Here is a 128,647-nt window from a genome sequence, read left to right as displayed (position 1 = left end):
ATTTAAACATGACTTAGAAACCTGTAATTAGGATTGGACTCCACGAGAAGCACTTCAAAGAGAGAGGCCACTGGTCAGAAGCAAATTAGGCATGAGCAGTAAAAAGTGTTATTATGTGTGTGAACAGAGGCTGGAGTTCATGTCACTTGCTTTTTTCAGTACTAACTTGACCATACTGCAGTTATTGATATATTACTTTTTTTTGGACCATCAAAGTATCACAGTAATTGGCTATTAATCAATTCTGGTTTAGTTTTCAGAGGAATTTCCCAGTGCAGAGTGATTTCCAGTGCAAATGAGCCTTTCATAATGTCCATGGAAATCGAATCTAACCTCTATCCAAATCACAAAATAGTTCTTCTCTCATCATTGTAAATGGCAGGATTTGCAACTCAATATCACCTTGTCAGAAAAGATGACACGTCAAGAGCTGAAATCCCAGGCAGCTCTGCTCGTTCCGGCCTTGGATGTAGTGTAGTCCAACAGATCTCAATTAGACTGAGCCTGTGGTTTGAAACTCCACACAGAGATCTATATTTGAGATTGAAAATAAAAAGCTTGTCAATTTGCCACGGAGATGTGGTTGAGGATGAAGCAAGCTGAGAGAGAGAGAGAGAGAGAGAGAGAGAGAGAGAGTGTGAGAGAGTGAGAGAGTGAGTGAGTAGTATGATATAATTACAGTCTATAAGTATGCTCACAACTGAATGGTAAATGCAAAAAGTTTTGATGGAAAAATTATAAAAGAAATGAGGGAAAGGATGATGTACACATGGTAATGGTGTATTCAGTAGTCCAGTATGCATTTAGAAATGTTTTCCCTTTTAGACCAAGGCAACTCTATAATTATGACTGTGGCACAAAGTACTTTCACTCTGATCCTGCGTCACCTATATACAAACACGTCTGCAAGAAATTAGGGGAAGAAAATGTACACGGCAAAGATATAAGCTGATTCACAGAAAAGGGAAAGGATGATTGACTACTACTGAGGTTGTAACCTGAATGAAAGAGAAGTAAGATCCTTTCATGGTTCCATCCTTGCATGGTTTCACTCTAGAGGTCAACACCAACACCAATTTGCTTTTTAACTCATTCAAACATGCCTGTGCTGTATAATTCACCATCAGTTGAAGAAGTATTCTGTTGCTGGAACAGATGTGAAACATGATTTGTTAGCTTACATTAGCATTAGGAGTTGAACTCTGAAGAGATTTTTAATCCAACAATCTAAAGATGCCAATCAGCCTAACATACATGTCTTTGGACTGGGAGAGGAAACCAGAGTACTCAGAGGAAACCTCTAAAGTACAAGAAGAACAAGCAAACACCACTCACACAGGCCACCACTTACCAACCTCATGGGTATGAGACCACTGTGCACCCTACTAATTATTTTATCATGCAGTAAAGAATTGTGTAGTTCAATTTCTTTACTAGCTATATTTTTAATTAGGCTCATAAAGGTTAGCCACATGTCTGATATACTGAGGGCTTTGTTTTAAGTTTGCTTTAAAGTTTTTCAAGAAAGGAAAACACTTTAATTTTTTTTTTTAAATCTATGTTTCAGGTAGAATCTCTTTTGTGTTTTGTTAAATATCTTAAATATTTGTATTGCTGTTGCAACTGATCCCACACTGAAATTTGATCTGCTAGCTAACAAGCTTAGTATTATCAACAATTATTCATCTAGCTGATAGAAAAGAAAAAAAAAAGAAATAAAACTAGCCTGTTTTGGTTTCTTTTGCCTACAAAATTAACACAATTTAAAAAAATAGTAAGAAAGAAATAAAGAAAGAAATAATAATAATAATAATAATAATAATAATAATAATAATAATAATAATAATTGTCATATTTCAAAATGATATTTAAAGATTAATTAATTCAAATCGAATTTATTTGTATAGCACTTTTAACAATTCCCATTGTCTCAAAGCAGGTTTGCAGAAGTATAGAAACAGAGGAGAGAAAAAAAGATAAAAATATATATAATAAGAAGAAGAAAAAGATACATACAATTAAATTTAAAATACTATCTATCCCTATCCCTAATGAGCAAGCCAGAGGCGACGGCAGCAAGGAAAAACTCTCTGAGATGATATGGCCATAGTCATTTGCGTGACACTGGACAGTACATAATGTAAATGTAAATAATGTCCTTTCTACAACAGTTTATAACAGTGCAACTGAGAGCCCCTGAGGAGTTCACCATGGACCTAAAACTATTTTTTTCCTGTCAAAATTTTCAAATGATTTCTGATAAAGGCCAGACCATACAGCTGACTGACACAACATTGGTTCAAAGAAGGCATGACAGTCTCTGGGCTGCTCCATCCACAACAATCCTATAAGTCACTGGCTGACCATGCAGATCAATCCCTGGCAGGGTGACTACTGGGCAACAAGACTCCAACCAGGGGTAGAATGCCAGGATTCACGAAGTAGCTCCATAAGAATAGACGACCAGGCTAGGAACTCGGAACACTGGGAGCTCGGGAATAGCTCGACGGAGAGAGAGAGAGAAAGAGAGAGAGACTTGTTAGGTATGATTGTAATCAGGTGATGGACAATGTACATAATGTGCAAAGGGCTTTCTGGGATGTAAAGCGTCCCACCACTCCACAGTCTGCAAACATGAGGGACTTGAGAATTATTTAAAGCTATGTTACCGTTCTTTTGTATGTAGGAAAAGGATGTGAGCGTCATCCAATGACTGAATGTCCACATTATTAGGAACACTTGTACACTTGCATAATCATGGTATCAATCTTAAAAAAAAAAAAAAACCATGCCAAAACAGGTTGAGAGCTTCATGTAATGTTAACATCAGAATAGGGGGGAAAATCTTTAAAAGAGAGAGAGAGAGAGAGAGAGAGAGAGAGAGAGAGAGAGAGAGAGAGAGACCCCACCACATCTCTGATCAACAGCACAAACATGACAAAGATAAAGCAGTAAAAAGTAATTAAATGAAACATCTTTTGTGACTAAAACACAAAAATATATAAATTTTATTTTGCTTTAATGGTACAACCCCCTCCCTGCTTTTCACCCACCCACCCACACACACATACACACTAAACTAGTATTAATGTCTAATGTGTGTGCACTTACTAACAGCTGTGCCCTGTTTAATGATGTGCCCCACTGTTCTGTGCCTGTCTGCTATTAATGCCGCCAGAGTAGTGTGTGTGGGAGTGTGTGTGAAACCTATATGGCAGATGAGAGAGTGCACAACATAACACACAAGCAGAAATTGTGAGAGCTGGTAGAAAATGAGACTGGTAGAGTGAGAGTATACTTGAAAGAGAGAGCGTGCGAGAACAAAGCAGTCTCCCGCAGCGCTGTGGTGCTGAGTCAGCTCTGAGGTGGAAAACAAAGAAACTCACTATCCTCTGAGTCTAGGTCCTGTATACTTCAGGTTTCAGACGGCTCCGTGCGTTCATGCATTACTGCTTCAGAATTTTATTCATCAGGCCTAGGGATTCTGGGAATGACACAGCATTGTTTCAGGGAGAAATCATGCATCACACTGGTCTGATTGCCACAGAAGAAAATCCAGATCACTATTAACTTCATCTCTCTGAAGGCATAACTGCTATTTTATATATTCTGAGTCTCATGTTTTACTTTGACAAACACTACATCGCTGTCATGACCACCATTAATTTTTTTCAGCAATTTGTGTTTCAGTAGCTCTTCTGTTGGATCAGACGAGACAGCCTAGCCTTCACTTGTACATCAGTGAGCCTTGGGCAGCTATAACCCTATTAATGCCTCACTAGTTGTTCAATATTGGACGACTTTTGGTAGGCACTAACCACTGTATACTGGGAAAATGTATACTGTCTAGACATCACAGTCCTTTCCAAAGAAACTTTGATTTTTTTTTTTTTTTTTTTTGAAACAAGTATTTTCCCTGCTTCTAATACATTAACTTTAATACCTGACTGTATACTCGCTGCCTAATATATTTCACCCCTTGACAGGAGCCAATGTGATGAGATAATCAATATTATTCATGTAACGTGAGTGGTTTTAATTTAATGGCTGTTCGGTAAAGCTCTTGGGTGTTGTGAGTTTAAATGTCTTATGCTATAGTTATTCAAAAATGACATGTAAATAACATGTACAGTTGTTCTCAAACGTTTGCATACCCTGAAAGAAATTGTTAAACATTGCCATTTATTTAGAAAATATGACTGATAATGCAAAATATTTTTTTCTTATATAAAGATAGTGGTCGTGTGAAGTCATTAATTATCACACAGTTGTTAGACTCCTGTTTAAAACCTAATGATAACTGAAATCACTTAAACAACCCTGATCAAAAGTTTACACATACATGAATGTTTGGCCACATTATAAACACACAGGTTAACACACGGAGGTTTAAACGGCTATTAAAGGGAGGTTTCCACATCTGTGACTCATTGTAATTGTAATTAGTGTCTGTGCATAAATAGTCAGTGAGTTTCTCAGCTCATGAGGCGATGTACTGACTTGGCTGGATACTGCAGCTTGGGAAAGACAAAAGAACCATTGAAGAACCAAAATGCCAGTCAGTACTGTTCAAACTCTGACAAAGAGGTGGAAAATAAGAGGTTCTGTTGACACTAAGCCACATTCAGGTAGAACAAGAAAGATTTTACCCACTACCACCAGAAGTATTTTTCAGGATGCAAAAAACCCACAAACAACTTTGAGAGAAATACAGGCTGCTCTGGAAAAAAGTGTTGTTGTTGTTTTAAAGAGCACAATAAGGATTTACTTGAACACAAATGACGTGCGTGGAGGAGCCCATGCCACAAAAAGGTCCGCCTTCAGACAGCACCTAGACAAGACACAGCTTCTGGTGCAGAGCCATTTGGAGTGATGAGACTAAAACTGAACTTTATAGAGACAACCATAAACACTTTGTTTGGAGATGAGTCAACAAGTCCTATGGTGAAAAGAACACCATCCCGACTGTAATGGTGGTGGATCTCTTATGTTTTGGGGCTGTGTTAGCTCCAGTGGCACAGGGAAGTTAGTAAAAATTGATGAAGATAAATGCAGAATGTTATCAGAAAATACTGGCAGACAATTTGCATTCTACAGCATGTCAGCTGCCCATGGGACACTCTTGGATGTGAAAGTGATGTGACATACAGCTAAGTATGGTGACCCATACTCAGAATTCGTTCTCTGCATTTAACCCATCCAAAGTGCACACACACAGCAGTGAACACACGCACACTGTGAACACACACCCGGAGCAGTGGGCAGCCATTTATGCTGCGGCGCCCAGGGGATGTTCCACCATGACAATGATCCAAAGCACAAGGCAAGGTTGACCCTCCAATGGCTACAGCAGAAAAAGCTGAAGTGACCATCACAGTCTCCTGGACTCAATATCATTGAGTCAGTTTGGGGAGATCTCATACATGTAGTTTGTGAAAGACAACCAAAAAACTTACAGGAACTAGAGGCATTTTGGCATTAAGAATGGGCAGCTATACTACCTGAGAGATTTAAGGACCTCATGAATAATTATTACAAAAAAAAAAAACTTTGGAACAGGGATTATTTCCTTTTCTTTTTTGTTATGTTTTGTTTGATGATTGTGCCATTCTGTTATGCCTTACATAATAACTCCAGTCCTATAATAAATAAAACACATTTGTTTTGCCTTCTCACCTTTTCTTTATAAAATGGTACACATCTTGCAAATTCTCCCAGGGTATGCAAACTTTTGAGCACAACAGTAGTTAACTTTTATTTGCCTTCCCGTCACTGTTATTATTGATTTAACTATTATAACTTGACAAAACAGAAGTGCAAAATGTTACTTATTTAAAGGTGTCCTCAAAAAATAAACTTTTTAATGGGACACTTATTTTTCAGGTCACAGCCTACCAGTTGGCAAACACTGACTGATGTGACATTAAAATCAGGTGAGGTGTTTATCTCATCACAGTAGCACCCGTTAAGCTGTGAAATATATTAGAAAGCAAGTGAACAGTCACTTCTTCACAAAGTTGATGTTTTGGAACAAGTATCTCAGTGACTTTGACAAAGGCCAAAACAGATGAATATGTGCATCTCTTACCTGGGGAAGAGATGGCACCATGATGCACTATGGGAAACATGCAAACCAGAAGACGCAGTGTGATGTCCTGGCAATGTTGATTAAATGATGCATTGTTCTGCTGAGAAACCCTTGTGTCCTGACTTTCATGTGGATGTAACACATGACCAGACCAAGTCATATACAGACCAAGTGCACCCCTTCATGACAACAGTACTCCCTAATAGCAGTGGCCTCTTTCAGCAACAAAATGCTCCCTGCCACACGGCAAAAAATTGTTCCGGAATGGTTTGAAGAACATGGCAAAGAGTTCAAGGTGTTGACTTGTTCCCCAACTTCCCCAGATTTCAATCTGATAAACATCTGTGGGATGTGTTGGAAAAATAATCCATGGAGTCTCCACCTAACAACTTACAGGACTTGGTGTGAAATACTACCTCACACCTTCAGAGGTCTTGTAGAGTCCATAACATGACGTGTCAAAAAGACAAATCCTTAATAAAAGAAAGCAATCGATTATAGATGTCTTTTAGTGAACCATGGTGAAGATGCTTCCTCAGATATATTACTTGTCATGATGTGGTGAGTTTAAACACACACCGGCATCTAGTGGCCATTAAGAAATGTGTCTGGAATAAAGCTAAACTTACACTCAGTGGCAAAATCATTTAGGTTGAAAAAAAATCATCCAGCTTTTCTCATAGTGACTTACAAACCGACTGTAAACACATAACACAAAAAAATGTTGAAACTAATATACACTGCAGTGTATACAATAAGTGGGTAAAATGAATATAATATCGATATCATTCTAACTTATGGAACAGTCCAAGAGTCTTTTCTGAAATAATAATATCTGAGATATTACAATCACAAACTCTGATCAGAGGACATGTTGAAACCTGGTGATAATGATCTTATTATTAGTCAACTTTTTTTTTACAGTTCTGTTTTTAATTTAAAGTGATAGAAACGTCTTTCAGCACTGTGATATGATATTTTCTTCCTATCCCCCAACCGTATGTGAAACACAGGAAACATGATCCTATAAGTCAATGTCTAATTTCAATATGTGCCTTACAGAAGACCATTAGACATCATTGTGTGTTGGATGAACATGTCCTTTCTCTTGCATGGCCTAAAAGCACTTTATTAGTAGTTGTTTTTTTTTGAAACAGTGAAAAACAACAGTACTTGTAAATGAGGGTTGACAATTTCAGACTTCAGACTAACAATATTCTTATTAAAAATACAGCATTTTTGAAGGAATTATTTTTTACCCAATGCATAAAAGATTAAGTAACAACACATAACTATAGGGGTCAAGTGAACCAACCTTCTCTAAAATGTGTCCCTTTATTAGCATCTATCTGAAGTCTATATTTTAATGAACAATTGGACTGAAAAGTAAAAAAAAATTAAAAAAAATTAAAAATTAAATAAATCCAAAGTATGGTTTTACCATATACACATTTAAGCATAGTTTAGGGAATAAGTATTCACACTCTTTGAAAAAAGTTATTAATCTACCCAAAATACTATATAAGGTAGATAGACAGATAGACAGATAGATAGATAGATAGATAGATAGATAGATAGATAGATAGATAGATAAAGCAAAATTAGAAAAAAGTAAAAATTATTCACAAATAAAGAAAATAAAGGTTGCAAAAAGAACGTTTTCAATGTTTCTGAGGTTACAGTGGTTACAGGGTCAGATTTTTCAGCTAATACAGAATTGCATATACACATTACGTCTATGGCTGTTTGTGGGCCCGAGTATATTGCTCTACTGCCCCCTAGTGGAATAACAGAAACTAGCGTTTTTATTTCAAATATTCAAATATATTTATATTTTAATATATAATATTCACTCAAAATTTATTGAATAAGCTGTTTGAGCTGTTTAGCCTATTTTTGACCTATTGAAACAGAGCCAAGCCTTCTGTAAAAAAGCGAAAGAAAGCTTGACCAGGATGTGGTTAGAAACATTACAAATAAGCAACTTGTTATCAAGACGCAGTAACCACCGAATACTCCTTAAATTATGTGTAACTTTTAGACAGCTTGAAAACTCCTGCATCTATTTTATCATATGATTAACAAATAAAAGGTTGTACAATAGCACTGCAGATTAAAGCTTTTTCTTTTTTAAAAGAACCAAAACACTTCATCCCATCCCTTTATACTGTAACGAAATGACCTTCTTCTGATATTTCAAACCTAACCACATAAAGGCACTTAATAAAACTCAGAATACTATGAAAACATATTATCAAAAGACTGTTGCTATTGTTTTCTGTATAACTAATAATATTATAATTTCTATATTGGTTTTTTTTCATATTTAATTAAAAGAAATTATTTCATTCAAAGAAAATCTTCTATGGAAAAAAACCCAATATAAATATAATATTTTACAACAATTTCACTGATAATATTCTTCTGAAAACATAACTAGCAAAGAACTGAAAAGTGCAACATGACCATTAGTACCCTTCTGAGTATATTTCCCCATTAGTCAGCATTTTTTGTAAATACCCTTATTTTCACATATAGTCACAACATTCCTAAAGTCATGGCTCTAGTAATAAATAAAGTGCAAAATGTAAAATTGGTTTAAAAAGCACTGCCACACGGCACACCACAGTTACAAACAGACTGGGTTTTTTTCCCCTTTTAGACCACAGGTGTGTTGTCCGTTTGTTGAGTTTCCTCTTCTGCCAAGAGACTCTCGCTTTCAGTAGACATTTCCAGCCCCGAGAAACTAAGAATGCTGAAATAAAAGTGAAGTGAAACATTAGTGAAACTACCTTTGTATGTCATCAAACTGTACAAACTGAGCACTCCTGGTACCGGGATTGAGCATGGACAGAAATAATAAATCCTTTAACCATACGAAGCCTGAACGTATCCAACACTGAACGGCTAAATGAACAGACAGAAAACATTGTGCACACAACAAAACTGACACCAGCAATCAGCCATTACACGGTACAAACACAAGCATGGTTTAGCCGGAAAGCTGAGATTCTACAGATTAAAACACACAGAACCAGAAGCAAAAAGTCCAGCTGTAGCATGACACACATTACTGTAACTAGTGTTGTTGGTGAGGAGATTCCAAAACAAACCATACATAGTCATATTTGGATGGAATGAACACCTACAGTGACATAAATCAAATAAATTAAGTTTTATAGTTTGGTGAGAAACCTCAGATACTCTGGTATGCCAACATGGCACGAGAGAGTTCCGCCTAAACATTCGTATGCTAAAACCTCTCTATAATACATCTGATACACAAAAGATAAATAATTCTTTGAACAGTTAATGATGAAATGTTATAAAATAGATTTCTTGAGTTTTTAGGCTTTCACTGCATGAATTCAAAGAGATATACTTGATATTGTAACAGTTTGCCAGGTGAAATATTGTTTTTGTTGTTGTTGCTGTGTTCCTTCTCTAACCTTTATTTTGGTACCAGAATTATTCATATACACCTGGTAGTTTTTGAGATATACTCATTTTAACTTAAGCATGTCTTTTCCAAGCAAAAAGCTCAAAAATAGGCCTGAACAGGCTGAACAGGTTAATATTATCATTTGATTTGGTAACAATTTGCATTTGCTATTTGTTTCATATGAGCATGTCATTTCATTTCAATTCAAATCAGCATGATGGAAATGGTTAATATTATTGCACAAACCAAATGGAAATATTGTCAGTTATTTCCTTTGTCATTTTAATTAATTTTCCCTTAATCATTTAATGCAAGAGAGAATAAATTCATTAAATAAATCAAAACATTTTAAACAGTACAAAACTATCTAGACATCACTTCTTGTTTCCATCTGAAAATGTAATTTTGCTAATTATTTATAATAATAATATAATAAAAAATATAAAAAAATATTAATGATGATTTTACCTATTAATGACTGATAATATCTTAAACGATCAAACCAGGAATAAACAAACACACACACACACACACACACACTACATCTGAATCAGAGACACAAGCACATTTAACCAATGACCTTTACCATGAAATGCAATCTAACAAAACATAATATAATATCCATAGGACTTTAAGCCAACAAACAAAGAGGAAGAGAGAAGATGAAATCCATAACAGCCAAAATATAAATCAGTTTCAAGTTCTGCAAACCTGTATACAGACCAAGTTCAAAAGCCCCACATCAGTATGGTGAAAACTGTATACATTTCCCCTAAGCCTGCCTCTTTTAACTCTCAACATTGACACTAAAGAAATACTAGAGAAATACTAGAGAAAACAAAAGGTGTGTAGCACCATACCAAGCTAAAGGTTCTCCTCCAGTTGACATTTTCGGAGCCGTACATGACCGAGAGTTCAATCGGTTCAAGTAAACACGACTTCTGTTTTTTTAAATGTAGCTTTCTAAGCTCTTATCAAATTCTGGCAAATTCAATCCAAAATTAACGAGCAAAATACACTTTGGAGCCACGTACGTTTTAGCCACATATTTGGGATGTTGATGGGTATTAAATACAGTATTAAAGTTAGGCAGTTTGTCTGTTGCACACTGAGCGCTGTTGGTTTGATTGTGAGCTCAAGATTAGATTTTATTCAGAGCTTTGAAAATACACACTCAAATCATGATGAACAAAAACTAATTGTGTTTATGTCACTAAATTCAATCACCTGGAACTTAAATGAAATAAAATTTATTGAGCTTTTTTCTTTCAGTGTGCTGCTGTAATCTTCCTCATTTCTCTTCATTAGAGATTAAACCTAAAACATCTGTATTCCTGTAAAGCTGCTTGGTGACGATATCTATTGTTTAAAGCGCTATATAAATAAAACAGAGCTGAAAGTCTTTTCCAGCTATTAGTTTTCTAGTTAATCATAACAACGATGTCATGATTTCACACATGATGATGTGGCGCAGGGCTAAACGCTGTGCTTTGTTTCCCAACAGAACTTTACGTGACTATCTTGTGTAAAACTAGAACCCTATTTGTCACTTTTGTTTCCATTGTGTGGGTAACTAGAAACCTGGATCATAACACTGACTTAAACATAATGTATCATGGCCATATGCAGTTAATGCCTGCAATCACAGTGACTACATATTATGTATGATATGTTGCCATGGTAACAGCTGTTGAAATGGTGTAAAAGGAGGAGGTATGGGGAAATAGAAAGAAGGTGTAGCATTTCAGTTATGAGGAACAAAACAAGTAGAATGTTTCTGTGCTGTTTTTTAGTTGTTAACAATCATTATCTGCTTGTTTTTACGAGGATACTGTGCTGGTCATTATGTTACAGATCCATATCCATGCATGACAACCATTTTATTATGCTGACCGGGACACTAACAATGACATGTCATGCTTGAACTACTACACGACTGTCCAGATCAAAATAGTGATGATTCAAGTGACTCAGCATGATAACAGAAAATCAAACACCACCCGTGGTTCTGAACAAAACAAGCCTTAAAAAAAAGAAGATTGTCTTTATTGTCACTTATACCACAGCACTGTTAAATTCTTTAATCTGACAGGTCTGATGGTGATGATGAATGGTTCTGGTAAAAGCCAGCATTAATTTACCTTAAATGTTTATTTCTACAATGTTATAGTTTCTATAGTAACCTCTCAGCCATCGAGACTATAACAGATGATCCACACAATCTTATAAAGAATGCTAACCTTTTTTTCACTGGTTTCAAAGAAAATCTAATCTTTTATAAAAGACAAAACTTTCATGGAAGGAGTCTTCAGTGTCAGCATTTTGTAATATCAGTACTTCTGAAATGGAAGAATCTTCAGGACAGAGGACTTTGCACATTCTCGCTTCTTGGAAACATAACATGACACTAGAAAGTGTAAAGTCCTCTGTCCTGAAGCTAAAATATTTTTGTTTTAGTAACTTCAAGTGAGAAAAAAAAAGAGAGGCTGTTTATAAAGTAAGTGAAAATCGGAAGTTATGGAACTTCCTTATAAAATTGATTAAATTATAACTAGTGTATAGTGTGTTTTGGGGAATCTTTAGTAATAAAAAAATTCCACAGTGCTGAAAGTCATGTGGTGACTGTATGAAACATAACACAACACTTCCAAGCTTTTATGGTGAAACTGCTCATTTTTAAAAATAGACTCTGTCACTGCTGCTTCTGTTTACACTTGTACAGTACTGAGCCACTGATCCAATAACCCTGGGCACATGGGTCACGTCTGCGGCAATGAGAGTGCGGGGTCCTGTTTCTGGAACAACTGTGGGAATTTCACCAATTCACTTTTCATAAAATAAATAAATAAATAAATAAACAAATAAGCAAAAGGCTGTTTTGCAAATTTTGAAAAAAAAATAATAATCTGCAGCAAAATCAAGCAACAATCCCCCAAAAAGCTCTGCAAAGTTTTAGACAAACTGATTAATGGTTGAGGCCTCTGTAGAAAACCATATGCTAACATGCTTACCCCAGCAGACTTATGGGAATGAGGCAGAACGCACCAGCCAGGAGGAAGGAAAAGCCGGGGAACCAGGACAGTGTGGCGCCATAGATTACGTTGAATGTTGCATTTGCCACAGTAGTGGTCAGGTTATCCATGGCAGTCACACATGCAAAGAGTGCACCTTAAACAGGCAGAGAAAAAGAAATATTAACTAAATATATTATTATATTATTACTACATATTATTTCTCATATTATTTAAGAGATAATGTATTAATTGTACAAAAAAAAAACACATCTCACTATAAAATGTGGGATCAGCAAAATGGAGGTTTAATAATGTGTTCCGAGTTACAGTACATTAAGCCTCTGATTTAAAAACTCTGCAAAATGGTCTATCTTGTTTTGTTTTAAAACCTTTAGCTTGTGTCCAAAATGGAGTAGCAACCTTATAACTGCCTTTATTGTCCTGAATTTTAAGAAGAGTGATTGAGAATTTAACAACTAGATACAGCCGAGTGAGCATAGATTTTCTTTAAACAGCAAGAATGACAAGAGGGCACTTATGACACAGAAAACCAGCTGAGTAAGAGAATTTAGTTACAAAACACTGCTTTAGTTCTTTAAACATACCCTGCTCACTCTTTGAAACCACCTTCGACATCATGGAGCGCATAACAGGAAACGGCATGATAGCCAGGAGCATGGGAATCCTCACTACAGAGAATAAAATTCACACACTTTTTTTAGTTTAGTGTAAACATACATAGAAATTTGCAAACTACATATTTGCAGTGATCACTTAAGCACAATGAAATCACCTATGAAGACAACAGGTAGTCGAGTGATATTAAGCGTTTGTAAGAATGTTACAATTACACTAATTATTTCTTACACTCTTTAAGGGTTCCATTGATTCCAGTGTAGAGCATGAGATGAACAAGACAACGTCCATAATAAAAAATATGCTTTATCCGAAATAAGCGATGTTCTTATGAAATACGTACTTCTAGTAATGCTACTGAGTGCCACATGTGCATCACTGACAACAAAAAGCAACTGAACCTTGATAATACTGGCATTTTTTTTTATGGAGTCCATTACTTCGCTTTCTTTATTTGGTTCATTATTTGTCAATTTAAGTATATTCTCAGCTCTGGTTCTAGTAGTCTGTGAGCTGTTTGCTAGTTTGAAAAACATGAAAACAGACATAGAACTGCCATTTAAGTGTGGTTAGTTAAGTGTGGTTACAGAGGGCCAAAAAAGAAATCACATAAATGCAATAGAATAAAATGTTGTGAAAAAGTGTTGGCCCCTTCCTGATTTTTTGCACGTTTGTCACACTTAATGTTTCAGATCATCAAACAAATTTAAATATTAATCAAAGATAACAAGTAAACACAACATGCAGTTTTGTAATAAAGGTTTTTATTACCACATGTTGTGTTTACTTGTGTTATCTTTGACTAATACTGTATTTAAATTTCTTTGATCATTTGGAACATTAAAGTCGGACGAACGAGCAAAAAAATAAAAAATCAGGAAGGGAGCCAACACTTTTTCACACCACTGTATATGGTGATGATTTTTTTTTTTTAAAAACTGACCTGACCACAAAGTCTAAAGAACACAGAATAGAATTTCTTTGTATTGTGTGACATTAGAATTTCCCTTAACTGCCAGTAAGTGGCCCAAATCTGTTCCAACATGACAACTTGCACAGAGCTATTGGATGCCTGGTCTCACCAATTCTCTTGTGGCTATATGGATTAATCCCCAAAGCCATGCTCCATAATCTAGTGGAAAGGACATTATTATCTTAACAACTTAACAGGATATGAACTCCATGTTACTGCCCATGGTTTTGAGACGAGTAAGTGTGGGTGTGATGGTCAGGTGTCCACTTAATTTTGGCCATATGGAGTACTTCATGCTAAACTGCAATACAAAACACAGCCTAGTTTTAGGATAACTATGACATGAAGAGAAAGTGCCTCACTGAAATCAATATGGACTGCCAGCACATTTGGGGGAAACAAACAGCCTTGAGAGATAAGATATGGATAAATCAATGCTCATTTCAACACTTCACTCCTGAAGCTACTGACAGCCATCTGTATGTAGGAGGTTTTCTGGTTTAACGAGGAAAAAGGAATGGTGCCAACAAAAAAAAAATGAACAAATTGACCTTTTGTGCTTTGAGCCTGGTTATCAATTACAGTCATATGACAGAAGCAATTTTTTTTTTTATAATTAAATATTAAATATATTAAATATAATATAATATATATTTTCCCTTTCCCATGTACAAAATTATTTAGTAAAATATTTAATAATTTTACTGAAATGTGATCTATCAAGTCTGTGATCTAGTAAACAAGTATGAGGATGTATTCACTAATAAAGTATTCTTTAAATCGCTTTGGAGAATGACGTCTGTGAAATGGCAAAAATGTAAATGTAAACGTATTAGGACAAGTACATTCATATAAATTTGCAGCAGACTGTGAGAGATGTGCTTTTATAGGCAATTACAGTTTTATAGATCATTTTATAGACAGTTAAAAAGCAACTGGCAACTTGAAAAAGGCCACTACTGATTGCTTTTATAGAAAATGATGTGCATATAAGAGAGAATACAATTCATATTGTATTCTTACTTATTTGGATCATTTTGTCTGGCTAATCTATATATAGAGAGAAAAACATATAGAGAGTTTTGCAATGTCACACTGTTTAAATGTGTAGTCATAAGCAGATATAATGAATTCATTGGAAAGTTTACCAAGAAACATCAGAAGTGTGGTCTTGATGAAGGCCATCATCACCAAGCCAATGAAAACGGACAACATCCCAATGAAGATGATGGGTGTTTCAGAGAGGCAGCGTGACAGCACGTACACACCAACAAAGCTAGCTACGAACACAGCCGTGGATAGAGCTGAGCCATAGCCAATGAGGATCTCGTTCCAGCACAGTGGTTCGTTCAGCTCGTACAGCGTGACCAAATTCATGCCTCCAAAGTACGCAAAGCTGAATGAGCAGAAGATGACAATCAAGAGTGCAAGCAGGCAGTTCCTTCTCCTGCTTCCTACGGTAAAGAGGCTGTAGATCCCAAGTGTAAGCTTCTTGAATATATGAGTGTTGGTTCCAGCATATGCTGCACTGTCAATCACCCTGCTCTCCTCCAGAATAAAGATAGCATATACCAGATTTAGTAGATGGAACATGGCGGCAGTGAAAAAGGGCCAGTTAAATCCTGCAGCATGTAAAAAGTAGCCAGTGGAGATTAAGGCCATGCCAGAGAGAAGCCCAAGCATCATGTCCAGTCCAGCCATGCGGAGCATCTTCTGCTTTCCATCCTCAAATAAGTCAGCCACATAGGAGAAGCAGCCACCAAGGATAGTGCCTACACCCCCAAAGAGGGAGCTGAGTATGGATGCTGCAATTAGGAGGTAGAGATTAAGCTCAAAGATGGACACTGCTAAGAAGCACAAGCAGTAGACCAGAGAGCCTATGAGCGGGAGAATGATGGTGATTTTACGTCCATGCTGGTCACTATAAGCCACCAAGACAAGGGTCATCAGGAGACTGGGGATCATGGAGAAAAGTTCTGAGTACATGGAGAACTGTGAGGCCGCTTTTTGCACTTCCTGAGAAAATACAAAAAGTACAGAAACTGAAAAAACAAACAAATAATCATAAAGAGAAAACAAATCAAGCTAGGGGACAAATATATGATGCAGAAAGCAATGCTGCTTCAGAAGGACCCCAAATGTGCACTTTACAGTGCATGAGACAAACGGAAATTCAAAAGAGGAAGCAGATTGCAGAAGTTACTAATAATACAAATAATTCTGGCATAAATATACTAGTTGAAAATGTCAAATAAAGCTTGCAGCATGGCCCTCTACTTAGCATACAGTTCATTTTAGAGGAAAATTCCCAGGTGAACAACTTTTTGTAAATACCATTTGATCTTCTTTGGAGTTCAAGATATATTTTGTAACAAAATTTAAAGTTGATTTTTGTAGTTGAATCAATTGTCATTAACAAATTGGTTCATTTTTACATTAGTTCCCACATTACACACAATGATGTTTGACTGTCTGACAGCGGCACCTGAGATCTTATTCAACAGTTCCTAAAGATAGTGATGCAGAGCTTTGGTCTTTATCTGTCTATAGACTCGTCAAACAAATAAGGTTCCAATTCTTTGACTCTCATGAATATCACTGTCAAATTCATCCTGCTTGTAATTTAGCAGCTCACTAATTAACAGAGTATCTGCCATAACTCCATATAACGCCATACATTTTTTAGAAACCTACAGCAAAGTTTGGATGTAACTGTTGCATTTGGGTTATCAATATCAATGGATTTTTCTACTATAAAGCACAAATGTATCTGCACCTAGTGATGTCCCCAGGTGATGCCAGTGGGACAGCTTCTTACAAGAATAACAAGAAAATCCCATCAAGCAACACTTTAACACTAGAATCACATAGCACATCTCAAACATAACAATCTAAACATATTTGTCAAGGAGGACTTTTTTCTTCAAGTAAAAAAGGATCAGATGTAAAGGCTCACTTCATAATGGCTGGAATGGTTGCTGCTGTTCGTGTGGCACTGAGATGAAGTGTCTATAACAGGGTAAGAGGTGTTGGTGATCTGCTGCCACAGACGGCGGTACACATACTGCTGCACCAGAGGATACACCATAAAACTGGCAAAGGCGTACACAGCCACCACCGGCTCCACCAAGTACAAACCCTTCATTCCTCCAAGTCACTGTGGATGGAAGACAAAAAGAGCAAGACGTCCAACACCTTAAGGTTAAATCGTCTAATGTCACAAAATTACAGTCAATCCCAGTGAACTCTTAATCATACATTACATACATAATAATGCATTACATCTTAATCTTAATCACTTAATCGTTATCTACCTGTTTTTTCTCCACACTTCCACTTCCAAAGCACACGAGCCGACCTCAGAGTCTGATGAAGTAAACTGTCGATATCGCACATCTGTGATAATAATAATAAAAAAAACTAAATGCTTCTTAAATTATACAGCCGTGTGTGTTCGCCGATATGAACTGTTCCTGTTTACGGATGATCCTGGTATCTGATTGGACAATTCTACTGTGACCGCCTACTGTGTGGTTTCAAGTTCAGCCAATCAAATGAAGGCATTAATGTTTGCTTTCGTTTTGCATAAATCAAAATGTTAAAAACTGTCGGTTTTCAGTCACCAGTATAAATATCTAACCTAGTCTTATATGAGCTGTATGATATGAGCATCAGTGGAGCCCAAATTAAAAATGTATAAAATGGCAATATTAAATAAATTACTCCTAATTAGACAAAATTACTTTTACTATTATGTATTTGTATTCTGTATCTTCAGAAAAGCATTAGCAAAATCTGTATTATAGACACTACGCTGGAAACTTTTTCCCCTCGGTACTGTGCTAATTTTGCAACCAAATAAGTTTGATATTAATATTAATTTGATATCCACATGCTGTCTGTCAGCCTAATGGGGCGTGGCCACCTGTCTGTCAGCAAAATGGGCGGGGACAGCTGCTGTCAACATATAGTGCGGGCCACCTGTCTGTCAGCCTATGGGGCGGGGCCACCTGTCTGTCAGCATATGGGGCGGGGCCACCTGTCTGTCAGCCCAATGGACGGGGCCACCTGTATATCAGCCTATGGGGCGGGGCCACCTGTCTGTCAGCCAAATGGGCGGGGCCTCCTGTCTGTCAGCGTATGGGGCGGGGCCACCTGTCTGTCAGCTTAATTGGGCGGTGCCACCTGTCTGTCAGCCTAATGGGCAGGGCGACCTGTCTATCAGCCTATGGGGCGCGGCCACCTGTGTGTCAGCCTATCACTGTGCGAGAAGCATTCGGTATTTAACTTTTGCCAATAAACTAATGAACTAATGAATTCTTTGATTTTTTCAATCTTCCCCCAAAAAAACTTTAGAGTACTGATTAAACAGAGGTCTAAGATTGGATTCTGTTGTACTTATACCATTTTTGTATGATGTTGCTAAGCATGTCACTGACTGGCGGATTTCTTGTTATAATAATAATAATAATAATAATAATAATAATAATAATAATAATAATTATTATTATTATTATTATTATTATAATTATTATTATTATTATTATTATTATTATTATTATAACATATAGTAATATTAAGATATTGCATACCAATAATTTTTTTACTGTTTTTTTGTTGTTGTTGTTAATGATTGAATATTTCTTGTCAAATCAAAGATATATATTCCTTGTTTCTTTTGGCTTATGTATTTTTTTCTTATTGCTTTATTTAAACTGCTATCATGTTAAATATATTTAATCATCGTCATGTCATTATGAATGGTCTGGTTTTCAGTGACGCTGCTCTGCTGCAACCCAGTGCACATTGATGTTACTGCTGGAGGCTCTCAACAGCTGAAGCCTTCAGGTTTAGTGTTTACATTTTCTAATGAAATCAGTTATTAATTATTTATACTTATGTGTATATATGTAAATATGTCTAGTTGTACAGCAAACATGAACAAAGCCTACTATAACATTCGCACTAAAATGATGCAGCCATCTGTCTATTTGCACATTCAAAACGACTTGAGATGGAGACAGATATGAACAATTGGCCTACAGTCTTAGATCACTAATGGCAATAACAATAGAGCTCAAGTGGTGGAGGCTATCAATTCTTGATCAGAAGGTTGGGATTAAATCCCTGCCAAGCTGCCACTGTTGGGCCCTTGCTCAAGGCCCTTAACCCTCTCTGACCCAGGGGTGCTGTATCGTGGCTAACTCTGAGCTCAGACTCTAACTTCCAGAGCTAGGATATGTGAAGAAAAGAATTTAATTGTGCTGTAATGTATATGTGACAAAAATAAAGGCTTATGATATACATATTTTGTATAATAAATATAAAATACATTTTGATACAACTTTTGATAAATACAAATTATTATTAAGAATAAGAGTGAAAAATAGGAATAAAACCCTGTTTGCAATTATTTATCAATTTAATGATCTGTGAATTATTTTATATTAAATATTATTTGTTTGTTGCTTTCAACAAACAAAATATTAAAAATACATAATAATAATAATAATAATAATAATAATAATAATAATAATAATAATAATAATAAATAATAATAAATATTATTATTATTATTATTACTACTACTACTACTATTATTCTTGTTATTGTTATAAACAATACAACAAATGTTGCATGTTAAAATTATAGTTTAACACATTATTTGCATTCAGTCTGAAGTATGAATGTGAATGTACGTATTTACATTTACAGCATTTGGCAGATATGCTAATATTACAGATATGCTAATATAACATGTGTGTTTCAAGGATTTTGCTGTAATTACGTTGCTGTTTGACAAAAACTGTAATATACCATACAAACAGGATTATTATTATTATTATTATTATTATTATTATTATTATTACACACACCCAGTAGGTTACTAAAGAATACCACCCATAGCTTGCTTTGGGCGGAAATGACGCCATTTTAGAAGCTTTAAAAAAGTGGGAGGGGTTTATTTAGTCAGATACCCCCGACCACTGGAGTCGAGAATTCCGGGTCTTTTCACTGAGTCGTATCATTTGAGTCGACTCTTTTGGCTCAAGGAGGTTCATAGCCATTTTGTTCAAACCGGTTCACCAATGATTGTAATTCTTGCCAAAATTCTTTCTATTCCTTTTAATTTACAAACTAAATTTCACTGGGTCGTATAAACGCTGTTTAAATGATCATTAAATCGGCAAGAATTCAAAAATATCCCTGCAAACATCCCTTTAAGAAGATTAATTTCCATTCATGTTGATAATCACCTTCACATTCAATACAGTCAACTGCATACATAAAGAAATAAGCACCAGGCCGTGTCTGTTACACTGCAAGTGTAAAAGCATCGTCCATGTCCAAAAAAAAAAACACCAGGTGGCTCATGTATGTGAGCCGGCTCTCAAACCGAACCGATTCAAAGTGCCGACTCCTTTACAAACGACACCTCGTTTAGTTGTCACTAAACCGGACACGATTTTGAACCAGGTGGTGACACAACACTGACAGGTAGAAGCTGATCGTTACCTAATTTTGTTTTAAATGCATGAACTGTGAATGGTGAGAATCGTGTTATTATTTGTGTCAGTGTGGAGAATCTGGGCTGACGTTTTGATAAAAGCCCTGATCTGTCGGTGTAAACCTTGTTTTCGAGCTGATGCTTGATGTCCATCTGAAGGATTCAGCGGTGCGTTTTCAGGACAGAATGGCCTTATTATTCTCAGCTTTCTACAACTGCTGAAGGATTTCCGTTTAATGTTAGCTAGTTTTAAATTAGCCGACTTACCTCGATAGTCCGATTCGTTTGTTTCAAAATAATCTCTGGGGGGTTTCCCCCCCTTTAAACGGCTAAGAAAAATAATGACAACAGAAAGCTACCAACGTTTAGGATGCAATGTCAGTCAATTTATAAGAACATCCAAGACCTTGCACACAGCTAGGTGTCTATGCTAAGCTAATCCCACTTCCTAGCCCGTACAGCTAGCCAATAGATTAGCCGCTAGCTATGTTTAAGGCATTCGCTCTTCTCCGCTACACTCTTGCTAGTTTACGGCAAATAAAGGTCCGAATTTCATTTACGCTTTATCAGAGTTTCACCCTCTCGAGTGACACCGTTTCTTGTTTAATTTGAGCCTTTAGCAGATTAGCTTGCAGGCGAAAGAAAGCAGTCATGTTTCTGAAGACGAGAAGTGTTGAGACGAGAACTCGTGTTGTAATCATTAATCATGCTGTAGATCACAGCACAGACGACACGGAATATTAATGGCGATCATTTTTTGGGTGTTGACGTGATGAGAGAAAGTTCAAACGGTTTTTAATAATCTGATGACTGTCTGATAAACAGCTCGTAAGCAAAATGTTTCTTCTATCTGGATGCTGAAAATGAAAGCTGTGTGTTTTTGCACCTGCAGAGTCCCAGTCTGTAGAGCTGCAGTAGGCATCAGGCCCAGAAAAGGGATACTGGGTTAGTTTCAGCTTAACTACCAGTACAATGTAATGTGAGTTTAACAGCTAAGTTAATGGATATTTAAAGCTTCACAATGTAGTTATGGTTTAATTAAGTACATTAAATCTATCTCAAAACATTCATTATGATCATTTCGAGGTGGAACAGCACAGTAAAGCTACTAAATATAAATCCATTCAAGTGCCATGTATATGTATAAATATATACATACATATAATAAATATTATATATTTTTCTATATTATATATAAAAAAGTAAAAAATAAAAAATATAGAAAATAAAAAAAATATAAAATATACAAAATTGGCAAAGAAGAATGTGCAAATAAATTGTGTGCAGAAAAATTCACAACGATGATAAAAGGATTCATTTGCAAAAAATGTGGAATAGGCATAGGATGTTGATAATTCTTGAATAAAATTTTAATTTATCAAGGAATAAATACAATTTTGAAACTCGCGTTTCAATAAACAGATTTCAGTATGCAGTCATTTTTTCTTAAAAAGTAATTCTATGTTCAGAAACCAGGTGGGAAAAAAGTACTTCATATAGTTCAGTATTATGTAAAGCAAACATAACCATTTTCTTTTATAGTTTCTCACAATTATATTAGAAAAAATGTGTTTCAGTTCAAGGTCATACTTTCTGGGCTTTTTGTTGTTTTATTTGTTTGTTTTTTAATAGTGCTGTCATTAAAATAATCGTTCAATGTGCTTAGCTCTTGGATTTATTATATATTCTTTGTTTATATCTCTGAGTATGAAACAGTCTGAATTTGGACTGATTTTGCTGAAAGAGAAAACTGTCAGCTGTTTTGAGGGCTCTCCCATCGTAAACAATCCTTCTTCCTGTAGATTGGTACATTTAAAATTATTATTATTATATTACATTATTATTGAAACCCTTTCCAGGCATCAGTGGTATTCTTTCCTTTCTTGTTATTGGTTTAATTAATAACTATTTGTGTTTAAACCAATTTGGTGAGGACTAAGTAGCAATGGCACAGTTCTTCACACAGGGTAAAGAGTCTTTTGGTCTTCTGAATAAGTCACTGTATTAATCATGTTCTTACATGTCAAAATATTTGGTGTGATTCTTTAATGCTTTTGTTTAAAGTGTGGGTGAAGAATGGCTGCATTTGAAATGATGTCAGCCATTATTTTGATAAGATCTTATGTATTCCATCTCACATGTCACTGTCTCCGATGAACAGGTTTGAATCCAGTTGTGTCAACCATCAGCAATGGCCTTCAGTAAAGGATATCGCGTTTATCACAAGCTGGACCCACCACCTTACAGCGTGATTGTAGAAACAAGAAGTCGTGAAGAATGCTTGATGTTTGAGTCTGGAGCTGTGGCTGTACTGTGTAAGAGAATGTTTAAGCACAGAACTGGACGCTGCTGTTGGCGATAAATTTTTTAAAAATAAGTTTGCTTTATGATATTCTAACTCCTGAATTAGAAACAGATATACATTGAAAGCATTTCAAATAGAAATCCCTGGATGAGTAATGTTAACACTAATGTTGAGGCAGTTGTAATATCAAACATTTCGCTCCGTGTTAGTCACTTAAGGCTTCCTGGGATTCGTAATTTCCTGTTTTTCATTTGCAGCGGCTGCAGAGAAGGAATCTGTCAAGAACACCTACACCAAGATGCTGGATGCTTATGGGATTCTTGGAGTTCTTCGCCTTAATCTCGGTGAGTGAGGAGAACCTTCACTATATCAGTGTGCTTCATGGGATGTTAAGATGTCTATTATCCATACCAAAGTTTCCAATTGGAATATTATTTTGCTGTTTTTATTACACTTTATAATTACAAATCAGATACACGTAATGGTGGTGTCGGTGGTCAATTTTTTTTGCTTCCATTTTTTTCTGCCAACAAAATTGTTTCTTTTTTTTATATATAATCATTAGGAGACTCCATGCTGCACAGTCTGGTGTTAGTGACTGGGTGCAGTTCAGTGGGGAAAGTGCAGGATTCAGAAGTGTTCAGGGTCACAGCCACAGATTTCATCTCCCTAAAGAACGATCCTTCAGATGAGGACAGGATTGCAGAGGTGCGAAAGATTTTAAACTCTGGAAACTTTTATTTTGCCTGGTCATCCACTGGAGTGAGTATGGACCTGAGTCTAAATGCACATCGCAGGATTCGAGAAGACACTTCAGACAATCGCTTCTTCTGGTGAGTTCAGCAGCTTTCAGAGCTGGATATAAAGCTTTGCTTAAAGTATAGCTGTGGTAAGAATAGCCCCAGTGCATGGGCTTGAATAGTACAGGAAATGGTGTCACAATATTGAAATGATTACCTGGGTGTGGCTTGCATTTGCATGTTCCACTAGATTACTTGGCAGTAGCAGTTTCCACCACTCCTTTGCAGATAAAGTCCAGTGTCTATTTTGAATGTGTCAAACACTAGATTTACTCAGAACAAACCATTTAGAAATAATGATGATATTTTGCTTTTCATGCCCTATCTTGCCCACATACTTATCCTCAGTATGCACAGCCTGCACACATAGTTCCCTATAATTCTTTTCCTTTTTTTTTTTTTAAAAAAAAAAAAAAAAAAAAACCACTAATCTGAAGTGAACTTGCTGACATCAGAACACCACTGCATGAGAGAATTGAAAGTCAAATACACAGCATTAATCACAGTCCTGTTTACTAACTTAATCGTAGTGATTCATTGAACCTTTTCTTCAAATCAGAAGATATATTCCTTAAAATCTTGAATCTTTTTTAATTCATTGATTATAACAAAAGCAACAGAATTGGCCTTTGGACTGTATTGGATATTTATGTGTATGTCATTGACAATTTTTGTTGGACTGAATCAGGAATCAATCCCTGCATCTGCACCTAAAGCATTATGGAGTGAACTGTGATGACTGGCTGTTGAGGCTGATGTGTGGTGGAGTGGAGATCCGCACCATCTATGCTGGCCACAAGCAGGCCAAAGCCTGTGTCATCTCTCGCCTCAGCTCTGAGAGAGCAGGCACACGTTTCAATGTGCGCGGCACCAACGATGATGGTCAGGTGGCCAACTTTGTGGAAACCGAGCAGGTGGGTTGTTTTGATTTTGTAGTGGATTTTTATTTTTCTTATTGCAAATTCAGTCATTAGTGCATTAGTGTTAGTCTGTATATTCATTTATAATTCTGTATGTTCGGCAAACAGGTGATTTTCCTCGATGATACAGTCTCTTCTTTCATTCAAATCCGTGGATCTGTACCCTTGTTCTGGGAGCAGCCAGGCATACAGGTAAGTGCATGGGCAAGTTACATGGCTCTAGTTTGGTGTCATGTTCCACTAGAAATGGCATTTCAAGGTAATCATCTACTGCTGAACGTATTCAGTAAAGGTCACTTAGTCGGCACACCTACACTAGCAGCTGATGACCATCTTGTTCATGTTGTTGGAATAATTCTGTCCAGGGAATTTTGTCACATCTGAATCAAAGCCGCTATTCAGGCACAATCAGGATGGACACAAAACACAAACTGGTATTTGCAAGGCTCAGTTCCGCATCCGATTTGGTGTATGGTCTTTTTTAAGATGTCACTTTGTGCAATGTCAGTGGTTTTAAAATAATGCTCCTTATAATTAGACCCAACATTCGTGGGAAAGCATTCAGATAGGGCTAAATTTACTAGGCATCCTATCTTAAAATGTTACACAGCACAAAGCAGCTCACAAAATGCCTTCTCACTGACATTGAACAGAGGTCAGGCTTTACATGTGTCATTTCAGTAGGGATTTGGGGAAGGCATCTTTTTCTTCTGCTTCTCTTTTGCTTCACGCTGACTTCATGGTTTAAAATAGCAAGCGTATAGAAGATAGGTGCTTCTGATGTGTTTTTCAAAGAATCAGAAAGTAACCTGAGATGCTTTGAATGAGGCTGATAAGATGGCGTTAAATATTTATGGCACAAAGAAGACACGTTTACAAGTAGGTTGGAGTCCTGGTATTGTCCTGTGAAATGACAATGGTAAATTAACACCCAGTCCATACCAGTCCCTGTATTCACCGAACACAGAGCACACTTGGTAATAGTAGTCCTGTTTGATGGTCTCACTGTAATATAATACAACCATGTACAGAATTATTGGTACCTTTCATGAAAATGAAGGACAACTCTTCAACGAGTTTTCAGATTTAACATATGGCAATGTGGTACAATTTGGTTTTTATCTAATTAGCATTGTTGTTTTGGTTTTTTTTTTCTTTTAATATTTTTCTTCTAAAGAAAAGAAAAATATTGATCCTTGTCATGTAATGTCAGATTTCTGACATTCATGCTGAACATTTTGCCTTTATTTAATACTCCTAGGTCTTTAGCTGCATTTAAATGCTTATTTGTTTATATCCAGTACCTGCACTGAAAAAATTTAAGGATTGAAGGAACTTTCATCCTGATGATTAAGCGTTATGTATGTATGTATGTATGTATGTATGTATGTGTGTGTGTGTGTGTGTGTGTGTGTATATATATATATATATATATATATATATATATATATATATATATATATATATAGGTTTTGTTGTTTCTCCAACTGTTTGAATGAAACGTTGTGTGTACATTTATTTTTGACCATTCTCTTGAAGGCTGCCAATAATTCCAAAGTTGATTGTTAGTTAACTTTAGAGAGATCACTATTATATATTGTGTTGATCAGTGCTTATATCAGAAGAACATGTTGGTCCTGGATATTTTCTGTGTTGAGAGTTTGGTGTTCAGGTTTCTTTAGAGAATGTGTTATTAAAGTAGCATTAAGTTGTTTACAGTGGCAGAGAGGAACCAGTGAGGACAGTGTGCAGTGGGATGTGTCATAATCATAGTCTCACATACACACGCACAGAACGTTCCTCCTCTGCAGTAAGGACTCACAGAGGACTCTTTCTGCTGTATATTTGTCAGCTATTCATGCTATTGTTAGATACTTATCTCAAACATTTTGCATGCAGCAACTGCTTTAATTGTCAAAACTAATTCACAGAGTCTGTCATTGTTTATTCCATGGACATTTTTAAATCTTTTTTTTTTTTTTTTTTAAAGCTCAGGAGCATAAAAGGAGCATAAATAATTACTTATTTTTGCTGAAACGTTTTGCTAAAATGTAGGTTTTTAATCTAAGAAAAAAAGTGAATAACTGGCAGACAAAAGATGATTGCCTGCTGAGAAGAGGCCGGCAAGGCTAAGCACTCTGAGTCTGACATTGTATCTGTAATCCTGCAGTGTTTACCGTGATGTAGTTGTCGGTTGTTGTGTTGTTACGCAGTCAGATGTGTGGCTTTTCACCGGTCAGAGTAACCGTAACAGTGGGGGTGGTGCAGAAGGTTCTCAGATAGCTTTTGCCATGTAAGCAATTATGACTGCTTTGGATTTAAGGAAAACAGTCATTAGAAGCAGTTTTTAAAAGAATTAAATTAATGCAGTTTTGTTTTGGGTGTGCAATCATTGATTCACTGAAGCTGTTTTGGAAGAGAAGTAAATGAAGGTTTGCAATGTGTAGGTGGTGTCCATTGTCATATGTGCTTTGTCTCTTTTGGTATTTCAAGGCTGACATATCGCAAGCTGGTGAAATGGTTAATGCTTGTCTTTCACTTTGTGTGGAAAAATTTCCACACAGGCAAATAAAGTCAGCCAATGCAAGCTTTGTATAGCTTTTGGAACGACGTTCTTTTGTTTCTGTTGTTCTTCTCTTCGTTTACTGTCTTTTTTTATCTTTCTTATTGATATATTTTGTGTGATACGAATCTTTATCTATTTCGTCTGATCTAAAGGTCGGTTCCCACCGTGTCAAGCTGTCCCGCGGGTTTGAGGCCAACGCCCCGGCTTTTGAGAGGTAATTAACACACACTGCTCCCTGCTGGAACACTGCAGCACAATCAGGCAATGACATCACTGTGGTGTCGATGTCAAATGAAGGAAAACATCTTGAATCTTGCCCCGATAAGGAGAATACATTGTTTTTTTTTATTTATTATTATTATTATTAACTGTTAAGTGAATATTTATTTTATTTCAGCAATATAGGTCTAATCTAAATAGAAAAGGCCAAAATCTATGTTACTCTATTTAGGCACATCACATATTATACCGATCAGCCATAACATTAAAACTACCAGCCTAATATTATGTAGGATGCCGTACTTATTAAACCTGAGCAGCTATGACCCTGTCGACCCTGTCGAACTGGTTGTTGTTGATTGGACCACATTTGGTAGCTGCCAACCAGTGAATACTGGGCTACACTCCACAAGTCCTGCTGTTTCGGAGATGCACTGACCCAGTCATGTAGCAATCACATTTTGTCCCTAGTCAGAGTCACTCAGATTCGTACACTTGCCCATTTTTTCTGTTTCCAGCACATCAACTTCGAGAACTGACTGTTCACTTGCTGCCTAAAATATTTCAGCCATATAATCATCAGTGGTTTTAAGCTTAAGACTGATTAAAATCTTTTTTTAAGTACCATAATAAGTTCTATAAATATGTATATTTTCTTATTTTGTTATTCTCTATGATTTTGTTTGCTCTCTAGTGATGAGTGATTAAATTGTAATAAAACATAAGAATCTCCAGGTGTTGAAATACTGTAGCCATAGCTATGAGACCAGTCTATAATTTTCTCCCTTTAAGACTTAAGAGTTTATGCCTGTAGTATAGAATCAAAGGGCTGATCAGCTTTGTTTAACAGAATGTGATTTATGTTAAAGAAATTCACCAGACCCTATGCTTTTTTTCACTTTGCACAGGCCTTCTTACAGGTGTTTGCCTTCTGCTTTCACATATACAGCTTGACTCATTTCTCAGATCCCCCAAGTGCTGAACTAGACAGACTTGAAATGAAACACAGAACATTTCTTTTCTTTACTTGAATTTTTTTCTTTGTATATCCCAACTTTGGAGGTCAGTCATGTTGCAGCACCCCAGCAGTGGAAAGAGTTAAGGGCCATGCTCATGGCCAAAGCTTGGAAACACTGGGGCTTGAACTCCAATCTTCTAATCAAAGCCCACGGCCTTAACCACTTGAGCTACCACTGATGTCCACCATATTTCTTTTTAAAAAAATTATTTTTTACAGCTGTTTTTTTTTTGTTGAATAATGCATTCATCATTCCCACATAATTTCCACTGAAATAAATCTTTCTTCATCCCCCCAAGAGGGCCAACAGATTTCAAGTTACATACACAGATTGTACATTTGTCCCTATATGCTCTACTTGTGTTATATGTACATAGTTCTACATGCTGTGGATATAAACGTTCATCGTTCTGGTCATGTCGTGTTTGCAGGCACTTTACAGCGCTGTGGCGGCTCTATGGAAAGCAGATGATCATTAACCTGCTGGGGATGAAAGAGGGGGAGCACATGCTCAGTAAAGCATTCCAGGTTAGTTATTGTTTTTCCTGAAGTACTCTCCTGGTATTGTAAATAAACTGTAGTCAATTTGTTCTTTACATAAATCCAGATGGAGAATCTCCTAATTATCTTAGTATAATTAGTATATCAGTTTAGATATTTACTTGTAATCTACTTTGTGTATGATATATTTGTAGTTGAGCTTTTGCATTCTTTTTGTGTGCTTATTGTTGAGTTTTGACCCTTATTCGTGTACATTTTGGATCACACATGAACTTTTGGGTCCATACAGAGTCACCTGAAAGCCTCGGAGCATGCAAGCTCTGTGAAGATGATCAACTTTGACTACCACCAAATGGTGAAAGGAGGAAAGACGGAGAAACTATTGACTGTGCTGAAACCACAGATAAGCAAGTTCCTGGATGACTGTGGCTTCTTTTGTTACTCTGCAGAGTCTGGGATTGAAAAGTAGGTATAAACGCTTGGTTTTTTTTTTTCTTGGAGAGTCTTTGGTATTACAATTTGGCAAATTTATTTTTAGCTGTGCAAAATTTATTTATTTATTTATTTTGTCCCTTTTCTCTCCAGATGTCAGACTGGGACTCTTCGAGTCAACTGTTTGGACTGCCTGGACAGGACAAATAGTGTCCAAGCCTTCTTTTCACTTGAGGTTTTTAATATTATTTACTGACCAATACTGAATAAGCCATCACTTCTTGCTTTAAATTATGCATAATCTCAATTATTGCTTAACTGTGATGTGGAAATGTCAGAGCTGTGAGCTGACTAGTTACAGTAGTCTCAATATGCATATTACATACATTTTTCCCATCATTTCCCCAGATGTTGCCTAAGCAGCTGGAGGCCATGGGTCTTACAGAGAAGCCCCAGCTGGTGGCACGTTTTCAGGAGGTCTTTCGCACCATGTGGTCAGTCAACGGTGACTCGATCAGCAAGATCTACGCTGGCACAGGTGCTCTAGATGGCAAAGCTAAGGTACACACCTTTAGATTCAAGACCTTCCATTCACATTCACTGGACACACCAGTGAGTTCTTTACTAAAAAGGCCCTGATATAAGCTTCAATCATGTGTCTTCTTTTACGCCACTGTGGATCTTTTGTCTGTCTCTTAACTCATATGTGTGCTATTGTCCTCTGCTTTCCTCTGGAAACTTATCTACCTGACTGGTAAGTTTATGAGCCAGCCATGTGGCTCATTCATCTTTCTACTGTGTCCTTGTGTCTGAATCTTTGTGTATCTAGTGTGCTGTTCACAGAGAATGTTACATTACCACTTTTGTAAGTGTTCCAAAAAGTCTTTCTAAACTGCTGGAAGAAGCATTTACTATGGCATGCTGAAGTTGCGATAGAAAAGGGGGATGTTTTATAAAAAATAATATCGACAAGAATCGGCTGACTACTAACTGTGAATTATCTCTATAGGTAGATTAGTATTTTACTTTAACTATTTACTTGTAATTTAAATCCCTGAAAGAAAACAGAGCATTTGGTGATTTTTTTTATTTATTTATTTATTTATTTATTTTTTGCTTTGTAAGAACATTAATTCATTCCATTGTGTAGTGGATTTTTTAAATTTATGAGTTTATTATGAAAATTTCATCCAGTCACCGTTTCATCCAATCCAATTTCATCCAATCACCAATTCAGTTATGGTAAATGATAACGTTGTTGATAGTAGTGAAGATAGTATTTGCTTTTTCTTTAAATGTGCATAACTGCAATTATCATGCATGTCAGTCCTTTGAGGATTTCTTTTTTTTTTTTTTTTTTTTTTTTATTGTTGCTGCCAAAATTGCTTGATTTTGCTGCAGTTGTTTTTTTTTCTTTGAATAAAATCTACTTGATTTGTCAAACTTGCAAATACGGGGTTCATTTAAACTACCACCAGTAAAGACACTCGTGTGATTACTTACCGTGACTGCAGTGTTAAAAACTGACATCAAGAGTAATTATTTCTGCATCTTTAGGTTTGCTCCAAATCTATACATTTATGATTAACATTCCTGTATGATAATGTTAATAAAATATTTATAAATATTTCCCCAGACTCTTTATATAGAGTTAATGTTAATAGTATTCCCCTTGACTTCGTGTAGAGATAAGAAAAGCTAGACAGAGACAGATGACTCAATTAATCCTATGTGCTGTATGTACTGCTTTAACGTTCTGCCTTCGTAATATTTTACATAGATTAGTGTGCCTATATGAAGTCTTAAAATGAGCCGGGTGCTTATCATGGGTTTTTTCTTTGTGTTTGTCTCTGCGGTGTTGTGCAGACTGGAAAGCTGAAAGACGGAGCTCGCTCAGTCACCAGGACCATCCAGAACAACTTCTTCGACAGTTCCAAGCAAGAAGCTATAGATATCCTGAGGCTGGGCAGCACTCTAAACAGTGACCTGGCTGATAAAGCTAGAGCTCTCCTCACCACCAGCAGCCTTTATGGTAAGTAAATGGCACGTTAACAATGCAGTTGAGCAATTTTTTTTTCAGTAGGGCAACAAGATTTTCTTGCAACTGCTGTGTAGAGCAATGCTCTTTTCTGACATGCAGCAACAAAACAACCAAAGATCTGGTGACCTGAGTGACCGTGACTGTTGGTGACTAGGTGTGGGTGTGTCCAGTGATGTGACAAAGTTGATGAATGTTTAAATTTATGCAAAATTGTGCAACTAGCAATGGGAGTGAAGACAACAGAGCTCATGTGATCTGTGGCAAACCACACACTCTGCTTCTCCTTCATCTCATATGCTCCTATATATATATATATATATATATATATATATATATATATATATATATATAGTGAATTTTATATACAAATGCTCTTTCTCCAAAACTTATTTTAGTTCCAAGAAATTGCTAGTTGCACCACCTACTGATAAACATTGTTACTATGGCAACCAGTAGTGTACCTACTGAAGACTTCATAGAACAACAATTCTAGACAGGAATAAAATCGCTGTTGTATAAAATCGCTGTTGTGTACAGACATGTATAATATTGTTTAATATTTGTTTAAAGCGTCTCAGATGTCAGTTTTCTCTTATGTCTTTCTGGTTTTTCAGTAACTTCAGTTCTTTCAAGATGTAGAAACAACTTGTTAATAATGGGTGTCTTAGAAGTAACTATTGCGTCTCTCAGACCTTCCACAACATTAAATATTTAGAAGTATGACACGTTTTTCTTTATTTAATATCCAATTGTAATTATGTGCAAGTTGCTGTGGTTCAAGAGGAATAAAACATGTCAGGAAGTGGTGCTGAGTAGTGATGCGCGGGTCGGGTTTTTTTCCAACCCGCGGGTCCCGCTTTTATGAAATTATTGGCCCGCCCCAGCCTGCCCCGCGCCACTGTTTTTATTTTTACAACCCTCCCCGCACCCGTGACCATTAAATAGACGCATTGTAATGTAAATGAAAGCAGGTTTTATTTCACCATAGAAACCAGCATGGTCATATTAACACCAAAATATAAACATTTTCAACATTTACAAAGCATCGTTTGTAATTATCTCTATAGAAGACCTATAAATAAACACCTACAGGTCTAACAAATTACAGTAGCCTATTTTAAAACAGAAAAAGGCTCAAACAAAATCTCTTTCAGATTTTTATAGGCATACAGTTTACAGCCTATGCTACATAAACACTGAACTTTTGTTTTATTTAACACACGGAAATGTTCATTTAGCGTTTTTATGTTCACTGTGCAAAAAAAGAATTGCATCCACTGTACCCGGATTTAATCTTTTTCGCTTAGCCTCGAGCACCCGGCCAGCACAGCTGTAACCTCGGACTTGACATGTGCTGGTACTTTACTTTTGAGAAAAGCGGTAATATTTTGAGACGTGTCGTCCTTTTTCTTAGACCCCCCACAAATATGCCTTGACATGCTGGAAGTGCCCTTTTTGTGGCTCTCGTGTTTGTATATTTTTTCACACGAGTTGCACTTAACGTAGCTGATACTGCTGTTGTCTCCTGCTGCAACAATTTCTGAGAACCGTTCCCAAACATTAGATTTTGCAGATTTACCTTCTTTTCTTCGGATTTTGTAAATTCCCGACCTTAATTTCACTTGCACTTCGTCTTCCATTTTAATTATCTGCTTTATTGTTGTGGCTGTGGCGGGAGCTGATTGGCGCTTTCATGACGCGATGCCAAAGATTTAGGGTCATCACGCAAGTTACATTGCTACATAGGCCTACGTATTGTAACCTTATCAAAGAATCACATAAAATATAAAAATATATATTGCAAAATATTTTTTTATATTTTTCTTTTAATGACCCGCCCCAACCCGCCCCGCAGTAAAGTGACTTTTTTTTTTACCCGCCCCAACCTGACCCACGGGTCACCCGCGGGACCCGCGGGTTATGAGACAACCCGCGCATCACTAGTGCTGAGGGAAAATAATCATCTTTGGGGTGGTATTACTTCAGACCGTGGCATTGTTTACTTACCTATTGCAACATGTCTTGTCTTGTTCATACTTTAAGTGATATGGAGCTCAGGCTTAAGATATTAATAACAATGGCATGTTTGGGAATGCAGTGCCTCAAGTTGTTTTGCTAATCTTTCTCCTCAAGCTGCCCAAGGTGTGAGATTAGCACTGTGTTATCTGCCTTGCTGGCTAACTGCTAACTGTGCTGCTTGTGTCTCTGTTCTCTCTCTCTCTCTCTCTCTCTTTCTCTTTCCCCTCTTACCGCTTACATGGTTAGTCTCTGAGCCCATTTTACAATCAGGTACAGTATAACAGTTTGCATAGCTCAGTCATAACAGTCATTTATTCCTCATTTTATGATTTTCATTGTTTTGTGTGTTTGTTTTAGCATTGGTGTGCTGGTTGCCTGCTTGCCTTATACTTTGCTCTTGATTTTTTGTATTATTATTAATTTTTTTTTTTTTGGAAAAAATCATCTTTTTAGTGCTGTTGTTTTGTTGTTGTCTCACGATGCTTGATACAGGATGTGTGCAAAATGTCTAAAGAAGTGTAAATAAGCATTATCCTTAATACAACATTAAAAATGACAGAGATTTAGGAATTACTGAAGAGGTTATCTCTATTTTCAGAACTATAGAGTTCTGTTCTCTCTTCAGCTTAAAAGCAACCTAGCTAAAATAATATTATATTTATAATAAAATTAGACCAATAATATATGAGAGAGAGCGAGAGAGACACCATGATACTTTGAAGAATATCAGGGTCACTGTACTATTATAACTAGGGTTGCAAAGGGGCAGAACGTTTCTGGTAAATTTCCGGAAACTTTCCATAGGAACTTAATCTGGGGAATTTTGGAAATATTCCAAATTGGAAACTTTACGGGAATTTATGGAAATTTACGGGAATTTACAGGCATTTATTGGGAAATATTGGGAAATTTATATAAACTATATCATATTTATTTATGCTTGTATATTTTGTTTGGTCATAAGCAGACATGCATGCAAGGTAATTAAAATTTTAAAAATGGCATCTTGACTAATTTAATTGTAAATAGAACTTTAATTCTTTCATTGAGTAACACAAAAGCATATTAAACATTATTATGCTTGTAATAAACATAAACTTAATTGTAATAAACATTATTTTATAGAGGATTTTTTATTTCGGGGGAGTGAGTGTGTGGGGGAGGGTCCTCAAATTATCTGTGCATGTGGTAACATTGCATGTGGTACTATTAAGAATGTAGAATAAGGTAATGCAGAATAAGGCATTAATTTGTGCTTAATAAGTACTAATAAATAGCCAATATTCTATTAATATTCATGCTAATAAGCAACTGGTTAAATGACCCTAAAATAAAGTGTTACTGTGCATGTTATGGAAGAATGCAAGTACATGCAGGGGGTTTGGCCTCGATGGCCTTCCAGTAAGCAGTGTGGTGTGTGCAAGTGACCGAGGAATGCAGGGTACAAAATAAGAGTACTTAATTTGCATTCAATCTTGTTGTTTTAAACACAATTATGCTGCAATATTTTTTTTTAACTACATTTAAGTTCCTTGTTATAGGCAACTCTGCATTTTTTAAAATTCCCAGTATATATTCCGGTTAATTCCTATATATTCCTGTTAATTCCCATATATTCCCGTTAATTCCCATTGAAAGTTTCCAGCCTGGAAAATTCCCAGAATTTTGCAACCCTACTTATAGGATAATTCATAGGTACTCAAACAGCTACTTAGGAGACTTACATAGCACAAACACAAACCTACATTAAAACAGTTGTATTTCTGTTTTCCAGCTAGAGGTTCTGCACATATCTGTAAATATACAGATCATATAAGACATTGTGAAGCGTTATTCCACTTTGAGCAGCCATGTGAAAGTGTTCTCATATCCTCCACCTTTTTTACACTTAGACATATATGTTTAACAACCATATGTTCCCTATTTATTTCATGTAATTTCTCTCATGTTGGAGATGCAGTGACTACCGTTTATTTAGCTACTTTGCTGATCTTTTTGGGGTTTAGCATCTCCCAGAGTGTTGCTGGGTATGTGTCAGAACCACCACAAATACACTCGGCCTAAAAATATCCGTGTGTGTGTCGGGACATGGAACGTCAATGGAGGCAAACAGTTCCGTAGCATCGCGTTTCGGAATCAGACCCTCAACGACTGGCTGCTAGACGCACCAAAAAAAGCAGGCCACCCCGAATTTCAAGGTGAGTCACTACATCATAGACACTTTCTCAGCTTGCATGTTAATGACAATTTTGATGAATATCCAATAAACTGCGTATTGTGCTGAAATTCCTGAATGATTGCTTTATATCTCAGACAGTAGATCCCCGCCTGCAGACATCTTTGCCATTGGCTTTGAGGAAATGGTGGAGCTGAATGCTGGCAACATAGTCAGCGCAAGGTATGAAACCTACAGTCCCTTTATTTCTAAACCTACCCTTTATTTCAAAAATTTGGACCACTTATAAATTTTTTAAATACCATTACATTTACATTAAGAAGACATTACTGCTCTTCCCAGACTTGCCCTGAGTGGCTGCGAGCAGCAAAAGGAAGAGAAAAGGAAAGAAAACGAGTTATCATTACAGCTCAAGAAAAATCTTTACATTTTTTTTTCAAGACAATAAACGTAAAATGTTCTAAAAACATTTTTGCCTTTGGGCTGTTACAATCTCCATTTTCTTACTTGTTCCATCAGCTGCTTCACCAAGACCAATTTAAAGAGATATTCTGCATTAAAGTAATAGCCAGTTCACCTGTTCCCACCAAATATAACTGTAGTCTGCTCTTCAGGGGTTGCTGCACATTGAATATTCCTGGAGTGCAGAGACAGCATTACTTTTACTAAAACAGACATGAGAAATCACCACAATGTGTATCTTTATAAATAAAAAAAAAATAAAAAAAGGGTCTAGTAACCTTTATAAACTAATGGTAAAATATGATGACATTTTTAAGTGAACTATCACTAAATATGATTCTCTTTCTCTAAAGCACCACCAATCAGAAGCTGTGGGCAGCAGAGTTGCAGAAGAGTATCTCTCGGGATCATAAATATGTGCTCCTGGCCTCAGAGCAGCTGGTGGGAGTCTGCTTGTTCATCTTCATTCGGCCCCAGCATGCTGCTTTTATCAGGTATACTCAACTGGTCTTGGCTTGGATTCATAATTTTATTATAGACTGTAGAAGGTCATGTTGCCAGAGCAATTACAAAACTTGCCTATCCTGGTAATGGATACTGTGTACTAGCTACATTCACTGGCTATTTCATCATGTAAACCTACCACTTTGACCACTGTTGTGTATGCAATTGCCAACTGCAGCCTGTCCAATGCTATACAAAGTCCTTTACTTTGTCACTGGAAAGGAATCACCATGACCACTGCTCATCAGATATTATATAAGTGGTTGTCCTTTCCCGTTGAAGGATGTATAAAGGGAGTTAGCTCTGTGTTTAAACTGTTATAATAGCTATATCTCAGCTTAGTTGTACAAATTAGACAAAAGTATTTCACTCTGAATAAGTGTGTCTGCAAAGTTAAATACTATAAACGTTATAATACACAGGCTGCGATCAATAACTGTAGATTTACAAATTTCTCCTATACAAAGTCAGATATAAACCCAGTGGACCACCAGTGGGAGATTTTAGTCAAATAAAAGTGTCCGAGTCCACTCTACGCCACCATTAACATCAAAACACCTACTGAGGCGAATTTAGAATTTTCCAATCTATGCCGAGGCACATTGACCAATGGCATGTTGTGGCCTAATACCTTATTAAACTTAATTTCACTTGATGTTGGTTTTAATTGTCTTTAATTTGTCACCTGTAGTGTTAATTTCGACAGACGAGACGAAATATGTTCGTCAACAACCTTTTTTTCATGACTGAGACGAGACGAGGACAAGACTGCACCACTGTACAAAAACGCTGACTAAGACTAAATTAACATGCATTATTGTTGACGAAAAAAGACGAGACGAAAATGTTTTGTATAAAATAAAAACTAAGATAAAATCTCTCTTCATTTTCATCTACAGTTGTCTCTGCTTTTTCATCAGCTGTTACGCCTTTAAAATATTCAGAACGAGTTCGCGGCTTCGCGCTGTTGCTCAAGAAAGAATTCGTCCACACGCCGCTCAAAAAAAAATAAACAATCCTGAGTGCAAGTCCACCGTCTAGGTGGCTTTTTGTGTTAAATTATATTACCTGTCGCTGCGCAGGCTCTTTTATTGTACATGACAGCTTATCTCCCGATGACCGGTCTTTGCATTACGATTAAAAGCATGAATAAAGTAAAAATGTGATGTGCAGTCAAGTTCGAGTGTATGCACTGTTTAAACGAGTGTTCTCAACTTCTCACTGATACTTCTGTGATTCGCGGACTGTAAATAGGTTGTATTTACAGTAACAGTAACGTAGGCCTATTCTTTTCAGTTTTTCTGAGTATATTTATTTTATTTCTGATTTGAACAGAAACATGAGACACAAGACGACCAAAACAGTTTAAAAAACCTTTGTAACTTAAGTTGTCAGTCGGAGTCTGTTGGGCCCCAGCTTTTGAATTGTGTTGTTTAAAATAAAATACTCTTCAGAACAGGCTAATCATTTGTGAATGTGTCTCCTAAATCAGAAATTGAAACATTTAACATTTGCATTCAACAAAAATCATTCAACAAGTGTATTTTGTCAGGTAATTATGACATTTAACCAATGTTTGAGAGATGTGAAAAACTTTTTTTACTGAAATGTTTATCAGTAATAATCTCAGTAATAATGTGTTATTTTTAAAAAAGACTACAATTTTTTGACTAAAACTAGACTAAAATTAAAAGACCTTTAGTCGACTAAAACTTGACTAAGATACCTTGAGTTTTCTTTTGACTAAAACTAGACTAAAATGACGGGACTTTTAGTCGACTAAAACTTGACGTTGAAGTTGACTAACAAAAAAAGATATGTGAATGACTAAATATGACTAAAACTAACAAGGACATTTGGCACAAGACTAAGACTACATTAAAAATAGGTGACGAAATTAACACTAGACACCTGTCTACTGTATATCAACATTATATAGAGATATTTAAAGAGTTGCAAGTCATTTTTGGCTCTAGATTTATTTACCAGTCACCACCTTAGCATACTTCATCGACTGTTGATGGTTAACACAGAAAATATAATGCAATTCTGTAACAATAAAAATTCTTCTCATTTTTGAACAGAGATGTTGCGGTAGATACAGTCAAGACCGGCATGGGTGGTGCCACTGGGAACAAAGGGGGTGTGGCTATCCGAATGCTCTTCCACACTACCAGTATCTGCTTTGTTTGCTCGCATTTTGCTGCCGGCCAATCGCAGGTCAAGGAAAGAAATGATGACTACAATGAGATCACTCGCAGGCTGTCATTCCCTATGGTAGCTATTTATTTATTTATTTATTTATTTCACATCAATGCAAGCAGTCAAACATTATTTAGATTAAAATAAATAAACCTTTACCACAATTTATTCAAAAAGGTTTTGTCATTGTGCACAGGGTCGTCTGCTCTACTCACATGATTATGTGTTCTGGTGTGGGGACTTTAACTATCGCATCAACCTGCCAAATGAGGAGGTAAAAGAGCTGATCAGGCAGCAGAACTGGGATTCTCTCATCGCTGGGGACCAGCTTGTGGAACAGAAGAATGCAGGCAATGTAATAAAGAATTCATCTATAAAAGTAGATTGTATGGTGCATTCTCAGTAAAGTGTACTGTTTATTAAAATAGTTGTTTTATTATATTTATTTTTATAACTGTACAGAAAGATCAGTGTCAGTGTTTCCACCTTAGACCTCCAGGGTCCCTGGCTCAATACTAGCTCAAGTTACTGTTTATATAGTGTTTTGCATGTTCCCATGTTTCCTCCAGGTTCTCTGGTTTCCTCTGACCACGCAAAAATATACTATAGTAGGTGAATTGGCTATGCTAACTTGGGCCTAGATGTAGTTAATTGTGTTTGTGTGTATTTCCACGGTACACCCAGGGTTACCAGGATAGGCTCCAAATCCGCTACAACCCAGAGCAGCTATCTGAAGATAAATGTGTGAATGATAAAATGTTAGCTTTTAACTGTATGAGTAAAAAAATTATTTCATGAATCAAGTAGACTAAGATCTCTAAGGCAAATATTTCTCATTACAACAGGTATTCAAGGGCTTTATTGAAGGAAAGTTGGATTTTGCACCTACCTACAAATATGATCTTTTTTCTGATGACTACGACACGAGTGAGAAATGCCGTACACCTGCATGGACCGATCGGGTGCTCTGGAAGAGGAGAAAATGGAACTTTCATAAGATTGGTGGGAGTGCTGTTTATATTTTATCTCCTTGTTCTTGTGTTTTTCAGTTTAAAGCAGGCTATACTGTACTCATGGCTGTACTGTGTATTTGTGTGTGCGTGTACCTGTGCACATGCGTGTGTGTGTGCCTGCGTATGTGTATGTGCACACTTGTGTGTGCATGCGTGCCTGTGTGTGTGTGTGTGTGTGTGTGTAGCTGAGGAGTTGGGGCTGAATGTAGTAGGAGCTCCAGTAGAAGAGGAAGATCAGCACATGTGGGTCCCTGGTGAACTAAAGTACTACAGCAGAGCTGAGCTCAAGACCTCAGACCACAGGTACAGCTAAATCCTTGGTGTTTATATATTAAACTATACAAGGCACCAAATCCTTTATTTCAAAGATTTTAAATGTGTGAAAAAGCTATGCTTTTGATTCTATGACTTCATAAAATAATAAAATAATATTCTCTTTTTCACTGATTATTTACCACTTACATAAACATCTATTAAAAGCATTTAGAAGCATTCAGTCCCCTTATGGATTTAAATAGGAAAATAATAAATGACAGTAGGTAGATTTAGCTGTTTTCTGATACCATGTATTTTAATCCAGTTTCAATGTTTTTAAGTCTAATCTATATATAGAAAACCATTTCAAAGTGTTTTTTGGTAATCGTTTATATTGTGTCTGTCTCCTTCAGGCCCGTGGTGGCTCTCATTGATGTGGATATTCTTGAAGTGGACCCAGAAGCACGGCATCAGGTGTACAAAGATGTGATCGCCCAACAAGGTCCACCTGATGGCACTATACTAGTGTCTCTGTGCAGTTCAGGCCCTGATGATTACTTTGATGATGCTCTGATAGACGAGCTGCTGGACAAGTTTGCTAACTGTGGCGAGGTCATTCTGATCAGGTGAGTTTTGTTGGGATTCTAACTAATAATATGTTAATGGGGATCTATTTTACTGCTACTCTTTTTTTAAGCTTGTTAATCAAATGAAGTATTTTGACTATTTTTAAAGTGGCGTTATTAGCCGTTATCATTTTTAAAGCCTTTTGTTTTAATTGCAATCATTTAAACAGGTTTGTGGACGAAAAGATGTGGGTGACATTTTTGGAAGGATACTCAGCCCTGGCTGCACTTCACTACAGTGCCTCCACTGTAAGTAACAGGATTTTAATTGTTAAGGATAAATAATTGTTCGGCTGAATCTACACTTAATTCCAATACTGTACAAATTTTAATTTCAATGACGCAACATTTAATACCTTAAAATACCAGGGGCTACTTAGCACTCAGTGATTAGCACTTAGAAATAAACACAGAATCAAGAAAACTCCACAATACTCAACTTGGTGCTTGGAATTTTGGAAAATTACCACAGTATTCTACAGATTTGGGACACGTCGTGTACAGCTATCATAGAAAGTAATTATGTATGTTTTACACTGGAAGTAGATTAAAATCATCTAAAATCTTCAGGTAGTTTTGTGCAAAAATAAAATAAAAAAAAAATTTGCAGCCCAAATTTAGAAAAAGCCTCAGCAAAATCAAACAGTTACAAAAAGATCTACTGGAAATCCTGAATTGACTAGGCACTGCATGATTTAGACAGGTTTTCCTACTGTAAGAACCATCAGGTCACAATTAATATGGCATCAAATCATTCATTTGCTTTGCCTCTGAAAATGATTTATGCTATTGTAGTGTTTGTTTTTTATATTTAATGGTCTGTCAGCATTGTAGATATTCAGATAATTCCAGTTGCTGTTAAAGTTTAATTAGGAATTGTTTACTTATGTGTAACCTTTCTCACTATTTACTCAGGTGATGGGGAAAATCATAGACATCCAGCTGAAGAGCCCTGGCTGGATTAAGAGTCTGGAAGAGGAGATGAGTGTAGAGAGGATCTGTGGCAGCATCCCCACGTCTGCAAGCTCCACACTGCTCGCAGAGGATAATGAAATGGGAGACGAGTTTGACATGGAGGGTATGTCTGGTCATGATCATGGCTTTTAATAAAACCATAACACCTGAGACAGTGGGTTTTAAGTAATCAGAATTCACCCTTGACACTGTTTTTGTTTTGAAGGCGATGTGGATGAGGAGGTGGAGAATATTCTTCCTCAGCACCTGCAGCCTGGGGCTGGTATGGATGTTGGTATTTCCCCATTACCTTCACCACGCTCAAGCCCATGCTCCTCACCGACTCACGGAGAACCCGCACCCCCCTGCAGGCCGAGCAGAGCTTTTCCGCGCACAGCCGGACCCCCACAAGGTAGAAAACCTGTGTTATGCAAAAACTGAAATGCTGCTCACATTTTCCCTTAACATTTACTTTGGTTCTATTTTTAAGAAACAGATTTTTGTCACAAAATTGTGAATTTAAGACGAAAAATTGCATTTAATTATAGTATTTCTGCTAATATATTGTATTTGTATTCTTACTTTTTCTGTCAATGTATTGATTTTATTCTATTTCACTGTGGCTGAAAGGCGATCTCAGCCCGATCACATGTAGGAGGGAGCAGGAAGGTAAAGAATGAAGCTTTTAGAGGTGCCACAGATGTGTTGAAAATGTGTGCTGTAGGTTTTAAAGCTGGGAAAGCTTTTGCTGTGTCTCTTTACTGCTGCATGTCACGCAAAAGCATATGTTTATGTTAATGATGATGGTGGAGCTCGGTATTCATGGTAATTATCATTTATTGTTTTTCGCAGTTATTCCAATGGAAAGTCAAATGCTAGGAGCTTCTTCATCACAAGGACTGGAACCGAAACGCCCTCCTCCCCCACGACCCAATGCTCCGCCTGCCAGACCTGCACCTCCACAGCGCCCCCCACCTCCATCAGGTAAAGCAGCCTGACCTAATACTAAATTTATTCTTTTTAGTAAAGTAAATATTACATCTAAATATTAAATCTCTCTAGCACATCCTTTGGTTTAATGTAAGCAGCTTGTGTTTGGGACGCATTACTGTTGATTACAATTGATGTATTATAACTGGGTAAATGTGCACATTTTAGGTTACTGTTATCAAATTCCCTCTTGTTTTAGAAATATTTCTTCTGTTATCAGCCTCTGGCTTTTTTTTTCAATATAAATTCTTGTTTGAAGGCTTTGCAGAACCTCTAAATCTAGTTGGTTTGAGTGAAATTGAAGGTAATTACAAAAATGTAATTAGTTCTATAGAGTATGCCACTATTCGCTGTTTTTTCTGTCATTGTTAAACTAGAAATGAGGAGTTCATGCACTTTCGAAATGAATTTGCTTAGTTTTTATACAGCAAATCTTTTTTTTTGTTTTTCAGGATCAGTTTTATTTGTGCATGAACTCTTAATTCTGCAGTGAGAGCTTAGACGAGGTGTGACGTAGCAATAGACAACTGCTTCAAACACAATAATTTTCAATCAGACTTAGACGGATACTAAGGGCGTCTGTCTAAAATCCATATCTGTCATTATTCTTAAAATGGTATAAACAGGAAGGGTTATTTATTTATTTATTATTATTTTTTTTACCTAAATATTAATGCTTTTAATTTGAACCCTACTATCATTCACCCTAAAACAGTGGAAGATACAGTTGTAAGAATGCCAGCACTTTCAGTATTGTGTGAGACATTGCTCTGACAGCATTAAAATCCTGCTCAGAGCTATTATTTTTGTTTCCACCTGTCTGCAATATAAGGTTTCACTTTTTCCTCTTGTGTCTATTGCTGTCCCACTATCAGTGCACATCTGATCAAAACCGATTTCCTGTGTGAAAAATAGTGCATCTTCTATTTCTGTCTATATTTGCATCTGTTTATTACAAATAATGTATTTGTAGTTGGTTACATTTTTTGATGGGGTAATTTTTCAGTTAAGTCATGGGGCTTGGAAACACAGTATAATAAATGTGTAGTTTAAGAATGCACTGAAACTGAGACTAATATAAATCACTTAATCCTCCATGCTGCGAAGGACAAAAAAGCCCTGCTTTACCCAGAGCAGATGTTGCTGGTAAGTAAGTGCACAGATTGAATATCAGTTCTTTTATACAGATACAGAAAACACATCCAAATCTTAATGCTATGATCAGTTACTAGTCTTAATACAATGATCAATGGTTGTCTAATGGAACAAAAGGTGCTTGGGGAAATTAGGTATCTGGTAGTCACCTAGTGGGCATAACTCACTGCCAGGCTGGTGTCTGGCTTCCTCCTACTGGCCCTGCTAGTCATTTAAGGTGCTTGGGAAAGGGAGTATGTGCCTGCGTGTGAGAATGGTACAGGGATTTGGCTCCACATTTGGCCAGATAGCTGGATCTGGTTGTACTGTGTTTGACCCCCTGTTGATCAGGCAGAGGTGAGTCAAGGAGGGTGGAGGAGATTGCTGTGGGATGAGAGCACTCACTGCAGCAACTTCTGCATACAGTGGATCCTGATGTTCGTGTTTACATCAAAGACCTTCTCAGGCTTTTTGTTGGCTCAGAAAGTTATACAGATGAAAATTGTGGCTTTGTGAGGATACGGTCAAACATGAAGAAACAGGGTTAGAGAGCAGAAGGGGTACTAAAGCTAAAGCCATGGATAGTATGACCAGAGTAATGAAACATTTTTTTGTTTCAAGTGTGCTTTTAAGTGTAAGCATGATTCCTGCTGTTTTTCAGGAAGAGGCCAGTCTACAGGAGCTCCGGGTAGTTCAAGGCCGGTGGGTAAACTTTGAAGAAGACTATATAAAATCACTTGGTGGTGATAAAGAAATTAAAACGTTGTGAAGTTTTTGCCAGACCAAAAGAATCCACCTCAGTAAAATCGTCCTAAAGTCATAAAAATATGTATATTATTTCAGAATATCCCCCCAAGGGCAGGTGTTATCAGTGTGCCTCCACAATCCAGACCACCACCTCCTGCCCACCCTGGAGCTCCCAGGCCCATAGCTGAGGTTCACCCAGGAGCCCCGAGACCCACCCCAGATAACCACCCTGGAGCCCCAAGACCTGTCTCAAACACACAAAACAAACCAGAAGAGCTCCCTCTGGGTATGTGAACAATCACAGCAAACAGAAGAGCCTAGTAGCTGCTAAAATATCACAGATTCAAGTTAAAGATTTTGGTCTCTTTTTTTGGTCTATTCTTTTTTTGGTCTCTCACTCTTGTTAAACTTTCAGTTTTTAGGAATGAACTCTCTCAATTAATGATCTATAGTTTCCTTATACCTTACTTGCCCATAGTTATTTAGAAATCCATCTTCGGTATATCAAGGTTACATTAAGATTTTGCTTGTTGTTAATAACCACCATAATGGATCGATTCAGTCTCTTACGTCATTACATTTTAGATTATTTTAAGGGTGCGTGATAATTGTAGTTTCACTGTTGCTTGCCAAAGAATTTTTTAACAACATCTTTTCATACTTTTTATTCCTGCTTTAAGACCTGTCTTTGGCCTGCAATGGAAAAAAAAAAGTCTTTCTTTAGGGTGTAGTAAGGCTAAGAGGCCTGTGGATTTTTTTTATGCCCTACAGGACCTCCTCCCTCATTGCCCGGCCCAATGAGGCCTCAGATGGTCTCTCCAGCGCAGCCTCCAGCCATCTCCCCCATTCGGCCACCAATACAGTCCACGCTTCCTCCACCCATGGTACCCACACTGCCCCCACCCATGGTACCTACGCTTCCCCCACCTATGGTGCCAACAGCGGCAGCACCTCTGCAGGCTCAACCAGCTGCTACAAGCACCATTGCAGCCATGCCACCTCAGTCTGGCCTGGCATCACCCAAACCACCGCCCCGTAGCCGCTCTTCACATGCCCTGCCACCAGAGGCTGCTACTGCTCCTTCTCCTGAGTCTCAGGTTAGTCCTGTCCTACAATTCACGTATCTGGCTTATGTTCTGGTAAAATACTAGTGGTGACAGTACTATATGTAGTAGTACATTAGATGAGGTGGTTTTCAGTTCACATGAAAATTAATCTTTTTTTAATGACGCACAGACACGACATGAACACAGGGATGATTTCATGTACATTTGTAATCCCTTGTAGATTTTGTTAATTATTAAATTATTTTGTTAATTAGAAGGTAGAATAAGATTTACTAAGAGAATTCAGTTGCATTTAGGTAAATATGACTCACTTATAAGAGCCAGATTTCCTATCATCACTCTCAATAGATTTCATTTGGTTGTCATCAAAGAGGAAACTTTTCTCTTTCTGTATATTGCATTGTACAGACCTTTTACTTATCTAAAGCATATTTATTCTTTTTTGGACTCCTCTCTTGCTGCCAAAATCATGCAAAGTATATACATTTATCTTCAGGATATTTATCGTGGTTAGGGTTGTAGTAGATCTGGAGCCTATCCAGGGTACACACTCTAGGTAGGAACACACCCTAGTGGGCTCTTAGGTCCATCACAGAGCAACATGCATACAATGCATTTACACACACATTTACAATTAGGATAGCCAATCCAGGAAACTGAGACTCCTCAGTAAACCCAGATATAGGTGTACATGGAGCCAGAAATATTGATCACAGAAGAAAGAGGAAAAAACACAGCTTTTTCTATAAAGATTACATTTTCACATTAAATTTTAAAGTTTTAAAGATCAATTTTTATTTGGTTTGCTATTACAAAATCAAAAATCTCACAATGTCACAAATGAAACCAAATGGCCAGGTTTTCTGTATTTCATTATAGAGAAAAAAGACTGTATTTAACAGCATTTAAATAAATTATGTATGTGATAGCTGCCAGAAAACCATTTTCATTACTGCCCTATGTCTTACAAAGGAAGCATTAATGCATTACATTCCGCCACATGATTATTCCTTCTTATAATAAAATGTAGTAATGTTGGTGGTTAAGTAAACAGCATGTCAGCTGTGAGTTCGATCATGTTGACAATAAACTTACTGCGTCATTTCTTTTGTGAAATGCTAATGGACTTGAGAAGGAGACTTTATACATTTAACTAATGCATTCTTACATCTATACTATCAGTACTGCAGGCTGTCTGTTGGTTTCCCACCTTTTCTTATCTCTATTCTTTGCTGTTTCTGTGATTCTGTGATTTCTTGCTTTTGCTGATGGGTATTTGTATTTGTGTTTATCTTTCTCTCTCTCAAGCAGGAGCAATCCTCAGGTTGAAAGGTATTTAATGCTAGTTCTGGCCTCAGCATTTGTGCTCACAGAACCATCATCCTTTGTCCCAGTGTGCACTCATACATTGTAGAGTCCTCCATGTTCTAGTTGTTTTTCCCCCTTTTTCATGTTTTTGTTGTTTATAGGTGGATTATTATTTTCGGTAGTAAAACTTAGCTTGAACCTCTTAGTAACGGGCAACTATAAAAGTGTCACTAGTATTACCTGTTGTATAGGTAAACAATGAGTTTTGAGGATGGTTCAAGAAAAGTTTTTGTCTTTTGTCACCATCTTTTCTCTGTCAGTTATTTCAGTTGTCATTTTGAGCATCTGTTTAGTGCAAACTTTAAACTGGACTTTATGGATATATTTCAGCCACTTAATTCATAATTCCTATTCTATGAGGCTCAACTTTTTATTAAACAAAAGGAAAGTCTCACACAATAAACACATTCATGGGTTTAATAAAACTGTAACTGTAATATGGCTTTATTACTAATGTTCAAATCAATACTTAAGTCATCTCTGTTCATCTCAAGGTTTTTGTATTGAATAAGGCTGCAGAAGGTAACTTTTGAGTTGGTTTTGTTGGTGTGTTTTTCTCTCCAGACAAATGGAACAAATGGAATCCAAAGAGAAGCACAGTTGAAAATTAGCCCCTTTGACCCGCTCAACTCCGATCTGTTCTCCTCTACTCCCTTCTTAAACAACCAATCCCTGCCAAGGAGTTCTTCACATCACAGCTCCTTCCACTCAAGTTCGCGGTCTCTGAATTCCACTCCAGTTCCTCTGTTTATCCACCATAACCAAATGCTGACCCCTGACCCCATGCAAGCATTGCTGGCCCCGCCTCCTCCTTCCCGCAGCCGCTCACAGGAAACCCTCCCAGTCTCCTCGAACCCTTTTTTGTCTGATGTCCAGTCTAAACCCAAGAACGCCAACCCATTTACTGGCACAATGACATCACCACAGCATCGCTCACTCACTCCTGACTTTGACAAGCCGGGCCTCCACAGCGCTGCATCTGCCCTCTGCCATACTTCAACTCTGCCGTCCTCCTTTTCCAGACCAGCTCCTCCGGCCTCTGCTCCACCTCCACCCAAAGTCCAGCAGTGGGTGACCTTTGATGACGATTCAGACTATATGAGGTCAAGAAATCCTCCAGCATCAACTGCAATGATTAAGCCTCCACTGCTTCCTTTGTCTACTACTACATTCCAGCAGCCCCAAAGCAGCTTCTCCACTTCTGTGTTTGACTCTAACAGTAACTGGGCTTCCCTTACCACATCTGCATTGCCGGCACTGCCCCCTCCTCTGCCAGACAGGACTAACTCTAACACAACCCCAGGAAACCCCTTAATCCCTGAGTTCATGGAAAGATAATATATATTGTAATGTTCTGCTGAAGTTTAGGTGTGTGTGTGTGTGCGCGTGTGCGCGCGCATGTGTGTGGGATAGAAATTATAGAAATTCCTTATTCATGTGTGTGAATTGTACACAAGTGTGCTGTTCAAGTCATGTCTCTCTGCAACGGCTTAATCAACCACTCAACCTTTAGCAGGCCTAGATTAAATTTGACCATTCTCACGCTTATACACCTACACACACAACTGTGTGTGAAACTCTTGTGCAATATCTTATTTTTCTTCACTCAGATGCTTATCAAATATAATTGTTTTATTCCTTTTTTTACCACTTTCTTGTGTCTGGTTGTGCAGCATTTTAAAGTGATTGCAAGCTGCAAAAACGTGTCTCTTGAATGCACAGTATGTCATTTTGATCACTGTATAGAGAGAGCTATTAGACCTTTTAATATAGCCTCTGAAATTTTAGCTACAGCACATAGTGACTCTATAAGCCCTTGCTATGGTTTCTCTCATTATGAATGAATGTCCGGACTTTTTTTAGGTTTAATGTCTGTATTTTTTCCCCAAAGTGATGCATATCTTTTATTACTGTGTAACACTGATCATTTCTCTACACAGGCCCACTTTTATTTCCTCTCTAGATCAACATGCTCAAGTATAGAAGTTGTGGATGTATGTATTGTGTGGCCTCGGTGTGGTTTAAAAAATGTACAATAGTCTTAAATTTGTGTGTATATATATATATATATATATATATTATATATTTGCTTGTAATATGTACCTGCCATACTGATATTGCACTGAAATGCTCTTATTCTTTAGGTCTTCAGATGTACTTTGAAGCCAGAGTTTTGAGTTTTCAGGTTCGAGAAAGCAGAAAGCATCTGTTTAGTGGCATGAGTGCAGAGTCCCCTCCCCTCTGCCCTCAACCCGAGTGTGTGTTCTCTCACTTCTGTCTCATATAATCCAAAGCGTTCAACAGAACTGCTGTGCATTTAATGAATGTGCTTATTTTAGAAAGTTCTGGTGTTAGTCTTTGATGCCAAGATCTGTGCCCTTGACCATCCCAGAAAGCTATGTGTACTTAATCTCGCATTTTTTCTGCTCGCAGTGAGTAGGAACTTCAATTTCAATTTCACTGGGAATGTGGTTCTTTCTGTTCTTTGTTTTAGGAAATAATATACCTTGTCTTGGCAGCCGCTCTCTCTCTCTCTTTGCATATATGCACTGTGTATGTCTGTGCTGATAGGGGTGATGTTTTTTTGTTGTTTTTTTTTTTAAAGATTACCTAGCAGTTTGACTTTGTGTGAATCCACTAAGAACAAATCAAGCAGCGCCTTTATGCATGTTTAAACACGCACAGTAGGAAAATCTGTCAATTACATGGAATTAGTATTTGCTTATTGATACCTAGTGTTGTCGGTTACCTTCACTGTGCAGATCGTGTCATCACCGGTTTGGAGGTCATATCACTTTCTGTGCATTCCATACTGTATTATATGTATTGTTTTGATCTGGTGATTTGCTCTTGATAGTTTCTTGGCATATTTTACTTGTGCAGTGTTTTGTTACACCACATTCATTCTTTGTTGAAGTGTTGGTGTTGGTACTGCTCTCTTTTCATTATTCACATTTCAGTCGTTCTTTAGTTACACGGCTGAATAACCGAATACTAGTAATTCTTAACCTGTGACGTTCAAATCAAGAGGGCATTCTGTGGAGAAGAAATGGTGTCAATCGGACAGGAGACAAGCAAGCAACTTCATTTTGACAGATTCAGTTTTGTCTGAAATGTTGTGACATGTCATTTCCTTTCAGTATGATCCTGTTCATGTTGTCTGTTGCATATGGAGGGCTTTCTTACTGACTGGACATAAAGTCATGCAGGTACACCAGATGGGCTACAGAAACTGTATCTATAAAGCAGATGTTGTTTGCACACTGTACACTCTACACTTTTTTGTAAAGAATGTAGACATTGCAAAACTTGAATATTATCATTGAAGCAACCTAAGAAAAAGGAGATTCCCATTATTAAATCAGTTCTAAATCAAACCCCCTCTAAAATATGACTGAATGGACATTTTTTCTTTGTTTTATTTCAACTGTTGGAAATATTGTAACCACTGGAAAATTCTAGCATTACATGTACTGTTCAGTTGTATACCAGCTAATAATCAAATCAAATTAAATCAAGTCATGCAAATATGTAACTAATAACTCATTTTGTGATGGTGACGTTTAAAAGTTTCGCTCAGTAGTAGAGATCCTTGTGTTGTTAACCGTAACTATACAGTAAGTATACACACAAATCATGACTACACTTTAGTCATTTGTATTCAACCTGTGATTTAAGTTCATATCAAATTGCACAAATCTATGGAGTAATTGATGTTGTACGTATGCAATAATAAATGTAAATGTATTAATGTAAATGTATTAGTAATCTTTGAGTTTTATTCATTACAAGAACATTGTGTATGGAGTCTGAAACAGATTCTCAAAGTCCAGAGACTCTCACAGAGAGCACTGGTGAAGGATTATTGGGAAAAAATAAATATTAAATACAAAAATAATAAAAATAATAATTTTTAAATATTTTTTTAATGGTCACTTGAATTTAATACATGAATAATGTTATGTAATGTAATATATATATATTGCTGCACTTCCAACTTTTAAACATTTTTATAAGACCTACATATAAAATAATGTAGGTCTTATAAAAATGTTTAAAAGTTGGTAGTGCAGCAATAGGAAACAAATAAACTGTGAAATATGTTCTTAAGATAAATAAGAGTGGGGTTTATGTTCTTAAAATAAATTATTTTACACTTAAATGAAACTTGGCTCCATTAAAGCTTGAGGAAACTTTGCTCGCTTTCTGATCTGTATATACGGTATATAAATGTTGGGGGCGCCTCTATACCATAACATACGGTTACGCTCTGACGTCGCACGAGCCGGAAGTTGTCAGTCTGCGTGTGAGCGCGTGTGTGTTTGTGTGTTTAGATTGAGTAAGTTTTTTCCTCAGTATGCTATCGTGCGTGTTTTGGTAACTATAGCAATATCTGATAATACAAATAAAGACTATATTCTTGATGTAATGCTACTTTAATCGCTTTAACGCTCTTCACTAGATTTTGTTAGCTAGAAAGGGTTAAAAGAACTTTCTAGTGACGGGACTACGGGTCGTTACCATGGCAACGCAAAGCAACGGTGTGTGCTAGTCGAGCTAGCTAGTGCTCGGCTGTTTAGCTAATTAGTCTACATTAAATGCTCTGATTTACGATCTTTTCCAGACTTCACATCACATTAGTAGTCATGGTCCAGCTTCACGTTAAACATGAACATGAGAGCCAGTTTCTGTTCAACACCACAGTGGATGTTTCTATTGAGACCCTCGTTCAGCAGGTCACTCAGGTCTACAATGGCAGGCTGAAGGTGGACAGGATTTGCTCTGGTAAGTTTATACTGTTCCATGCAGATAGAAAGGGAAATATCTGATGAATTATATGTAAATGTATACTCCTGTGTATATTGTTGTCACTACCCTAACACAGTCTATCCAGCTTCTTAGAGTAAACAGGCCTGTAACCATTGAGCATTGTAAATACTAAAATCTAGCTCTCCTGGTGTGAGTGTGGGTTAATCATAGTGAATCTATACTCTGTGTGCCTCTCCAGAGATTCCTGAACTTGCTGATCATGGCATCACGCTTCCCCCCAACATGCAAGGCCTCACAGATGACCAGATCAAAGATCTGAAGATAAGGGATGAATGGGAAGTCACGTGTGTCCCCAGTGGTGGGGCAGAATTCAGAAAGGATGAAATTGGGCGCAGGAATGGACATGGTAAACACCTGCGATGCTCACAAGATGTCTTTTTGAATTTAAATCCAAGAGCTGAAATGAATTTCCCCTTTCTCTCTATTTAGCACCCAATGAAAAAATGAAGAATGTTTTGAAGAAGACTATGGAAGAAGCCAAAGCATTGATCTCAAACGTAAGTTTGGGACTAACTTAATGCTTCCTTAGCTTGCAAAGCTTATGTATTATGTTTACACAATTTTTATTTTATTTTATTTCAAGAAACAAGTGCAGGCGAACGTGTGTGTTACCATGGACATGGTAAACGAGGCTCTTGATCAGTTGCGAGGAGCAGTGATGATCGTTTACCCAATGGGCCTGCCACCTCATGATCCCATCAGAATGGAATTGGAGAATCAGGAAGATCTTGCAGGAACACAGGTTGATAGATTTTGAATTTTTTTGTTTGTTTGTCTTGTTTTTTTGAGTCCGCCCAGTCTTTATAAATCCAGAATTTATCTTATTGTTATTTGCACTAAATCTTATTAGGTATTAGAAAACATGTGATATTAATTAATTTGTCTGGTAGTTAGTTGGCAAAACTCTCTTTGTACTCCTGCTTTACTGGTTCCTTTTTTTTTCATGTAAAGTGAATATTATCTGTAGTAATATGTAATGTATTTCCTTTATTCATCTGTGAAACATTAATAAATGCAGTCTGGAGTTACTGTGTTTATAAACAAAATAATTTGATGATCATTTCACATGATTATTTACGGAATAACTAATAAAAATAAGAAATAATGAAATTCTAACATGATGCATGTCCTGCAGGCTTCTCTACAGGTGATCCCAGAGAAAAATGCTCAGCTATGGTGGGCAGGTAAAGAGTTGCATTGGGACAAAAAGCTGCAAGATTACATTGGAAAAAATGAGAAAACAAAGATTATCGTGAAGATCCAGAAGGTGAGCATTGACCTTGTTTCTGCTTAGATCAAGTCACCAAGCATATTACTTTCTCCTTTTGAAGATATTACATGCAGTAATTTCAGGTGGTATTGTGTAACTGCCTCTACTTTACACATCTCCCCTTAAAATTAAAGAGAAGATTCTAGTAAAGATAAAAGTTATTCATAAAGCATCTTAACCGTTAAAAGAGCTCTTAAGTTCAAGAAGTCATAGGAGTAAAGAAGAGGACTTTTAATAGGCTCGAGTTTCTGCGCTGTGTTGGAGATGTTTACATATACATTACATTTGTAACATACAGATGTTATGTACTCTAACCCTAGCGCATCTCTAATATAATCGGTCACAAACGTAATTTCTACACGATATTTAGCCTCTAATAATCTTAACAGAGAAGGCTTATAATAAACCATAATTTAATTTTTGGACAACCAATCAGTCTTTAAAAGAATTTGTCATACCTAGCAACACCTCCTCTCTAAGATAAACGTTGTATTTCCTTGCCCAGAGTTGCTCTGAGATTGGTCCTGAATCACTTTTAAGAAAAGATTCCTAGTTAGAAAAATGTAAGCTAATTTAGGAGCTCTCTGAGATAGATCATTTTTAGAATCTTTATAAATATGGGCCCTGATTTTTTTTTTTCTGACCTGCTGTTACTTTAGAAAAGCCAGAGGGCGCCAGCACGTGAGCCTCTGATGAGTGAGGACCAGCAGAAAGAGATGATGTTATGCTCTTACAGAAGGCAGGAGGAACTCAAGGTAAGGCTGTTGTACCATTTTTTTCTGTTGTTTGTTGTAGGAATAGTGTGATCTCCAACTCAACATAGTTAAAGTTGTCTGAATGTGGTTTTTAAATACTTCTTTCTTGTTTGATTGACCACTGTTCTGAGACCAGGATTTATTTTTCTTACTTTGCAGAAGCTAGAAGAAGCAGATGATGATTCCTATTTACAGTCAGAGTGGTCAGACCAGCAGGCTTTAAAGAGACAATTTCAAGGACTTGCAAATATCAAATGGGGCCCAAGATAAATGGATCTTATTGACTTTGCAATTATTGAAACCTTTTCTGACTATATACCTGGATGAAATCTTGAAGCTTCCATATCCTCACTTTTTATATAGATGATGAGTTGTAAATTGATACTAATTGAACACCTCTGAGCTCCCCAAGAACATTTATAATAAAGGATGCAACACCTTTCCTGTCTTTGTCTGTCATCCTTCCACTGGGTTCACTGAAAGCCATTGCTGTTTACAGGCAGGAAGTTGCATCACAAGCCTTCGGGGAAACAGATCATTTAACGGCTGTGTTATGGTGTTATTGTGGTAGTAGTTCAAAGCAAATGATTTTTTATCTTTGTGTTAGTTATGCGCAGTTCGCGGTTATATCCGCGAGTCAGGTAATAAAAAAACATTTGATTAAGCATTTTAATAATTTCGGGTGGGTTGCGGGTGGGTGACTTAGGCACAAGTCATTAATTATGCAAATATGAACTACTCTAAATATCAGAGGAAAATTTGCTTTCATTTTGGGAGAAACAAGATGAGTTCCTGCATCAAGCGGTGCGAGCGAAAGCTCATTTAGTGCAGTAGGCCGTGTTTTAGAGACACGACGGAATCACCTAAATCCCGACACAGTTGATGCTATTCTGCTTTGCCAAATAAGACAAGGCCATTAACATAGTTGGCATTTAGGCTAAATTGAAACCATTTTTGTCATAGGGCTATAAATAGATAATGTGTTCTGTATAAGCAACTATAAGCCTATAAGCAACAAGTTATTGCTAAAAATAACTCTCCTGTTCAGGAAGTTCAGATTCAGATTCAGAATCTATTCAGGGTCTAATGTACAGGAACTTGTGTTGATGTGTTGGTGCATAGTAATAATAGAGAATAAACATAAATATAGGAAACAAAGTTTATAAAAGTTGACAGAGACAGTGCCATTCCAGCTAAAGTCTGAAATGGAATAGAGCATCGAATGCTCTGTTAAAGAACCATGCTGAAAATTAAGAATTAGTATAACTGTAATGTGACGGGTGATTTATATAAAACTGAGTTATCTGAAGCAGCAGATTCAGGTGGTGTTTGAGCTGATACGCACATCTCTACTTTGTGTATCAGATTTAAAGCTGAAAACTGTTTAAACTGTGTGAAATAAAGAATCATAATGCATTTGCATTAAAGTTTGGGTCCTTTGGAGATTTAATATTTATTAAAGTACTGTCTTTTGTTCAGTATTAAATAAGTGTAGTTTTAATAAAAGGCATACAAAAAATTGTGAAAGATGCACAGGTAATAAGTCTGTTTGTTTAATGACCACACAGTGATCAAGCTGGCCGAGGAATCATTTAAACTTCTATATTCTCATTTCTGCACCTTCACCTGTATTCATGTATTTAGCCACTGTGTATCAGTGCAGAGTGCAGGAAGTGCCATTGAGGTATGCATTCATCCTGATCTCTTGGATGATCATCTCTCGTCGTTCCAGCCTCTCGATCAGTTCCGCCGCCTCAGTCGTGTACATCGCCTCTTCCCAACAATAAACTTTCCTGCTTAACTCTGAGATCATTGAGCTGTCCATCAATGGTTCAGACTCTTCACTATCACTGTCTTCATCATCATCATCATCATCTTCTTTTTCTACTTTTGGTTCCACAGTGTTGGTGTTCTTGTTTAGACTGCTTGTTCCTTCATGATGCATGCTACAGGTTATCCTTATAGAGATGGCCAGCAAGACGAGGAACAGTCCCATACACACACTCGAGACAAAGAGAAGGCCAGCCTTTTCAGGATGTTCTATAATATTAAGTAAAACTTCATTTTATTAGTACTCAGGACTGCTTAATGGTTTTTGAATGAAAAGTATCTTCTAAAGGAATGCATGAACTAGAAAACCCAGACTTGCTTTACCTTTAATGTATCCATATGCCATGAGAGAGTTGCTCACAAGGATGCCATTTTTAACTGGGAATCTGGACTCTCTGACATCAGGAAGTTTCACTGTGAATGCAAATTAATCATTATACAGATCACATTAATCCGATCCACAAATAATTTAACTACATGTACTTACCAGCTTTGGTGATCTCCTGGGGAATTGTGGTAGTTTGGAAAAAGTTGGGGTCAGCCTCTTTGAGTAAACTCTGTGGAACTGTCAGTAGAATAGGGAAAATTGAAGTGTATAGTGTTATCAACAGTAAGGACGAAACTGCCATAATTGTGTATTCATACAGTAAATAAGCGATTTTATACAGTTTTTAAAAAAATTGTAAAATGACCATGTAAAAAACTAGATAAGTTACTCTATGAGAGAAAAGCAAATGAAGGTTAAATCACATTTAATTTAAATGAAATTAAATATCCACTGTTCAAAGAGCACAGGGTGAACTTTTAACAACTCTCATAGTTCCACCTGATGAATCACTCTGGCAAGGAAATACACCATCTCCAGAGGCTGATGAGTAATCCTATTTTCCTTTTAGAGTGCTCAATGCCAATCAGAAACAAAAGCTTGGTATTTTAACCAATTGGCGGAAGTCCTACAGGAAGCACATGAAGTCTCCTAAATGCTTGTGCTTTCTCTGCCTCTATTTCTAACCAGCATGCATTTTTATTTTCATCATTGTGCTTCAGGAAGAAAACATATAGATAAGCAAAAAAACAACAGATGGGATTCCTGCAACTTCACATTCCCACACTTGTAAGAAATGAACATACAGAGTAGTGTGTTTTAAACTTTTAAGCCAACAACCCCTTGATTAAGATCAAGAATCTGTGACCATCACTACCACAGTATACACAAACAAAACTAATTGTTTTATCCCATTTACCACATTTTAACAATATTATAACATATATAATACTAATATAAGTTATTATAATATGTTTTGACTATAATTAACATAATTTATTAAATTAATTTAGGCTTACCCTCCAATGGGATGGATGTACTTGTTTTTTAAAACTATCTATCAATTGACTCTTAAGATATGACTTGGCATGTCACTGTGTCATTCGACAACAGGACCATTAAAAGCTCACTTTATCCTATTTTCACACCATGCATAACCTGACATTTAAATTTGGTTTGTTGTGTAATTATGCATTTTTGACTGTGTAATTTCTTCTCTTTTTCAGCCAAAAAGTCCCTAGGTTTTAAACACAAGTGGGATGCTTTGTCCCACTTTGATGTCTTTGCATTTTTTCCAGGCTTCATACTTTCAATAGTGTTGACTATAGAGCAGGTGAATCCATCTCTTCTAGATATTTCTGAAGTTTCCTACTTTGATCAGGCGGGTTTTTACTCTTATGTTTAGTAGAAGTAAATGTTTCAGAAAGCTCAAGCTGACAATCCCTCATTTCCTCAGCATTTTTTATATTTTAGATTTAAGAATTACAAATTTATCAATTTCAGCTGTTTCCACATACAACAGTGCATTTTAGTTATACTGAGCCAGTGTTACCACAGTGAGGTCATATTTCACGAAATATTTTTCAAACACTTTAATCAGTTCTGTCTTTAAAAATAAGAAATTATTTATTTGTACTATATATATGTTCATTCATTTTCTACCGCTTATCCGAACTACCTCGGGTCACGGGGAGCCTGTGCCTATCTCAGGCGTCATTGGGCATCAAGGCAGGATACACCCTGGACGGAGTGCCAACCCATCGCAGGGCACACACACACTCTCATTCACTCACGCAATCACACACTTGGGACAATTTTCCAGGGATGCCAATCAACCCACCATGCATGTCTTTGGACCAGGGGAGGAAACCGGAGTACCCGGAGGAAACCCCCGAGGCACGGGGAGAACATGCAAACTCCACACACACAAGGTGGAGGCGGGATTCGAACCCCGACCCTGGAGGTGTGAGCCGAACGTGCTAACCACTAAGCCACCATGCCCCCCTAATATATATATATATATATATGTAATATTAAAAAATATTTTTATTTTTATTGTAATCACGATATACTCTCATGACCCAGTGAAATCATCCTGTGACCACCCTGTTTGATAACTGTTGATATAGAGTAATATACAATAACCTACTGCACTATGGTAAAGGAACTCGTAAACTAAATCAAAGCTTTACATATATTTCATTTTACCATATATTGGTTAAATTCATACCGCATGAGTAGATAACAGTGAGGTACTTCTTTGTTTCAGGTGTGCAGGGATTTCTGAATTGCTGATCGTTAATAATAAAAAGGCATCGCTGCTTTCCGTAGCACAATTTCTTTACCGTGTCCAGGGCTCCATAATACAAGCACTCTGTTAAACACAAATCAATATGAGCAAAGTTAAAACGCAATTCATCTGAAGATGCGAGAGAATGGAGAACTACTGTTAAACTTTTGTTTTGTCTGGCCATTTTAAGATGATCAGTTTTGACCTGTGGATGAAATCAAAATGATTCTGCCTTCAAGAGGATCATCAAAATTTTTTGTCTGGTTCCATGCATATTTTTCACAGTTATGGTTGCAAAGGGCTGGAAAATTTGCAGTAAATTCCCAGAAACTTTCCATGGGAACTTCATCTGGGAAATTTTGGAAATATTTGAAGTATATAAGTTTATAAGAATATATTTATATAAACTGTATCATATAAAAGCATAAATATAAACATGTTGTTTGGACATAAGCTGACGCATTCAGCCTAATACAGATTTAGAAAAAAAGACATTTTGACAACACTGGCTGAGGTGAAATTTATCCAACACATGAGATGGTGTGTGGCATAGTTCTATAGAATAAATTTGAAAAAAACTTGTAAAAACACTTATGCATTGCACAGATATATAAATATTTAGTTAAACAAATGGAATATTTTGAATATTTTACTATTGATGCAAATCAATAGAATTAGGATAGATGAATAAATAGTCCTCAATCAGCATGCTTGCTAAACCAAACTAGAACCTAGTATATACAATTACTCAGTTTGGACAAATTTTTTTTATCAAGATGGCGCTGGTGAGGTCGACTGCCATCGCGTCTGCTCCGGTTACACTTTGACCTTTTTTGTTATTTTATATATTTATTTATATAGATACAGTTTTATTTATAGAAGATGGACATCATTAGATATGACAGAGACACTCTTATATCTATTGGTGTACAACAAACTCACCCTTCGCCGTTTTTAAACTCGGACCCATGCTGGCCGAGCGAGATCCTGAGGGGGAACAAAGGACGCGACCCACACCGGCGTCCGTGAGGGAAAAGAGCCGGCGTCAGGAACAGGCTAAGGGGGCGCGCACACCACGCTCCCTTGCCTAGTATCCTGTTAGCCAACATCCAGTCTCTGGAAAATAAGCTCTATGACCTCAGGGCAAGGGTCGAGTTCCAGAGGGACATTCGGGACTGCAACCTTCTCTGCTTCACCGAGACATGGCTGAACCCAGTGGTATTGGACCACGCCATCCAGCCGGCGGAGTTTTTCTCGGTTTACCGCATGGACAGAACAATGGAGTCGGGGAAGTCAAGGGGAGGTGGAGTGAGTCTGATGGTGAACAACCACTGGTGCGACAGCGCGAGCATCAGTCCTCTTGCACGCTCCTGCACACTAAATCTGGAGCTACTGACCATCAAATGTCGGCCCTTTTATTTACCTCGGGAATTCAGCTCGGTCATAGTCAGTGCCGTTTATATTCCACCTCAAGCGGACACGGACACTGCAGTATGGGACTTACATGAGACACTAATGCTACACCAAACACAGCATCGGGACGCTGTGCTCATTGTGGTGGGAGATTTTAATAGTGCCAACCTTAAACGCGCACTACCGAACTTTCAGCAGTACATCCCCTGCCCCACCAGGGGCGAAAGGACACTGGACCACTGCTATACACCGTTCAAAAACAGCTACAAGGCACAATCACGTCCACCGTTTGGGAAATCGGACCATGCCGCCATTTTCCTCATGCCTGTTTACAAACAAAAGCCCTATTCGGACGGGACTAGTTTTCCAAACGACGTTTGAGTTGAATTTTTTTCAGCCGACGTCTGTCATTTCATGTATGGATTCGGACGGGACTAACATTCTGTGTTTATTACGGAGGTAGGAGTGTCTGTGTTTTACATGTGGGCATTGCACAAGACCACATGTCCAGGATGCGTGGATTGCGTATGGTCATATGACCGCTCAATAATAAAATGTCGGCGAAAAAGAAAGCGGCACGACACTGGAGTCGGGAGGAAACATTGGGTTGAATTTCTGTTTGGAGCGAACCTACGTTTCAGTTTCAGTTTGAAAATTAAATTTACATTTAAGCACTTTAAAATGTAAACATCCTAACTTGTTAAGTGTTTAAAAATGTTATACGTACATGTTATAATAATATTAAAAATAATAAAAAAACAAATGTAAAAAATCTTTAACATCATATGGTTTTATATAGAACTTCTTATAAACCCACTGGAATAAATACGTTTTTATATAATTTTCACGTTATGTAATTGACTATAGAAATGAAAGTACTCTTACATGAAACTGATATTACAGTAGCCTTAACAATTTCCGTGATTTGGCTCTTCTTGTTGATTTCATTTTTTTATTTCTTCGCATGGTAGCAAACACATTTACATCCATTATTGGTGTGCAGAAAGCAGAAACTTGAATACCGGTGCGCTAGGGTTAATACGGTAGTTCACGTTGACCAAAACAGACAAGAAAACGCGTTTTGGAAAAAACCTTTTTGGCAATCACAGACATTCACATTCAGACAGGATTAGATTTCTCAGAGGAGCGCCGATTTTGCTGAAAAACAGCAGGTAATTTGCTCTGGAATTTTTACACAGGTCGTATGAGAAAAAGACAGACATGGCAGATTCGGACGGGATTAAAATCACAAAGTATGTCTGTGAAAGTGAAATTTCTCTAACGACCCCCTGTAAAACTAGTCGCATCCGAATAGGGCTAAAAGCTGAAACAGGAAGCTCCAGTTCAGAGGGAGGTCGTGCACTGGACTGACCAATCGGTGGCCGCTCTGCAGGACGCTCTAGATGACGCAGACTGGGACATGTTCAGGTGCAGCTCTGATGACGTCAACATGTTTACAGAAGCGGTTGTGGGATTCGTAGGGAAACTAGCGGATGATATGGTGCAGAAAACCACCATCAGAATGTTTCCCAACCAGAAGCCGTGGGTGGATAAAACCATCTGTGACGATCTGAGATCCCGCTCCGCTGCCTACATCACGGGGCTCGCCACCGGGGACATGGACGAGTACAAGGCTGCGTCTTACAGTGTGCGCAGAGCGGTGAAGGAAGCAAAGCGGCGCTACGGGAGGAAACTAGAGTCACAGTTCCAACATGGTGGCTCTAGGAGCCTGTGGCAGGAACTAAGGAACATTACGGACTATAGAACACCTGCTTCTAGAATGGGGAATGCGGACGCTTCTCTGGCAGACGAGTTAAACACCTTTTACGCTCACTTCGAGGTTACAGCTAACCACGCTAGCGGTGCTAGCGGCACAAACAGCATGCATGCTGAGAGAGCTGGAGAGGTAAACACATTCACCATCTCGGAGCATGACGTGGGGAGGGCATTCAAGAGAGTGAATACCAGGAAGGCAGCAGGACCAGACGGCATCACAGGTCGGGTTCTGAAAGCCTGCGCTGATCAGCTAGCACCGGTGTTCACTGAGATATTCAACCTCTCACTGGCACAGTCTATTGTCCCCTCATGCTTGAAACAGTCCACCATCGTTCCTGTCCCAAAGAAACCCCAGCCTGTCTGCCTCAACGACTACCGCCCTGTAGCTCTGACCTCAGTAGTGATGAAGTGCTTCGAGAGACTTGTCAGAGACTTCATCACTGCATCACTACCAGACACACTGGATCCACTACAGTTCGCGTACTGCCAGAACCGCTCTACTGAGGACGGCATTGCTCATCTTCTCCACACCACGATGAGCCACCTGGACTGCAGAAAAGGGAATTATGCAAAAATGCTGTTTGTGGACTACAGTTCAGCATTTAACACCATAATTCCCTCCACGCTCACCTCAAAGTTGGAGGTCCTGGGACTCAGCCTGCCGCTGTGTCAATGGATCTCCAGCTTCCTGACAGACAGATCACAAGCTGTACGGGTGGGCAAACACATATCATCCTCCCTTACCCTCAGCACTGGAGCCCCCCAGGGTTGTGTTCTGAGCCCCCCTCTGTACGCACTGTACACTTATGACTGTGTGGCCACTTAAAACTCCACCACCATCATCAAGTTTGCTGACGACACTGTTGTGGTGGGCTTGATCTCTAACAACGACGAGACGGCCTACCTACAGGAGACTAAAAACCTGGAGAGATGGTGCCAGGAGAACAATCTTCTCCTGAACGTCAGCAAGACTAAGGAGTTGATAGTGGACTTCAGCACAGGAGCAGTCATACCAACCGCTAAACATCAACAGGACCCCAGTGGAGAGAATGGACAGTTTCCGGTACCTACTGTAGGTGTTCATGTCACACAGGACCTGTCTTGGTCCTGTCACATCAACACCCTGGTGAAGAAGGCCCGGCAGCGACTGTACCATCTGAGACGCTTAAGGGACTTCAGACTACCCTCTCAAGTGCTAAAGACCTTCTACACCTGCACCACTCTGGACTTGCACATCACAGTGCCACTTTACACACTTTATACACTATTTACACACCATACTGCACCTGGACACTTTAAGGACAATATTTAAAAACCATACACAATTATTCATTCATTCATTCATTAATTTTCTACCGCTTATCCAAACTATCTCGGGTCACAGGGAGCCTGTGCCTATCTCAGGCGTCATCGGGCATCAAGGCAGGATACACCCTGGACGGAGTGCCAACCCATCGCAAGGCACACACACACACTCTCATTCACTCACGCAATCACACACTAGGGACAATTTTCCAGAGATACCAATCAACCTACCATTACACCTCATTAGGATTAATGAAAAAATATGTGAATTAATGGAAATATATAGGAATTAATGGGAATTAATTGGATTAACTGTACAAAGACTGTACCATGCACGCTTCCTAAAGACACTTGAGCAGAGTATTACTTAGTACACCCTTGCAAAAGGCCTAGAACCAGTGCTAGATATTCGCACCCCACTCTAGCACAGACCAGGTGAAAAGCCTTCGGTGTGCAACAAATAAAGGGGGTCAGCGACGAGGGTGGGATTTGAACCCACGAGTGCAGAGCACAATGGATTAGCAGTCCATCACCTTAACCTCTCGGCCACCTCGTCTGGCAGAAACACTTCCAAAGCACGCTCCAAAAGAATGGGGTATGTAAATGTTATTCTACAACACCACTCCTTCCTCCAAATGGGCTTAAAAATGGTCTAGTCGAGAACACCAAGATCCAAAGCCACAATGTCTTTGCAAAGTTCATTGGTGCTCCCTAGCCAATACAGCTTGAGGATCAGATTTACATCACCTGTGTCTGAACAAACCAGTTGTCAAAACACAGGATCAAACCCGGGACGTTTATTGATGCTCCATAGCCTTAGCTGCTTGTTGGCGGAGCTCATGTGATCTAACAAGCATATGTGTCAAAACAGCATACAATACGGCCCAAAGTTGCAAACCCAGTGCCAGGTTATCACACCCCACTCTAGCACAGAGTCAGGGAACAGGTAAGAAGCTTAATCAGTGCCTTGAAAAGCTTGACTGGCAGTGGTGGGATTTGAACCCATGCCTCCAAAAAGACTGTAGGCTTAAATTCAATGCCTTAGATGACTCAGCCACACTACCTGCAGCTAAATCTTGGTAACAAGGGGCCTGTGTACAAAGACTGTATCATGCACGCGGCCTAAGGACAATGCACTTGAGCAGAGTATTAGTGTGAAACACCTAGATATTCACACCCCACTCTTGCACAGACCAGGGGTCTCATTTATAAAACTGCGTAGGATCCCTACTAAAAGTTTACGTACGCCCAAAAGCCAAAAATGGCGTACACCAAAAAATATTCCGATTTATAAAACCGTGCGTACGCACACCTGTAAGCAGTGTTCCCGCAGATGTGCGTACGTGAACCAGCCTCATATCCCGACCTGTACATGCCCATTACACACTCCACAACTGCGCGGGCATGAGAGTGGACCTCGTTATAATGTTTCCTCTGCTCACTGCTGTATCGACTGATGTAACCTGATGTATCGACTACGCATATTAAGTATACCATTCAAAACGACAGATATTATGGCACTCAGGGACGGCTGTGATATACCAGACCTATAGGGTGAGATGATAGATTCCAATAGAAATATTTCATATACAAAAAGGTCTTAGAGACAAAGTTGAGGATTACTTATAGTTTTTTTATATAAATAATTTACCTGTCTGCCAATTCCCGCTGGAAACAGCCGGTTGCCAAGAACCCCAGTGTGGTGAGGACTTGTATTTGGACTGGGATGGCATGGTTCCGGCGTGTTGCCCTCTCTAATACTGGACCCAATTCAGCACATAGATCTAAGAGCACAGCTCTAGGGAATCTAAATCGGCTTATTAGCCAGTCATCATCATGGTCCCTGAACTCGTTCTCTCCTTATTCTGCCATTGGCGTAATCCTCCAACAGTGCCAGCAGTGCCATCATGAAGTATTACATACCCGGGTCACCGGAGGATTTATATGTTTCTAGCAATTAGACTGATCGTTAACAACTTGACAAAATCACAGAATTAATTTGTGGGCGAAAATTTAAGACACAAATGTTATAGTGAACACATGCTTCTTCATGACGGTTTTGTAATGAACACCGTAGGATTGATGATGAGTAGCGATTGTGCTTCATGACTGTATTTGCAGACTGACATTTTATGATATATGTACATTAAGGAAAATATTTCGTTTTTACACTGTGTTCTGCAGTTCTCTAATAAAAGGGTATTTCATGCTTTTCTGTATCACATGTAGTCGCGCCATCTCCTCCTGCGCTCCCGTTGTGGACAATGTGACTGTAAGGCAGCCCTGATTATTATTTTTTATTAAAATACATTTTGAATTACGTTTGGATTTTACTAGATGTATATAGCCTAAAACAACCGGCACAAATAACACTGTTGGATTTAATCTTCATAATAATGTGGATATAACGTATGAAATGGAGTGAAAATTAAATGTCATTAATTCCTATAATCATCTCTGGAAAATTGTCCGTAGTGTGTGATTGTGTGAGTGAATGAGAGTGTGTGTGTGCCCTGCGATGGGTTGGCACTCCGTCCAGGGTGTATCCTGCCTTGATGCCCGATGACGCCTGAGATAGGCACATGCTCCCCGTGACCCGAGGTAGTTCGGATAAGCGGTAGAAGATGAATGAGAGAGTGAGTAATTCCTATAATCGTTCTTCCCTCATGTATTTTCTACAATCTAACTTCAGTTCACGACCTCACCATCTGTGTCGCCAATTCCCTTTGTCTCCAGAATGTGCGTACGCACAGCTCAAAGTTTGCTTATAGGTGCGCACATTCTCCCGTCAAGTTTGTTTTTTATAGAACCTTTGCGTGGGAACTGGCGTGCGTACGTACGTTTCCAGCCCCGTTTTGTGCGTACGCACGCTTTATAAATGAGACCCCAGGTGAAAAGCCTTCAGTGTGCAAAAAACAAAGGAGGTCAGCAACGAGGGTGGGACTTGAACCCACGAGTGCAGAGCACAATGGCTTAGCAGTCCATCACCTTAACCTCTCGGCCACCTCGTCTGACAAAAAGCTTCCAAAGCATGCTTCAAAGCATGCTCCAAAAGAATGGAGTATGTAAATGTTATTCTCTAACACCCCTCCATCCTCCAAATGGGCTTAAAAAGTCAAGAAGCTTTTTATTGTCATTTTAACCATATATAGCTGTTGCAGTACACAGTGAAATGAGACAACGTTTCTCCCGGTCCATGGTGCTACATAAACCAAAGACAGAGCTAAGGACTTAGTAAGTAGTCCTAGCCACATATGTTGCATCTGTGCAACATGGTGCAAACAGTGCAGGACAAAAGACAGTGCACTTTACCTAAAATTTATATCTAGAAGGCATGGGTGTCACCCTTTGTAAAGCCTTTGTGTTTCCAAGACTCCACGATGCTTTGCAAAGTTTATTGGCCCTCCATAGTCTTAGCCTCTTGTTGGCAGCGCTCATGTGAACTAACAAGCATTTTTGTCCAAGCACCATGGAAATACAGCCCAAAGTTGCAGACCCAGTGATAGCTTATCACACCCAACTCAGCACAAAGTTAGGGAACAGGTAGTAAGATTAATCCCCCACTTCAGTTCGCATACCGTCCCAACCTCTCTACCTAGGATGCCTTTGCATACCTTCACCACACCGCCCTAAGCCATCTGGACAACAGAAATGTGGATTATGTGAAAATGCTGTTTGTAGACTACAGTTCAGCATTTAATACCATAATTCCATCCAAACTCACCTCAAAATTGGAAGGACTCAGCCTGTCTTTGTGTCACTGGATAAACAACTTCCTTTCAGACAGACCACAAGCAGTTTGGGTGGGAAAACATGTCTCAGAACTGGAGCTCCCCAAGGTTGCGTACTGAGCCCCCTGCTGTACTCACTGTACACTCATGACTGTGTGGACACTACCAGCTCCACCAACATCTTCAAGTTTACTGATGACACTGTTGTTGAGGGCCTCATCTCCAACAATGACGAGACGGTCTACCTACAGGAGATACAAGAGCTTGGAGACATAGTGCCAGACAAACAATGTCCTTCTCACCACTAGCAAAAAAACGGCGCTCATAGTGCACTTCAGCACAAAGCAGGAGAAAAAATACCATCCATCAACGGGACCCCAGTGGAACGAGTGAATGAGGGAACGAGTGTTTCCGGTACCTTGGTGTTCACATTTCTAAATACTATCTGTCATGGTCCTGTCACATCAACACTCAGAACACTCAACACTCAACACTAAAGAAAGCTCAGCAGCGTCTCTCTACCTCCTCAGATGCTTAAGGGACTTCAAACTGCCCCTAAGGTGCTAAGAACTTTCTACACTTGCACCATTGAAAGCATCCAGACGGGAAGCATCACAGCCTGGTTTGGGAACAGCACCAAGCAGGACAGATGAGCTCTCCAGAGAGTGGTGCAGTCAGCTCAACCAACCTCACTGAGCTCCCTGACCTGGAGTCTATCTACAGCAAGTGGTGCTGGACCTCAGCCATCCCAAAAATGGACTATTTTTTCTGTTGCAGTCAGGAAAATGTTTCCGTTCCATTAAGGCAAACACAGAGAGAATGAGGAGGAGCTTCTTCCCACAGGTCATCTTAGCCCTCAACCAGCAGTACACCTAGAACCAGGTCTCTATGGACTCATACTCACAAATGACATTACTACCTCATATGGACCTTTTCACACACAATACATTGCATCACTTTGGAGCTCTCTTTGCACTGGCCACTTTAGCACACCATGACTCTTTTGCACACCATACATTGCATACTGAACATATCATTTTGGAATTCTTTTCACACTGGTCACTTACATATTTTTCACATTATCATGTATATAACACATCTACATTATATACAGCATAAATTATATACAACATACTTACGCATTCCCACCCCATTCATTGCATATTGTACAGATCTGTTTTTGTTCTTACTTTTTGTACTTTGTATTTATCCTATTTTTTAAAGATTCATAGAGATATGTTTATTGTTTATTTTCTCTTTCCTTATTTATCCTTTTATTGCACCTTCTCTTTCACTACAAGGCACAGTCATAAAACTCATTTCTCTACATGTCATACCGTGAGTTTATGTGAAAATAAATTTTGAATTTGAATTAATCAGTACCTTGAAAAGTTTCCCTGGCAGTGGTTGGCTGTCCTGCAGCCTCCAGAAAGACTGCAGCCTTAATCTAGCACATTAGAACGCTTAGCCACACTAAACCCTGCTCATGAGGGGCCTGTGCACAAAGACTGTACACTTCATAAAGACAATGCACCTACACTGCACACTTCATAAAGACAATGCACCTACACAGGGTGTTAATCACAACCTTGCGAAACACCTAGACCCTGGGCTAGATATTCACACCCCGCTCTAGCATAGACCAGGTGAAAAGCCTTTGGTGTGCAACAAAAAGGTGTATTGGTATCTTAAGTTTGTGACCTAGTGACCCAGAATTAATGTATCCAATGATAGAGACTTAAGCACTTCTGTACGTCGCTCTGGATAAGGGCGTCTGCCAAATGCTGTAAATTAGCATTCCATCCCCTTAACTTCTCGGCCACCTCGCCTGTCAGAAAAGCATCCAAAGCACACTCTGAAAAGAATAGTTTTTTTAAATGTAGCACTCCAACACCCTTTGGGTGTTTGAATCCCACCCTCGTCGCTGACCTCCTTGTTTGTTGCACACCATGGGCTTTTCACCTGGTCTGTGCTAGAGTGGGGTGTGAATATCTAGTCCTGGGTGTACAGTAGGTGTTTCACAAGAGTGTACTAAATGGGTTTAAAAATGATCTTGTTGATGAGAACACCAAGATCCAAATCACAAGGGCTTTGCAAAGTTCATTGGTGCTCCCTAGCCAGTATAGCTTGAGGATCCAAAGAAACCAATTGCCGAAACCCGGGATCGAACCAGGGACCTTTAGATCTTCAGTCTAACGCTCTCCCAACTGAGCTATTTTGGCTCCAGGCAGCAGCAAGTGTTTCTTTGGGTCTCGTAACTCTTTTTCCTAAGATTCATATCAGGTTGTAAAATTTCTGAAATTTTGACAGCTGGAAACTTTTCATTAGGATTATTCATTCATTCATCTTCTACCGCTTACACACACACACACACACACACACACACACAAACACACACACACACACACACACACACACACACATTCCCGGAAATTTTCCACCCCTTTGCAACCCAATCTGTCAGTGTTTTTAATGTTAAGTAAAATGATATAGGTCAGTCTGTCAATCTTTTGGTTAAGTGAGATAATATCTTAAAAAAAAGGAGCAATTTATTAAGATATTTGGACTGAGACTGACTTACCAAATGGAGGTGGTTGCTCTTCCTTTGTAAGACAAACTGCATTTTCTCCCAGTTCCCGCCCATACACAGCCGAGTAGATGTTCAGCAACTTTGGGTACTTACAGTGAAGCAACATTTGATCGCCCTCGCATCTTGTACTGTTTTTATTTTCCGCTAAAATGGGCACAGCTGGATTAGTAAGAGAGAATAGGACTCAACAGCCAGTGTACTGGGAACACCTGTACACCTGTTCATTAATGCAATTATCAAATCAGTAGCAGAAGAGCAAAGCATATACTCATGTAGATGAAGGTCAAAACCTTCTCTTAATATTCAGTTTTTTCTTTCCTTAGTTTATTTGAAAAAAAAAAAAAGAGCAGTTTGAGTCAGTTTGCTGCCAGATTGGTCAGTTTGAGTCAAGTGTGTTTTACTGACATTCCTCTAAATGGCTAGTACACAAAATTTCTCCAATACCATTGTGCAACATATAACAGTATAGCTGTACAACAATTGGTTGTAAACTATTGCAAGGGATAAGTGAGAGATCATCCATAATATTGCTGGCTTTGGGGATGAAGCAGTTGTTTTACGAGGTGTGCAGAGAGTCCCAGATTATCCTTTTTGGCTGTTCTCACAATTCACTGTATTATTTTATGCACTGCACCACAAATATATTATTAGCTGACTGGTTAGCTGCATGAATAAGTAGGTGCACAAGTGTTTCTTTTAAAGTAGTTAATAAGTGTATCTAATGCACATGGTTTGTACTCACTGGGTTTGCAGCTGTATGACACATGAAGGTCTTTGGTGGTTTCAGGACAGGGGTCACTGCCAAACATACGGTAATTAACCAAGACTTGACAGTTTCTCCGGCCTTGGCATTCTGATAGCATCTTCTGTTTGGGGTAAAAAATGTTAAACTGTAGTACTGCAGCATTAGTTACCCAACACCTCAGAACATTGAGTAGACAGTCCTCATTTTTGCTCTATACTTATGTTCTTGCTCTTTATATACAATGGTACATATGGTGGAAATATTAGAATAGAATTATTGTACTCCACTCTCTATTCTACTAACTTCCCCAAGCAGGTAGTGTTTTTTGGGGGTTTTAAGACACTTTGGGGTTTTAAGGATATCTATAATACTGTGACCATTGTTCATACCACACAGTGAAAGTTAATTGAACACAATAAAAGTTAACTCAGTTGAAGAGATGTTTATTCAGCACATGCATTGGTGAACTCCTACAAAGTTAACACTAAGTATACTCAAGCTGTGTGAACCAGGGGCATAAATCTAACACAGCAGAATGAATTCAAACCTGCAGATGTTGATGTGCATGACTGAAAGCTCTCACCTGCAGTGCTGTAGGTGCATTGCAGTGTGTGAGAGGTGCATGAGGTCTGTAGAACGCAGACTGCACAGAGATGGTGGAGTGGCGTGGGCAAGAAAGCAGCAGTGGCTCACCATCACGAGCATGTGCTGAGTGACTGATAATGATCCTGAATAAATAGGCTAAACAACATAAACAAATAAGAACTGCACAAGAAATATTTTGCACTGAAAAAAGCTTCTAGCTCATGAGGTATTCTCTTGAGCAGCAGTGAATCTCACCTGGTCACCTTTCTGTATTTAGGTGCGCAGGCTTGTCATTCCAATTAATTTGTGCTAAAATTATGAATGATATAATACATTTATAATAGGATATTGATTTGATATATGATAGGGTGTATTGTTTTTCTTTATCAGTATGCCATCGTTGCATTTATGTAATTCACTATGCTGCTTTTGTTGCCACAAGAAGAATAATATCAATAAGGCATGAGTGAGTTCTCTCTAAGAGCTCTACATTTTTCACACCAACTACAATCCCAGAGTCCCTCAGCACTCACTAGTTGCTTTGACTGACTATGAGAATCTAAAGGTTGGGAGAACACAACAGCAGCCTATAAGATATATTACATTTTTTCCAAGTCTATCAGGTCAGCATCATCTTAACTCACAAATGTAAGGTCTGTGCCATAACACCCTCTCCGCTTGGTTAGATACTGAGTCAGTTTGGCTCCACTATACCAAGCTATGTTTTTATGTGATAACAAGCAATACCGAAGACTTGTGCCAATACAACCACTTGTCAGAGAACAAGCACCAACTTGGCATTGACCCTAGCATTGTAAATGCATCACTCCCTTTAAAATGTTTGCCATTATCCCATGGATTTGTGTCACCAGATGAAGTACTGCATCCAAATATACAGCACATATAGCAGCACATCCAGACAACTGGAAGACCTGGAAGGCTGCCAAATGATAGGCCACACCAGTCCAATAAAAATAATCATGCAATCCCTAATACATACAAACAATTCAATAGCATTTTGTAATATAATGTAATATTTTCTAATTTTGCTATTAATTTTGACATTTATAAAAATCCTGAATCAAGCTAGCTATCTTTCTGATCACTTCTGATCAACATGGCCAGCTTTGATCACTGTGGCTGTAGTAATTTATTTCCAGTGATTATACCTTTAAGCATAAATGATCTAATAATCATACAATGAGAAGATATTGTTTGAGTGTAGTATCTTTTGCTTAGAAAACTAAATAATACTATATAAAACTTATAATACTAATAATTTCAGAAGTTTAAATTTTATGCAAAGTTATTACATTGAAGTTTCTGTCATTTAGCAGACACCCTTATCCAGAATGACTTACAATTTTATTTCAATTTATACAACTGAGCAATTGAGGGTTAAGGGCCTTGCTCAGGGGCCCAGCAGTAGCAGCTTGGTGGACCTGGGATTCAAACTCATGACCTTCTGATCAGTAGTCAAACACCTTACCCACCAACTATAATTATACTACGTATGACAAATTGAGCCCTACCTATTGCACTAAATATGTAATAACCTAAATATAAAATAGCAAAATTTTAAATGCCCTAAATAATTAATTTAATCAGCTGCATCTGTTATTAGGCTAATAAATGTCCCTTATTACATATGGATTTTTTTTTTTGATGAAATCATTAAGCTACCAATTTCATTACTTAACAATAAGTGTTATTATTTACGTATCATGTATAATGATTAACCTAGATTGCTTTTATTAGCTTATACCCTGTAATACAGAGTTGATTTCCATCCTGAAAGGGTTAAAACAGCAGTGAGGATTTTGCTGGGTGGGATTTTTATCCCATCTCATGACTCATCCCTTTAATCTCTTTATCGTTTTTTTTTTCCTTCATCACAAACAACTTAATCATATTATAAACATTCATCCTTTGTCTATGTCATCATGTCAGTAAGATGTACTAACTTGAGAAGTCGGAGAGTCCATGCATTTGGTCACTCCACAGGAGGAGGACACTGTAGAGGAGGTGAAAGCTCCAGCCGCCGGTGGCTCTGTGGGACCTGCAGCCGCTCGAGGACTCCATCATGCTCGTGTTAATCACTTTCTATTAAAAATCCATTAAAACCATCCAGGATGGAATCCGTCCAGAATTCCAATTATTTATTTATTTATTTATTTTTAGAGAAAAGAGAAACGCTTAGCTCATGGATGTTCTCATAGCTTCACCTGTGTAATAAAGCCTTTCATTCTTTCACAGCTGTCCGGTTGTTGTAGCTTCAGGGTCATTTATGGCTCGGACGCAGAACATCCGCTTGTGACACAAACACGCATGTTTCAATGTAACTCGGTCCCAGTGGGAGAAAATAACAAGTGCGCAACAAGTGAAAGGTCTCCTGAAAAGGTCGTTTTCCAGCGAGTCAGGTGGATTTCATGGCTTTTCCGTCAGAGATGAGTTCAGCTGTGAGCTTGACATCGACTGGACCGTAAATACACTATAAAATAATAACCTAACTTTCGGTTAGTGTTAGAGGGGGCGTGGCTCTGAGTGCCTCCCATGATTATAGGCTAAAGTGGAGTAGGGTAATTTACATAAAACATCATAGTGGCTTCGGAAACCACGCCCACACGACATACAGTATTTATCATTAAATTTAATTTATAATTATTTTGCTAAAGACTAAAATGATAAAATGATATTTTTATATTTTCTTTTGTAGAAAGGACCTGCTGATAAAATTTACCCCATTTTTCATTCATTTCACTAGATGGGATGCCAAGCACTTATTTGCAATTTACCCAAAATTTACCCAACATCTAACCAACATTTACCAGTCCATCAACCTGCCAGTTTTTGATAGAAGAAAGGAAACCGGATGACTTGGACTAAACCACCAACCTGGATGCCTCCATTCAGCCGTCCTTCCATTTTCCATATGATATTAATATCAGACTTTCGACAATATCAGACTCCTATGTAGTCCACAATGAATGCCAGCCTGCTTTCAAGCATGTTGTGTCCTGTTTCCATGTGCACAAACTGTGCTGTATCAGTCAACATAACGCATTATAGGTATACAATACACTAAGTATAACTTAGTAACTTTCAGGCCTATAAAGGTACTAAAGAAACAAATTTAGTGTTTCAGATCATTGCATCCTTGTTGCATCGTTGCATATATTATTTAAATGTTAAATTATTTGACTATTGCTAAAAGAAGCACTTTAGATTAACATTTACATTCAGAATGAAAAATACCTACAAAGTTAAAAAAATGTGTAAAAAAAAAATTACACAGAATGATCCAAACCAAATTGCCTTTGCACTTGTCCAATAAAAAATAAATCTTTTCAATAATAGTATGCAATAATAGAAAGATGCAAAAAGTTGTCAACCTTCTAAAATGATTTTTATTTTTATCACAGTTCTCACAAGCTGTTACTGCCTTTGTCCATGTCCTGTTGCCATGGGGTATAAATATGAGGTTGAACATTTTGTCTCCTTTTTCATCTGTAATCAGGATGAAACAAAAGACATTATACACAAAACATGCAGATGGTTGTTGTCTTGAACAAGTAATACAAAAAGCAGACAGGAATAACCATACCATTTAAAGACCAGACTGACAGATACAGGTTTATCTTACAGTCCTACTACCAGAAGTGTGGTTTCAATTGGGTCCTTCACAAACCCTTCAACTGTCGATAATTAGATCAACCAATCCAACAGGAGTAGAGAAATTGTTAGCAAGTTGCCTGCCTGTTCCACGCATGTAGCAACATCATTAGCTGTCTTGAGAATACCTTCCTTGTACCTGCTCTGCACTTTGGCAGTGTACATCTGAATCTAACTATTCATCTGGCAAAGCCACCAATGATGCAATGCAAGAGTCAACAGCAGGCATGTGACCCAGGATGCCCTGCTTACCTTAATCATAATGGCTAGAGCACATGCTACTGAGCCTTGGTGCTGTGTTGCAGATCATTAGTGTAGTCCTTTCATTGTGGCACAACATTTGTGGAACCATGTAAGTATTTGCACTGTAAAACTTTGTGATTGTAGCTAAGTTTTGCGAAGCACATGACGAGGGAGAGCCGCTTAACCTGCCAGCAGATTGCACAGGCCTACAGTCTGGTCTGTTACATCTATAATGCAAGAAAAATAAAAGCACAGAGAACTGAAGGCTTATAGAAAAACACTATGTCAAAAATTAACATCTCTGCATGTGTGCATGAAATGAATACAAGTGTTTAAAAACCTCCTCTGGAGGATAAAAAGGGGAAAACTCGGATGTTTTTTTAGGAAAGACAATGAGTAAGGCTTTTTTATTTGGTAAGTTCAGTTTGCTTTTAATATTTTTTATTATGATTTGTTTGTTTCATTTCTCTGTTGTGGTGTAAACGTCTTCCAGAGCATTAGATGGCGCTGAGCGGCTCTGATTCATCACTGAAGTAAAGAGGAAGAAAAATAAAAATCCGCGCGCGCAGTCAGTGGTTCCTAGGGGAAAAACAACAACATACTTATACAATGGCGAGACAAATCGACAGCGGTGGCATTAAAGATGACACTTACGTGGTTTCCGAGGGTTTATCTGTAGCTGACAGCAGCAAAGTGGACGATGATGGAGAAGGAGAAAGCGACGCGCCTGCTGTGTTTCTGTGCGGAAAATGCAGGCTTCCGTTCGGAGACTCGCTGTCATGGGCCGGCAGCGACGACCTGCACAACCAGATCCTGTTAAAACGTACGTTCATCAGTACAACAACCTTCTGTCCTCATGTGGTCCTGAGAGCACAGACATAATCACACTGACTTTAACTATAAACACCAGTAGAGCAGCTTCGCTGGCTAATAGAAAGGAAACTGTTGGATTACAATAAACAAGTTGTTTTTATTAAACAAAGTTAATAATAAAGTTACCAAAGTAACACAACAACAGTAAGGCGACTAGATGAAGTATATTACATTTAATGGTCAATTAGTTCGAGTAATTCGGACCTCACGACCAGACTGTAACTGTTTCTTTACACAAGCCAACAGACTCGTAAATAACACACACAAACACTACACACACACCACACATGCACACACTACACACATACATGCAAACACACAAACACACCACACATGCACACACTACACACATACATGCAAACACACCACACATGCACACACTACACACATACATGCAAACACACAACACACACACATCAACTGTATGGACTGCACTGACCTACACCAAATACACACACTTCCAATATATATCCATCAATCTGTTTACATCCTTTTTTGCACACTGATTTTGCAATATTGATTGAACAAACAGTATTTACACTGATCAGCGTTGTTTTTGTGTAATGTCTTATATTTTTTGTCTGCACTGTCTTTTGTCCTGAACTGTTTTGTCTTGTCTTGTTTGTCTTTCACTGTTAGCACCAGGTTGCACAGCTGCACTTTATGTGGCTAGAACTAATTACTTAAGTCCTTATAGCCCTGTCTTTGTTCTATGTAGCGCCATGATCCTGGAGAAACATTGTCTTATTTCACTGTGTACTGCAACAGCTATATATGGATAATCTGCTTTATGAGTCTAATCTACCAAATATTTAGTGGAACTGGTTGAAACTACAGCTGTTGTGAACAGAGATAAGGTTAAATAATCTGATTATTCAAAAAAAAAAAAAAAAAAACTGGGGATGCTCAAAAACTGTAGCTCAAAATCCTGGTTTAATTTATTTGTTTGTTTATTTTTTATCTTTTATCTTTTTTATTTGTGTTCACCTGACACTTGTTTTCTATGTTCAGGTGTTAATGATAACGTTGTGATTGGCAAAGAACCTTTTGTCTCTGGCACAAGTGAAGAATTGAGATGGTAATATGTCTGCTAATCCAGGTATTTTTTAGACATTCGAAGGAATTTTTTTTTTTCTTTTCAGATTGTTTGTCTTTTTCTGTTTTTTTTTTTAGCCTTGCTTTGAAACTCACCTGCCGTGGTTGCAGCTTCAACCTAGGACATATGTACGTGTCCACTCCAAAGTCACTGGACTACAAAAGGTCCATTTTCTGCCTCATGGTTGAAAATATTGAGAGGTAAGTTAATATAGCTTGGAAAAACAGATCATTTTTGCAGCCATTTTCATATGGCTAATGGCACAATCATATTTCGTGTAAAATAAAAATAGACTACAGCAACGGGTCCTGACCCTGGTCCTAGAGAACCCCCTGTCCTGCATATTTTAGTGTTTTCCTGCTCCAGCACACACATTTCAGCTAATAATGGCTGTTAATTAGTTGAATTAGGTGAGTTAGAGAAAAATGCTAAAATCTGGAGCAGAGGTGGTGCTTTGGGGTCATAGCCCTTACAGTTGAGCAAAGTGACAGATTTCACAATGTTGCAGCTAGTAGATGCAGTAACAAGTGATGTACACTCACTGAGCACATTATTAGGGACACCTAATACATCTATGCACATGCAATTTTTTTTAATCATATGGCAGATATGGATGAACAACTTCAATTCATGTTGACATGCATCACAATGATGGAAAAAAGATCACTTTGTCTTTAACCATGGCATGGTTTTTAACTCCAAACAAGTTTTTTACTATATATAAATGAATGGCAGTCCCGTTAGTGGAAATGCCTTGTTGAGGGAGATCAGGGGAAAATGGCCGGATTGGTTTATGCTAACAGGAGGGAGGTGATAGCTGAAATAATCACTATTTACAGCTGTGGTGATTTCAGAACACAAAACATCAAACCTTGGGATGTGTGAGCTACAACAGAGTTCTGTTGAGGCATGAATTGTAACATATGACACTTTATCCCTCTCTAACAATGTAATCTGATTTTATTAAAACATACAAGCTAAACTATGATATGTCAGTAATTATAAAAAAAAATAAATAAATAAATAGCAAAGTTTTTTTGTTTATGTACTTATTTAGTAGCTTAGTTATGTCTTGAATATTCGTTTGTTTAGGCTATGAGGCATACATGATCAGTGATGCATCATTGTTTTTCCTGCCTCGTACATACTCATTTCTCTTAACCTCTCTTTTACTTAACCTGTGATTATTTTTGTGTAGTTATGTTTTAGGCTCTCCAGACCAGCAGGTGGCAGCAGTGGATAGAGAAGAAAGGCCTGTGACATTCGAGTACATGGACAATGTTGAGCGACAGTTGACCAAGGTAAACCTGTAAAATGAACATGTGTATATATTTACACAACTGAAAAGAGAGTGTATTGTGTATCATTAGTGTTTTTCTCATGGTAAATTATCTCTCTTGTTATTTTCTCAGTGTGTGTATGTCAAGGGGTTTAACAACAAAGTTGATGTTAATGAGAGAATCAATAGAAATAAAACTTAAACAAAAGCAGAATTTGAACCTTGACTGTAGCAGAGTTTGAAGAGCATTTGTACATGTTTTTCTTGAAGATTTGGCTCTTGAATGTAAATAATATTATTCATCAGAGGGAGGGAGAGAGAATTAAAGACAAGTCTGCTTAATTTTATATGAAAAACATTATTTATTCCATGTAAATATTGTCTGAACACAAATCTGCTGTTTGTCTGTTGTTTGGCTCGGACAGCAGATGGCGCTCTTTCTGGGCAGAGAAAAGTTCTTTGTTTGAAGCCAAACAAAGAGCTGTTAGGACCTGCTCAAGAATTTCAAGAAAGGAAGAAGGCACAGTGATGGCACCTGAATCACCCCTAATACACTGAATCAATTAACCATTTACTTAACTTACAAATAAGTCTCCCTGCCAGAAAAAAATACTTTTCCCTTTTATATTTATAATATATCAATTAATCAAGTCTCCTTTAATGGCATTTTGAACTGAATTGTGAACTTGTTTAGGAATAATCAATGTAAAAAATGCCTTTAGATATTTACTTTGCATGATATTTAATGAGGTTTAATATGATCTTTTAATATCAGCTTCCAGTTATTCAATATCCTATATTATATCTTTTGTATTGCAGATAAAATCTTTAGCAGTGACAATAGGACAGCGTCTCTTGGAGATTGAGGTTGACCTCCAGTGCAAGTCTAGAACGACTTAACAAGAGCTGCACTTATCCCGGAGTCTTTCTTCAGGTGTTTGTCTTCTGTTTAAACCACAATGTTGTTATAAGCACTTGGAAATCTGTTTGCGGAAAATCTGGGAAATCACGTAACACACAACAAATTGTTATTAACCTGTTCTTTGTTGTTGTTTATCTATTTCTGTGTATTGTTTTCTGTTATTTACATGCTCATATTTTGTAATCCTGTGTATTAAGTAAAAAAAATGTTTCTGAATTGTTTTGTTTATTCACTTCCTTTTTGTTTGGTGGATTTTCGGGATTAAAGCAGACCTCCCACTTCAGTCTCCTCCTCCTCCCCACCATAGTTTTCATAATTTCACTAATCTTTAACCAAAGGGGTGGCAAAGTATTTTGTTTACAGTTCCTGTCTAATGTGCCTAGCAACACTTTATGCCAGAAAAGCAGACAGATCCTCTCGAACCCTCCCAATCTCGAGAGCTGGAGCAGCATAACAACAGCGGCACGGATGTTGAAATCAATCTGCATAGACCAACCAGTGGCCTGTATCCAAGGCCTGGCTGCCATGGAAACAGGCTGCTACGCTGCATGCCTGTTACCACGGTGCTGACCGTTTCCTGTATTCAGAGCCAGCCAGCCAGCTTGCTCGTTCGCCTGTCTGTCATTTTGAGGGGTGGAGTTACTGCTTCTCTAATCCCCAAGAGTGTTTTTTCTTTCTCCTCTTCAACTGTTCCCTCTTCTCTCTAACCCCCTCCCTTCCACAGTCTCTCTTACACACACACTCTCTCTCTCTCTCACACACACATGTTCCAAAATAGGCAAAAAAGACCTGCCAGGTTAGAAAAGGTAAAAAAGGAGAGAGAGAGAGAGAGAATAATCATGCAGAATGTCTCTAAAGGCAATATGGAGGCATGTTCCCTAATTCACATTAGACATCGCTCCTCCAGCAGCTACAATGTGTGTTTTTGTGACCACTGGCCAGATGTTGGGTTGCAGCCCTTTGTTCTAGGATTTCTTTCTTCCAGTCTCATTATTCTGCCCAGCACGCCACACAGTCATTTTGATTAATGTGCTTGGCCCTACGTCTGGGCTCTGCGTCCTGCTGAAGGTGAACTGCTGATGCTTGGTGCTTTTTAGTGCGATCGATGCAGACTGATCACCTCCCTGCTCACATATGTCCTCTCACTCCTTCACCTCAAGAACCAAATGCACTCAGGCATGGACATGTTGCATGGTGATAAATAATGTAGACAGGTTGGTAGGGGAAGGTAACCTCTCTTTTGAAGCAATCAGTAAGCAATGTAGCTGTTGCACAAAGGAATAGATCCTGTAACTGAACTAAGCTGTCCAGTCCTTTTCATGCCATGTCTGATTGGTGTTTTTTATCTCAAGGACACTGATTTTGAATTTATTAATGCTCTGAGCATCAGGCTTGATCTTTTGAAGTACTTTTTTGAGATGGTATTTGCCCTTGTTTTTATTCAGTTAATGATATTCTTGAGACATGAAAATAATGCTTCTAACCAAGCTACATGACTTTAAGATGAATTCTCAGCAAGCATCACATGCGTTATCACTGGATCAGATTGTGAGGTCAAATCCTGTCTAATAACAATCCAGCCATTTAGGTCAATAATGGACCTCAGATACTCAAGATTAATATATCTGAAGATATGATCAAAATATGGTCAAATGTTTGTGAACACCTGACTATCTTATTTCAGTTTTAAAGCCCCTTTGCTGTTATAATAACCTATAATCATCTGGGATTTCCACTAGAATTTGGAATGTGGCTGTGGGGATTTGTTCATCCAGCCACAAAAGCATTAGTGAGATCAGACACTGATGTTGGCTGACGAAGCCTGGGGTGCAGTCATCATTCCAATTCATCGCATGGGTGTTCAGTGGGGTTGAGGACGGGGTTCTGTGCTGAACACTCAAATTTCAGAACAGAACTTGGAAAACCATATCTTCATGATGCTCGCTATGTTTATGGGGCATTGTCATGCTGGGACCAATTTAGGTAAAGGGAAATCCTATAGTAAACAAAGACATTTAATACAACTCTATGCTTCTGACTTTGGGGAACAACCACATAACTTATCAACTTTTGGTCATATATTGTATCTCAAAATATTCCAAGGGAATATTCTAATTTTAATTATTCCACAATCAGATAGATTCTTTGTCCTGTTTTCAGGCAAATAAACTGTTACTTCTGTCGGCTGGAAAAGCTGTTCGTAAACAGGATTAGTGACAGTCGTCATTTAAGCTGAACAGATTGAGCAGGAAGAGCAGCTACTACCCAGTGGGAGGCCAGAGCCTGATGTTGACTAATGAAGATCATAGCAATGCTGACATCCAGGAAAAGCTTACAAACTGCTTTAACACCTAGGATGCAGAGTTTAAGCCAGTAAAGTCACAAACCATCATCTTGCCAGTGCTTGGTGTCATTTATACCTCCACTCTGCTACAGAGTTTAAATCAAGCAATATATTTTTTTAAAGATGATTTGTGATGTCTGTGTTTTGAGAGGCCATAGTAGTCTTTATCTTTTTCAGTCCAATGCAATACTTTTTAATTAATAGGTTAATTTTTAAAATATGGAAGTATAAAATCTATATAACAGTATTTTTACTGAACACAACCACAATGACCAAGTACACTACTCAAAAAAATAAAGGGAACACTTAAACAACACAATGTAACTCCAAGTCAATCACACTTCTGTGAAATCAAACTGCCCACTTAGGAAGCAACACTGACTGACAATCAATTTCACATGCTGTTGTGCAAATGGAATAGACAACAGGTGGAAATTATAGGCAATTAGCAAGACACCCCCAATAAAGGAGTGGTTCTGCAGGTGGTGACCACAGACCACTTCTCAGTTTCTATTCTTTCTGGCTGAAGTTTTGGTCACTTTTGAATGCTGGCGGTGCTTTCACTCTAGTGGTAGCATGAGACGGAGTCTACAACCCACACAAGCTCAGGTAGTGCAGCTCAGGTAGTCAGGTAGGCTCAGGTAGTGCAGCTCATCCAGGATGGCACATCAATGCGAGCTGTGGCAAGAAGGTTTGCTGTGTCTGTCAGCATAGTGTCCAGAGCATGGAGGCGCTACCAGGAGACAGGCCAGTATATCAGGAGATGTGGAGAAGGCCGTAGGAGGGCAACAACCCAACAGCAGGACCGCTACCCCCGCCTTTGTGCAATGAGGTACAGGAGGTGCACTGCCAGAGCCCTGCAAAATTACCTCCAGCAGGCCACAAATGTGCATGTGTCTGCTCAAACGGTCAGAAACAGACTTCATGAGGGTGGTATGAGGGCCCGACATCCACAGGTGGGGGTTGTGCTTACAGCCCAACACCGGGCAGGACGTTTGCCATTTGCCAGAGAACACCAAGATTGTCAAATTCACCACTGGTGCCCTGTGCTCTTCACAGATGGAAGCAGGTTCACACTGAGCACATGTGACAGACGTGACAGAGTCTGGAGATGCTGTGGAGAATGTTCTGCTGCCTGCAACATCCTCCAGCATGACCGGTTTGGCAGTGGGTCAGTAATAGTGTGGGGTTCTTTGGAGGCCCGCACAGCCCTCCATGTGCTCGCCAGAGTTAGCCTGACTGCCATTAGGTACCGAGATGAGATCCTCAGTCCCCTTGTGAGACCATATGCCAGTGCGGTTGGCCCTGGGTTCATCCTAATGCAAGACAATGCTAGACCTATCAATGCTAGGCATTGATGCTATGGACTGGCCCACCCGTTCCCCAGACATGAATCCAATTGAGCACATCTGGGACATCATGTCTCGCTCCATCCACCAATGCCACGTTGCACCACAGACTGTCCAGGAGTTGGCGGCTGCTTTAGTCTGGGAGGAGATCCCTCAGGAGACCATCCACCACCTCATTAGGAGCATGTCCAGGCGTTGTAGGGAGGTCATACAGGCAGGTGGAGGCCACACACACTACTGAGTCTCATTTTGACTTGTTTTAAGGACATTACATCAAAGTTGGATCAGCCTGTAGTGTGTTTTTCCACTTCAATTTTGAGTGTGACTCCAAATCCAGACCTCCATGGGTTAATAAATTTGATTTTCATTGATAATTTTTGTGGGATTTTGTTGTCAGCACATTCAACTATGTAAAGAACAAAGTATATAATAAGACTATTTCATTCATTCAGATCTAGGATGTGTTGCTTAAGTGTTCCCTTTATTTTTTTGAGCAGTGTACATCTGAAACATTTAATCTAATAGCTGATTGTAACAAATCATATTTGCCTGCCTTTTGGCTTTAGATAGGGATTACAAAGGGATAATTGGATAACTTTGCTTTAAGTTTAATGATTTTAGTTAAAATTTAATAGAAATGTGTGTAATGAAAGCATGAGGAAAAACAATAGATGTATGGCATGATTTGCTCGCAGCAGAGTGAATAGATCGATCACTCACATTTACGGTGTCTTGACTTAAGCAGTAATGAAAAACCTGTATTAATTTTAAGGTCAGTGTGTTTTATTAATGCTCAAATATTCTACAAGTATGATTCCTCACTTGTCTCCCATTAATTGTAATTATTTAAAAAGTAATTTTCATAAAGATGTTTCATACATGGGTAAAGGGTTGTGCATGTTCCAAATAAATAAAAGATAATATCTACAAGTTTAACACATTAACAGCATTAATCCAGAGTGACTTACATTTATCTCATTTAAAAAGCTTAACAATTGAGGGTTAAGGGCCATGCTCAGGGGCCCAGCAGTGGCAGCTTGGCGGCCCTGTGATTCAGTTCAGTAGTCCAACACCTTAACCACTGAGCTAAAACATTCCAATGATTAATAATTAGGAATATTGAAATATTAGCAAACAGCACTTTTGTATTCTTGGTATTTTTTAAAATTAATATGTGATGTAAATGAATCCATTTACCATCTTATGCCTGAAACATCCTAGAGTCACCTATTTCACTGTGCATTCACTGTGTATACTGTTTTAATCCTTCCACATTCTCACAAACACATTCACCCATATGAAAAATAGTAGTGGAACAGTCCACAGGTCACATGTTCAGCAGCATGTTGCATCATCCAAATTTCCCTAAAAATGATGAACTAAGAAATTTCTCATTATAGCTTAAGGCCAAACATGTTAGCCTAATTATACATTGAAAGTAAATTATTAACTTTAAAGCTTTATCATTAAATAAATCATTAGTATGTCCTAAATTGATGACTGCAAAAAAGTTGCACTGTTTTCTAAGAGGTTAAATGTCTGTTTTCTATAAGTTAAAAAAAAAAAAAGCAAAAACAAAGTTTTGAAGAGATATAAGTTATAATTGACACCCATTGTCCACCCCCCACAGCTTGGACAATGATTTATCCAGGACAGTGTGTGTGAGCACCCAGATAATTTATACGGGGTGTAGAGAGTACATACACATACTGTGTGTGCATATGGTGGGTATTTGTGGGGCTGTTGCACAGCTGACGGGATTAAATGAGGCCTGTGGGGTTGTTCAGCTGTCCCTTATTTCACAGGTGTCCCATGAGAAAAAGTGGACATCACAAAAATGCCTGGTTTCACATTACAGGCATGTATGTGAGGTAGTAAAACATGATATAATAAAAGTAATAGCTTCAGTCAAGTCAGTTTTATTGTGTAAGATGTGTCATAAAAGCAATATGTGTTTAGTGCAAAAGGAAATGGAGCACAAATACTCGTTTTTAAAATATAAATATTAAAAATCTTTTTATACAGCATAAAAATCTCTTTTCACTTAAGCACAAGGTGTTAGAAAGTTTACAAAAAAAGGTCCTCAGAATTCAAAGGACTTCGTTAAGACCTCAGGTTCATTGCTCACTGTAACAAAACCACGTTCAACAGCCTACAAATCATTGGAACAACGTCTTTTCGCATGCAAAGACAAATTGTGTGTTAGAAAAAAGTTTAACAAACAGTTCATAGCCTTCTATTCAAGTAAACACTTTGAAAGCTTTTTTACCTCAACTACAGTAATGTGCAATGAGTGAAGTTATCAATGTACACACAACATGAAAGACACCAAGTTCATATTTACATCTGGTTCTCACATCACAGGGTCAGAACTGTTCAGTGAACAGAATTAAAGCGTGGTGATGGTTAACACTGGGTACAAAATAATTGCACTATTGCTTGGTCTACACAACATGATGTGTTACAACATGAATGCTGCCTCCCTCCCCAAAATACATGTTTTTATTTAGAGTGATAACACACAGGATACACAACGTAACATTACTTCTGACTGGCCCGATTTTGACCAAACGGCTTTAATACGTGGTATTTAAGGCTATACAAAAGTTCCACAATCTCTTTCAAGGTAAGCAAAAAGCTAGTGGTGACAGTAACTCACAGCAAGACTCAGGGGGAGATTTTCTTTTCTGTGAAGTAGACCTGAGAGTCTGTAACTTGTGAGGTGGAAATGCAGGGACAGTTCACTTGCGTCACTAAATCATAAAGCAATCTCAGGATGATTTGCTTCACAGACACTCTGAGGAACATAGTGAAGTGGCAGTGATGCAGCATCTTCTACTGAAAAAATATGTGGTTTTATGAAAGTCTTTATATGATCCTTAAGTGGTGTTTGCAGTAAAATGTAAATATTACTAGTCTGTGACCAATAGGCCACATTAGAGGTAATTAAAAACACAGTGCTTGGAGTTGGGGTGTGCCCAGGCATCTATCTGTGCATATCAAGGACAGCTCACTCCCCAGAGGATTCAAGTTCTATTACCCCGCCACTTTGGAAGCCCTGGTGCTTCGAAACGGAATAAAAATCAGTGGTATTTAAATATCACTTTACTGCATACAGTTTCTGTTTTAAAAGTATGTTTACTTCAGAACATGACAGTTCTTAAGATCTGGATGTGAAACAGCAACTTCCTAAGATCATAAGTTCAAATATTCTTTTGTCATCAGCACAGAGTCTTGAGTGCCCCAGAGGCACACAGTAGAGTCTGCATGTGGTATGGAGTCGGCGACTCTAACTCTATGGCCGGCTCGGGCCTGAACAGAGGTGCTGGAAAGGCAAAGGGTTGAACTTTCTTTTTCAAAATCTGTCCAATGCCCATTGAAGGGAACTTAGAACGATGCTGTGGGCTGCTGGGCTCCTCAGTGCTGCTGCCACTGCTGCCTCCACTACTTGCCCCACTGCTGCTCCCACTGCTTCCTCCCTCGGGTTTGCTGTGCCGATCTGTGCTGGGGGGACTACTTTTGGGCTGGGGTTTTACAATGACCACCGGTACACTGGGGATAGTGGCCTTTTTGAGGTAGGAGGTGTCTGGTGTGTGGAAAGCAGAAACATGTCGTGGTGGCAGGAGAGCTCCATTGGTGAGCTTGTACCAGGGTGATGGTGGGTCATCTTTGCTAGGCTCTTTGCTTGCTGATGCCCAGGAATGTGCACCAAGAGACGAAGGAGGCCGCGCAGGCACATCCACGGCTCTTGGGCCGTCTTTCTTGGGTGGCTTGGCATCAAGGTGCCGCCCTCCTTGAGATGTTTGTGGAAACAGAGGGTGGATTTCTAGGTATTCTAATGAGGAGGAGGCAATGCAGCCACCCTGTCTTGAGTAAGCATCCTTCAGGCCAGTCATTGCTTTAAGAAGCCCTGAGAAATCAAGAAACATGGTTAAAACTGGTCAGCCCATAACAATGAGTAATACCTTTTATCCCAGAACAGAGTTTTACCCAAAATAAAATTGCAACCGGAATCAGTTTTACAATAAATATCCTATTAGTCAATTGCCTTTACATAATGTCCAGTTCACTGGACATGCACTTGATATTTATTCCCATAATACTACTCACATTCATAGTATTCTTTAACCACATGTTGTGTCTCAGATGCTGTGGACTGACAGCAAGAGACCGACATCCACCACTCTGAGGAACTCACCTGTTTTCTGTTTCTTTTCTTTGGTGGCGCCTTTGCTCACAGCCAAATAGACTGGTGTCTGCTTTGGCGGAATGGTGACCTTCTCAATGTGTTTCCGCCACTGGGTCTGGAACAGCTCACTCTTTTTCTCCTTTTCCATACTGTACTGTTTTTCCTGTGGAGAAATAAATATAGGTTTATTTGCATTTCATATAGCAGATGGGCCAATGCACTGCAAAACAAAAACCCTCAGCAAGTTAACATATCTTGAATTTGGTCAAATTTCTTACTATAGAATTATCTGGATTATCTAGATTATTATCTGGCCATACTTGACTATTTTTATGATTAAATATTTTATTCAGCAAAAATTTTTTTTTATTAAATTTTGAATGATTACTGAGCATTACACTCACCCTGTACTCTTTGGAGAGTCTTTTCATTTTTTTGTTAAGGAGGAAGTAGACGGCAAGAGTGTGGCAAGCTCGGTTAGTGAGCACAGCACTAAGGACTTCGCTGTGCTTGTAACCCATTCGTTCGGTCATATGCAGAAGAACCGTGTGGTTGATCTCCTCAATATGAATCCTGTGCAAGGCAGCAGAATGATGTTATACATAAGAAAACAAACTGTGTGACTTAGTTGTGTCTGATACAAATGGAAAAAAAAAAGATATTTTTGCTTCTTTTACCTGTTTAAGTAAGGGATTCCTGTGTGTGGGTTTCCCAACTGTAGCCATGAATCACCCATAACTTGGTGGATGTTAGGTCTTTTGGCAGGGTCTGGCTCCAAAAGGCTCTTCAGTAAACTAACTGCAGCTAAAGCAAAAATAAATAAATAAATATATATATATATATATATTCAATAACATTTAGTTCTACATCACTGAAATAGCAGACACAGAAATCAGCAAATTTATAATTGACCTTCAATGAAACACTCCAGAAAGAAAAACAAAAGAGTGAATTTGCATCACTTTCTTTACAGTGTATTACAGGAACACAACACCTCTCTCATAACCAGGATAAACCCATGCAGTCTCAACTTTATGTAGCAAGATCCAATTAACCCGGTACCTTCCACCTAGTGTGTTACATAAGAAGATGAGAAGACACCTATGTGTCCATGATAATATCTTTGTTACATAAGGAGGATAATCTTATTTCAGTAATGAATTGTAGGGATTATATTGTGTCCTATGACGAAAAATTTCTATACCAAGGGAAGTGACTGAGGGCTCAATAATTGGTTTCCCCGAGTACAAAATCTTATATAAATCTTGAGGCCTTCATAGACAACTTGAACTTAACCCGAGATGGAACACCTATAGGAAATGTTGGACCAGTAACACAAGCATTAAAACAACAAGTGAAGAAGAACCTTTTGGAAAAAAGTGATCATCCCTCAAGTACAGTCCTAGAGACTCTGAGAATCTTCTAGGGGCTCAGTGAAGGTGCAACACTGTCCTTAAATACTATACAGGATTATGTGCTCTGTTCTGTCCTCGTGTCATTCAAACTGCTGAACAGGTCACATGATGTGTTATTGAAATTCTCAGGGCATTTCCTACTTGCTGTAGACCAACTCCGTGGAATGATAAACTGAATTTACTCCATCAGTGTCAGAAGCACACGGTAAATAAAGGAATTGTGTCTAATATAAAAACTGATGCACGTTGTAACAATACTGTAGATTTAAAACTGCTGATTTAAGGGAGTCATTCAATTGCAAGTTTATCTGTACCTGAGGAAATTGATGGAGGCAGAGGGTTCATGTCTTTGTCCACCATTCTCTGGTGCAGTGCTTTGAGGTTGAATGGCTCCACCGTGAAAGGAAGGGTGCCAGTGAGCATGGCATACATGTTGACGCCACTGCGTTAAAACAAAAACATGTGTAGGTTATATAAACATGACCTCTTGTGTTCTGTTTATTTTAATTAATTTTAATAAATATAAAATAAAAACATTCTATTCCCAGTCACTACTACACACAAAAAAAATTCTAAGAAGAGTAAACCTGGCTCAATGTGTGAAATAATTTGAAATCATGGGGTGCAGATTATGTGAACTCACATTGACCAGACATCTACTTTGGGGCCGTACTTCTTCCTTGAGAGCAGCTCAGGGGCGGCATAGGCTGGGCTGCCACACTGTGTGCTAAAAGGGTCTGAATATCCCAGGATTCCAGCACAGTTGCTAAGTCCAAAATCTGGGTTAAAACAAAGAGCAAGAGAAGAATTTTGAATAGTCTGAACATTGCTCGAGCTTAGATGCTATGCCACTTAGGTTAGCAGCATAGAAAAAGCAATCATGACTTTATGTCCTCAGCAGCTTTCTCACAGCTGAAGGGGTTTATAGCTGTCCAACAATAAGCCTGTCTGTCACACTCAGCTGTTAACTAGCAACTCTGTATGCTGAGGCCGACTTTCACTGAGGTGAGAGGTTGTTTGGTTTTAATGAGATAATGATTGCTCGCTCCATCAGTCCTCAACACATGCCAAAGAGGACCATTTAATTGTGCTATGAGTTTAGATTAGGACTGGGTCGATGCTGCATTGTAAAAAGTCCTTTCTATGGAACAGGGTTTCGTTAAGTATAATTTTATCACATTCGTTGGAAAACAGTATTTACCAAATGATTTGAGTGTCTGTACTTGCTTACCGATCAGCTTGATGTTGTCTTGCTCATCCAGCAAAAGATTTTCAATCTTCAGGTCTCTGTAGGAAGGAAAAAAAATAATGCTTTTGCTTTACAGAGCTCACTTGGTTCAGTGTGAATATCTAAGCTACAGATAAGCTAACAATGATAATTAGCATACAGAGCATTTATTTCATTCAGTGCTTTTCACAATATAAGCCACACAAAGGTCATTTCTGATTCTATTTTGCTTTTCTGGTGATCTCTTTTTATAAAACAAAAAATAATAATAAATAAAAAAATAAAAAAAATAGACATTTGTGTCTATAAAATGTGACACAGAAATGACGGAGACAAAACACAGAGCAGAGTATTGTCTTTTGTGTATTGTCTTGTAGTGTCTTGCATTGTTTGTTTGCAGTCTTTTGTCTTGCACTGTTTGCACTAGGTTGCACAGATGCACTGCATGTGGCTAGAACTAACTTACTTAGCTCTGTGTTGTTCTATGTACAGTAGCTCTGTCTTTGTTCTATGTAGCACCATGTTCCTGGAAAAACGTTGCTTCATTTCACTGTGTACTGTTTCAGATATATATGGTTGAAATGACAATAAAAGTTTCTTGACTTGACATTTAGGTCTCACCTGTGTACTACCCCAGCCCTATGCAGGTGCTCCACAGCCATGACTAGCTGGCGGACGTACTTCTGTGCCTCCCTTTCATCGAGTCGCTTCTTCTCGTAGATGTGGTTCATGAGGTTTCCTCCTGGGCAGAGCTCCATCACAAGATAGTAACTGTTTTCTGTCTCCAGGATGTCTAGCAGTTGTGTAATGTTGGGGTGGCGGATCATCTGTTGGATTTGACCCTCTCTGCGCAGGTTTTTGGTAACATAGGAGTCTTTCTTGGCCTTTCTTTTGTCAATCACTTTCACTGCAACCTAAATAACAGACACACAAGACAGAACATTAATACGACTGAATATTTGAATAACTGTTTCATATGATTTATTTACCAGAAAAACTGTGGAGAATGCAAAGTATGTTTGAATATGCATGAATATTTAAAATCACAAACACTCATAATTGGTTGCCATGTCACGGTCCTTCAAAAATGTAAACAATGTAGTATAATGTATGCATTCAACCTACAGTATATAATCGGTGATCAGACTCTCGTTTTCTATAAACTGTGTACTACCGACAGTCTGGTGGTCACTGAAGCCTGGAGAGGGGGAGGGTTTTGGACAAATGACTAGCATAACAGCTAAGTTCCCGAGCCCTTTACACCACATCCACCCAGAGGCTGGGACCCCAAATGGCTTGTTAATGCCACCCATTTGTCACAACAGACACCACAAACCACTAATGCTGTATAAACACCCAAGGTAGCAGAATGCTGACAAATGTATTTATGTATGTATAAAGGAGGGTCTGCACTATTAACACTCTTAGTCTCTAGATAATAGAAACAGTAAAAGTAATAAACACTAAACAATAATATAAATAGAAGTAATAAACCCTTTGGTGAGGAGGAGACTTCTAACTGAACTTCCAGATTATTCTATATGACTGCTAAACTCTTTGGACTTCTAAAGCAATAGTGTAGAATAGAAGTAAAATAAAAATCCTATTACAAATAGACCACATGTATAGCAGTACACCTGTTTATATTAAAGCACTAATTCTTTATCAAACTACTAAATTATTTAAATAAACAGAATATTAGTTGATCAATTGATTTTGGATTATTTATAGAGCATGAATTGATTTTTTTTCTTATCTTAGCCACATTTCCTAAGTCAGGGTTTAAAGGTTCAAGGTTCAGTGAAAAGAGCCTGGCAATGCTGATCAAAGTGCTTGTCTCTGTATTTGCAAATGAAGAGGATTCAGAAGGTGCCATGCCATGGCAAATCATCAGACAATAAAGGAGCCTGTGAGCAAACAGGTCATACATGACCAAATGAGCAAATAATTACAGCAATTAGACTAACAGAAGGGCTACAGAGATGTAAAGAAAGACCTTAAAAGCCTTGCGGCGGAGGATCCAAAACAGTCACCTAAATGCAAATGTAACAACACTTGCTCTTGATCTATCGCCAATGATCAGCTCAGTCTCACCAAATAGGGTTGTGGGGGCTGATGGTAAGGAGGGAGGTTTGACCCCAAAGCTCGAGGCTAACATGTTTATCTTCTCCACAGACAAAGGATGTAAATGGGTTACACATGATCAAAACACACAAGAGAAGCATGTGCTGTGTTCCCATCGCCCCACCCAAGCCCACGGATGATGTCATGTGAGCAAGGGCGAATGAGGAGATGGGAGAACAAGGCGCACTCGCTCCTGGTACAGATTTCTGGTGTTTGCATCATCAATGGGAAAGATGTTTTTTTTGTCCCCACAGCAACAGTGAAAGACGACTTTCAGAGGGCTGAACTAATCCAGAATGAAGTCAGTATGCTTTTGAGGCTCCTTTTTTTTCTTCAAAAACCAAGCTACATATTTTCCAAATATGTCAAAATCAACACATAATGCAATATGAGGAACAAAACAAAGGCAAATAGTCAGTGATTACATCTTCCTAGCAATCAGAGATGAGACTTTCATAAAATAATAATAATGCATATAACAATGTTGGAATAACATTATGAGAGGATTATTGCCTGATCACATTATGTTTTCCACACACGTGTTTTACACACATTTGAAAAGCTATTATTCCCATCACTGCAGATGTCAGGTCTAAAAATCTCTATCAATTCCACTGGAAACATTCACTGCTGCTCTGTTGAGGCTACAAAATATGACTTCAGAGAATTGATTGCTTTCTGGGCTAATCTAAGATTAATTGAGACTAAATCTTAATAAGCCCAGTCAAGTGCCTTCATTGCCTATAACTACATAGGTGTTTACCTGGAGGATTGTGTGCACCAGTCCTGAGGTAGATTGTAATTCAAGTACAAGCAAGAGAAATATCTTAAAGTCTAAGAATTTGAATCCAAATTGTAAACCAAATCGGATTTTCCAGAAAGAGACGCCTATGCAGTATAAGATGATATGAATTAAAGGCTTTAATGATGGTTAGTGATGGTTAAAAAGGGCCACAACAATGTCACCTAACAATTATATCAAATATTAAAAACACACTAGAATTTAAACTTTTTTCTCTTATTTCATTTTAAAAAGTTTCAGTGTATTTCCATAGCAACACGTCAACTTATCGTGCTGCTTCGCGTTGACGTTTAGAGCTACATTTTACATTTTCAATTTAAATTCACGAGCTCAATTTTAAATTAAATCCTAACTGAAATAACCGTCAGCAGTAAAATCACCTTCTCTCCAGTGAGCGCGTGCAGCCCCTCGCGCACCTTGGCGAAAGAGCCTTCTCCTAGCTTCCTGCCGATGAGGTAATTTCCAACTCTTTTCGTGTGGTAAAAGTTGCGAAGGATGTCTCCTGACGGACCACTGGACAAAGACGGAGGTGGGATGTTTTCCGTGCCTACACAAGCTGGTGTTTTCAGCTCAAACAGTCGGTCCATATTCATGTCTGTTCCAGCTTCGGGCATCTTGTAGCGCCTTTTGCGTTAAAATCAACACGATGAAACGAAATAATTCGAGTTTGTCAAGTTATAAAGATGCCTCACGATTTAAGTCTGCATTCCAAGTAACAAACAACACAGCAACCGCTAATCATTACTCTATTTCAGCTCAGAAATCACGGACGTTACCATAACACCGTATTTCTCTTTTATACCGCACTCTATACAGACAATTGAACCGTTGAGTGTCTCACGCACTCGTTTAAGTGGGTTTCCCGGTCCAGGGTGGGGGCGTTTCCTATTTGCTATAGACTGTTTTCTCAGTCGCTAGGTTGAAATCTTAACCAATCAGAAGCCGCGGCACGATATACTCGGGTCTAGTTGTAAATAAGCCCCGCCCCTCGTCGGTGCACGCCTAGACAACAAAGAGCACGTTTCGAGGACAGTCTATGATGCACTGTTGATCGGATTTATTCTACCAGGTGATAACAACACATTTAGTTCATTGTTACAAACATAAAATTACCTTTTTCATTTAATTCATGAAAAAAAAAATCACAATATACTAAAGCTGGGACAGCGTTGTCATGACAACATGCATTTGTCCCTGTCACAGCAGACACAAAAAAAGAAAGTCATGGTTTGGTTTATAATCTTAATAAAGGAATCTTATCGTGAAACTGAAAAACATTCTATTCTATCTTTTTTCCCCTACATGTTCTGGATGTCATACTTATTTTTCTTTTTTTAATGTGCATCGCATTTTTCTTATTAATCAGAGAAATGGTGAATCGATAAATAGGAAAAAATATGCACGATATTATCAAGATCATTTGAAAGACCTTTACAAGTCGTAAATCTGTTTTGCACTTTCAGTAATACGTAAATGGCATGTGGTGAGGTCATTGTTAACACAGTAAACATTACCACGTGCTCATAACTGTCTGTGACGTGACACAAATCAATGGGAAAATAATATCACTGGGACATCTAGTGGTAGCTTCGGGTAATGCAGCGTCTGGGTTTGATAGAACTTTAAAATGAAAATTCCAAAATGAATATGCAAATTAAAAGTAATAAAAGAATCATCACCGAAAGAAAAAAGAAATATTTGACTTTCAGAACATCATCTTATTTTGTACTTATTTGTATTAATATTGTCACTCACTCCCACTAATTTTCTACCGCTTGTCCGAACTTTCGGGTCACGGGGAGTGCCAACCCATCACAGGGCACACACACACTCTCATTCACTCACGCAATCACACACTAGGGACAATTTTCCAGAGATGCCAATCAACCTACCATGCATGTCTTTGGACTGGGGGAGGAAACCGGAGTACCCGGAGGAAACGGGGAGAACATGCACGAGGCATGGGGAGAACATGCAAACTCCACACACACAAGGCGGAGGCGGGAATCAAACCCCCAACCCTGGAGGTGTGAGGCGAACGTGCTAACCACTAAGCCACCGTGTATCTTAAAAATAAATCACCTAAGTAAATCTTTACATGTTTATTGTATATACTACATCAGGGGGCAGAGCTTATTCCTCTGCCCCACAGTTATGGAACAGCCTTCCAATTACTGTTTGGGACTCAGACACAGTCTCAGTGTTTAAGTCCAGGATGAAAGCACATTTGTTTAGTCTAGCATTTTCATGAATGGCTTTTCTTAGGTAAAGGGGCAGATATAGAGGGTCCATGGGCATAGACCATATTGAACCGGGATGTTTGGATGCTGTCGCCTTGCCACCCTTGCAAGTCGCACAGGTTTGCAGACTGTGGAGTGGTAGGACACTTTATATCCTAGGCAGCCCTCATGTCTGTGTCACTTTCTGGCCTTTTAGTTACACTGTCATAGCTGTCTTGCTGAAGTTCCTGCCTGCACTTTACACATACAGTAAGTACTTTGTCTTTGAACATGACATGATTACCAGCATACCTAATAATCTTTTCTCGTTGCATGGTGGTGCACTCTGTCGGGGATAGATCTGCATGGACAGCTCAAGAGCCATGGGATTGCTGTGAATAGGACCACTTGGAGATGATCACACCATCTTTAAACTTCTATTGCGTCCGTCACCTTCGAGCTCGGGCCTTCATCAGTGAACATTTGAAGACTTTGGCAGGAAGGAATTAGTGTTAAGTCTGTAATGAACTCAGAAATTACACCGACCTATTCGTTTCTCAGGAGCTCTTTGTTTCCCATTTCCACTCGAGTATATAACCGTTGTATACAGGAAATTATTTACATTATTTCCTGTCCAGTGTCACCTAAATGAAGATGGCTTCCCTTCTGAGTCTGGTTCCACTCAAGGTTTATTCATAATATCATCTCAGGGAATTTTTCCTTGCCAACATCATCTCAGGCTTGTCATTAAGGATAGATATTAAAGATAAATAGTAACTTAATCTGAAACTTCAAATTTTTTTCTTTTTCTGTTCTTCTGTAAAGTGCTTTGAGGTAAATAAATTGAAATTATATTGCTGTAAAGCAGCACATTACTCATTTTGACAGAACCAACTTTATTTTATTATTCCTTTGTATGTATATATTTCCCCACAGAATGGCTTACTCTCAGCTCAGATGATCGGCTGCTATGCCTGTGAAAGCTTCCGTCATGTTTCATTGTAATGACATGTTAACAGTCAATGACACTAGCAATAACACTATTCATTGTAACCCACTTTGTAAAAAGCATGTTTATAAATACTTTCTCTACACAACAAAGAATTATATAAAACACCACAATGCACCAGAAAACAGGGACAAATTCTTCTGTCCTTATCCTCAATGCTTAACGTGTGGTACTTTTTCATTCTATTGGACAAAATCCTTCCCCATTCACGTATTCTTCTCACTGCAGGCCACTCTACTTTCCATTATGCACTATGCTCTCAACCTCATCACTTTCCTTTACATTTATCATACCAGTAAATAGATTTTAGCGTATAGTGTCTGTCCTAAAGAGAGCCATTATCACGAGACAAAAAATGATTTCTTGTGATCACAATGTAAAATATAAAACAAAAACCACTATTTTTTCTAGTAAGTTGATCAGTTTCTAATATTTGTTTTCTCAATCTTGAGAACAGAAAGTTGTTACCGGTATTGCCAAAATAAACTAATAGATCTATCCAGACCTATGCTGCAAGCTACAGTATATGAAACAAGGCTTACAACGACATTATATTACATTTCAACATGGGAACATCGTTGCTGTGTAAAGTCTGTTTAAATTTTTACATCTACAGTAAAATGAATCAAAGCAAAGCAATTTTATTTCTATTGTACTATTGTGCTGCTTTTTGCACAAAAGTAAGTGAACTATAGCTAACACTGTTGTTATGGTTACCATTGTTAGACCATTATGTACTGTAACAAAGCTTAGATCATTGAGTTTATTAACACATTTGCTTATTTTTCAAACATGTAAATCCATCTTTCTATATCCAATATACTATTATTGTTACCAGTAAAATAAAAATAGAAATTACGGTCAAGCATAAAACCAGAAAAAATCATGTCTGTGAGAAGGACAGAAGTCTCATGAGTCATGATCACTAAACAGAGACAAAGAATGTCGCTTACACAATTTCCTTTGAGTATGTGATGTGTTCTCAGAAACAAACACTCTCAAAGACAAAATTATCAAACACGGTTCTATAGATTATCTCCCTAAAGATTGCAACACAGCTTCAATCTACTGAGTGCGGCAGTGAAAGACATCTTTCAGCTCTTCATCTGCGTCCAGCCTCTGAAAAATTTGATGATGCAGCAACTTATGTAAATCCACATAGGAAGCAGTATGTTAGTAATCCTACATGTTAGTAGTAACTTCCAGATGCATTGAGATTTGTGGAAATGTATCCGATTCCATGTTGTGCAAAAAAAAAAAGAAAAAGCCTGGGATTATTTCACAAGTCAGAAAAAAAGAGTTATATAGATATATAAACATCCTTGGCAAGAGTGAGGTTTTAATTTTTCTAACTAATTAAGTCTTGACCAATTCCCTCCCACCAGCCAGCTTTCTCTATCATACTACAAGCACCAAAGCATCTCTTTAATCTGATACTCCTGCTGTATCTCTCACTGGACTACCCCCATCAGGGGAAAGACACCACCTGACCTCAGAGTCTGCTTGACAGTTGAAATAACTACACACAGGCAATGCCCACCTCAAGACCTCCAGCATCTCTTCTTTCAACAATGTTTTACTACTGCTTATACTTTTATTTTGACAGGTATTGTTTATTCATGTTTCATCAACTTGTGCTTTGACTTATGCTACTTTGCATTGACATTTATTCATTTAGCAGATACCTTTATCCAAAGTGACATACGAATGAGAAAATACATATGGTATATGGTATATCAAGCAGAGGACAATACAAGTAGTGCTACTATACAAGATTTTTAAATGAGTACTAAAGAACAAATGTGGACAGAGTAAAGGTGTAAAGGCAGAGTAAGTGTAAATATTCATTCATTCATTCATTCATTCATCTTCTAGCGCTTATCCGAACTACCTCGGGTCACGGGGAGCCTGTGCCTATCTCAGGCGTCATCGGGCATCAAGGCAGGATACACCCTGGATGGAGTGCCAACCCATCGCAGGGCACACACACTCTCATTCACTCACGCAATCACACACTACGGACAATTTTCCAGAGATGCCAATCAACCTACCATGCATGTCTTTGGACCTGGGGAGGAAACCAGAGTACCCGGAGGAAACCCCAGAGGCACGGGGAGAACATGCAAACTCAACACACACAAGGCGGAGGCGGGAATCGAACCCCCAACCCTGGAGGTGTGAGGCAATTGTGCTAACCACTAAGCCACCGTGCCCCCTAAGTGTAAATATTATTTATATATTTATTTATTTATTTCTGAGTGGGGACAAGTTAGGTGTTAGTTAAATGTTCACAGAAAACGTGGTTATTTAGCCAATAAGTTTTAAGACAATAACAGACTTTGCTAATGGAATTAGGTTGCAAGTGTATTTTTTCACCACTGAAATGGTGATTTTGAAGGTCAGTTTGAAGGTTCTGGAAAGGAACCCCATACCTTTCTGAAAAGACATCACCAATCTTCGTTAGTTAATTGATTGCAGGTTGTGGGAGGGAACATAAACCTCAAAGAGAATATTGAGGTAGGGGGTGACAAGGTCTTCTACATGAGCATTAAGACTTTGCATTTGATGTGGGCAGCAGGACAGAGACAAAGAGAGGCCATTTTGTGATGGTTGAAAACAAAGTGTGCTGCATTTGGAATCATCTGTAGGGGTTTGATTGGATAAGCGGTAGAAGATGAGTGAGTGAGTGAGTGTAGGGGTTTGATGGAGCTGTACGGAGGCCCAGTTATAATGCTCAGCCTCTGTGTGGCATGTTCAGTTGGATAGGGTCTGATTTTGACTATGAGAGTTCTATTTGTCCTGATATAATAGCTGCTGAGTTTACATACTTGTGTCCCACTTCTATCTGCCATTGTAAGGAAATGATATGACACACTGCTCAACCCTTACAGATGCCTTGTCATACTACAGATTAGATTTGAACTGTCCTATCCACCTCTGCCTGATACTACTAACACCACCGCCACTACTACTCATAGCATTGTGTGCATTATAAAATAGCAAAGAATAAAAAACAGAAGCAAACAAACAAACAAAAAACATCCAAGACAAACAAGCCAAAACAAAGATTATGTATCAAGTTTGTCAACGTATAAAAGCAAACGTCTTTCAATTGTTTCTAGGGCAGTGTTATTAAAAGCTTTTCAAAAGTTTGGTTTTGTTTCTAGATTTTTATAAAGTTGATATTTAAAAGCCATCGAATATCGGCGCCATCTTGTTTATTACATCCTAACCACCACTAGTGGGCGCCATTTATTTATAATTTATAAGAAGAGCCTCACTTAATAACCAGTGAGCATTTTGCCATGAATAAACACGACATCGTGGGACGTGTCACATTTCTATCGTGCTTTCTACTGTCTTTTGGTGAGTAAACACGGCTTAACTAACCTATAGATTCAGTATTCGTCTGGAGTTGTGTCTCATCTCTCATCTCATGCTGTTTGTCACGATGTACTGAACATTATTTCCCTGTATGTTCTCCTGCAGTTCCTCTCTTCAGCGGCGTTCATGAAGATCCAGCAGGTGGCGCTCAAGTGAGAACAAACTCTACTCTTCCACCTAGACATCTGTAGACAGCAGAAATATTCCTTTACCAGTTTATTTGATCATTCAGTTTAATTAATCGCTTTCTTTTGGTCATTGTTACAGTTGAACCAGAGACAGTCAGGGACCCAGCCTGAATGGGAAAGCAGTATATGACAACACATCATACACACATGCACACCTACTGGCTATTTAGTGTAACCAATATTCATCTACTGTAATTTTTGGGGAAATGAGAAGAAACCAACATGGACTTGCACAGAAACCATTACGTCAACTTTATCTTGTTTCAGATTTACACAATGTAAATCTGTGTAAATCTGAATTTTTCTAATTCAGATTATAAATTTTAAGTGTAAAACGGTCAACAAAAAACTTATCAACAGCAGGGAAAATACGAATCTAGATGCTCATAAACAGGCTCGTATACATTATCTCTGGAGACCTGAATGCCAGAATCCCAGTGTAGGTTTTGTAATGACAGAAGCACTGTGAATATGGTGAATAGATAGCTGAGACTTTCTGAATGAATACATAAGGCAGACGTGGATCCATCTTTGTATATAAATTATTCAAGTACATTATGATGTATGTTAAAACATCTTATTAAGTGCTGCAAAGTGATAGTGGACTTTCTGTAGACATATTTCTCAAAATTTGAGCTATGGAACACAGATGGTTGAACCATAGTGGCTGACACCCCAGATGATTTCCAACAGCAGTTACAGCTTAGGGAAGAACGAGTCTTTCCATTAGCATTTATCAAAACTAATGGGTGCACACTACTCTTAGCCACACATTTGATATATATTTAATTCTCTTTCAAAATAATATTGATAATGAAATCAGATCAGTATCCATCAGTTCAAATCAATTTATCAGTCCCAGCATCCAAAGCAATCTGCATAACTATAGTTATGATGTGGGCATAGCATTTAGATGCCACTTTAAGCTGCTGGGGACTATTCCATTGAGAAGAATAGTGCCCCATACAGAGGTGCATCACACAACTGGCTGCCTGTGCTTAGATCTTGCAATAGCAAAACACAGGCTGCATTGCATTTATGTCATTTGTAAGCCAGAGAGACGCCCACCGCAGCAGATTTAATATGGCCAATTGTATCTGGGTCAGTTCTCTATAGGAAGACAGAATAAACTCTTTAAATACTAATGAAAAATAATATTTACCCTGGCAGCAAATCTATGTCTTCAATGGTTTGAGGGAAAATCGTGGCTAAGCAGCAGTGGAAGTAGGAACAAAGGGATGCATCCATGGGCTGTAAAAACAAACCTCGAGATGATCTGAAGGCGATCCTGTGTGTCTAAATAGTCTAAATCTCTCTCTCTCTCTCTCTCTCTCTCTCTCTCTCTCTCTCTCTCTCTATATATATATATATATATATATATATATATATATATATATATATATATATATATATATAAAGTTGTGTTTGATTGATTGTGTTACTGATTGTTACTATTGTGTTACTGTTGTGTTTGATTGATTGTGTAACTAACACTTTAATATTTGGTTGTATATCCCTTGCTTGCAGTCTGTCTGGCAACTGAATGGACAATTACCAAACTTAATCTTTTTTGTTGTGTGCAAGTTTTTTCCTTCTGTTGAAGTCCTTTGTTGTGTTGACAGTGTGTATTGGGTTATTGTCTTGCTGCATGAACTTTCTCCCAATTAGACTGGATGTATTTCTCTTAACTGTCAGACAGAATGTTTCTGTATAGGTTAATTGTGGCTACAGAATGTTTGTACCTCATCTTTGGTTTAGATCTTGTTGTATGGCCTTTATATTTCTACTCTTGAAATCTTCTTCAAATGGTGATACCTTCACCCCTGCCCGGTGAAGGTTGTTGATGTCAGTGACACCTGTTTCTGTATTTTCTTCACAGCTTTTACAGTTCTTCTGTTATTAAATTACCTTCTTTTTCAGGACATTCCAAATTGTTGCTCTGGCTGTGCCCAGTGTTTGGGCAATGGATCTGACTGATTTTTCCCTCTTTTCTCAGCTTCAAAACGAGAATGCTCCTGTAGTCAGCTCTTTTGACATGCAAAACTGGTGGCTTAAAACAAGATATCATGTGATATTGTTTTAACAATCAATCTTACAGGAAAACCTGTCAGTCACACATTCCATGGGTGGGATCAAATAAAAGGTGGCATGTTTTAAGTTATTTAAAACATCTAGACATACATATGAGGAAATGAGAGCTAAAATTCTGATCTGTCATATAAGGGATGATCTATAATCCATTAGCGTGCCTTTTTTTCTAAAGCAAACAAGAAGACAAAACTTTTTTCAAGACTTGTATTAATGGTTGTGGGCATTTTTTAAAACGGCACACTAAGTACACACTAACTACACATGAATCCTGACACTTGCCTGTGAGTCTCACTTAAACAGGAACACATTCAAATAAGTCCTTGTGGACACAAATGAGCACCATCAGGGCAAACTCAGAACCTGGAGTTTAATTCAGTACTGCTGGGTCCTGCAGCAGTTAAACTACTCTAGTAATAAACCATCAAATGACTCTGTGTAATGATGTTCATATCATTAAAGTCCTTTCCAGTCTTAACAATTTGTTTTTATGCACTTGGCTCGTAACATTCATTTATTATTTATGTTTCCACAGACAACACACAACATACATGTTCCTGTTAACCAGATATTAGGTAAGTTTTACCAGTGACACAGAGACCTCTTAATGTTGAAGGAGAATATAACCTTCATGACAGCCAGTGAATGTTTGCAGCAGGGAACATTAACAGTTGCCCTGCAGCCCTTCAGTGTTTCCGCTTACCTTTTTCTTACAGTGACCTAAATGTACAATGAGGGGCTTTTAAATTGTCTGACAACTGTGTGCTACCTTGACTTTATCCAATAATAATCCATTTGCTTTGCTGCAAAATGTTTTTTTTTTTTTTTTATGGGTATGGTTATGTAAGAATTATACAGCCTGTAACAATAGTTTTATAATTGCAGAGAACATCCTCTATGGCTTTGTTTTTTCATCAGTGTATATATATGAAATTGATTTAGATTAGAAATCTGAACCTCTCCCCCCCTCTCTCTCTCTCTCTCTCTCTCTCTCAGAACTAAGGCAAATTGTATTTGTGATTCAGAGTCAAAAGAACTCCTACCACATTGAGAGGGCAAAGCAGAGGAGAGCACACCTTATTTCCCAAGAGCAGGTAGATCTAAAACTAGCTAATTTTTCTTTCATGATCACAATCACAATTCCACGGTTTTCTCTCAGCCATTATACACTGAACCCCAAAATGTAAGGATCTGCAGAACTTATTTCCAGACAAGCCAAAGGTAGACTTTGCCAAGCGCAGTTGCAGCTACTCCTGGAATTTTTGTAGATCCCACAATCCACTCCCAGTGGTAGGTAATAGTGGTACATTATGTATCAAGTAATAAATAAATAAAACATTTTTAAAATTTATTCAGTAGCCAGCATTTATCTTTATTATGTACTATTGCCCTTTGATGGCATATAATTTGATTACCTCATTTGGATCACATTGTTGCAGATGCCATAACATTTAGTTCAGTAATTTAGTTGTAGTTTAGTTTACTCTGTTCAAAATGGAGAATGGTGCAATCGATCATTTTGCCATTAGCCGTAACAGATATTTTGTTCTTCTATGAATGGAAAAATTATCCACAGAATATCTGTAGGATTGTCAACTGGCTCAAGCCTATAACGAGATTTTTTAGCAAAAATGATCTGTTTTGGTGTTAGTGGCATTAGTTTTGACATTTGACTTTTTATGTTTGTAAATCTGGTTCATTTTAGACCTAACTCTATTTTTTTAAGCATCTGCTGGATGCCATAAAAGCAATTGTGAAAGACAGTAACTTTTTAAGTCAAAGTTTAAACGGGTACTGTGCTTTTTATTGATCAAAGTGTTTGCTGTATTACTGTTGGCTGGAGGCTGAGTAAATGATTTTGAGTCATGGTTGATTGCCTACAGGACTATTATTGGGCTATGAGAGCATACTGAGATTTCCACATGAATATACCTGCAATATACACCATAACACCATAGTCCTTTGTACTGCAAAGATCATTTATACAGAGTGCAAAGTCTTCAAACATCATTTACATCCAAAATATGGTTATTATTTTAGACCTGAAAAATACAGCATCTTAAAATCCTATTACTTCATGTAGGTTTATGAATAGGAAAATTCATCTAAAGGTAACTTAAATTAATTTATCGAGACATTGTGTGCGGCATTAATGATTTATCTTGCTATGATCTAACACTGTTTAGTTCTAAAGATTAGTGAGCTTTTGAAGGTCCACGCCAGCTCACTATGAATCTATAGTTCCATTATTTTCTCATCTGCTTTCCTTCCAGTGTTGCTTGAGTTCAGTGTCTGTTTGATTCATGTACGTTCTGTAAAGCAATAAAATGTACTGAGCACAGGAATTATAGTGATTTGTTCATCACTTTGGTACTTGCTGTACTCGCTCTTACCCGCCGCAACCTTCACTCTGTCTCCCCTTCTTCTGTAGCTTCTGGCACTCTTTCTTCCCTTCCTGATCCTGAGTCTTTTTCCTCACTACCCTTGGACTCGGCCACAGATACTTTCCTCTCATCTCTTTCCTCAACTATGGACTTCCTCTGCCCTACTGTATGTTCACTAAACCCAATAAAACTTCTTGTTCTGCTCCTTGGCTTTCAGATGTGCTGCGTAACAATCGAAGAGAGCTAAGATCATCAGAGAGAAAGTGGAAGAAATCACAACTTGATGCAGATCTTGATTCTTACTGAACACTTCTTGCCAAGTTCTCCTCAGATGTGACTTCTGCCAAGACTTCCTTCTACAAGGAAAAGCTTGAAGCTTCTTCACATGGCCCTCGGAAACATTCCACAGAGACAGCCCTTTTGGATGTCTCTGAGAAACTACATGCTGCTAGATCAGCCATACTGTCATCCATCTTTATCCTCCTTGACCTTTCAGCAGCGTTTGATACGGTCAACCACAAGACTCTCTTATCCACCCTCAGGAGTTTTGGGATTTGCGTATCAGCTTGGGAATGGTTTTCTTCCTACCGAGAAGGACGCTCATATCAGGTAACATGAAGGGGAGTAACATCTGATTAAATTGATTGGCTTTGTTGTTTTTTGTACGGTGACCTTGAGTGTTCAGAAAGGCGCCTTTAAATAAAATGTATTATTATTATTATTATTATTATTATTATTATTATCTGCTCTCCACTGGCATCCCACAGGGCTCAGTACTTGGTCCTCTTCTTTTCTCCCTGTATACTCACTCTCTTGGTGAAGTTATTTCCTCACATGGATTCTCTTACCACTGCTATGCTGATGATACACAACTTATCTTCTCTTTCCCACCCTCGGATCTCAGCATGTCTGGCAGAAATTTCATCATGGATGACTGCTTATCAGTTAAAGCTCAATTCTAGCAAAACTGAACTGCTGTTCATCCCAGGTGATTCATCCCCAGGTCATGATCTTGCTATATCCTTGCACAACAATCTAATCTCCCCTTCAGCCACAGCTCGCAACCTTGGGGTAACCATGGACAATCAACAGTCCTTTTCCTCTCATGTTGCCAATGTGACTCGCTCATGTTGGTTTCTGCTCTACAACATTGGAAGGATTCGGCCATTTCTGTCCACACAGGCTGCTCAGGTACTTGTTCAGTCTCTTGACATTTCTAGACTGCATTACTGCTGGCAGGTCTACCTATGAATGCAATCCGTCCTCTGCAAATGATCCAAAATGCAGCTGCCCGGCTTGTTTTCAACCTGCCAAAGTTCTCGCATACCACCCCGCTGCTGCGATCCCTCCACTGGCTTCCGGTAGCTGCACGCATCAGATTCAAAACACTGATGCTGGCCTACAAAGCCAAAAATGGACCAGCTCCCTCTTACCTCAAAGCCCTCATCACTCCTCGCACTGCACCCCGCACCCTCCGATCTACCAGCACTGCTTGACTGGTTCCACCATCTCTCAGGGTAAGAGGCAAGTATACTACAAGACTCTTCTCTGTACTGGCACCAAGGTGGTGGAATGAACTTCCCCTAGAGGTCCGGACAGCTGAGTCACTGGCTATTTTCAAGTGGGGGTTGAAAACCTACTTATTCAGGAAACACTTCAACTAGCACTTCTTTCCTTATCTTTTGCATTAAAAAAAGCAAACAAAAAAAAAAACACCTTTGACACTTTTTCATTGTAACTTTGAACAAATGTTTTAAACTCATGGTATCTTAAGTATGTAACTTAGTGAGCCAGCATTAATGTATTCAATGTTAGAAATTTAAGCACTTATGTACGGCGCTCTGGATAAGGGCGACTGCCAAATGCTGTAAATGTAAAAATGCTGAGTTTGGTAGGACCTGAGATCTGATTTCAGCAGTTGTTTACATATCTGTCCATATGCAAATGACATTTGAAATCATACATACTTGTAAGTGAAATCATGAGAGAATAAACAATAAGAGGTCATTGGATGTAAAAACCTTCAAATTAAAACTGAAAATTATTTAATTTCAACCTAATTTCATCCCAGACTGCATACAGTATAAGCTAGAGATCGAATGTGAGCAAACAAAATACACATGGACGCCCTGCCAGGCTGCCTACTTCTTAACATGCAGTATTGAGATTAAAAAGCCTTGTGTCCGAGAAAATTAAACGTCTCCAGCAGGTTTCTATTTGTCTTTCAGAGCTCGGCAGCTGTTGTGCTACTCCATGAGTTGTCAGAATATGATGGAAACTGGGGGATTCTTCCTGCACTGCCTCAGTGAGCACCACTTTGATACATAAAAAGGATACAGGGATGTGGACAAGCATATTAATAGCAGACAATTTCACGTACATAAAGGGAAGTGTGGCATGACTATTCTCACAATGGTGTACATCTGTAATTCATTTAGTATAACTAATATGTTTAGTTCTTTTTCCTGCAATTCCAGACTTAAAATAATGTTTTAATATCAGGTATATAATCCTCCAGCAACAGACACAGACAAACCTAGATATCAGGTTGGTGGAAACGGTCTGTTTGTTTGTTGGAGGCTCCGGAAGAGCTGATTTTTGAGTGTTTTCCCATCCAGAATAATTTCCATCCTTCTAAATTTGCTTAAAATATTTAAATGGTCTGGCCAGCTCTGTTTCTGTACACATTCTCTTTAGTGTCAAATTGGCTTTTAAACATTTTAATATACTGAAGCGTTTGTTTTTCAGTTTGGCGGAAGGTTACTGCCAGAGCTCTTTGTGGATTTTTTTCTTGGAGGAGGAGACCGTTGTCAATTTAGGCAGACTGCTGCAGGTGCTCAGCAGATTTAACCCTTGGAGAGTAAGATCTTTTTCTATTCAACTATTTACTATTCACTTTGATCTGTGACATAATTATATTTGACATAATTATATATATATATATTATATTTAACAATTTTCATGATTTTCATTTATAAATATTTGGGTGTTTGGATCAGCAATTTCATTTTGATCCATCAAATAACAGAAGGACACAGTAATACTTCAGTAGTGAAATGAGGTTTATTGGATTAACAGAAAATCTGCAATATACATCAAAACGAAATTAGACAGGTGCATAAATTTGGGCACCCTTGCCATTTTGTTGATTTGAATACCTGTAACTACGTAGCGCTGATTAATTGGGACACACAATTGGTTTGATGAGCTCATTAAGCCTTGAACTTCATAGACAGGTACATCCAATCATGAGAAAAGGTATTTAAGGCCAATTGCAAGTTGTTGTTCTCTTTGACTCTCCTCTGAAGAGTAGCAACATGGAGGCTTCAAAACAACTCTAAAATGACCTAAAAACAAAGCTTGTTCAACATTATGATTTAGGGGAAGGCTACAAAAAGTTATCTCAGAGATATAAGCTGTCAGTGTCCACCTTGAGGAACATAGTGAGGAAATGGAAGACCACAGGCACAGTTCTTGTTAAGGCCAGAAATGGCAAGCCACGTAAAATATTGGAGAGGAAAAGGCGAAGGATGGTGAGAATGGTCAAAACCAGCCCACAGACCACCTCCAAAGACCTACAACATCAACTTGCTGCAGATGGTGTCACTGTGCATCATTCAGCAATTCAGCAATTCAACTATCTGTGGGGTGATTTGAAGCGGGCTGTCCATGCTCGGCAACCATCAAACCTAACAGAACTTGAGATATTTTGTAAGGACGAATGGTCCAAAATACATTCATCCAGAATCCAGACACTCATTACAGGCTATAGGAAGCTTCTAGAGGCTGTTATTTCTGCTAAAGGAGGCTCTACTAAATATTGATGTGATTTTTATTTTTTTTATTTTTATTTTTTTCTTTGTCTAATTTGGTTTTGATGCATATTGCGCATTTTCTGTTAATCAAATAAACCTCATTTCACTACTGAAATATTAGTGTCATTCAGTTATTTGATAGATCAAAATGAAATTGCTGATAGAAACACCCAAATATTTATAAATGAAAATCATGGAAATTGTCAGGGGTTCTTAAACCTTTGCATATGACTGTATAGTTGTGTATTTACTATGCAAATACGTGTGGTGTTTGTATATATATTTTACTGGCTTTTGTATATAGGGCTTCTTTGTGTCTTAAGATAGATCTAATAAGCAAATTTAGTGTGGGTGAATATAACACCATTAACCTATTTGCAGTAACCGATTTTAGCTTTAACTTATAAACTAGTTATTTAAAATTGAACATGGCTAGCATATTGCTTCTTTCTAACGTACTTGCTCTATATGTCAAACATAGACACATACAGTTGCAATATGCAGCACAGCATGTGGTAAGTAAACACTCCTTCCCTGTAAATCGATAAGTTCACAATCTTTCCAAATAATGCAGAAATGTATTGCCACAAGCAGGTACCTTCTAGATCTGCAGGCATTGGCCGCTGCCTGTATTGTATACTTGGTAACTAGATAACACAGGCCGGTAATCAACATTATAGTCTGTTCTTTTACATTACGTTGAATAAATGGAAATTAGAATTATATACCTTTCTGTTGAACATGTGACAATCTTTCTTAGAGGGAAGGCATTTACGTGAATAGTGTAGAATCAAAATATATATACGTTTGTGCTCAAAAGTTTTGCTTACCCTGAAAGAAATTGTTAAACATTTATTTTAAAAATATGACTACTGATGCAAATGTTTTTTTCTTATTTAAGCATAGTGGTCATGTGAAGTCATTATCACATAGTTGACTCCTTTTTAAACCCTAATGATAACTGAAATCACCTAAACAACCCTGATCAGAAGTTTACACATACATGAATTTTTGGCCACATTATAAACACACAGGGGTTTAAATGGCTATTAAAGGGAAGTTTCCACACCTGTGACTCATTGTGATTGTAATTGGTGTCTATGCATAAATAGTCAGTGAGTTTCTCAGCTCATGTGGTGATACATGTGGCTGCCAGTGGACCTGCATAATAAGGTAGTGAAACTTTATAAAGCAGGAAACGGATATAAAAAGTTCTTAAAACTTGAAAATGCCAGTCAGAACTGTCCAAGCTCTGATAAAGAGGTGGAAAATTTGAGGTTCTGTTGATACTAAGCCAAAGTCAGGTAGATGAAAAAAGATTTTACCCACTACTGCCAGAAGAATTTTTATTTTCTCTTCAAAGAAAAACCCACAAACAACTTTGAGAGAAATACAGGCTGCTCTGGAAAAAAGTGGTGGTGTTGTTTCAAGGAGCACAATAAGGAGAAAAACCTGTATGGTCGAGGTGTCAGGAGATGCGCCCATGCCATAAAAAGGTCCGCCTTCAGATAGCACCTAGACAAGCCTCACAATTTCTGGAGCAGAAGCCGTTTGGAGTGATGAGACTAAAACAGAACTTTAAAGAGACAACCATAAACACTGTTTTTGGAGATGAATCAACAAGTTCTAAGGTGAAAAGTACACCATCCCGACTGTAAATCATGGTGGTGGATTGCTTATGTTTTGGGGCTGTGTGAGCTTCAGTGGCACAGGGAAGTTAGTAAAAATTGATTGGAAGATAAATGCAGCATGAAAATAAGCTGTGTGTGGGACACTCTTGGATGTTGTAACATGACAATGATCCAAAGCACAAGGCAAGGTTGACCCTCTAATGGCTGCAGCAGAAAAAGGTGAAGGTTCTGGATTTGGCCATCAGTCTTCTGACCAATATCATTGAGTCACTTTGGGGAGATCTCAAACATGTAGTTTGTGAAAAACAACCATAGATTTACAGGAACTTTGCAGCTATATCACCTGAGAAAATTAAGGACCTTAGATTTACAATGACCTTAGAAGCACAATTATTAAAAAAGACTGCATGTCTTCATTGATGAAAGGGGCAATACACGATACTAAGAACTAAATGTATGCAAACCTTTGAACATGGATTATTTCCTTATTTTCTTTTTTATGTTTTGTTTGATGATTGTTCCATTCTGTTACACCTCACATATTAACTTGAGTGCTATAAAAAATAAAATACATTTGTTTTGACTTTTTACTCATTTTTTTCTTTAAAAATCTTTTCATTCTCCCAGGGTATGCAACTTTGTGTGTGTGTGTTAGTTATAGAAAATGGCTGTTTCTCCCCTCAAAGGTTGCTATTGTGACCAGGACTTTGGTATTTTGAAAAGTACCTATTTTCATTTGGTGAATGTGTCTTTTGGATCACATAACTTCAGAAAAAAAACATATGAATCTAAATGAACATCTGTTTTATATTAAATCTATACCAAATGACCAGAAAAGATGTAGAAGTGGGTAGTTTTTCGAGATTTCTGATTATATTGTAGACCCATCAATGTTTTGGTCAAGTATATCCTGGTGAAAGTTCTCACCTAGCTCTTTTGGTTATGCTCCTGTGTTTTTGAATTTATCAAGATAAGCATGAAGTATATGAGTGCCCTTTAACCCACTGTGCTGTATTTCTGTAGCAAAGTCTCAATTTACTCCTAGTTTTTGGCTTTGTGATTGTCCAGTAAGCTCTGAACCAGTGCATAAAAGCTTTCCTACGCAACTTTTTCAATCCTAGCTAGATTTCTGAGGGGTTACTTGCACTCCAGGATTTTTGTATCTGTGGACCAACAAGGTGGTCCTGAGGTGTTTTGTTTTTTATATATATTTTAAATTTTATTTTATTTTTTTTGTTTTGTTTTTACAGTGCTTGTAGGTTTGTCTTGATCCATGCTGAAATGTGCCTTGTAGGCCTTATACATTTTAGCATGCATGGAGAACTCTTGTTTTTTTGTTGAAATGTTTTAATTTAGGCAGCTAAACTAAACTGGTTGAATTTATTATATATATAAATATATAATGTAAATATAGCATACTTTATAATTTACACTTTATTACTGGAAATTTCTTGAAACATTTACCCGTGTTTTTCTTCAATGAAATAAAAACATTTCAAAATAGCAATGTCCTGAAGAATTATGGAAGATTGTTTCAAACGAGGTAAATGTTATGATATCAAATAATATAAGATTGAGCTAGTATTTAAAGGTATAGATGTACACAGGGATGTACACGCTGTAGACTATACTGTATAATGGTATATACATATTTTATTAATGTTTTAAATTATTTATCAGAAACATGGACATGGGTGTTGTGAAGGATAGTTTACATGGTAATTCTATATTACATGCTATTATTTACACAACATAAGTGTATAAGTGTCCAATTATTTGATTGGATTAGCAGTGTTTCAGGAATGATGATATTTAGTGTAACAACACTGGTACATTTCGCTATTTGTTTCCCTCATTGTTTGTTATATAAAATTTGTAGCTCATTTTGTTTAAATTTCTGCAGATTTACACTCTATCCAACTGTGACCTCTTTAGGAACTGTTTTAATTGATGGAGCAAAAATAGACAAAATATTTAGTCATGTAAATGTTAGTTATTCTGTACAACAGCACTGGCATCCATGTATATACAAATAATTCATATTAAACTTTTCAAGTCAGTTTTCAAAATAGATTATACAATAGGCCAACAGAAAGGATAGTTTTGAAGTTTTTATAGTTTATGCCCTTTACCTGGTATTGTTTTAGTAATTTATTCCACACTTAACTAAACTAGTTGAAGAGGCATGTATTTCTCAAAAGACAAATACAGAGAAGTTAAATTATATGTTAAATTATATTATTTCTAGGACACAACTGGGAGTTTTTATCAGGCCAAGAGGACCTACCATTGTGCTTTTGTGTTAGTCAGTGTCTGATGAAGGGTTTAGATAGTCTCCATCCAGCACGCAGATCACTACAACGTGCTCTAACCTAGCTGTGATAAGTTTAATGAGTAGGGTTAGATGGTGCAATGCAACCCACATTGAACACACCTCACTTGACACCTTGTTTCTTGCTGGGCCAAGTTACATTGTCACATACTGTAGTCACTGCTAACTTTTTTTTTTCTTTATGTGATTATTGTGATGTATGCACTTGCATCTCTGCAGAATCATATCTAGAGATCTTCGATAGGGGCATGCAGGCTTTTGAATCACAAAGCCAGCATCAGTTGTTTTGCACTGTTATGACACCACACTCTAGTTTCATGTTCATATGCCTTCAAGGAGGACTGTAATACTTTTAGGCTGGAGTGTCCACACCTTCAGACTCAGGTGGATGTCTCACAGATAGCAGTAAGATGATAGATAAATAGTGAGTAGATAAATCAGGTTCTCATGTCTACACCCGTAAAAAATATTATTTATTAGCATCTGAAATGGCTAAAATCTGCTTATGTTCACCATGCACCTCACAAAGAGAAACTACTAAGTGTCTTAATGGAAGTGTCTCACTGGTGTCGTGCATGCCTAGACACTGCTTTGCTTTGTCAGAGCATGAAGGAGATGAAGGGAAATGTGGTCAGGGTAACTTGGTGTGTCGGTCACATCATCAGTGCTAAAATGCATTTACACGTGGTGCTGTAAAAGACATCTATCTCCCAACAGGAGTGGTTTTTGGGAAGGGCGCTTTATGATACTAGTGCCACAATTATCCACCATTATGCCTTCTCAGAAGAGCCGACTGCTTTCAGCTACCCTGATTTTGCTGCTGGCTGGGCCCTTAGCTGCTCTCTGGTTAAAAGGTGAGGATGTCTGGTTGCCCTTCCTTACTTTAAAGAAATGCTTATAAGATGATTTGCTTAGGGAAATATCAAATGACTTCATTCGTTTGGAATTTCAGATTAGCTGATTACGTGAAGCATGAGCCACCCAAATCAGATTTCACCATTGACCTTAAGCATGAGGTATGTTTGTCTTAAAAAGGTCCAGTTTGAGTTTATGAACTGAGATATTGTTGTAGGGTTGGGTGACAACCTTTTCCAGGATTTTGCCAGTGTCAGCTCACTATCCCAGGTAGCTGATGCTAACATATATTTTTTTGCTGAATGTTTATTTCTTTGTTATTAAATAATTAACTATATATTTTGTACTTCTTTTGTATAGTACTTTTTGTTTGCTGGTAGTATGTGTATATATATATATAGCACAGTTGTGTTTTTGCTGCATGACTGCATCATTATTTGTCATCTCTATTGGATAGTGATTATTCCTGACAGCTGAAGCAAGTAAAGCTGTGGTTTAGCAAAACAGTTGTTCTCTACAAACTTTGTAGAAAACATTCATATTTTCTGAGCCAAGATGCCCGAAACATATGGAACTTAAGCATGCATGAAATTAATACTCTCTTGGTTGATCGCTTGTACTTTAGTGGAAAATCATTGCAGTTTTATTGTGCATAACCTTTTCCTCTTAAGATTTTAGTAGGTTTTGAAAATACCCATGACTTTTACCATTAAATGTGCTGTGTGGGGTGGTGTCAATTTAGTTCTGATGATAGAGGCATTTATGAATTAATTAAGTAATTTGTTTGTCTGTTTCTGTAATACTCCTCTCAAGTTAAGAAATTTTCTCCTGCCATTTGTTATCATGACATATTGAAACATGACCTGCACATAATACACTTTTCTCCTCTGCTCCTCTCTCACCTCTGTATATCCAGATATCCAGATATCCAGTGACCTTTTCCTCTTCCAGCCCAGTGATATGGTTTCCGTTATTACTCACCTTCCTTATTTTAAGTAGTGTTACGTACATACATTTGTATGAATACAAATCATTAGAAAATGTTACTTGTGTCGAGTATGAATTTAATGATGACAAGATAAGCTTCTCTTTCTTCCTTTCTTCTATCCTTTCACTTGTTTTCTCTGTGTCACAGGAAAAATGAAACTGTCTGTTCCTTACAGAGAGCTGTCAGAGTGCTCTACTTCTTTCTTATTCTTCTCTGTAGATTTCATGTTTCAAACTGCCTGGTCTTGCCTCTTATACCTGTCTGTATACTGATTGTGTGCCTTCATTCTCAGTAACATTTCCTTTGTATTCTTACTTATACCTGTATGTTTCCTAAAAATCCTGTTGTTTGTTCCATATCATCAGCAAGGTGCATGTTGTTGTGGTCTAAATCAGGGATCTTCAACCTTTTTTTACTCTGAAAACTACTTTGACAGAAACATTTATTTACATATTGCCATAAACCAAATCAGCTGAATAAGCTACAATTGTGTGAAATGTCAATATTGAACATTCATATTTTCTATATAATCATTTCAAATTCACATAAGCAGCATGTTCAATTTAGTCGATTTAATACAACAGTTTTGCTCACTAGACTTATCAGTTGTTGTTATTGTCAGATTTTGTTCATTCACATGGATTCTGTTATTCATTAAGCCCCATGGCACATGCCTTTGATATTGAAGGTAATATTCATTTTGAAAACAGAGACCTGATATTGTATTGGACTTAAATAATAGTATTTTTTGGGCATTCATATGTACATGTGATGGGAAATATTAAACAGTATTTTACCACAAAACAGCATCTGCACTAATAAGAAATGTCTACAGCACACTCCTGCATCTTCGAACAGCAGGATATATTCCTTTGGCAGCTTGGTAGCTTTATTCCTAATGCTGTCAAAATCTCTAGTAGCTTTCAAGTTGAATGAATCTACCATGTGTTCCTTTATCCTTTATCCAAACTACTTCAGTTTTCCCTTACACTTGAAAGTGGCGGGACATCAGTGAGTTTGATTGGGATGAAACTTTATTTTGAAACTTAATTTTTAGTTAGTAAATAGTGAATAGTGTAATGATATGAACTTTTCTATAGATTGCCCTGTATATTTGGGAGGAGGGTAGAGGCCCTGCTTTAACTGCTGTGCATGAGTTCTGCTCTGAGCTTTACGGATCAGTGTACACTGAGCATTGTGCTACCACTGTCAACTCTTACCTGCCGAGCTGTGTAAGTATATTATTTATTATATTATATTATGTGTTTTGTTTTGAATATACAGATTGCCCTCAAATCATTAAAGAGCTTAATTTATGCCTTGTAAAATCTGGATACAAGTAAGGAAAACCTATATCTATCTATAAAAAAGAAAATTGCCAGTAACATAGTTTATGTTAAAAATGAACTGATATTAAAAATACAGTATGTTGCTTATATTGCTTGATATTGTCTAGTTTATTCTGCAATTTATTCTGAAGTTCTGTATAGAGCAACACTGAAACGCCTAGTTTATTCTGTAAAATATTTTGAGACCACAGATCTAACAGCTGTCCTAGTCCTTCTAGATTTTTTTTTATAGTCTCTCTCTCTCTCTCTCTCTCTCTCTCTCTCCATAGGATATGCTAGTGAAGAGTGAAGACCTTTTTGTAGCAGTGAAGACTTGTCAGAAATTCCACCAAGATAGAGGTGCATTATCTCAGCTCTCGACTGTGCTGTCTGCATTTTTCTGACTAAGAAGTAGAGACGGTGTCTATTAAGTGTCTGTTTTCCCTGATCTGTATTTTGGAATGAATTCTTTGTGGACACAAAACTTGCAATGATGACACCTCCCACAGACCAGCCACAAATTGTATTTTGGACCAAGTGTGAAAATTCCATTAGTGAAAGATTATGTAATTTTATATTTTTTTCTTTTTACATGTTAAAATGAATTATTTGTTCCTAGCTAATAAAAGTGGTTATTGGTACTTGACCTTTTGGGACCCTATTAAAACTAATTTAATACAATGTCTGTCTTTGGTTGGCTTTAATGAAAAGTCAGCAATATTTCAGCTTGTTTCATCATGTATTCGGGAATAAACTTTAATTTTCTCCATGGATTTCTCCTGCATGGAGATACTGCTTGGTAATTTATTCAATTCTAGACCTAAAACAAGGGTTAGAGGTACATATTTTCTGTAGTATTGGACGAGATAAGTGGTGTCGGAGCAGTACTTAAATAACCAGCATACGTAGTCACTAGATTTAATTGTTAACAGTTAAGTAACTGTTTCAGGTAAATGTTAAAAGGTACCACATTGAAAAATTAAACATTAGCTAAAAGCATGTTTTAGAAAATAACTATAATTTTGTACTGTTTAAGGTTTGTAAAGTGTTCTGATGGTGTTTACTGATTTGGCTGTTGGATTAGTTTGATATGCTGATTATGTCCATATCTGTTCAGTTAAATTGTATGCATGCGTTAGGATTGTTTTTATTAATTCCCAGAATCTTTTTAGAATTTATAAAGAAAATATTTCACTGAAGTCTCTCTAATCCTTTCTTAATCTTCTTTTTGTTCCTCGTTTTTGCCTGATCATTCCTTCTTTGTCTTTTTTTTAAATGAATTTTTTCTTTAGTGCCTGTAGTAAAGGAGACCTGGGCAAAAGACGCAGCACTGCTAGAATATTATAGTGATATTGCTGATCCAACTATCCCCACCATTGACCTGGGAGTCTCCAACACAGAGAGTGGTCAGTATTTATAGATGTGTTGTGTGTTTTGTGTCTGTCTTCTGTCAAAAATGCATCAGCAGCTTTAATTAAAAATGCAGTTTTACTAATAGCTCGAAAATGCAGTGCCATGTCTGGGCTAAAAATACCTACTCATTTCACTTCCACCTTCCCACCTAGTATTTGGTGGACAGCCCAGAGGGTAATTTGATTCTACTTCACCTAATTACCTTATTTAACACACAACCATTCCCTGTTGTGTACACCGACTGACCATTTTATCCGCTTCACTTATCATATAGACAGATTTGTGCATGTACAATTATGTTATGCATGTACTGTTTGTAGCCCATTTGTTGATAAGCACAATTGGTCAGCTCTTCTCAAAATGGCCCACCATTGTATCAGTGATAACCATATATTACCTTGGTGGTGGTTCAGTCCTATTACAGCAGTTAGCATGGTAGCATGTCTTGTATTGGTATTATTCTCAGACACAGATGCAGAGTTTTTACATATCTTTAAGGTCAGTACAGGGGTTGAAAACCAAAATGGTAACCAAAAATATCCAGAAGTTGTCAGTCAAAATGATTAACAAACACAGAACATATGGTATCTAACATCAATAATTTTACACCTTCAGAAGTGGAATATTAATAGTTGGGTGAAGTATATACTGTATGTTTACCTGATAAAAGTGCAGATTTACAGTATTTTTCCATTTTACAGTATGTTAATTCTATACAGAGTATAATAATAGACTTAAGCATGGGATAAAAATAATGATCTTTATTATACTGAAGGAATTCAGTCATTCAGCTGGGTCATCAGATATAATTGTACTGATAATTGCTTTAGCTATGCTGGACATCATGGACAGGAGCAAACATGTTTCCTCTTCACGTTTTGTGATTTCTTTAGCACCACTTGGTCAGTAAATGTTCTCTGAAATAATCAAAAAGCTTCCAGCTTGACATGACTAGCTAAATGCACATCTTACATAGCTCTTATGGGATATAAATGGATTATGCTAGTTTTTACATGCATTACTGTTTGGGCTTTCAAAGAAAAGAAAACCATCGATATAAACTGCACTGTCAGTGTCCAATGGATGAATATTCTACATGGATTTTAGGTTTTCTGCCTAAAAACATAAGTGCACAACCATGCAAACCTTAGAGGGAACATTCAAATGATTTGGTGATTTGATGCACTGAATTAAAATACAATGAGTGAAAGGACAAATGTTTTTTAAAAAAAGATTACTTTAGGCTGATGTGTAAATTTGTTTGTATTTCTATTACTTTTAATTTTTTTATATTTTTTGATATAAAGTTTTTTTATATCCTGCATGAACTAACGGTAGGCCTACCATTAAGTCAGCACAGAGTTTGTCACGTTTGTCTCATTTTAAGCTTTTATATCATTTTAAACTGGTATTCATATCACTTCAGTTACACAGGGATCTCTTTTCAGGTCAATAGAAGTTCCCATAATAGACTACTTAGAATAATATTCATAATCATTGATTCTTGTTCGTTTGCATATAAAATTACAAACTGGGGAATATAAAAAGGAAGGTTTTCTGAAGACAATTAGGTCAGAAGAGAATACAATAAAATAGAACTTTATCAGAATAGAGACTAATACTCAGTCAAGAATACCTTTCTTAGAGTAATCAGAATTACTTGGATATTAATATTCAAGAGGTTAGTTTTAGTTACTAATACTAATTACATTTTTATTAATAATTTTTTTCCAATATCAATCACATTAAAGCAAAAATTATAACTTAAATTCACAATAATTCTTACTGTTTGCAAATAGGGAGACACAAGAAATAAGTGCTCTGGTGAGTCAGGACCCCTTTGGAGGTAACAGAAAGAGTGCCTCTGAAGCAATGCAGGCTGAAATGTTGTAAACACCCGCTGTTAAAAAGTATTGCATTTTGTATTCCACTAAAAGTAGCACAAAGCACTGCCTTCATGAAGTAAATTCTAATGGCTGTCTGTGGAGAAAGAGCAAGTTTAAGGGAGAAGAGGTTGAAACCCGGGTTTTAGGTGATAGGTTCTGGGCTCCAGCACATTGGTTTCAGGGAGATGGAACCAGAGAGAGACAGACAGAGAGAGAGAGGGGAAAAAGAGAGAAGCCTGGACCATGGCCAATCTCTGGCCAATCTTTTAAAGCTTGTTATTAAATGCTTGCTATACTCTCCCATAGCCAGAATATCAGTAAAATTCTTACTGGTGAGGTTGATTGTATTTACACACCCATTTGCTGTTGCATTTTTTTTTGTACTGTAGAGATATGAAATCATTTCTAGGACAGTATGTTTTATATACAGTATACAGTACCAGTTCTACAAAGGAATTTTGTTTTGTTTTGCCGTGACATTGCTCATTCTTGAAAATGTACCTATTCTTCAAACAGAGATTAAATAGATAGGTGTTTCGGTGCATTTTAAAATCAGCAAGGGAGCTCTTTTTTTCCCCAACTGCAGCTCTTGGAATGGAAAATCTTTCTTTCTCATACTTTTTTTTAAAACTTTTTCTCTATTTCTGTCTCTTTTTCTCTATCTCTCACACTCTCCTCTTTAAAGTTGAGACTTTAACCTGTTATCTGGTCACCATTTTTTGTATAGTAATGTGTCTTCTATGGTACAGTGTGTAATAACTCTTTCATTCGTATTCAATATATTCATGTTTATTAAGGGTGCAGTCATATTTTTCATATTGTTTCCAGACAGTTTGATTGTATGTGTGTGCATGTGTGAGTACTAGGGTTGCAAAATTCTTGGTGAGTATTAACATAAAGTATTTACATATAACATTGCTTTATGTAAGCTATTGTGCAACAAAATTATTCCATTGTAAAAACAAATAAACAGACTGAGCAGACATTTAGGCGAGATGATAAAAAACTGTCTAAAAAGACTATGCAGTGCCTTAAAAAATTTTCCTGACAGAATTGGACTTTAAATCCATGCCTCAAAGAGCACCAACAGGATGCAAGCTAGTGAGCGTGTGAGTTTACCAGAACATAAAGTTGCAAAAGGTGCACACCCAGTGCTAACTTATCACACCCCACTCTAGCACAGACTCGTGGAAGAGGTAGGAAACTTAATCAGTGCCTTTAAAAGATTCCCTGGCAGCGGTGGGATTTGAACCCACGCCTCCAAAGATATCACTAAAAAAAAAGTTTTGGCAGCAGTGGAATTTAAAACCACTGGAGACTGGAGCCTTAATCCAGCACCTTAGAGTGCTTGGCCACACTACCTGCATGTAAGACCAGGGTCATGAGGGGCCTGTGTACAAAGACTGTACCATGCAAGTTTCCTAAAGCAAATGCGCTTAAGCAGGGTCTAACTCAATACACCCTTGCGAAACGCCTAGACCCAGGGCTAGATATTAACACCCCACTCTAGCACGGACCAGGGGTCTCATTTATAAAGCGTGCATACGCACAAAACTGGAAACGTACGTACCCACGCAAAGTTCCCACGCAAAGGTTGTGATCTATAAAAAACAAACTTGACAGGAGAATGTGCGCACCTTTAAAGCAAACTTTGAGACGTGCGTACGCACATTCTGGAGACAAAGGGAATTGGTGACACAGATGGTGAGGTCGTGAACTGAAGTTAGATTGTAGAAAATAAATGTGAGAAGAACGATTATAAGAATTAATGACATTTAATTTTCACGCCATTTCATACGTTATATTCACATTATCATGAAGATTAAATCCAACAGTGTTGTTTGTGCCGATTTTTTTAGGCTATATACATCTAGTAAAATCCAAATGTAATTCAAAATGTATTAAAATAATAATAATAATAATAATAATAATAATCAGCGCTGTCTCATTGTCCACAACGGTTGCGCAGGAGGAGATGGTGCGACTACATGTGATACAGAAAAGCATGAAATACCCTTTTATTAGAGAACTGCAGAACACAGTGTAAAAACGAAATATTTTCCATTCAAAAAAATATACCATAGTATACCATTCAAAACGTCAGATATTATGGCACTCAGGGACGGCTGTGATATACCAGACCTATAGGGTGAGATGATAGATTCCAATAGAAATATTTCATATACAAAAAGGTCTTAGAGACAAAGTTGAGGATTACTTATATTTTTTTTATATAAATAATTTACCTGTCTGCCAATTCCCGCTGGAAACAGCCGGTTGCCAAGAACCCCAGAGTGGTGAGGACTTGTATTTAGACTGGGATGGCATGGTTCCGGCGTGTTGCCCTCTCTAATACTGGACCCAATTCAGCACATAGATCCAAGAGCACAGCTCAAGGGAATCTAAATCGGCTAATAAGCCGATTTAGGATCATGGTCACTGAAAACTCGTTCTCTCCTTATTCTGCCATTGGCGTAATCCTCCAACAGTGCCATCATGAAGCATTACATACCCGGGTCACTGGAGGATTTATATGTTTCTAGCAATTAGACTGATCGTTAACACCTTGACAAAATCACAGAATTAATTTGTGAGCGAAAATTTAAGACACAAATGTTATAGTGAACACGTACTTCTTCATGAAAGTTTTATAATGAACACCGTAATAGTTAGGACCGATGATGAGTAGCGATTGTGTTTCATGACTGTATTTGCAGACTTTGACATTTTATGATATATGTACATTCAGAGACGATCCTGACCTCCCTGGGGCCCTAAGCAAAATTCTGCTAAGGGGCCCTCCTACCTGACCCTTTGAGCCATGTAAACCATTTGCCACACATTCACACTTGAAATCCCACTGCTCCCACTACAAACCTCCCTCCATTTAAAAAAAATTTGCTCCATCTCTCGGTCAAAGAGTAAAACAATACAGAATTTAATGAGGTATAAACAAATCTTTATTGAATGGAATATTTTAAATAGAATTTTGAGTTGAACATTAGCAATTGAATTTAAAGTGAATATTAACATTATCTTAAATAAGCAGAAAATAATAAAATATAACAAAATTATATATATATATATATATATATATATATATATATATATATATATATTAGGGATGCCACAATACTCAATATAATATTGAACCGTTCGGTATGACATCCACGGTTCAATACGCGCTTGTGAATTGCTGTTTTTTCGGTTTTACGTTTAAATAATTTATGTGCTTTTTATTTCACTCCGAATTGACTGTTTGTGTGTGCCTGTAAGTCTACAAGCTGATATGAGGAAACTCCTCCCCGCGAGTAAATGTTCAATCACTATGCTCTAAAGTTAGGGGGCGCTGAACCATACCACACTTTAACATGGCGAGCGGTGGTGAAGTGAGGCTACAGTACGAGGAGGCGCTGGCGTCTTTTAAATCTGTGGTGTGGGGAGACATTTCGGTTTTGCTGTTGAGTATAATGCCGAGGAAGAAAAATCAGTAAACAAAAAAATGACTGTCTGCAAGCATTGTTTTACACGTGTAGCCTACTCAAACGGAAACACTTCCAAATATGATTGCACATCTGCGGTGCCATCACCCAGCAATATCAATGTCTGAAGGCAGGATAGTTAATAGAGCAGGTAATAAAGTCCTCCAAAAAACAACAGTCCCTCGCTGAATACTTCCAGCATACATACCCAACTGGTTCCGAGAGACACATGAAAATAACAAAGGCAGTGGGGGTGTTCATTGCCAAAGATTTGCAGCCGTTTTCGGTGATTGGAGATGCGGGCTTTTGTCATCTTATAAAAACACTCGATCCGCGTTACAGACTACCGTATTGCACTTTTTTCATTCATTCATTCATCTTCTACCGCTTATCCGAACTACCTCAGGTCACGGGGAGCCTGTGCCTATCTCAGGCGTCATTGGGCATCAAGGCAGGATACACCCTGGACGGAGTGCCAACCCATCGCAGGGCACACACACTCTCATTCACTCACGCAATCACACACTAGGGACAATTTTCCAGAGATGCCAATCAACCTACCATGCATGTCTTTGGACCGGGGGAGGAAACCAGAGTACCCAGAGGAAACCCCCGAGGCACGGGGAGAACATGCAAACTCCACACACAAGGTGGAGGCGGGAATCGAACCCCGACCCTGGAGGTGTGAGGCGAACGTGCTAACCACTAAGCCACCGTGCCCCCCACATACAACAGTATTGTGTACGAATTGGCTCAAGCACAGAGCCTTGCTCTGACCACAGATGGTTGGACCTCGCGGGCAACCATGAGTTACCTCACTGTAACTGTTCACTACATGTCGGATTGGGAAATGAAAAGCGCTGGTTAAGATGGTTTATTTATGTTCACTGAAGTACAAGTATGTTTATTTGAAATGGTCAATTTATGTTTACTAACTTCACATGTATGTTTATTTTCAAAATTTAGGAATTTATGTGTTCCCCAGTTGGTACATGGGCTACCAGCAGCTGTGAGATGTCAGTGTTCATTTTAAAATAAAAAATGTTTATATTATACAAAACACTAGGAACCAGTGGACTTTTCTTTGCTTTTAAGTCAAATAAAGTATTGCAATAAATCGTTTTTATTTGTTTCTTCTTAACCTCTTACTGTTCCTATTGCCTAAGCATAGAATAACAAAAAACACTTTTATGTGTTAAGCCATCAGAACCGAACCGAACCGAAAACCGTGGTTAAAAAACCGAGGTATGTATTGAACCGTGGGCTAACTGCATTGTTGCATCCCTAATATATATATAGATATATTATATATATATATATATATATATATATATATATATATATATATATATATATATATAATAGATAGATAGATAGATAGATAGAACACAGCTTTGGGCATTTTCAGCATTGTTGACACCAGTCTATTTGGACTGTCTGGAGGAAACTGAAACTTGATTGAGAGACTATAAACATTGTCATTTAGGAGCGCTATCACGCTACTTTTTGTACTGGTCCTCACACAGATGTTGCTGCTGGAAAGTGCGCGTGTCATTTCGTGCACTATTGCACGCGCATATGAACGCATGTTCACGCGCGGCGCGGTTATCGAGCTGCCGTTTATAAACACCGTTGCCCTTGGGCGTTTATTCACGCGAATGTTCACGCAATAAATTGTTGTGTGACAGACAGGCCAAGAGATGCACTGGCAGCACTGCACAGCTAATGTAGCTAGTCAGATAGAGACTAGAGACAGAATCACATCAACTTAACTTTACTGTTATTTGCTCTTGCTGACATCAAACCTGAAGAGAACACAAGTTTTACCTGGTTGCTGTTCTCGCATTTCACTCTCATTTTGTTTCTTTTTTCTCTTTTCATGGCCAGATGGATAGCTCCGCGTCATATTGTCATCTACACAGTAAACATTAACACGTGCTGTAAAATGAGGCAGGGGGAGGCGGGGCCTTACGTAATTTGCGGGGCCCTACGCAACTTGCGTAGTGAGCGTATAGGGCCGATCGGCTCTGCGTACATTAAGGAAAATATTTCGTTTTTACACTGTGTTCTGCAGTTCTCTAATAAAAGGGTGTTTCATGCTATTCTGTATCACATGTAGTCACGTCATCTCCTCCTGCGCTCCCGTTGTGGACAATGTGACTGTAAGGCAGCGCTGATTATTAGTATTATTATTTTTTTTAAAAAAAAAATACATTTTGAATTACGTTTGGATTTTACTAGATGTATATAGCCTAAAACAATCGGCACAAATAACACTGTTGGATTTAATCTTCATGATAATGTGAATATAACGTATGAAATGGAGTGAAAATTAAATATCATTAATTCTTATAATCGTTCTTCTCACATGTATTTTCTACAATCTAACTTCAGTTCACGACCTCACCATCTGTGTCGCCAATTCCCTTTGTCTCCAGAATGTGCGTACACACGTCTCAAAGTTTGCTTGTCCAGCAGCAAATCTTCCAAAGTGTGCTACAGTATGAAAAACATGGGTTCTTTCAATGTAGCTCTCAGGCACAGGCCCTTCGTGACCCTCGGTTTACATACAGGCAGTGTGGTCGGTTTTTTTGGCGGACAGCAGAAGACTTCCTTCTACTCACACATTTGGGAGAGCATAAAGGCTTTGGTGTGCTCCCTTCAGGCTCCCGTCTCTTTGGAGGCGTGGGTTCAAATCCCACCGCTGCCAGGGAAATCTTTCAACATTGTAACTTTATTTATTTATTTATTTATTTAATTTCTTTTATTTGCACAAATTCAAAAATATTTTTATATTGTATGTGCAGGGAGAGAGAAAAAACCTGAAGGGCTTATTTAAAGCCTCCACCTAAACAACAACAACAAAACTAAACTAAATATAAAATTAAAAAAGAAAGAAAAAATGATGATAAGAATAATAATAATATACTTCAAAACTATATTGAGTACATAAAATACATAAAACCTCAGTGAACAAAAGCACAATTACAAAGCAATACAATGATTCTTTATACATCTTTTATAACTTTTTATAGAACATTTTTCTGCTAAATGAGATAAATCATTCCATAATTTAATACCCCTAAATCGTATAGAGTAATAACCTCTACAATTAAGAATTTTAGGGAAATGAAAATGTGAACATTGACAACGTGTGAATTTACTTTAAAATACATTGTTAATTGCTCTGGAATGTTACCTTCACCTGAATATATTTTATAAATAAAGACACAAATTTGAGAAATGTTTATATCATAAATAATAAGAACCTGATGTTTTTGAAATAGAGAAACCGATGAAGTATATACATTGGATTGGGTTGCAATCCTAACAAAGCGTTTCTGAAGGGAAAAAAAATTATGAAGAGTAATAGGAAAAGTGCCTGCCCAAACTATATTACAATATGAGAGATACGGATAAATTAAACTATAATAAAGAGTAAGAAGACACTCTGTGGTAATAAGATGCCTAACCCTCCTTATTATACCAGTAGATTTATGTATTTTCCTACTTACATAATCAGCTTGTTCCCTCCAACTCAAACTCTCAATGAAAACTCCCAAGAATTTTGCAGTTGCCACTTGAGGCAACTCAATAAAGCTGTTGTGTTGCCAAGACTGTGTACAAAGACTGTACCATACACACTTCCTATAGCAAATGTGCTTAAGAAGAGTCTAAGGCCACGTTCACACTGCAGGTAAAAGTGGCCCAAATCCGATTTTTTGGGGGTCAAGTGACCAGGTCAGACTTCTTCAGGAGTAGTGTGAACACTCAAATCTGGCCCAGATCTGATTTTTTCAAATCAGATCTGGGCCACTTCCATATGTGGTCCTGAATCAGACCCAAATCTGATTTTTTCCAATGTGGCCGCAGTGTGAACAGCCAAGGCGGATTTGATGCGACTTTTATGTCAATCTACATCGACATTCATCACAATTATGCGCCGGCGAAAACTTTTTTTTTTCTTTTTTTCCTGCGAAACCTTTTTTTTTGCGCCGGCGAAAATGTGACACAAATGTGACTGGTAACGTGTGTGTTAAGAGTGTTATATAAAGTGGTTACGTGAACCAGCTCATAATGTTTGCATTGAATACATCACATTATAACATTACATGATATGTTTGCTTGCACCAGATGATACAATACTTCCTCCATAACCTCGCCAACTTTTTAGCGCAATGGCGTGCTGCGTGTGACGTCATTGTTATTGTTCGTTTGCGCATGCGGGTCAGTTTGAAACAGCAAACAGTTCACACTGGTATCTGATATAGGCCACATTTTAAAAGGTAATGTGAACAGCCAAACAAAGAAATCAGATCTGAGCAAAATATCCGAATTGAGCATTAAGACTTGCAGTGTGAACGTGGCTTATCTCAGTACACTCTTGTAAAACCTGTGTCAAAAACCCAGGCTTAAACCATTTGTCTTCAGTCTAATGCTTTTCCAACTGAGCTATTTTGACAACATTGTGAATACTAGAATGAGCCTGTGAGTTTATTTGGGTCCGGTAACTCTTTTTTTAGATTGACATCTAGAAGGCATGGGAGCCACAAACAAGACCCCACAATGCTTTGCGAAGTTGTTTATTGGCACTCCATAACCTTAGCTTTTTGTTTGACTGGAAACTTTCAATGGGAATTAACAGGAATATATGGGAATTAATGGGAATATAACCAGGAATTTACAAAATTGCTGGTTAGCCTATATCAGGGAACTTAAAAGTAGTTATATCTTGGTTAAAACAAACAGATATACTGCAATTTCAGCTGAATTTCTAACCTGCACATTCATCAATCCCATGCACATAGCACTTCGCCTACTGCAGGTCTATTATGGCCATGCCCCTTAATGCACTGTGCATTCCTCCATAACATAACACGGATCATTTCTTCAATCCTGCACACAAAATAATATCAAAAAATGTCCATCTTGGTGTGTTTACATAAAGTATTTACATATTACATAAAGTTATAGTTAAAATTCGATTGTGCTTTGTATAAGCTATTGTGCACTAACTTGTACCATTGTAAATACAAATACACTGACTGAGGAGACATTTGGGCAAGATAATAAAAAACTACCTAAAAAGACTATTCCCCACAATCAATCCCCCTTAGTCACCCCCTCCCCTTTGATTCTTGACTAATGAATCTACAGGTTTGCATTTTTTTTTGTTTGCATATATTTACTTAGGTATTTACTTAGGTAAATATATGTTATCTATGGTATTAAAGTTTATTTAGCAAATACCAAAACCTGTTTATACAGTAGTTAGACACCCAGTAAATCAGATAATGTAAGCTAGCACTATTTCATTAATAATTTATGAGGCTAGCTAGCTCAAGCTGTTATGCTCTTCTTCTGTCCTCTATGCTAGCCAATTTTATTTTATTTTTCTAAAGTACAGTACTGGTCAAGTTTGGGCACATAACTATTATTAATGTTTTTGAAAGTTGTCTCTTTCAAATGCTTTTGATCAAAAATACAAGACAAGGGGCGCTGACTAGTTTGTCATGGAGTAGGACGTGGTGTTAGGAGGCTCCGGTGGATTATTGTTATAATTGTTATTATTTCGAGCTTTTCACTTTTGTTTTTGCTCATAATCCCTCGGTTTACCTTCGTTGTTTGGATATTTGAATCTAGAGGTAATTATGATGTCTGGTAAAACTACTAAGACCCGTAGTGCGACCTCAGTCGCAGCTGCGGCCTGGTGCAACAGTTGCGACCTCGCCTTCGCATGATTCACCTCCGTGTGAAGGGCCCATCGTGTCACAGGCAGCTTCTAAGGCTGATATTGACTCATTAAAGTCAGAGCTTCTGTCCTTTTTGAGGTCCGAAATCACCGAGGTTTTTAAGGTCGAACTACGTACATTGGAACATACATTGGGAGACGATTTATTAACAATAAAGTCGGAGCTGCAGGAGGTGAAGGCGCAGCTGTCCAGCGATGAGGCTGCGGTGCGGGAATTAAAGGGCACCGTGGTTGAGATGGAGCGCTCACTTTCTGTTTGCACCGATAATATTGCCATGGCTGCCAACTCTCACGCATTGAGCGTGAGACTCACGCAATTGACCCAAATCTCACTCTCTCACGCCACACCCCCATATTCTCACGCAGACTCGTGCAGCAGTAAGGAAAAAAAATCGCGCCGCATGAGCAACGCGCAGAGAGAAAAGACAGACAGTGTAGTGAGTTTTGGTGACAATTGTGAGGGAAAATTCACAATTTATTCACATACTGTAAACTGTGCAGTCAGCCGTTCTCCCTCTGATCTGCACCATGTGTATTGTGAACGCAGGCAGGTCAGTGAGTTACAGGGCGCTCCGTGTCTCCGTCCAGTTTAGGCTAGTAACTAATAGGCCTATGCTGTTATATAGTTTATATAGAATTAAGTTAGCATTAGCAGAGTTGTTTGTTTTGCAGCACTGAGCAGTTATTTTAACATAACTTTATCATAAAAAACAGTACAAAAGCATTTCCAGATGACAAATATCTGGACATGCCTAGTAATTAATATTAATTATTGTTTTCTAAGATCAGAATGTCATGTCAACGACATCCCATATTAAATTTTTTTCTATTAATAATTTTTGATTTTATTTATATCAATCACAACTCATCAATCATGTCCAGATATCTGACTGGTGGTGGTGTCAGTATGGATAAATTTGAATTTTCTGTTATAGGATGTTATCTAAAGAGTCAGGGACAGGCAAGAAAAGAACACTTCTATCAATGTGGGCAGCTTATCAGCCCTCCATGAAGTTCTGTGACCCTGAGAAGCAGCAGGAAAAGACACAGGAGGAACTTGAAAGTCTATCTGAGACTTTAGAGCAGGAGACAGTTGAGCCCTCAGATAAAGGAGAGAGACCAGGCCAAAAGATTAAAGCCCAGAGCGGAGCTACATTCTATCGATGCCCTTTTAAAAATGAATGGTCAGAAAAATGGCCATTCATAACAAAGGGCACACTATGTACACGTTATTGGTGCTCTGTATGTAGGATAGAAAATGCTTGCTGTCACCAGGGAATAGCAGATGTTACTAGGCACATAAACAGCAAAGGACATCAGGAAAAACAGAAGGCACTGCAATCCAGCAGTGGAATGCAGCAGTACTCAGTGCCACTTCCTTCTGTCGGGGCAATGACTGCTCAAGAAATAAAGGTTTGTAATGCACAGTGGTGTTATGTTTTTATTGTGGAGGGTAATGATGACTGTTTACATAATTATATTTCCTAAAGAGTTTTGGATTTTTATATGGTATGTGTCTATTGAATTCTACTTGACATCAGTGCAACTGTATTTTGCAGACAAGGAGGGCAGAATTAAAAACTGCTGTGATGCTTGCAAACCATAACATACCACTGGCTGTCACAGATCATCTTGGGCCACTCTTGAAAGAGTGTTTCAAAGATTCTGCAACTGCACAGGAGTACAAATGTGCAAGAACCAAGACCGCCTGTTTAATAAATCAAGCAGTTGCTGCACGTTTCAAAAACGCACTGGTAATGCTGATGAGAGAGAATCCATACAACCTCATTATAGATGGCTCAAATGACACAGGTAGGAAAGAAATGCATTTACATCATGGTATCCCCTGAGTTATAGCCATATTTTTGAAGAATGTGAGCTGCCTTTACAATGTTGGTTTGGTTTTCCCTAAGATAATGAGCAAATTATTTT

At 38.0% G+C, this 128,647-nt stretch overlaps 7 protein-coding genes and 3 non-coding genes across 16 annotated transcripts in view; 4 read left to right on the top strand and 6 right to left on the bottom strand.

Annotated features, from left to right (window-relative positions):
* Positions 1–7,172: 7,172 nt before the first annotated feature.
* On the bottom strand, positions 7,173–18,049 carry si:dkey-5g14.1 (lysosomal proton-coupled steroid conjugate and bile acid symporter SLC46A3). Its single transcript, XM_060896319.1, has 6 exons — positions 17,468–18,049; positions 17,110–17,310; positions 15,302–16,169; positions 13,150–13,233; positions 12,542–12,698; positions 7,173–8,843 (listed from the first exon to the last, which is right to left on the bottom strand). Exons 2-6 carry the CDS (start codon positions 17,296–17,298, stop codon positions 8,747–8,749), a joined length of 1,395 nt encoding a protein of 464 aa, XP_060752302.1. The 5' UTR covers positions 17,299–17,310; positions 17,468–18,049; the 3' UTR covers positions 7,173–8,746.
* Positions 18,050–20,554: 2,505 nt separating this feature from the next.
* synj1 (synaptojanin 1) lies at positions 20,555–50,737 on the top strand. 6 transcript variants are annotated; one of them, XM_060896636.1, is made up of 30 exons: positions 20,555–20,651; positions 22,823–22,976; positions 23,224–23,310; positions 23,532–23,799; positions 24,455–24,680; positions 24,795–24,878; positions 27,405–27,466; positions 28,921–29,017; positions 29,280–29,455; positions 29,576–29,657; positions 29,831–29,983; positions 31,289–31,454; positions 35,489–35,680; positions 35,796–35,880; positions 36,474–36,614; positions 38,709–38,901; positions 39,023–39,181; positions 39,672–39,828; positions 40,025–40,142; positions 40,508–40,720; positions 40,891–40,969; positions 41,636–41,798; positions 41,901–42,086; positions 42,527–42,658; positions 43,772–43,810; positions 44,460–44,500; positions 44,642–44,831; positions 45,317–45,642; positions 46,924–46,944; positions 47,545–47,659. In XM_060896636.1, exons 2-29 carry the CDS (start codon positions 22,853–22,855, stop codon positions 46,939–46,941), a joined length of 3,957 nt encoding a protein of 1,318 aa, XP_060752619.1. In that variant the 5' UTR covers positions 20,555–20,651; positions 22,823–22,852; the 3' UTR covers positions 46,942–46,944; positions 47,545–47,659. The 6 variants fall into 6 exon arrangements, with proteins under 6 accessions (XP_060752619.1, XP_060752618.1, XP_060752616.1 ...); XM_060896635.1 differs by having other exon boundaries at positions 46,921–46,944; positions 47,545–47,650; XM_060896633.1 differs by lacking the exon at positions 46,924–46,944 and having other exon boundaries at positions 47,545–50,737.
* Positions 50,738–51,268: 531 nt separating this feature from the next.
* Positions 51,269–54,275, top strand: cfap298 (cilia and flagella associated protein 298). Of its 2 annotated transcripts, none has more exons than XM_060895795.1 (8): positions 51,269–51,319; positions 51,605–51,765; positions 51,989–52,156; positions 52,240–52,307; positions 52,394–52,552; positions 52,946–53,077; positions 53,740–53,835; positions 53,995–54,275. In XM_060895795.1, the coding sequence occupies exons 2-8, from the start codon at positions 51,627–51,629 to the stop codon at positions 54,103–54,105; spliced, it is 873 nt and encodes a 290-aa protein (XP_060751778.1). In that variant the 5' UTR covers positions 51,269–51,319; positions 51,605–51,626; the 3' UTR covers positions 54,106–54,275. The 2 variants fall into 2 exon arrangements, with proteins under 2 accessions (XP_060751778.1, XP_060751779.1); XM_060895796.1 differs by having other exon boundaries at positions 51,285–51,304.
* Positions 54,276–55,201: 926 nt separating this feature from the next.
* eva1c (eva-1 homolog C (C. elegans)) lies at positions 55,202–72,936 on the bottom strand. The gene is made up of 9 exons (XM_060895830.1): positions 72,651–72,936; positions 72,390–72,528; positions 70,424–70,581; positions 69,838–69,961; positions 69,087–69,239; positions 58,221–58,364; positions 56,153–56,230; positions 55,990–56,079; positions 55,202–55,875 (listed from the first exon to the last, which is right to left on the bottom strand). The coding sequence occupies exons 1-9, from the start codon at positions 72,708–72,710 to the stop codon at positions 55,490–55,492; spliced, it is 1,332 nt and encodes a 443-aa protein (XP_060751813.1). The 5' UTR covers positions 72,711–72,936; the 3' UTR covers positions 55,202–55,489.
* On the bottom strand, positions 63,249–63,330 carry trnas-gcu (transfer RNA serine (anticodon GCU)). Its single transcript has one exon. It is a non-coding gene; the product is annotated as a tRNA-Ser (tRNA).
* Positions 65,704–65,785, bottom strand: trnas-gcu (transfer RNA serine (anticodon GCU)). Its single transcript has one exon. It is a non-coding gene; the product is annotated as a tRNA-Ser (tRNA).
* trnaf-gaa (transfer RNA phenylalanine (anticodon GAA)) lies at positions 68,655–68,727 on the bottom strand. The gene has a single exon. It is a non-coding gene; the product is annotated as a tRNA-Phe (tRNA).
* Positions 72,937–74,859: 1,923 nt separating the features above from the next.
* On the top strand, positions 74,860–78,726 carry mis18a (MIS18 kinetochore protein A). Its single transcript, XM_060896000.1, has 5 exons — positions 74,860–75,163; positions 76,225–76,291; positions 76,387–76,509; positions 77,508–77,610; positions 78,408–78,726. Exons 1-5 carry the CDS (start codon positions 74,950–74,952, stop codon positions 78,486–78,488), a joined length of 588 nt encoding a protein of 195 aa, XP_060751983.1. The 5' UTR covers positions 74,860–74,949; the 3' UTR covers positions 78,489–78,726.
* Positions 78,727–84,240: 5,514 nt separating this feature from the next.
* On the bottom strand, positions 84,241–92,796 carry hunk (hormonally up-regulated Neu-associated kinase). The gene is made up of 9 exons (XM_060896676.1): positions 92,342–92,796; positions 89,657–89,949; positions 89,039–89,094; positions 88,451–88,586; positions 88,122–88,249; positions 87,070–87,196; positions 86,797–86,965; positions 86,402–86,555; positions 84,241–86,113 (listed from the first exon to the last, which is right to left on the bottom strand). The coding sequence occupies exons 1-9, from the start codon at positions 92,573–92,575 to the stop codon at positions 85,425–85,427; spliced, it is 1,986 nt and encodes a 661-aa protein (XP_060752659.1). The 5' UTR covers positions 92,576–92,796; the 3' UTR covers positions 84,241–85,424.
* A 5,678-nt stretch (positions 92,797–98,474) lies between these two features.
* b3glctb (beta 3-glucosyltransferase b) overlaps positions 98,475–128,647 on the top strand; it is a 48,318-nt gene continuing 18,145 nt past the window's right edge. The window contains exons 1-11 of the mRNA XM_060896546.1: positions 98,475–98,555; positions 98,679–98,725; positions 101,385–101,424; positions 101,846–101,943; positions 105,462–105,538; positions 105,982–106,093; positions 111,729–111,865; positions 111,964–112,027; positions 113,955–114,086; positions 114,473–114,542; positions 115,475–115,588. Coding sequence (XP_060752529.1) covers positions 98,495–98,555; positions 98,679–98,725; positions 101,385–101,424; positions 101,846–101,943; positions 105,462–105,538; positions 105,982–106,093; positions 111,729–111,865; positions 111,964–112,027; positions 113,955–114,086; positions 114,473–114,542; positions 115,475–115,588 — 952 coding nt within the window. The 5' untranslated portion in view covers positions 98,475–98,494. The remainder of the gene's footprint in view (positions 98,556–98,678; positions 98,726–101,384; positions 101,425–101,845; positions 101,944–105,461; positions 105,539–105,981; positions 106,094–111,728; positions 111,866–111,963; positions 112,028–113,954; positions 114,087–114,472; positions 114,543–115,474; positions 115,589–128,647) is intronic.

The sequence above is a fragment of the Tachysurus vachellii genome, chromosome 20 (genome assembly GCF_030014155.1).
Source record: "Tachysurus vachellii isolate PV-2020 chromosome 20, HZAU_Pvac_v1, whole genome shotgun sequence".
Lineage (NCBI taxonomy): Eukaryota > Metazoa > Chordata > Actinopteri > Siluriformes > Bagridae > Tachysurus > Tachysurus vachellii.
This window is presented reverse-complemented; position numbering and strand designations above follow the sequence as displayed.

Coding starts and splice junctions, on each gene's coding strand:
- cfap298 (XM_060895795.1), top strand. CDS start 51,627: ATGGTCCAGCTTCACGTTAAACATGAACATGAGAGCCAGTTTCTGTTC. Junction 52,157..52,239: donor TGGGCGCAGGAATGGACATG/GTAAACACCTGC, acceptor CTCTCTATTTAG/CACCCAATGAAAAAATGAAG. Junction 52,308..52,393: donor CCAAAGCATTGATCTCAAAC/GTAAGTTTGGGA, acceptor TTTTATTTCAAG/AAACAAGTGCAGGCGAACGT.
- mis18a (XM_060896000.1), top strand. CDS start 74,950: ATGGCGAGACAAATCGACAGCGGTGGCATTAAAGATGACACTTACGTG. Junction 76,292..76,386: donor ACAAGTGAAGAATTGAGATG/GTAATATGTCTG, acceptor TTTTTTTTTTAG/CCTTGCTTTGAAACTCACCT. Junction 77,611..78,407: donor TTGAGCGACAGTTGACCAAG/GTAAACCTGTAA, acceptor TTTGTATTGCAG/ATAAAATCTTTAGCAGTGAC.
- synj1 (XM_060896633.1), top strand. CDS start 22,853: ATGGCCTTCAGTAAAGGATATCGCGTTTATCACAAGCTGGACCCACCA. Junction 29,018..29,279: donor TGCTCAGTAAAGCATTCCAG/GTTAGTTATTGT, acceptor GGGTCCATACAG/AGTCACCTGAAAGCCTCGGA. Junction 29,984..31,288: donor CTCTAGATGGCAAAGCTAAG/GTACACACCTTT, acceptor GGTGTTGTGCAG/ACTGGAAAGCTGAAAGACGG.
- eva1c (XM_060895830.1), bottom strand. CDS start 72,710: ATGACCCTGAAGCTACAACAACCGGACAGCTGTGAAAGAATGAAAGGC. Junction 70,582..72,389: donor TGGACTCTCCGACTTCTCAA/GTTAGTACATCT, acceptor TATGTTGTTTAG/CCTATTTATTCAGGATCATT. Junction 56,080..56,152: donor CCAGGAGATCACCAAAGCTG/GTAAGTACATGT, acceptor TTGCATTCACAG/TGAAACTTCCTGATGTCAGA.
- si:dkey-5g14.1 (XM_060896319.1), bottom strand. CDS start 17,298: ATGAAGGGTTTGTACTTGGTGGAGCCGGTGGTGGCTGTGTACGCCTTT. Junction 16,170..17,109: donor ACCATTCCAGCCATTATGAA/GTGAGCCTTTAC, acceptor GTATTTTCTCAG/GAAGTGCAAAAAGCGGCCTC. Junction 8,844..12,541: donor ATTCCCATAAGTCTGCTGGG/GTAAGCATGTTA, acceptor CTTTTATTTCAG/CATTCTTAGTTTCTCGGGGC.
- hunk (XM_060896676.1), bottom strand. CDS start 92,575: ATGCCCGAAGCTGGAACAGACATGAATATGGACCGACTGTTTGAGCTG. Junction 88,250..88,450: donor AAAGTAGATGTCTGGTCAAT/GTGAGTTCACAT, acceptor GTTTTAACGCAG/TGGCGTCAACATGTATGCCA. Junction 87,197..88,121: donor GCCTCCATCAATTTCCTCAG/GTACAGATAAAC, acceptor TTTTTGCTTTAG/CTGCAGTTAGTTTACTGAAG.